The 127,481-nt window shown below is 42.2% G+C and overlaps 3 protein-coding genes across 3 annotated transcripts; 1 reads left to right on the top strand and 2 right to left on the bottom strand.

Annotated features, from left to right (window-relative positions):
• The first annotated feature begins 16,405 nt into the window (after window positions 1–16,405).
• ccn6 (cellular communication network factor 6) lies at window positions 16,406–23,238 on the top strand. The gene is made up of 4 exons (XM_038963039.1): window positions 16,406–16,712; window positions 17,129–17,383; window positions 18,024–18,217; window positions 22,957–23,238. The coding sequence occupies exons 1-4, from the start codon at window positions 16,490–16,492 to the stop codon at window positions 23,236–23,238; spliced, it is 954 nt and encodes a 317-aa protein (XP_038818967.1). The 5' UTR covers window positions 16,406–16,489.
• Window positions 23,239–23,911: 673 nt separating this feature from the next.
• On the bottom strand, window positions 23,912–34,702 carry tube1 (tubulin, epsilon 1). The gene is made up of 12 exons (XM_038963038.1): window positions 34,534–34,702; window positions 34,188–34,261; window positions 33,912–33,964; window positions 33,706–33,766; window positions 33,499–33,614; window positions 33,072–33,193; window positions 32,737–32,924; window positions 32,443–32,615; window positions 31,946–32,086; window positions 30,292–30,432; window positions 24,547–24,721; window positions 23,912–24,281 (listed from the first exon to the last, which is right to left on the bottom strand). The coding sequence occupies exons 1-12, from the start codon at window positions 34,556–34,558 to the stop codon at window positions 24,123–24,125; spliced, it is 1,428 nt and encodes a 475-aa protein (XP_038818966.1). The 5' UTR covers window positions 34,559–34,702; the 3' UTR covers window positions 23,912–24,122.
• A 5,978-nt stretch (window positions 34,703–40,680) lies between these two features.
• Window positions 40,681–74,984, bottom strand: LOC120019664 (laminin subunit alpha-4-like). Its single transcript, XM_038963037.1, has 40 exons — window positions 74,683–74,984; window positions 71,107–71,208; window positions 69,991–70,118; window positions 69,518–69,598; window positions 69,024–69,238; window positions 68,231–68,331; window positions 67,841–68,021; window positions 66,624–66,707; window positions 66,337–66,488; window positions 65,896–66,006; window positions 65,169–65,280; window positions 64,716–64,880; window positions 64,431–64,624; window positions 62,944–63,060; window positions 56,043–56,191; window positions 55,641–55,782; window positions 55,447–55,540; window positions 55,234–55,350; window positions 54,909–55,094; window positions 54,651–54,787; window positions 54,118–54,282; window positions 53,209–53,354; window positions 52,711–52,873; window positions 52,359–52,492; window positions 52,041–52,212; window positions 51,729–51,860; window positions 51,463–51,605; window positions 51,147–51,276; window positions 50,896–51,033; window positions 49,749–49,882; window positions 49,416–49,571; window positions 48,633–48,786; window positions 47,990–48,183; window positions 45,378–45,567; window positions 43,512–43,667; window positions 42,843–43,002; window positions 42,052–42,182; window positions 41,871–41,964; window positions 41,614–41,733; window positions 40,681–41,409 (listed from the first exon to the last, which is right to left on the bottom strand). The coding sequence occupies exons 1-40, from the start codon at window positions 74,797–74,799 to the stop codon at window positions 41,264–41,266; spliced, it is 5,643 nt and encodes a 1,880-aa protein (XP_038818965.1). The 5' UTR covers window positions 74,800–74,984; the 3' UTR covers window positions 40,681–41,263.
• Window positions 74,985–127,481: the final 52,497 nt, after the last annotated feature.

Below are 127,481 nucleotides of genomic sequence, written 5' to 3'. Positions count from 1 at the left end.
GCTCTGGAAGCATGTGGATAGAAGTAAGCGGCCTCCCTCCCGCGTCTGTCATGGAGAGGAGGAGCAGAACATTCAGGCAGTTGTTCAAGGGTAAAGTGGGGATTTAATAATGGTAACTACATCTTAGCTGGATAATGCAGGCAACGGCATGACATCACCGGACAGGAATAAAAACCTTAGTAAAGTGGAAAACAGGGAATGGCAAATGGCTGTCACAGACTTGGCTGTAATCTGCTGTAGTCTGATATAGGTTAAATGCAGATTCTTTGAATGGTGTGTTTCAAGGATAACTAATAATAATGTAAATCAGGAATGGCCCGCGGATCAATTTCCAAAGGAAAAAATATATATATGTTTTTGTGGGTTAGAATAGTAGAATACACAAGGTGCAATTTCAAACTTTGCTTGTGCATGAGCAGTTTTTCTCTTGTGATGTCAGTCACTGACAGTCACTCAATTAGCCCATGTCAGCTAACATTGTTTTAGATAGGTAAATTAGTCTAGCGGCCGGCTATCTAAACTTATAGTAATCATGGTTGAATTAACGACCGGGGTCCCCCCCTCTCCCACAGATATCATATTATAAACTGCAACCATTTCTCTCTACTCCATGTGTGGGTGTGGATGTGGGTACGCAGACCCGTGAGCCACTGTGGCCCTCCATGATGAGTTCAGATTTTTTGTGGTCCCCACCCCCATCAACGTTGCCCATCCCTGATGTAAGTGTATGTCATATCCATAAAATAATACATTTGTTTACAAACCATCAAAAACCGGCAGACCTGCCTTGAGAGCAGTCTTTGTTTCCACTACAGCAAGATTGACACGTGAACATTCCTGGACATTTACAATTTATTTGCATAATTCCTCAAATCTAAGTGAATCAGATGAACAACCAATCTTACAACTTTTCATAAGCCTCATTATGTGAGGATGCGTTACACTTCTGTTGAAGCATCATGCTGTTAGTTCTTCAGTCCAACATATTGTTGACCATATAGTAACTGGCAATGGCATTTACTCTACTCCAGTTTAGTGTGAGATCATGTGAAAGGTGTGTGTGTAATTTATGAGTGGCTGAGCTGAGAACAGCACAGCTTTGGACAGGAATGTCCCCCAGGGCCCCCCTGTCTAGGGGACCTGTCAGAGATGGCTCCTGGGAGGAAGAGGAGGTGGCCCTCTGTTTCAATGTTTATTAAAGCACTCAGAGAGGTCTCACCTACATTTTTGTTAAATAGTTTTTAGCGATCACCAACGGCGGAAACAGAAGTGTGAATAATTGCGCTGTAACTGTCAAGTTCAAGACATCAGGTAGTATATTTAAGACGAGAGTGAAAGTAAAAATAACTACTCAGTTTGAACCAGAGACATTTACTGCACAATGGGGTTCATGAAAGAAGCTCTGGCACAAATTCCTGTTTGTGATATAGGATTCCCTCTTGTTGTTCTGTGTGCCCCCTTGTGGTAGGAGAAGTATATTTTATGCAACAGGCAGCTACAAAACTGTCGGCAGGGTTACTGTTTCAAAAACCTTCAGAACATTTTGCTGTCATGCGCTGGCCACATGAGAAACACTTTCATAACCCCATGCCATATGATATGAATATGTTGGATGAAAAGTAAAAATAACCATTATGTATGGATATTATGAAAAATAACTTTGGTTATTACTTTATCTTATAATCAATACATGATACTCTTTGGAGATCATTCATAGAAGGGAGTCTTGCCTATACGAGTGGCTGCATTCAATATCAGTGTGTGTGTGCGTGGGGGAAAGAGAGAGAGAGAGACTGTTAGTGTGTCAGGATGCCACAGGCCCTTCCACCACTTCATTAAGAAACTAATACACGTATGTGTTTGTGCATGTGACGCCAGCCTCAGCACCTCCATCCCAAGCCCAGTATCCTGTCCACAGACCCCATCCTTGCGTACGGCACAAGAGGAAGGGGGACACATCAGCAGCTTGTGCCCCCACATCCACTGGGGCCTGTCTCTGTCTGTCTGTCTGTCTGTCTGTCTGTCTGTCTGTCTGTCTGTCTGTCTGTCTGTCTGTCTGTCTGTCTGTCTGTCTGTCTGTCTGTCTGTCTGTCTGTCTGTCTGTCTGTCTGTCTGTCTGTCTGTCTGTCTGTCTGTCTGTCTGTCTGTCTGTCTGTCGATATCAGGACACCTGACTGTCAGTTAATCTCCACATTTATACTGAACAGAAGCATTTTTTAATTTTAATTTTAATTTATTTAACCTTTATTTAACTAGGCAAGTGTAAACGCAACATGCAACAATTTCTAAGATTTTACTGAGTTACAGGAAATCAGTCAATTTAAATAAATTCATTAGGCCCTAATCTATGGATTTCACATGGCTGGGAATACAGATTTGGATCATGCAGTGCGACACATCTCCTTCGCAGTTGATCAGGCTGTTGATTGTGGCCTGTGGAATGTTGTCCCACTCCTCTTCAATGGTTGTGCGAAGTTGCTGGATATTGGCGGGAGCTGGAACCGCAGTCATTCTACACATCGATCCAGAGCATCCAAAACATGCTCAATGGGTGACATGTCTGGTGAGTATACAAGCCATGGAAGAACTGGGACATTTTCAGCTTCCAGGAATTGTGTACAGATCCTTGTGACATGGGGCTGTGCATTATCATGCTGAAATATGAAGTGATGGCGGTGGATGAATGGTACGAAAATGGGCCTCAGGATCTCGTCACGGTATATCTATAGATTCAATTTGCCATCTATAAAATGCAATTGTGTTCGTTGTCTGTAGCTTATGCCTGCCCATACCATAACCCCACCACCACCATGGGGAACTATGTTACAACGTTGACATCAGCAAACCGCTCGCCCACACAACGCCATACATGTGGTCTGTGGTTGTGAGGCCGGTTGGAGGTACTGCCAAATGCTCTAAAACAAAGTTGGAGGTGGCTTATAGTAGAGAAATTAACATTAAAGTATCTGGCGAGAGCTCTGGTGGACATTTATGCAGTCAGTATGCCAATTGCACGCTCCCTCAACTTGAGACATCTGTGGCATTGTGTTGCATGACACAACTGCATATTTCAGAGTGGCCTTTTAATGTCCCCAGCACAAGGTGCACCTGTGTAATGACCATGCTGTTTAATCAGCTTTGTGATATGCTACACCTGTCAGATGGATGGATTATCTTGGCAAAGGAGAAATGCTCACTAACATGGATGGAAATACATTTGTATACAACATTTGAGATAAATAAGCTTTTTGTGCGTGTGGAACATTTCTGGGATCTCTTATTTCAGCTCATGAAACATGGGACCAACACTTTACATGTTTCGTTTATATTATTGTTCAGTGTAGATTCCCTTTCTTTGATCTGCTCAGTTAGTGAAGTTAGACTTTCGTGGCACCTTTCCTATTAAAGGGTTACTAAACACTGACATATAGCAAATGAGACTAGTACAATTTAAACATCCAAATCCTTGGGTGTTTTGTTTGGTCGCGGCTTATGTGCAATACAGTGACACAACATCACCTCTCAATGTACAGCAACAATGAAGTATAACTCAGTTTGATAATATTCTCAGCTTAGACAGTGCATTATCAGCTTTTAAGGGGCATGAAGTCTAATGAGGTCTAATGCTTCGAAAGCCTTGACCTGTTATTCAGTGTACTCGTGCCTCTAGACTACTACTGTAGGCGATACAAATCAAACATTGGTGTCATATGAAGCTTTACCGCTTGCTCTGTAATATGAGTAGTATGTGAAGCCCAGAGTTGATCCTCGGGCATTGTTAAAGCAATTGTACATGAGAGAACGAACAAACAACTAGTTGGTACTCGGCTCCGCCTCGTATCTACGACCGCAGCACAGCCGTGCAAATAAAGTTGTTTACCACAACGTCGGGTGTAAAATTGCTTTTCTACAATGAAATAAAAAACATTCTTTTAAAATGTATTCATAGGCTACTATTTCATCCCTCAAGAAGTATATATTGTTGTCCCGACATAAATCTTGAGTTGCCAGCCAAGCCTACTGGTCATTTGTTCCATTGTGGTTTGTTCTATTGGCACGTTGATATGACAAACGAAGATCGTGACTTTGCAGGCTCTTCTCCCTTGCTAGCTAGCAAACGACACAGCTAACACAATCCCTTCAAACTGATGCTGGCGAGACAGCAAACCAGCTGCATTTTGTTTCGTTTGAACTGTTATTCTCTTGAGATGAAGAATACATGATTTTGCATGACTTAGAAAAGCTGTCTGTCTTGTCAAGACATGTTTATTCTCTTTGGGCTGGTGGAAATCGCATTTCAAAATGTTGCAAAGGTCGCAGAAGCAGACAGCAACATGTGTTTAAATCCTGCTCTTGCAAACCAAATGCTAGTATACAAGCAAGGGGAAATACTGTTTAGATGCTTTTTTTACAGTGGAGATCGAGTTTATGGATTGCCTGGCTGGGAAGATGAGTCAGTGGATCCACAGTGATTTCTCAGATAGAACAGTAAACAAGTAGCCTATTTATGCGTCATAGGCCTACCCGTTGTCAACAAAAAATGTGCCCGCTCAACAAAATCCAACACTTCCAGACCGCCTTCAGCTCTTTTATTAGAAAGGACTTACTTTTTTAGTTTGTGACTTATTTTTCCAGATGAAGTCAAGAAAGGTCTTATTGATCGCTACAAGTAGCAGGATTTACAAATAAAGATAATGAGGGGTACACAAAACGAGACAGTCAGAACAGTCAGGACAGAAGTACTCTCCCAAGTATAGAAAGATCTCTTTGTAGCCAATTATTAAATATATTTTTGGTTTTCTTAATTTTAGGAGAGAAATTCATATGTTGTCTGACTAAGTGGTTTTTTGACAGATGTATTCCTAAATATTTAACACAGTCCTTTACAGGAATATTTTCTATTTCTTTATCATCAGAGTCAAATAAATATAAGATTTCACATTTAGAAACATTCAGTTTTAATCCTGATGCAATAGAAAATGCAGATATAGCATTAAGGGCATGTGCGACCTGGTCTTTGTCTCTTAAGAAAAGAGTAGTATCATCAGCCAGTTGGGAAATTTTCTTTGTTAAAAATGGTTAAGCCATACACCTTTTCATTATTCAGAATATCTAGAGATAGAAGTTCCACAACCAAAATGAATAAAATGAACTGATTGAAAAGATGTTTGATCAATACTGATTCAATATGGTATTTCATTCCAAATAATGTGTTTAATAAGTTGGGAGGTCTTCAATTTTTACTGAAATGTAATTATATTCCTGAAAGCTAAATTGGCTAGGTTTCACTAACAAGCTTTAATGGCCTGGAAAATATGTTTCCTGCACAATTTTTCCCAACATAAAGCTCTTTTGTGGAATAATTCAGACATAACTATAAGGAATAAGTCATTGTTCTACCCCAGCTGGCATGAGAGGAATATTGACTTTGTTCTTGATGTTTTCGACAACAAGGGTAATATTCTCACACATTCTCACAACAATTTATAACATTGAAAGAGTTTCCAATACCTTTCAGAGAGTTTATTTCTGTGATCAAAGCTGTTCCCAGTGGTCTAACTACACAAATGAAAACTCATCTTAGCTTTGGTAATGATCACAAAGTTTATCCAGAACTCAGATTGGAAGGTGTGGGCTTACTTGAGAAATCTTGTTGTAATAAATATATAAGACAAATTCTTCATTCACAAAACCAACTTACACCGAGAGGAAAATTTTTCTGGAACATTCTTATTCCTGACATTGTCTGGAAAAATGCATGGTTAAGGCCTTACAAATACTGTATACCAAACAAAGTTAAGGAAGTGCACTTTAAAATTTTACATAAGATATATCCATCTAATTCTATGATATCCAAATTTGTGGCTATTGATGATATCTGCGTTTTCTGTGAAAAAGAAGGTGAGAATCTGTCTCACTTGTTCTTTGAATGTAAATTTGTAAAACCTTGCAAAATACTTATTTACTATTATGAACACTACGCATGTTTTTGAAATGAAGGATATAATATGTTACTATTGCAATGATAATAAGACCATTGAAATTATTGTGCATTTTTTAAATTCTTGTGGCCAAATACTTTATACACAAACAAAAATTCAAAAATTCTATACCAAAATTACACTTTTTTAAATTGAATTTAACTATTTTATTAAAACATTAACCCTAGTGAATAACAACAAGAATAACATTTTCCTGAATCATTATAATAAGATGTTTTCAGAGTGATTACAATTGCACTAGAATTGTTTATTTTTTGATTACTTACTATTTTTTATATATTTTAGTATTTTCTCGTTAATACCTGTGTTCTGTTTTGTATGATGTAACAATGTAAATTGTTGATTTGTATTTTTAACAATAAATGAAAAAAATAAAATAAATGTGTACCGCTTACAACACTTTAACCAATCACAATGCTTGTTTTGACCAACCCTTTGTAGAAACTACTTTTACTACTGCTACTACTACTACTACTACACAACACCAGTCAGAAGGGAACATTAGGGCATACTATACTGAACAAAAATATAAACGCAACATGCAACAACTTCAAAGATTTGTCTTAGTTACAGTTAATATAAGGAAATCAGTCAATTTTAATAAATTGATTAGGCCCTAATCTATGGATTTCACATGACTGGGAATACAAATATGCATCTGTTGGTCACAGATACGGTGCTGTGAAAAAGTTTTTGCCCCCTTCCTGATTTCTTATTTTTTTGCAAATTTTTCACACTTAAATGTTTCAGATCCTCAAACAAATTTAAATATTACACAAAGATAACCCAAGTAAACACAAAATGCAGTTTTTAAGTGATAATTTTATTTATTAAGGGAAAAAAGCTATCCGAACCTTCATGGCCCTATGTGAATAAGTAATTGCCCCCTAAACCTAGTAACTGGTTGTGCCACCCTCCGCAGCAACAACTGCAATCAAGCATTGCGATAACTGGCAATGAGTCTTTCACATCACTGTGGAGGGATTTTGGCCCACTCTTCTTTGCAGAATTATTTTAATTCAGCCACATTGGAGGGTTTTCGAGCATGAACAGCCTTTTTAAGGTCACGCCACAGCATCTCAATCGGATTCAAGTCCGGACTTTGACTAGGCCACTCCAAAACCTTCATTTTTCTTTTAAAAAAGCATTCAGAGGTGGACTTGCTGGTGTGTTTTGGATCATTGTCCTGCTGCAGAACCCAAGTGCGCTTCAGCTTGAGGTCACGAACTGATGGCCGTACATTCTCCTTCAGGATGTTTTGGTAGAGAGCAGAATTCATGGTTCCATCAATCACAGCAAGTCGTCCAGGTCCTGAAGCAGCAAAGCAGCCCCAGACCATCACACTACCACCACCATATTTGACTGTTGGTATGATGTTCTTTTTCTGAAATGCTGTGTTACTTTTACGCCAGATGTAACGGGACACACACCTTCCAAAATGTTAAACTTTTGTCTCGTCAGTCCACAGAATATTTCCCCAAAAGTCTTGGGGATCATCAAGATGTTTTTTGCCAAAAGTGAGACGAGCCTTTATGTTGTTTTTGGTCAGCAGTGGTTTTCACCTTGGAACTCTGCCATGGATGCCATTTTTGCCCAGTCTCTTTCTTATGGTTGAGTCATGAACACTGACCTTAACTGAGGCAAGTCAGGCCTGCAGTTCTTTAGATGTTGTTGTGAGTTCTTTTGTGACCTCTTGGATGAGTCGTCGCTGCGCTCTTGGGGTGATTTTGGTAGGCCAGCCACTCCTGGGAAGGTTCACCACTGTTCCAAATGTTCTCAATTTGTGGATAATGGCTCTCACCGTGGTTCGCTGGAGTCCCAAAGCTTTAGAAATGGCGTTGTAACCCTTTCCAGACTGATAGATGTCAATTACTTTGTTTCTCATCTGTTCCTGAATTTCTTTGGATCACGGCATGATGTCTTGCTTTTTGAGATCTTTTGGCCTACTTCACTTTGTCAGACAGGTTCTTTTTAAGTGATTTCTTGATTCAACAGGTCTGGCAGTAATCGGGTCTGGGTGTGGCTAGTGAAATTTAACTCAGCTTTCCAAAAAATGTGATTAACCACAGTAAATTCAAGATTTAACAAGGGGGGCAATTACTTTGTCACATAGGGCCATGAAGGTTCGGATAGCTTTTTTCCCTTAATAAATACAATTATTACTTAAAAACTGCATTTTGTGTTTACTTGGGTTATCTTTGTGTAATATAAACATTTGTTTGATGATCTGAAACATTTAAGTGTGACAAATATGCAAAAAAAATAAGAAATCAGGAAGGGGGCAAATACTTTTTCACAGCACTGTACCTTTAAAAAAAGTAGGGGCGTGGATCAGAAAACCAATGTCTGTGTGAAGTTGCTGGATATTGCCGGGAACTGGAAAACACTGTCACACATGTCGACCCAGAGCATCCCAAACATGGTCAATGGGTGACATGTCTGGTGAGTATGCAGGCCACGGAAGAATTGGGACATTTTCAGAATCCCAAACAGATATAATATTTGACTAAAACATAATAATGTATATAGTCATATTTGTATATGATCAAGTGTCTCTCTATTATGCGTGGGAATACCTGGGAAAAGATGTCCAAAATTAAAATGACTTCCTGGTGTTTTTACAGAGAGAATGATCATAACCTGCTCTACAGTATCTCAGATGAGTACTACATTTAACCGAATGATTACGGTTTTATAACCATTTTTGATTGGATTCTTTTCATTCAAAAAGTGATTTAAAAAATTCAAAATAATATGCTCATACCACAGTAAATTGTAGCAAAAAACGATCAATAACCTGTTATTATCTGTAACTGTAGTAGTAGATTGTTGTGTTAGGGGTTTGAGGTAGGTTACTGGCTGTGAGAGGGACCTCTTTACACAGTGTAAATAATTAAGGAATGTTACCTTAAATATATCCAGGTCCACCAAAACAAGGACATGCCCAGCACCACACGAAGACGAAAAACCCTGTACACTCCTGCTTGAGAATATCACTTCTATATAAATAAATTCACGTATACTGTCTATCTTTAGAGTATGTGTGTAGTGTAAACATGTTCATCTAAAATGTGTCCGTATAGTGTGGTTTCAAATACGTTTTAACTGAAAGCTACAAGGTTTGAGAATGAAGCACAGATGAATCCAATATGAATGTGCTTGTGTTAGCCAATAGATCTACAGACTGGGGGATAAACAAGTGGGCCGGACTTGGAGGTCTAAGAGCATACCAGAAGTTATGAAGTTAAATATTTCTCCTTCGGATCAGTAAGCCACAGAAAGGTGTGCTTGAAGGAGACAGAGGGGTGCTTTGTGCCTCTCAACCAGGTCAGCTCCCTCGATCTCTCTTTCCCATTCCCCCTCCTCTCTCGGTCGCTATCCCTCCTTCCCACTCTTTCGTTCTCAAGCTCCCAGAGTTCACCCAAACCTGGGTACTTAAAAGATGCTATCTCTGCTCTTCTCTTTGCTCCTGGTCATTCTAGCTCAACAGGTAAGAGCTGCGACTTTCCTTTTCTCTTAACAATAATGATGAGTTGTGTCTCTACGGTCTCTGATAGGACCAGGCTTGATGTGATACTCAGGGAGAACCAGGAAAAGGTGTTGACAACAAACCATAGAGAAAGGGGGTAGGGTTGATCTCAAAGTAAGGCATCAGTTGAACAGATGTTATTCACACCTTACAATATGGGGAACTTTTGTTACTTTCTAGGTTAATGTTATCTGAATGAAAGTGTTTTCTTGGCCTTATTTTATATTTACAACTTGATTCAAGGTTTTGTTTTGAATGAGTGGCTAATTCTACAGTGGCAGGGAATTACTATTGAGGCTAGCTGAGTGAGGTAACGTCACAGTAAAGTCGCAGTCAAAGGGGTTCCCTTTACGTCACTTTTTAAAAGACGTTCCGGGCAAAAGAGGGCAAGAGGTATGAGGTTCTCTGTGCTTTTGAAATGAGCGCATTCTGTAAACCTGGTAGAAAGGATTCAAATTTTTGGCATAACCAATCAATCAAATCTATTTTATAAAGCCAGTTTTACAACAACAGTTGTCACAAATTGCTATACAGATACCCAGCCTAAAACACCAAAGAGCAAGCAATGCAGATGTAGCACAGTGGCTACAAAAAAACTCCCTAGAAAGGCTGGAACCTAGGAAGAAACCTAGAGAGGAACCAGCCTCCGAGGGGTGTCCAGTCCTCTTCTGGCTGTGCCGGGTAAAATTATAAGAGTACGGCCATTTAGTAGAGAAAAGAGTTGAGATTGTAATCAGGGGTTGGGGAAATATTTTGGGTTTACAACGTTTTCCAGGATTGCAAAAATGGGGTACTTTGCCCTTGTCAATATCTCTGTTTTTATTGTCATAAAGAGCATGTCTAAAATCACATGGGACACCAGAAAGGACAAGAAAGTTTTGAGATCACACAGTGCACCAGATAGGACAGACAGACCCTTGCCCCCCACACTCACTTCGCCAAAGCACAGCCCCCACACCACCAAAGGGAAATCAACAGACCACTAACGTACTACCCTGAGACAAGGCAGAGTAAAGCCCACAAAGATCTCCTTAACCGTACGAGCCCGAGGGGGGTACAAAAACGGACAGAAAGATCACGTCAGTGGCTCAAGTCGAGTATAGCAAAAAAAGCCTAGCATGTCGTGATGCGCCCTAGGGATGGCATGGGAGCCCCCCGTAATAGGGTCAGAGGCAGAGAATCCATGTGGCGAGGGGAGCCGGCTAGGCAAAAACAGCAAGGGTGGTTCGTCACTCCAATGCCTTGCCGTTCACTTTCACACCCCTGGGACTGACTACACTCAATCGTAGGACCTACTGAAGAGTTGAGTCTTCAGTAAGGACTTAAAGGTTGAGAGACCGAGTCTGCGTCTCTCACATGGATCGGCAGACCATTCCATAAAAATGGAGCTCTATAGGAGAAATCCCCACCTCCACCTGTTTGCTTAGAAATTCTGGGACAATAAGGAGGCCTGCGTCTTGTGACCATGGCATATGTGTAGATATGTATGGCAGGACCAAATCAGAGAGATAGTAGGAGCAAGTCCATGCAATGCTTTGTAGGTTATCAGTAAAACCTTGAAATCAGCCCTAGATTTAACAGCAAGTCAGTTGATAATGATAATCTGAAGTACCCAAAAAGGCCAATAGATGTCATCTGATAAAATTCCATACATTCCTTGAAAGTTACCAAAATTCCAGTAGTTTACTGGTAAATTTAGAAAGTTTCCAATAATATACCATCCATTTGCAGCCCTAATCATAATCAATGGGCATTAAATTGACTCGCTCCCTTCTTCCATAGAGTTGTACCTTTTTTATATAATACATTTTAAATCTGTGCTATAGAATATCCATATGTTGGAACAGAAATGAATTGCTCCCAATTAAACTGACCTAAATACTGTGACTTACTGCTAATGTACAAAGGAGCTACTTGTTTACATCTGAGGGCTGAAGAGATTTTTCGAGGGCTCCATGTTGATTTAAACATGGCAATTTCTAGATTAATAAGAAGTCATTGCTGATTATGGAATGAAAAAGACAAAGATTGTAAAGCAATTTACACATCAGGAATGTATGATATGTTGTGTGAATCAAAATGCCAATCTGAATTCTATCACTAATACTGATATCATTTATATAATTTTTTGCCTAAGATCGATTTTTATAATTCATTAATGGAATTTGTTGATACTTTTGTAAGAACACCATGTTACTAGTCCTGCATTGTTTTGGTGTTCTGATCTTTTTATCCTTGTTCGTAGCCTCTTGACTGTTGTGAATGTCCTGAATGTTCTACCTTAGGTGACTTCTTGGTGAACTTGAAACTTTACCCGGAATTTACCAAAGGCAAAACTATATGAAGTCACATAAGGCAACACAATCGCAGGCTTTGTTACCTATTGGGTAACGATTAACTTTGACTACATATCCATAACACATTTACAGTATTACACGTCTATAAGCATATCATTAACACTTTATAACAGGTCCCAACCGCATTATTAAAGGTTAATAAAGTACATCCATAGTATATCTATGGCAGATTCATGTCATGCTATGCAATAAGTCATATTTAGGTATCTTAATACAGTAGATGCAACATTACAATGAAAGTGTAGTGTCATCATTATGGCAGTTTTTATTTTCTATAAAGAGTGCTTCTGTATACCAATGTTAGTCAATACGCCAAAAGGTATACACGGGTTGGCTGACAACATCACGAAAATGATGCGTGCGAATCGATGTTGCCGGAAGCCGTGCGTTGTTGTGATTCTGAACGGTCAGATAGCTAGCAACAATGACAAGAAGCTGCCATGTGGGGAATCGTAGGTGGCTCGTTTCAGCTAGTTTTATCTTGTCCTTGATACGTCTTGTTTTGAGGTGTTTTGGCTGTTTTCATGTCAATGCTAATATGGCTAAAGTTCGCTAGCTAGCGAACAAACAACTGTGACGACGTATTTGAGAGACAACAAGTGCTCATCGTGCAACTATTTTTATGTTTTCAATAAACATTTGGAGACTAAATATAGTTTACATGTTGTCAACAACAAGCCAACCCTGTCTGCTTTGGCCAATAGTGGCGCACAAGTCGGTTTTGTTGCTAACAACCAACAACCGTTACTTACCTTCTCACCAATTTGCGTAGTTGAGGGTCGTAGTTGAGGATCAAAATATAACTCATTAGAATTATTTTCAATCACTTTGGTAAATTTTTCAGACGTAAGTGGTATATTTTAAAAACGTTTAAGTACAAAACTGATAAGACTTGTAATGCCCCCAATCTTATGTTCAGAACCTTCGATTGTGCATTCACCCATGAGTCATTCATGAAAAATCTACGTTTTATACCAAGAGATCATTTAGTTTAGTCACCAATACATCAAATAACGAAAGGCTCACCATTTTTAAGTCATTTTAACTACCAATTGAATCCAATAGCACAAAATACATGATACACGTTTCAAAACTGTTATTTTTGAAGTGCTGAATATAAACAATAGTAGATGGTATCATTTTCCATACAGTATTTTACGATTACTTGACATTTAAAAAAAAAAAATTGTATGCAATGGCAGGTTGTGAGCATGTTGAGAAATATGTATGTTTTACAGTTTCATTATCCTTTTACAGTAGGACAAATCATCAGAAATATTGGTTTTGTATGACATTTCTGCCCCATGCAACATTGTACAAGATCACCTTTCTATGCAACTGATACAGTACAGTATTGCCTGTCAGCCTACAGTGTATCAAACAAATGTATATAATGAATGGAATATATTGTTATATACAACCCAAGTATTTCAGCAGTGCATTGTACACTACACTATAATTCCAAAGGGCAGCACATAGTGACTCTGTCCATTTTGCCCTATTGAAGCAATGGAGAATGATGAAGTAGTATTTACAATCACATCCATATATGATTTTGTTTTACATTCCAACATAACTTAATGTCCAATTTATACATTTATAGAATTGTACAGTGTTCAGCAGTTAAATAAACTATACACATTAACTTGGCACTACATTTGGTTCAGTAGTTATTCGTTTTGAGTAGTTTGATTTAAGTGATAGTCGATTATATTGTTAACAAATTACAAGAAAATCATATCAAAAGTAAAGTTAATTTTGAAAAGTAGATACTTTGATTGAATATGTATCCAAATTGAAAGAGTGATTTGGTGCAGTGAACATTTGCTGTACCCAGCAAATAAAAATGTGCTTAGTTTTGAAACCATTTTGATGTTTAGATTTTTTCTTAGAGTTGTGAAAATGTACCACGTACTTGTGAAAATTGCACCAAAGTGAGAAAAAAAACTGTAACAGCCCTACTTCACATCATAATTAGACCTAAATTGGTTTCTTCATACTGGTTTATAACGCACGCATGAAGGGTCTATGTATGAATTCTATTCAGTCAAAGTAAAGTCAAATCTATTTTCCCATTCATAATGCATTGATAGCTAAGCACTTCATGGTAATTAATGCCGTGTTCACGTGCTATCAGAGTTAGCGGAAGCTCCTAGTTCCCAGTGGGAACTTTCACTTGAATGACCCTCCAAGTCGGAATTAAAAGTGGGAAACGGAGAAAAGGTTGTCACCCGATTTGCTGAGTTGTGACATTTTACCACTGACTTTTTTCACCTTTTCAACCAAAAAATGACAACAAATAAGTTTGACAATACAACCGTATCAATATGGATAATGTTGCTAGTCTGACCATATTGTTAAGCAAGCTAGCTAACTTTTATTAGCAATGTTAGCAACTTTATCAAGCTAGCTAAAATGTCTGACTTCAAAAGCACTTGAACGCAATCATGTCTGATTTACCACTTCCCAGTTTCCTATTTCTCACGAGCATGTGAAGCCAGCATACCTGTGTAGTTTGCCACTGTGATCTCTAACACCCACATTATAAGGTCTATGAATTCTATGCAGACATTGTACTGTCATTGCTATTTTCCGATTTATAAAGATTTTATAAACATGCCTCACGTATAAATAAAAGTATACGGACACCACAGATTGTTAAAGGAAATATGAACATTTTATTAACATTTTCCAGATGTAGTACAGAAAACAATTGCGGAGGACATTCCCAGAGAATCTTCCTATTGACATTTTTCAGTTTGACTTTTCTTGAATAGATTCATATTCAAACATTCAAATTCAATTCCCCATTTCAGACTCATAGCAATAACTATTTTAGTGAGTAAAATGTAATAACACAAGGTGTTCCCCCTTACTTAGCTACCAATGTAGCTAGCTAAGCCACTGGCACAATGTAAACACGTTAATCATCATTAAACTCATGAAACATGTAGTTAAACATTTTATGTTACTATTTACAGTGTACTTTGGGACATAAAACATTTTAAAATAAGACAAATAAAGAGACAGAAAGCTTTTGTTTTGACTGCAGAGAAGAGGAGAGATGAGCGGTCCGTGACATCACTTCCAGGTGACAGCCTACAGTGGATTCAGAAAGTGACTTTTCCACATTTTGTTACGTTACAGCCTTATTCTAAAATAGATTAAATTGTTTCCCCTCATCAATCTACACACAATACCTCATAATCACAGAGCAAAAACCGTTTTTTAGAAATGTTTGCAAATGTATACATTTTTAAAAACTGAAATATCACATTTACATAAGTATTCAGACCCTTTACTCAGTACTTTGTTGAAGCAACTTTGGCAGCTATTACAGCCTCAAGTCTTCTTGGGTATGATACTACAAGCTTGGCACACCTATATTTGGGGAGTTTCTCCCATTCTTCTCTGCAGATCCTCTCAAGCTCTGTCAGGTTGGATGGGGAGTGTCGCTGCATAGCTATTTTCAGGTCTCTCCAGAGATGTTAGATCGGGTTCAAGTCCGGGCTCTGGCTGGGCCACCCAAAGACATTCAGAGACTTGTTCCGAGCCACTCCTGTGTTATCTTGGCTGTGTGCTTAGGGTCGTACTGTTGGAAGGTGAACCTTCGCCCCAGTCTGAGGGCCTGAGCACTCTGGAGCAGGTTTTCATCAAGGATCTCTCTGTACTTTCCTCCGTTCATTTATGCCTCGATCCTGACTAGTCTCCCAGGCCCTGCTGCTGAAAAACATCCCCACAGCATGATACTGCCACCGCCATGCTTCACCGTAGGGATGGTGCCAGGTTTCCTCCAGACGTGACACTTGGCATTTAGGCCAAAGAGTTCAATCTTGGTTTCATCAGACCAGAGAATCTTGTTTCTCATGCAATTATGCATCTATTAAGATACCTAAATATGAGCATAGCATGACATGAATGCACTATAGATTCAATCAAATCAAATTTTATTTGTCACATACACATGGTTAGCAGATGTTAATGCGAGTGTAGCGAAATGCTTGTGCTTCTAGTTTCGACTATGCAATAAAATCTAACAAGTAATCTAACAAATTCACAACAACTACCTTATACACACAATGTATACTAATATGCAATGGATATAGTTAATAATGAATTAACATTTAACAATGTGGTTAGGACCTGTTAAAGCAAGTTAATGAAATGCTTATAGACGTGTAATGAATGCATTATGGCTATGTAATCAAAGTAAATCGTTAGCCTGTTAATTCCACCTCCCAAGCAGTGGTCTTTTACCACTGCACCACATGGGGATCCTGAGTGGCGCAGCGGTCTAAGGCACTGCATCTCAGTGCTTGAGGTGTCACTACAGACACCCTGGTTCAATTCCAGGCTGTATCACAACCGACCGTGATTGGGAGTCCCATAGGGCGGGGCACAATTGGCTCAGCGTCGTCCGGGTTTGGCCGGTGTAGGCCGTCATTGTAAATAAGACTTTGTTCTTAACTGACTTGCCTAGTTAAATAAAGGTTACATTTAAAAACCCTACAAGAACCCTGTCCTTCATTTCTCCCCTCCAGTCTCTATGCAGGGCTCAGAACCATGGTGGGCAGCTGTCTGGTCTGCGAGGAGGCAAGGCCATGTTGGAGAGGAAACAGTTGTGCCAGTGGCCGTGTAAGTGCAAGGCCAAGCCCCAGTGTGCCCCGGGAGTCAGCTCAGTGCTGGACGGCTGTGGCTGCTGTAAGAGCTGCGCCCGGCAGATAGGAGAGGCTTGCAACGAGAGGGACATCTGCGACCCCCACAAGGGCATGTACTGCGACTTCTCTAATGACCAGCCGCGATATGAGGTCGGAGTCTGCGCTTGTGAGTGAACTTTTCGTTTCGGGCTATTCATAAGAGTTAAAAGTCAATGTAAAAAGGTCAATAACTTTCAATAACTTTTTTTCAGAGGGGGCAGGAGCTGGATTGTGTAATAGGACTCAGCTACTTCAAAGACCTGGCTAGAAACTGTACTACAGCTAAATACTTTAATCCCATGCTACTCACTCAGGATTGTAGATTTGCATAAACCTGTAGTTCCATGGGATTGGTTGACTCATTTACCCATGGTCTCTTTGATCATGAAAAGAACCCAGTAGGTCACACACATATATCAATCAGGCAAACACCCCAAGGCCAACCACACTAATAGAAACACACTAAGACCAGAAGAATGCTGCAAGCAGTGCACAGGCCAGTCAACCGAGTCGTGTTCAGTTTCCCCATCTCCTTCTCTGTAGACTTGATGGCAGTTGGTTGTGACCTGAATGGGGCCCACTATGAGAACGGCGAGGCCTTCCAGCCCAGCCCGCTGTATAAATGCACGTGCATCGCGGGAGCCATCGGCTGCACCCCGGCCTTCATCCAGAAGCCCGCTGCTCTCCTGGGTCCTGCCCCTCTGAGGAGCAACGCACCCCTGCCAGCTGGTCTCCAGAGCGCCCCTGGTCCCTCCAGAAAACACCAGCAGGACACAACAAACATGGCCGCCATGCCAGGTGTGTGTTTGCAGGGAAAACCAGGGCCAGAACCGCCAGCTTGTCTGCCCTGGAATGCTAATTGCTGTAAAAGCTGGATGGAAAGAGGGAGGCGTTTTTGATTACTTTGGCTGGGAAGTGCAGAGGGTGGATGGAGTGTGACTGACTGACTGTGGTTAGCCACACAGAGGGAGTAGGGTGGATGGTTCCAGTCATGCACAAACGTCCATAGAGAGAGCTCTAGTTCACTTTCCATCAAAAGCACCAATGCCTCTTTTAAGTATGCTTCTTTGATATATTTGAGTAAATGTTCGCTTTGCTTGGCTTGATAAACACAAACGTCCTGCTTTCTAGTGAATCTGAAAGGTTAGCCGTCACTAGGTCTTGATGTTTTTGATATTGCCAACACACAAATCAAATATGTTTGCAATCACTGACTTCAAACCTTACAAAGAGGCAATTGAAACCATCTTGACATCATGGCCCGCCTAAAGATAATTTCTCTCCAACTGGGATATCCAATCATCTTTAGCAGGCAGAATGCCTGAGGACCGAGGGCTCTTGATTCACTCTGAACAGAATGTGCTCTGTAGCAGCATGGCGGCGTACAGGCCGGGTTCCTTCCTCTAGCGATGCCCTTTTAATACTGTAAAACCGAAAGCTTACAGGGATCCTCCTTTAGCCTGGAAGAAGAATTGCCTGATCCAGACCACTCCGTGGAGCCCCTGCTCCAAGACCTGCGGCCTGGGTATCTCAGTCCGGGTCAACAATGACAACAGCAAGTGTGAGATGAGGAAGGACCGCCGCCTCTGCCTGCTGCGGCCGTGTGAGAAGAGCATCATGAAGTCCGTCCAGGTGACTGACCACTGACCAGCCAGGCTCTCTCTGAGAGATGATGTGTTCTGATGGTGATCGGTGAAATGTTAAATAACTGACTTGTACGCCCACAACACCCAGTGATATTTCTAATTCTGAAAATATGACAATGGTCTTGGAACTACTGTATACAGTGCCTTCAGAAAGAATTCACACCTCTTTACTTTTTCCACATTTTGTTGTGTTACAGCCTGCATTCAAAATGGATTAGATTGAGATGTTGTCGTCACTGGCCTACACACAATACCCCACAATATCAAAGTGGTATTATGCTTTAAGAAATGTTTACAAATGAAAAGCTGCAATGTCTTGAGTCAATAAGTATTCAACCATTTTTTTATGGCAAGCCTAAATAAGTTCAGGAGTAAAATGTGCTTAATTAACAAGTCACATAATTGCATGGACTCACTCTTTTATGTGCAATAATTGTATTTAACATGATTTTTAACTTCTTGGCGCACAGATCCCGATTAAGGGATCATTTTCGTAAACAACCCCTGAATTGGCAGCGCGCCAAACTCAAAAATAATACTAAAAATATTTATAATCATGGAATCACAAGTGAAATATACCAAAACACAGCTTAGCTTGTTGTTAATCCACCTATCGTGTCAGATTTTGAAAATATGCTTTACAGCGAAAGCAATCCAAGCGTTTGTGAGTTTATCAATCACTAGACAAAACAGTAAGAACAGCTAGCCCCAAATTAGCATGGTCACGGAAGTCAGAAATGCAATAAAATTAATCGCTTACCTTTGATAATCTTCGGATGTTTGCACTCACGAGACTCCCAGTTACACAATAAATTATTTTTGTTCGATAAATATTAGTTTTATAACCAAAATCCGCCATTTCGTTTGCGCGTTATGTTCAGAAAACCACATGCTCGTTCCGGCCCTGAAAGGCAGACACAAATTCCAAAAAGTATCAAGTTAAAAAATAATACAAAATATTTATAATCATGAAATCACAAGTGAAATATACCAAAACACAGCTTAGCTTGTTGTTAATCCACCTATGGTGTCAGATTTTGAAAATATGCTTTACAGCGAAAGCAATCCAAGCGTTTGTGAGTTTATCATTCACTAGACAAAGAACAAAAAATAGCTAGAACAGCTAGCCTTAAATTAGCTTGGTCACGAAAGTCAGAAAAGCAATAAAATGAATCGCTTACCTTTGATAATCTTCGGCTGTTTGTACTCACGAGACTCCCAGTTACACAATAAATGTTATTTTTGTTCGATAAAGATTAGCTTTATAACCAAAAATCGCTATTTGGTTTGCGCGTTATATTCAGAAAACCACAAGCTCATTCTGGTACTGAAGGGCAGACTTCAAAAAAGTGTCCGTAATGTTCGTAGAAACATGTCAAAGGTTTTTTTATAATCAATCCTCAGGTTGTTTTTAACATACATAATCGATCATATTTCAACCAGACGGTAAACTGTTCAATTCTACAGAGATAGAAAATGTCGAGCAAAATCCCTCTTGCGCAGGAACCAATCAAAGGACACCTGGTCATCCACTGACGCGTTTTGATAAATCTCGCTCATTTTTAAAAATAAAAGCCTGAAACTATGTCTAAAGCCTGGTCACAGCCTGAGGAAGCCATTGGAAAAGAAATCTGGTTGATACGCCTGGAGGACGGGCAAGCAGTGGAAGTAAAAAAAAAAAAAAAAAGCACTTCCGGGTTGGAGTTCCTCAGGTTATCGCCTGCAAAATCAGTTCTGTTATACTCACAGACAATATTTTGACAGTTTTGGAAACTTTAGAGTGTTTTCTATCCTAATATGTCAATTATATGCATATTCTAATATCTGAGCCTGAGAAATAGTCTGTTTACCTTTGGAACGTTTTTTTCCCAAATATAAAAATTCTGCTCCTAGCTTCAAGAGGTTTTAAATGACTACCTCATCTCTGTACCCCACACATACAATCATCTGTAGGGTCCCTCAGTCGAGCAGTGGCTTTTAGACATAGATTCAACCAGGTTTTCCAATGCCTCGCAAAGAAGGGCACATATTGGTAGATAGGTAAAATAGCAGACATTGAATATCCCTTTGAGCATGGTGAAGTTATAAATTACACTTTGGATGGTGTATCAATATGCCCAATCACTAAGAATATACAGGCGTCCTTCCTAACTCAGTTGCCGGAGAGAAAGAAAACCGCTCAGGGATTTCACCATGAGGCCAACGGTGACTTTAAAACAGTTAGAGTTTAATGGCTGTGATAGGAGAAAACTGAGGATGGATCAACAACATTGTAGCTACTCTCTAAATGACAGAGGGAAAAGAAAAAAGCCTGTACAGAATAAAAAACATTCCAAAACGTTCATCCTGTTTGTAATACGGCATGAAAGTAATACAGAAAACAATGTGGCAAAGAAACTAACTTTATGTCCTTAATACAAAGCATTATGTTTGGGGCAAATCCAACACATCACCGAGTACCACTCTTCATATTTTCTAGAATGGTGGTGGCTGTTGTTATGGGTACGTTTGTCATCGGCAAAGACTAGGGATTTTCGGGGGGGGGGGGGGGGGGGGGGGGAATGTACACTGGAGTTGCTTATCAAGATGACATGGAGTGGCCTAGATACAGTTTGACTTAAATTGTCTTAAATCTATGGCAAGACTTGAAAATGGCTGTCTAGCAATGATCAACAACCACCTTGACAGAGCTTGAAGAAATTAAAAAAGATAATGTGCAAATATTGTACAATCCAGGTGTGTACATCTTTTAGAGACTCACAGCTGTAATCACTGCCAAAGGTGATTCTAACATGTATTGACTCAGGGGGTTGAATACTTATCTAATCAAGATATATATATTTATTACCAGTCAAAAGTTTAAACACACCTACTCATTCAAGGGTTTTTCTTTATTTGTACTATTCTACATTGTAGAATAATAGTGAAGACATCAAAACTATGAAATAACATATGGAATCATGTTCAACAAATCAAAATATATTTTACATTTGAAATTCCTCAAAGTAGCCACCCTTTGCCTTGATGACAGCTTTGCACACTCTTGGCATTCTCTCAACCAGCTTCATGAGGTAATCACTTGGAATGCATTTCAATTAACAGGTGTGCCTTGTTAAAAGTTAATTTGTGTCCAAACATTTGACTGGTACTGTATATAAACTCAGCAAAAAAAGAAACGTCCTCTCACTGTCAACTGCATTTATTTTCAGCAAACTTAACATGTGTAAATATTTGTATGAACATAACAAGATTCAACAACTGAGACAAACTGAACAAGTTCCACAGACATGTGATTAACAGAAATGGAATGTGTCCCTGAACAAAGGGGGGTCAAAATCAAAAGTAACAGTCAGTATCTGGTGTGGCCACCAGCTGCATTAAGTACTGCAGTGCATCTCCTCCTCATGGACTGCACCAGATTTGCCAGTTCTAGCTGTGAGATGTCACCCCACTCTTCCACCAAGGCACCTGCAAGTTCCCGGACATTTCTGGGGGGAATGGCCCTAGCCGACACCCTTCGATCCAACAGGTCCCAGACGTGCTCAATGGGATTGAGATCCGGGCTCTTCACTGGCCATGGCAGAACACTGACATTCCTGTCTTGCAGGAAATCATGCTGGAGGGTCATGTCAGGATGAGCCTGCAGGAAGGGTACAACATGAGGATGATGTCTTCCCTGTAACGCACAGCGTTGAGATTGCCTGCAATGACAACAAGCTCAGTCCGATGATGTTGTGACACACCGCCCCAGACCATGACGGACCCTCCACCTCCAAATCGATCTCGCTCCAGAGCACAGGCCTGTGTAACGCTCATTCCTTCGACGATAACGCAAATCCGACCATCACCTCTGGTGAGACAAAACCCCGACTCGTCAGTGAAGAGCACTTTTTGCCAGTCCTGTCTGGTCCAGCAACGGTGGGTTTGTGCCCATAGGCGACGTTGTTGCCGATGATGTTTGGTGAGGACCTGCCTTCCAACAGGCCTACAAGCCCTCAGTCCAGCCTCTCTCAGCCTATTGCGGACAGTCTGAGCACTGATGGAGGGATTGTGCGTTCTTGGTGTAACTCGGGCAATTGTTGCCATCCTGTACCTGTCCGCAGGTGTGATGTTCGGATGTACCGATCCTGTGCAGGTGTTGTTACACGTGGTCTGCCACTGCGAGGGCAATCAGCTGTCCGTCCTGTAGCGCTGTCTTAGGCGTCTCACAGTACGGACATTGCAACTTATTGCCCTGGCCACATCTGCAGTCCCCATGCCTCCTTGCAGCATGCCTAAGGCACGTTCACACAGATGAGCAGGGACCCTGGGAATCTTTCTTTAGGTGTTTTTCCAGAGTCAGTAAAAAGGCCTCTTTAGTGTCCTAAGTTTTCATAACTGTGACCGTAATTGCCTACCGTCTGTAAGCTGTTAGTGTCTTAACGACCGTTCCACAGGTGCATGTTCATTAATTGTTTATGGTTCATTGAACAAGCATGGAAAACAGTGTTTAAACCCTTTACAATGAGTTTATATCCATTTTGATATAGTATTTTGTGTAGATCTTTAACAAATCAATTTTAATTTCACTTTGTAGCACAACAAAATGTGGAAAAAGTCGAGGAGTGTCAATTCTTTCTGAAGGCACTGTATGTTCACAAAAGGAGAGCAGAAGAAGTATGATAGGGTTTCTATCAATCTATCATATGACAAGAGAAGATTTAACTATGTCCCTTTTCCCTCTAGATGCTGAGAGGAAAGACATGTAAGCCCAAGTTCCAGGCTAAGAAAGCAGAGAAGCTGACCCTGTCTGGGTGCACTAGCACCAAGAGTTTCAAACCCACTTACTGTGGCATCTGCACTGACAAGCGCTGTTGCGTCCCCAACAAATCCAAAATGGTGACCGTCAACTTCAAGTGCAAGGGCGGCTCCAACGTGCGCTGGAAAATGCAGTGGATAACGTCCTGCGTGTGCCAGAGGAAGTGTAATGACCCTGGGGACATGTTCGCAGAGCTACGCTTCCTCTAGCACCTTCTCCAGCATCTATAATCAACCTCAGAGCCATGTCCATGCCCACAGACTAACACAGGCCTGGCCTAATCTGCCTCTGGCTCCGTACTGCCCGAGTCATGGTATTTGTGTGTACAGGGCTGAGCTGGTCAGGGTTCGGCCTGGCCATGAAGTGCTACTAAACAGTGCCTGTGTTCTCTGGCGATGTGCCAATGGGCTGGTATGGAAAGTTTAAAACGTGGAACCTCAACTCATGAAGACTGGAGAGAACCAACTTGTTCTGGGTATATTGCTTGACAATTAACATGAAAGGAAATGTAATGTAAGTGATCACAATGTGGGGTTAGACCTCAATTCTATGGTTTTTACAGTACCTCATTATACAATAAGGCTGTGAGTGAGGCCATTAGTGGCAACAGGGATAGATAGAGCAAACATGTTCTGGGTCAATCTTAATGAATCTTTGTAGCGATCCACTGATTATACCCCTTATCAACATAAAACTGTTGTACCAGCTGAATCACAATACATCTTCCTACAAGTTAATTCTCAACCAAGTTTGCACCACAATACCTCATACAACCTCATTCACTAGAAATTTAGATTCAGAATCAATAAAATTAATTGTTATTATTTTTTTTGTATTTTCCCCTGTGTTGTTGACCCTTTTCAAGGCATACATATTCATAACTCAGTTATTAATTGTAATTTATTTTTAACGGATAAGGAATATCATTTAGACACAGGTAAGAAATCCTTTGTAACTTATAAAAATAAATAAACCAAGTTATCAAATTACAGTACTATTTTCTGCTAATAAAACACAAAAGTGCTTTGCACGCACACACAAACACGCTCCACTATGTGTAGTCTGCTAGTGCGAACACACAGACAGAGGACCTTCATGTGGCGATGTTGAGCCTGGCAGCGTCAGGCATAAGTCTGTCCTTGGTGGCATCCAGCTGACTGTACTCTTCTATCAGAGAGGAGAGGGAGGAGATAGCCTCCGTGAAGCAGCCCTGCTCCATCCCTTCCACATGCAGGTAGTGATGCATGTGAGCCTGTCAAAACAATCCATCGTGTCAGACAAGAATATACTCCACACTGATTGCAAGAGGGAGAAAAAAACTGATTGGGAAAATACAGGTGCCTACAACCCTGCTTAGAGAACATTAACTGTTGGTCTTTCCTTAGTAATACTCTGGTATTGTCCACTGTGAAATAGAAATGGGTCTTTTTGCTGTCTTTAACCCTCAATCTTCTGGACCGTAAACACTTATTTTGCAACAGAGTTTTGGACTGTTGCGATTGAAGATTAGGATGTACCTTCTTCCTGTAGAGCTTGGTGAAGCGGTCTCGGAGCTCCATGAAGGTGAGTTTGACACAGGTGTTGTTGGCCAGGGCTAGTAGTGAGTGGGAGTGACCCACAGGGGGCACAGAACACAGGCCTGTCTTCCATCCCTCCTGATTCCATGAAACAAAAGGCAGCATGGGCTTCAGTCTGAAAGGAAGAAGGAAAGGAGAATAAATGCTGCTTTTCTGTGAAGACGGATAGGATCTGCTTTTCCTTCTCAATGGAGAATATTCATTAAAAGTGCATTTTAGGCTCTGGGAAAATCAGCCCACAGGGTGTTTTTATTTTATTTTTTTACTTAGTCACAAGAAACCCATTAAGACCAGGGTCTCATTTTCAAAAGGTGCCCTGAACACAGGAATACAACAAAAGGATCACTCTAACAAAGACAAAAAAAAACAAAAAAAACTTAAGGTTACAACATTACAAACACAACAATTTCTTCTTCAAAAAATATATATACAACTCTCATTCAACACATCTAATACTAGAGTAGAAAACTGCCATGGCGGCACCGGGGAATCAAGATGCAAAGAGTTCTGCAGGCTATTCCAAGAATGGGGACCATTAAAACGGAACGCGTATCTACCTAGATCGGTACGGTGTCGGTCTAGTGGAATCTCGAGTTCACCACCCCTATGAATGGGTTTGGTGTCTCACTTTTTTTCCCTCCCCTGTGAAGTTAAGTAGGTTGCAAGCTTTTTCAGCAGAGCTTTGTAAACAAAAAGGAACTAATGAAGTGCTCTATGGGACTTTAGTGAGCACCAGCCGACCTTCTGATACAGGATGCAGTGATGAGTACTAAACCAGTCACCTGTGATAAAGCAAAGTGCTCTATGGTTGACTGCATCCGAAGGTTTTAAAGTGGTGTCTGCTGCAATTTGATAAATGGTGTCACCATAGTCCAAAACTGTCAGGAAAGTTGATTTTAAAACCAGTTTCCTGCTGTTTAGAGAGAGGCAAGATATATTTCTAAAAAAAGAAGCCCACTTTAAATCTTAGCTTTTTAACTAGCTCATCATGCTTTTTTTAACATGAGATCTTTAATAATCCAAAACGGCCAGACATTTATTGGCGGGAACACACACGATGAGATAATCATCCAATGAGTAAATACTGTATGTAGTCCATCTGAGACATTTTTTGCATGAATTAGAGAACATATATTTAGATTTGCCCGAATTAAGTCAACAACTGTAATGTACTGTAACAAAATCAGATTGCAGCTCTAACATAGCTTGGTCAACAGTTGGTGCAAATGGCGTACATAACCGTATCGTCTGCATACAGATTCATATTACAGGAGATTACAGATCCCAGACACTGAAGCAACTCATATATCCAGGGTTGACTTTAAAATGGTATCTTTATGTGCAGGCTAATTCAACAACCAAGGTGAATAATACTGTCGCTATCTAAAGCCACTAAACGTGCCACGAGGTCTCTGTGCTCCAGATTTCCTCTCCTGATTTAGATCGTGGTCACACACGGAAGTATGTGCTCTCATAGAAGCTCCTGTTTCTGTTGCTCTTGACAACATGCCACGTGAAAAAGGTCTCTGCAGGGAGGGAAAAAGGTGGGAGCTGAATGGGCCAGTCATGAATCAGGGGCGTCTGTACTGGAGCACAAACACACGGCGGTGAATGGGAACACTATTTGAGAGTGAGCAGTCGGGAAGGTCATCTCTGGGTCTTATGAGTAGTTATGATGCTGGGTGAACTGGCAGCCCTTTTCATTCGAGACGGGGGAGGGGAGGATAGTGCTCAAAGTCATTTCCCCCGTGGGGATCAATGAAGAATGGATCGTTCCATGTCATTTCAGCAAGCCACGATACCCACTATCTCAGATTGTTCTAAAGTTTGGTCCAACTCAGATGTTGGGTACTACACTGAACAAAAATATAAATGCAACATGTAAATGTTCTGGTCCCATGTTCCATGAGCTGAAATAAAAGATCCCAGAAATGTTCCATATGTACAAAAAGCTTATTTCTCTCAAATTTTGTGGACAAATTAGTTAACATCCCTGTTAGTGAGCATTTTATCCTTTGTCAAGATACGCCACACCTGCCAGGTGGATGAACTATCAAGAAGCTGATTAAACAGCATGAACATTACACAGGTAATGATCATGGGGACAATAAAAGGACACTTTAAAATGTACAGTTTTATCACGCAACACTATGCCACAGATGTTACAAGTTGAGGGTGCGCGCAATTGGCATGCAGACTGCAGGAATGTCCATCAGAGCTGTATCCAGAGAATTGAATGAGCCGCCTCCAATGTCATTTTAGAGAATTTGGCAGTAGGTCCAACAGGCCTCACAACCACATGTAACCACGCTAGCCCAGGAATATCTGGCTTCTTCACCTGCGGGATCGTCAGAGGGGGAGGGCGGGGTGCTGAGGAGTATTTCTGTTTGTAATAAAGCCCTTTTTTGGAGAAAAAACTATTCTGATTGGCTGGGCCTGGCTCCACAGTGGGTGGGCCTATGCCCTCCCAGGCCCACCCATGTCTGCGCCCCTGCCCAATCATGTGAAATCCATAGATTAGGGCCTAATACATTTATTTAAATTGACTGATTTCCTTATATGAACTGTAACTCAGCAAAATTGTTGCATTTCTATTTTTGTTCAGTATATACACAGTACCAGTATGAGGGCATTTTCTGTTAAACCTTACCAATGCTTGTGTACTAAAATATCCTTCTTTAAGCATAGGCATTGGGCTTGAGTTAGTTTCTTTAACAAACTCAGAAGATAGAAAAGTAAGTTTTGCATTAATAGAGGCCTGTGTGTGAAGTACGACCCCATGATGTCTGGGTGCTCAGCCAAGACCCGACAAAAACTAACTGGTTCCTCTTAGCTTAACTGGAGACAGAGTAAAGGTTATATCCTGCACACCAGTGACAGAGCTGTTGTTCTGTTTGGAGCCTGTTTCTGGCCCAAAGATTTATGCTTTGTGTGTGTGTGTGTGTGTGTGACCAGTAGGACCATACATCATCTGGGACGACAGTCAAAGGCGCTTGCTTGCCCAACTTGGGGGAACCGTTGAGCTACTGTTAGAGGAAGTATGTCTGGAGTGACTTCCTGTCACTTTGGTACCCATTGTCCTCACTCAGTTGCGACAGACTGATACAACCTCTCCATTATCGTCTGTACCCTGTAACCCAGTTGTCTCCACACACACACACACACCCTTGTTTTTGAAAGAAAAGCTATTTTTTTGTCCATTAAAATAACATCAAATTGATCAGAAATACAGTGTAGACATTGTTAATGTTGTAAATGACTATTGTAGCTGGAAACGGCAGATTTTTTTATGGAATATCTACAACGGCGGACAGAGGCCCATTATCAGCAACCATCACTCCTGTGTTCCAATGGCACGCTGTGTTAGCTAATCCAAGTTTATAATTTTAAAAGGCTAATTGATCATTAGAAAACCCTTTTGCAATTATGTTAGCACAGCTGAAAACTGAGCTAACTGAGCAAGTGAACAAGTACATTAGAGTGTCTAGCTTGAGAAACAGACACCTCACAAGTCCTCAACTGGCAGCTTCATTAAATAGCACACGCAAAACACCAGTCTCAACGTCAACAGTGAAGAGGCGACTCTGGGATGCTGGCCTTCTAGGCAGAGTTCCTCTGTCCCAGTGTCTGTGTTCTTTTGCCCATCTTAATCTTTTTATTGGCCAGTCTGATATGGCTTTTTCTTTGCAACTCTGCCGAGAAGGCCAGTATCCCGGTGTTGCCTCTTCACTGTTGACGTTGAGACTGGTATTTTGCGTGTGCTATTTAATGAAGCTGCCAGTGGGGCCTCCCACGCTTTCTATTCTGTTTAGAGCCAGTTTGTGCTGTTTTGTGAAGAGAGTAGTACACAGCATTGTACGAGATCTTCAGTTTCTCGCATGGAATAGCCTTCATTTCTCAGAACAAGAATAGATTGACGAGTTTCAGAAGAAAGTTATTTGTTTCTGGCCATTTTGAGCCTGTAAATCAAACCCAAAAATGCTGATGCTCTAGATACTCAACTAGTCTAAAGGCCAGTTTCATTGCTTCTTTAAATCAGGACAAGAGTTTTCAGCTGTGCTAACATAATTGCAAAAGCGTTTTCTAATGATCAATTAGCCTTTTAAAATAATAAACTTGGATTAGCTAACACAACGTGCTATTGGAACACAGGAGTGATCGTTGCTGATAATGGGCCTCTGTACACCTATGTAGATATTCCATTAAAAATCTGCTGTTTCCAGCTACAATAGTCATTTACAACATTAACAATGTCTACACTGTATTTCTAATCAATTTGATGTCATTTTAAAATGAACAAAAAAAAAGTGCTTTTCTTTCAAAAACAAGGACATTTCTAAGTGACCCCAAACTTTGAACGGTAGCGTACATTCACAAGGTCACGTGCTTTGCAGATGCTTGTATAAGATTGCTTGACTACATAAGGCTGCCGTACTCGTGCGGGGGCTCTCACTCCATTCACTTTGTGAATGGTGCGACCAGCCTCCTTATTGCAATATTGACTTTGCCTCTCCTCATTATTAGTTAAAGGTAGAATTTCCACCACACCAGTCAAAAGTTTTAGAACACCTACTCATTCAAGGGATTTTCTTTAATTTTACTATTTTCTACATTGTAGAATAATAGTGAAGACATCAAAACTATGAAATAACACATATGGAATCACATAGTACCCAAAAAACGACACCAATAAGAAGAGACTTGCTTGGGCCAAGAAACATAAGCAATGGACATTTGACCGGTGGAAATCTGTCCTTTGGTCTGAGTCCAAATTTGAAACTTTTCGTTCCAACCGCGGTGTCTTTGTGAGACGCAGAGTAGGTGAACGGATGATATCTGCATGTGTGGTTCCCACCGAGAAGCATGGAGGTGGTGCTTTGCTGTTGACACAGTCAGTGATTTATTTAGAATTCAAGGCACACTTAACCAGGATGGCTACCACAGCATTCTGCAGCGATGAGCAATCTCATCTGGTTTGCGCTTAGTGGGACTATCATTTGTTTTTCAACAGGACAATGACCCAAAACACACCTACAGGATGTGTAAGGGCTATTTGACTAAGGAGAGTGATGGAGTGCTGTATCAGATGACCTGGCCTCCACAATCACCCAACCTCAACCCAATTGAGATGGTTTGGGATGAGTTGGACGGCAGAGTGAAGGAAAAGCAGCCAACAAGTGCTCAGCATATGTGGGAACTCCTTCAAGACTATTCGAAAAGCATTCCTCATGAAGCTGGTTGAGAGAATGCCAAGAGTGTACAAAGCTGTCATCAAGGCAAAGGGTGGCAACTTTGAAGAATCTCAAATATATATTTGGATTTGTTTTAACACTTTATGTTTCTACATGATTACGTGTGTTATTTCATAGTTTTTATGTTTTCACCATTATTCTAGAAATAGTAAAAATAAAGAAAAACCCTGGAATGAGTAGGTGTGTCCAAACTTTTGACTGGTACTGTATTTATTGAATATCATGTGAACCATAAAAATAAAAAAAAAGGCCAATTTGCGTGCAATCAATTAGCTTAATTTCCCAGAGATCAAATAAAATTTCAACAGATAAAAATGTTTTAGGAATGCAACTCTTACTTGTTTCTAACTACAGAAGCAATTTCAGAAAAATCTGAGACGGTGCGTGTGCTTTTTGAGGTGGAACAATCCTAGTAGCGCTCTCTGGGTCTCACCTCTCTATGTTCCTGCGGAGGTCCGACACTTGCACGTTGCCACGGACCATGAGGGCACAGGCCAGGTACAGGCTGTGTTTGGGGTCAGCCCGGATAAGCTGGTGGTCTTTACTGAAGGCATCAGTGAACATCTGATCAAGCCTGAGGTAGACAGGGTACACAGCTAAGGAACAACAATTATACAGAAGGGATACATGCCATTTACATTTGACTCATTCAGTAGACGCTATTATCCATGGTGCCTAACTAACAAAAAAAGTGCATTCAACTAAGAAAAGTGAAATACCACACTAGCTCTTTTGCAGAACTCTTAACGTTATACAGGCCTGGACATGATCATTGGCACAATGTGCTGCTAATATATTTCCCACGTTCATCCTGAAAAGAGAGACACTGGAGTGAAAATTAGTTCCTGTTCCGTCTTGTCCTGTACATTTTTTGCCCGTACTGTCCCAATCGCACAACAGTTCTATTACCCCACAACTTTGTGATAAAGTTGTTCACAACAGTTCTATTACCCCACTGTCCTGATAAAAATCACCCCCGCTCAATTTAACGCACAGAAATCAGAAATAACTTATTCCGTTAGCGGCACTCTGCTGCATGAGTTTCCATAGCAACGGCCTCGTTTTGGGCTCACGAGACAAGAGCGGGGGCTGTTAGCTAGCTACTATTTTGTTGCCTGCCCAGCTGGGTACCAAAACATTTCTGCAGTAAATATATTTTGATTTGTTTCACACTTTTTTGGTTACTACATGATTCCATATGTGTTATTTCATATTTTTGATGTCTTCACTATTATTCTACAATGTAGAAATAAAGAAAAACCCTTAAATGACTAGGTGTGTCTAAACTTTTGACTGGTAACGTTATTGTATAAATAAATGGCATATATTATGCATTATATTGATATTTATGTGAACTGTTGGAATCATAGAAAAAAAAAATGAGTAGGATATTCTAATTCTGTGGTTGGTGTTGTTGTCATGAAAGTGAATGATAAAGACAGTATAGAAGGAGTTGTGAAAAGTCATTGCTTCCAGGGGACACGACCCTTTGAATAGAAATGTTTTTAGAATTTAGAATATGCTTCACCTATTCTCTCTGATTCAGAACATGACGTTGTTCAAGCAACATGCTGGCACCACCACTGGCAAGCGCCTGTATTAGAGCTAGTGTTTTCTAGCCAGATATGCCCTAGCCTCATATTACGTGCTAGCTCAATGCATTTAGCTAGCGATTAGCATTAGCAGCTAATGCAAAAAAATGATGTGGAGCTTGCTAAGACTAACTTATTAGCAATTGGCAGAGATAAAGAAACTAATAGTATAATACAAAACATGTGGATTGATATGAAGAAGCAAAGTTGAAAGCAGCATCGTTCTTGTTTCTTGACTGCATGGGAATCTTGTTCCCTTGTCAACCTCTAATCCAGAGATTCAACTGATACACCTGGATTTATAACAAGTACTGTTTTATAGAGCACAGATCAGAGAACACAGCATGGATAACACAGAGCTTTGCCATTCACTAACTGTCAACAAAGGGCACTTGTACAGAGGGCGGTGGAGGAGCTCCAAATATAATATTCTGAGTTACAGAAAAGTCTAAACAAAACAGGAGTAAAATTAGCAATAGGGACAGCAGAGCAGACCTTCTGGTGGGGATGTTGACATCAGCCAGGGTGTAAAGAGGGGTGAGGCTGGGCACCAGGTAGTGCAGTCGAGGGAAGGGCACTAGGTTCATGGCTATCTCATTCAGGTCCATGTTGAGTGATCCCTCAAAACGAGCTGAACTGCAACAAAAGAGAAACAAACAGTTAATTGATATCACACATCAGACATTTCAGAATCAAGCAGACAGATGCTATCGCCTAAAACAAACAAGTCGTTTTCTTTATTGACATAAATAACCCCTTTAACATTTCAATGACTGCACTATGCAATTACGTTGTTGGTGGTGAGATGGATTTTTTAAAATTCTAATGCAGCACTTAAATAATTCAGACTTTTCTCTGATTTTTACAGTGGCAGTAAAATGCACTGGAGGAGACCAGACTCCAAACACCTGGGAGGCTTAATGAAGGGAGTCTGAAGGTCAATAAAATGCCTAGTGTCACAGACAGCAGACAGCTTGTCTCCAGTAGTCTACCTGGTGATATTGAGCAGCAGGTTGGCTACAATGTTGTTCATGGCATCAAAAGGCTTCTCGGCTCCACTGACCCCTCCCTGGCCTGAGATGATGGCACTGTCCTTCTTGATCACAGAACCTGGCTTCCCACTGTGGGACATGTGCTTGATCTTGTTCACTATGTCTACCAGTGACTGGAAGAGGAATCATAAGAACGGACAAATGGAAGGGAATTGTTATTTACAACAGTCAGTAACAGATTGTAAAACATGGTCGCGCATAATACGGAAATACCTTGCACGCACGCAAACACACCTGATTCTCCACAGGGAGGACACAGTCGGCATGCTCGGTAAGCTCCCGCATGGCCAAGACACTGTTGTAGGGGGAAGTGACGACATCGTCCTCTGCTGAGGGGTAGACTGAGGTGACGATACGACATACCTCGGGGAACTCCTCCTCCAGAAGTTTCAACACACAGGTGCCCAGGCCTGATCCAGTCCCTGACCATCACAGCATTGGACACAACACATCATGGTTATCCAAAACGTTACACTGAAAAAGCAGAAAGCACCAACGTCGTTCATGTAGTAATAATGTGTTTCAGTAGTTATGAGACTATGTATACATTTGTACACTCGAGTCCTCACCTCCACCCATGGAGTGAATGAGAAAGAAGCACTGCAGGCAGTCACAATGCTCTGCTGCCCTCCTCAGCTGGTCCACAATCTGTTCCCTGTAGGCTGAGCCATACGTCCAGTGGCCCACTGCCCTGGAGAGGAATAAACAGGTGGCACAGTTGTTTTACAAATTCATGTTATCAAACATAAAATGTACCTGCAATCGTACTGATGGAAATTACTACTGAGTCCCAGTCTGGTGCTATCATGCCAAGTCCTTGTCACTCATCGTTATGCCATAAGAAATGGAGTTGGCAAGAGCACAAACAGATCTGGGACCAGCCTGGGAAATGACCATGTATAGCCTATACAGGAAAAAAATTAAGAGTTTCATAAAGCAACATTTTGAAGGCATGCGAGATGGCACGCCGCGAGGCAGGCAGGCACAGTCGCTAACCAGTTGTTGCCTGAGCCGGACACGTCAGTGATGAGCTGAGTGCTATCAAACAATTCTCTCAGCGGGCCCTGAAGAATCTCATTCACCACACCCTCCTCCATGTCCACCAGCACCGCCTGTAGCGAAGACATTAGTCTTGTCAGAGGGTGTGAAGCCGACACACAAACAAACATCAAAGTGAAGCAATAACTCGTCACTGGAATTTACCCTGGCCTTCAGGGATTGGATCCTCCCACCAGTGATGTCACAAGATCCCCCGACGCTTCTCCTGGAAATACACACATAGCAGGGAACCACAGGGGTCATTTGAGAAGGCACTCCATTTGTTTGTCTGAATGAACATGCACGTTTCACAGCCATGTGGTAGCTAGGGTTGAATGGATCACAGCAAGAGATTGGCAGGATGGAATTACCTTGAGTCAACATTCCGAAAGAAGCTGCTCAGAGCCTCATCGTAGATTCCTTTCTAAAATAAATAAATAGGAAGGCCATGTTAGAGATAATGCAGCTTAGGTAATGAATAGCCTATGCCATTGTCCAATGGAAACATACCAGTAGACTAACTTCCTGTCCCATTTCACACAACAAGTGATAAGACAACATGATGCAAGTATATTTAGGCAACCAGCCTGGACTTTTTCTACATAAAATCTAATATTTAATTATTTTCTTTAAAAAGTATTACTTACTTTATTGACATGGGAATGTTCCCGCAAAGCAAGATCCCAAAACCTGCAGCCCACCTGGTTACCACACTGCCCAACTGCAGAACACAGACCATGAAAGCTAAGGGGATAGTCTGTCATAGAAAATTGTGAAACCAGCTGACCCATGTAAACATTAGCTAGCTCTTCCAGTTTCAAGTAATGATATTCCCATTGATAATCCTCACTCATCAGCCATCTGGGTAACAACTTTCGCCAACATGGCGCTGCTTTGTTTACGAGACCACGGTAAACAATGAGCTCAAAATAGATACTCTTTGTCACTGCTCAAAAATCGTAGAAGACAGATAGACAGTATCAAAAAACTCACCTTGTACAACAACTGATTGTGTCATCACTGGAAATAATAGCAGTCTTCTACGACTTATTGCAACATTATCGTTTACAGAACTTCATATCAACTTTCAGGGCAAATGTACACGAATGTAACAAGACAGTTTTATATCCGCCGCACACGTTTGTCGCATGTTGATGCCGTATATTTGTCATGGAAACATAAACCGTGGACCAATGCAACTTGTTTCTTTCATCATATTCCCCCCTTCAGTTTGACATCGGCTTGCATCTGTATGGCCGAGATGCAATCGCGATGAATGTTGAAGCAATCGAATAAGAACGCGATGAATCAGCAAGGAGAAATGTTCCATCAACTTCCATCTTCCACTGTCATCATACGCTAGATGGCAGTACACTGTGGTTGAAATTCATACCTCTCCCTCCTAGAATAATAAACAGGTAAGACCTTATTTATTGCATTCAATATACTTTCCATACAGCAATAGTGGGGTTTTAGGGCCACCTTCTGGATTCAAGGTTTAAAATAAAACCATACTTGATGGTCAAAACCAACTTACTCCGCACAACTAAAATAGTACATCGACAAAACTAAAACAAACTCACACTTCTTCCGTCCTCAAAGTTCCATATTTCCCCACTCAGTCTCTTGGGCCTGAAAGGGTAGCACGGCTCGTGACAGTCTTTCATGTAACTCATTCGTAGAGAAGTCCTCCAATCCCAGAAACTGCTCCACAATGATGTCCGTTTTTCTGGACTTTTTCTCCACTTCGGCAGTGCCGTTGATCACTATAGCCACAAAGACTACAAAGCCCACCTTCTTAACATATATAATATCTGGGTCCTGCTGATTAGAGGCAACCCCTTCCGCCTGCAGTGAAGGCCTACCCACCACCATGGGTCCTTCAGGACCATTCACTCCTCAGCTCTCTTTACAGCCGCTGCATATGATACAGTATGTTCTGGTCAGTGGTGGAAAAAGTACCCAGTTGAGTCTTACTTGAGTAAAAGTAAAGATACGTTAATAGAAAATGACTCAAGTGAAAGTCAGCCAGTAAAATACTGCTAAAATACTACTTGAGTAAAAGTATTTGCTTTTAAATATAGAGTTGAAGTCGGAAGTTTACATACACTTAGGTTGGAGTCATTAAAACTCGTTTTTCAACCACTCCACAAATTTCTTGTTAATAAACTATAGTTTTGGCAAGTCGGTTAGGACATCTACTTCGTGCATGACACAAGTAATTTTTCCAACAATTGTTTACAGACAGATTATTTCACTTATAATTCACTGTATCACAATTACAGTGGGTCAGAAGTTTACATACAATAAGTTGACTGTGCCTTTAAACAGTTTGGAAAATTCCAGAAAATGATGTCATGGCTTTAGAAGCTTCTGATAGGCTAATTGACATTATTTGAGTCAATTGGAGGTGTACCTGTGGACGTATTTCAAGGCCTACCTTCAAACTCGAAGCCTCTTTGCTTGACATCATTGGAAAATAAAAGGAAATTAGCCAAGACCTCAGAAAAAAATTGTAGACCTCAACAAGTCTGGATCATCCTTGGGAGCAAATTCCAAACACCTGAAGGTAACACGGCCATCTGTACAAACAATAGTACGCAAGTATAAACACCATGGGACCACGCAGCCGCCATAGGAAGGTGACGTGTTCTGTCTCCTAGAGATGAATGTACTTTGGTGCGAAAAGTGCAAATCAATCCCAGAACAACAGCAAAGGACCTTGTGAAGATGCTGGAGGAAACAGCTACAAAAGTATTTATATCCGCAGTAAAACGAGTCCTATAGCGACATAACCTGAAAGGCCACTAAGCAAGGAAGAAGCCACTGCTCCAAAACCGCCATAAAAAAGCCAGACTACGGTTTGCAACTGCACATGAGGACAAAGATCGTACTTTTTGGAGAAATGTCCTCTAGTCTGATGTAACAAAAATAGAACTGTCTGGCCATAATGACCATCGTTATGTTTGGAGGAAAAAGGGGGAGGCTTGCAAGCCGAAGAACACCATCCCAACCGTGAAGCACGGGGGTGGCAGCATCATGTTGTGGGGTTGCTTTGCTGCAGGAGGGACTGGTGCACAATTCACAAAATAGATGGCATCATGAGGGAGGAAAATTATGTGGATATATTGAAGCAACATCTCAAGACTTCAGTCGGGAAGTTAAAGCTGGGTTGCAAATGGGTCTTCCAAATGGACAATGATTACAGCATACTTCCAAAGTTGTGACAAAATGGCTTAAGGACAACAAAGTCAAGGTATTGGAGTGGCCATCACAAAGCCCTAACCTTAATCCCATAGAAAATTTGTGGGCAGAACTGAAAAAAGCGTGTGCAAGCAAGGAGGCCTACAAACCTGACTCAGTTACACCAGTTCTGTCAGGAGGAATGGGCCACAATTCACCCAACTTATTGTGGGAAGCTTGTGGAAGGCTACCCGAAACGTTTGACCCAAGTTAAAAAATGTAAAGGCAATGCTACCAAATGTATGTAAACTTCTGACCCACTAGAAATGTGATGAAAGAAATTAAAGTGGATAAAAGTGGATTCTCTCTACTATTATTCTGACATTTCACATTCTTAAAATAAAGTGGTGATCCTAACTGACCAAAACATGATTTTTTTTACTAGGATTAAATGTCAGGAATTGTGAAAAACTGAGTTTAAATGTATTTGGCTAAGGTGTATGTAAACTTTCGACTTCAACTGTACTTAAGTATCAAAAGTAAATGTAATTGCTACAATATACTTAAGTATCAAAAGTATAAACCATTTCAAATTCCTTATATTAACCAAACCAGACGGCACTATTTTCTTGTTTTTAAAATGTTGGATAGCCAGGGGTACACTCCAACACTCAGACATAATTTACAAATTAATTATTTGTGTTTGTGAGTCCGCAAGATCAGAGGCAATAGGGATAACCAGGGATGTTCTCTTGATAAGCGTGTGAATTTGACCATTTTCCTGTCCTGCTATTCATGCAAAATGACGTTAGCTAGCTAAATTGAAACTGCTGGGGGAAAGGTACCTAGCTCTCACCTTAATCACTGCAGTGTAGCTAATGTTAGCTAGGTTTCTAGAAAATAAAAACTATAGCTATATTTTAAAGACTTGTTGCTGACTTTTGAACCCTTTTTTTCAAAGTACTTAATTCCACTGCATGTTTATTTATTAATTGGTGACTGAAAAAGTTGCAAAGAAAAATGTCCCTCCAAATGTAGGCTGTATTGGTTGGGTATCATTTGGCTGATGTGGACATTTACATGACAGGCTGACCACAGCGCTGGCATCGCGTGCGCGAGCGTTGCAAAACAAATGTAGAAATCTATGTTATTCAATTATTGCAACCACACTGCTTGCGCGCACCAATGAGAGTCTGCGTTGCCAAGGGCTAAAATAGAGATCAGTTCTATTTCTGACGCAGATTTCTGACTGCAAGTCCTGCCTCTCCTATCTCCTCATTGGTTTATAGAAGCAGGTACCCACGTGCCATCTCCTCATTGGTTATACCGACGTGGGTGACTGAAAGACGAACGAGGTCAGTGGCAGACATGCACCTAATTTATGAAATTTGCCAATCACAATATAAAGTCAAGAGAATAAAAAGCCTGGAAGGAAGAGAGATGTCTAGAAACGATTCGGTTGATCGGTTATGTGTTGATTAATTGGTAGAGTAGAGGACCTTGTGCATTTCAGGTAAAATAACAACTCAATATTTATATCCCAGGACAAATTAGCCAGCAACAGCAAGCTAGCTAAATAGGACAAATTAGCTAGCAAGTGCAAGCTAACTAGCTAAATTGCCATAAATGTTTAATGCTTTTCGACCTGTCCCCAAATTAATATAATTGGTTCAGAGTTTGTTTTGATATTTTAACCTGCGTGTCGTGATCGCGTTTGGTGTGGGGGGACAAAATACATTTATGCACGATGGCGCACGCGCGCAGCCGGGTTTAGGTTCAATCAATCAATCAATCAAGTTTATTTTATATAGCCCTTCGTACATCAGCTAATATCTCGAAGTGCTGTACAGAAACCCAGCCTAAAACCCCAAACAGCAAGCAATGCAGGTGTAGAAGCACGGGGGCTAGGAAAAACTCCCTAGAAAGGCCAAAACCTAGGAAGAAACCTAGAGAGGAACCAGGCTATGAGGGGTGGCCAGTCCTCTTCTGGCTGTGCCGGGTGGAGATTATAACAGAACATGGCCAAGATGTTCAAAATGTTCATAAATGACAAGCATGGTCAAATAATAATCAGGAATAAATGTCAGTTGGCTTTTCATAGCCGATAATTAAGAGTTGAAAACAGCAGGTCTGGGACAGGTAGGGGTTCCATAACCGCAGGCAGAACAGTTGAAACTGGGACAGCAGCAAGGCCAGGTGGACTGGGGACAGCAAGGAGTCATCATGCCCGGTAGTCCTGACGTATGGTCCTAGGGCTCAGTTCCTCCGAGAGAGAGAAAGAAAGAGAGAAGGAGAGAATTAGAGAGAGCCAAGATGTTCAAAATGTTCATAAATGACAAGCATGGCCAAATAATAATCAGGAATAAATGTCAGTTGGCTTTTCATAGCCGATCATTAAGAGTTGAAAACAGCAGGTCTGGGACAGGTAGGGGTTCCATAACTGCAGAACTGGGGTTCCGTGTGACTGTTTAGTTAGCGAAGTTACTGACTTATAGGCATATTGTTATTCATGTTTTTGTTATTGTATTTTAGGTGGAGAGGGAGTAAGATCACTAGAAAGCAGCATGCTGCCACAACCACTGAATACTGGGGCCTGCCTTGGAGTATTGTTGTATTCATCTCCACCACGTGCCTAGAAATCATATGACGAACCTGCATAGACTAACAAAGGAAAATTGTGTATAGGTTTTTGTTCCAGTACTTCACTAACACCTCATTCAACTAATTGTGGTCTAAATTGAACAAAAACAGAAATCACCCAAGTCTGTATTATTGAATGAGCTTCCAAAGTTACAAGCTTCAATTCTGCATGATAGATAATAACATATGTGGAACTATTTCTATTATGATTGTACTTGCAAATCTCATCCTACAAATTAACAAAACGTCCTACAACGTGACAACAGTGACAGAACTCTGAGCGCGCGCAGATTCAAAAATCTTCAAGTGTATTTTTTATTCACGGCAGAATATTCATAGTCGTAAATGGACTTGCAATAATTTTGAAAATAAATGATGCTTTCAAATTTTATTGAATGTATTCAAATGTAGAGTTAAAAGTTTTCCGACTGTTGTTAAACCTTTCGCACGTCCTGATACAAGCTTGCGAAATTAAATTACACATTTTGCGACCACAAAATGAAAAATACAAAATCACATAGTTCTGTCATGATTATAATCCCATACAGCATGAACTCTTTCTTATCCTCAGAAGTACACTAAATAAAAACATGCCTCTTCTCATAATCCTCCCAGCATTTACTTTACCCATCGCTCTTTCCACCAGGTTGGATATCTCAAATGGATTCCTCAGGTTTGACAACTCGATATGCCCCTTCTCAATTCTCCCCGTTTCCCATTCTTTTGGACCATAGTCCAATCTTCCTTGCTTTCACCGCCATTAGTTCCAAGATCTACACCTAATCCTGCCAGCTTTTTCTCCTTTCCGGCCTCTCTCTTTCTGTGTGTGTGAGGGCAATAAACCAATAACAGCAAGGAGTTTAGAATATACATTTTATTCATCAGAAAATAAGTAGAAAAACTGCACTGTGACAAAGCAATGAAGACGATTTTGTTACGTACAGATGTGGCAGCATTGAGATGACAACATAGGGTGGTGGAAGCATTGTCTGGAACTGGACTTGGCTGCACTCCTACAGTACATCACAGCTCTCTGACAAAAATATGAACTATGCTTTAGGGTCCTATCAACCAAACCCAAACCAATCCCTTTGGAGTGGGAGTGTGAATTTGTGAGTTCTGTCAATGTAGATTAAAGGCCCAATGCAGCCTTCATATATATATATATATATATATATATATATATATATATATATATATATATATATATATATATCTGTAATAGATTTCCATTAAAATGGGCAAAAATAGCTTTTTTTTTGCAAAAACAATAATTTTGCTAGTACTGTCTGGGAGTGGTCTGAGTGGGGAGTGGAAAACTAGAAACTAGCTGTTATTGGCAGAGAGGTTTGGAATTCTCTTTGTTATTGGTCTATTAATCACTGTACTGCATGGTGATGTCACCATGAAAAAACAAAAATCCCGCCCATGCAAACCAGCTACTATCAGGAAATAACACTGATAAAAAATGTTCTCACACTTTTACAGTGTTAGTTTCATCAGCTGTTGTACAATATTATATAAAACAATGCATTTTGACTGTATTGGGCCTTTAAGAAAATTAAGATACCTTCTCATAGGGTGATACATTTACAAGCCTTCTTAAGTTGGCTATAATATGAGCAGTGGTCCTTAGTCATATCATGTTGCAGTCCAACTCTTTTGGGGGATATTTTCTCATGTGAAACTAATTCATATTGGTTGGTTATGTTGCCGGGTCATTCTCTTTTCCAAATGAAAACAAACATTGTTCTAGTTAACATCAAACAAGAATATACAATTTAAAACACAATGAAAATGGCTTTTCATGCTTTATTGACAGTGTGGAAACTTGTTAGGAAGCAGAATTTGGTCAGTCGTGTTGCTGGAGAGCTGGGCTGTATTGGTTATGACAGGGCCTTTAGGCAGCTGGACAGGAGCCCACACTGACGGCCCCGCTGACCAGGGCAGCTTTGCTGAAGGCCACTTGGCTCTCGTTCACCGTCAGGTTCCTCATACAGCCTGTGTAGGCCCTCCTAGTGGCAATGCCCTCTGGGAAAAGAGATTCTAGGAAGATATATAATAAACAACATTATAAACACATTTCCTTTTATTTTGCTAAATCTAGGTTGATAGTGCTGCCTCACCCTGTAACCGAAGTACTCACAGTTTGGATGTGTTTTGTTAGTTGGAATGTCAGATATTGTGTCTAGCAAAAACTATTTTGTGTGAACGTTCAGTCGTCTTGAAATGCATGGCTTTGCCACTGACCTGGAGCTCCACCAATGAACACAGGGGCCCTGGCACTCTGGGTACTATGGTGGAGAGGTCCCACCACATGGTTGACATCTGAGTCCACATCCAGCTGGATTACATTGGCATCTCGGATCACTGAACCAGAGGCAGAAAGGACAACAGAACACATTGTTGTCAGCCACTGCACATAACATGGGCCAATCATTGCAAATTAACCGTGGTCCCATACTGTTTAAATCAGGGGCAGTCAATGCAATAATGAGATCTCTTACCTGTGATCCTGTGCCAGCTCCCATCACACAGACCCAGTCTAGGAGTGACCTGAGTGAAGAACTCACGGACCCCATTGTTCACCAGCACCACCACCTGTGAGCATAGAACAATACTCGCATTGAAGATCTACTAATAGCAAATTAGCAAATTACGACGGATTGCTTTGTATTAGTCGCTTACCGCTCCTTGATGAATATACATGGTTAAGTACTCCTCTGCTGCTGTGTAGACATGCAGTAGTACCCCTGACGCCACACGAGGGCGCACCTCTACCACCAGCTCAAACTTCCGCCCCAGGTTGAACGTGTCATCTGAGGGAGACGAACAGAAAGAGTAATTCAAGTAAAGTCTGCTCTACCAGCCCCTCCGTCCGTTCGGAACCTCATCTTTAACGCCTGTAACCTGGAATGTTTCACTGCACTTCGGCCCAATGGGGCGTGTGCACTTGTGAAACTTAGCCAGCCACAGTAGGGTGTGAAATTGCTCTGCGCTCGTTCAAACAGCTGCAGCTTGGCTTCCAAGACCTTGGAGATTGCAGCTCTCCTCCGCGCCCTCAACTTTTCCACCACGCCAAATGTTCACCACAGCTGCACTGGGGATATCAAATTCCAATATCCTGACGAGAGCCTCTCTGCTTCCCCGTCTCTGTGGTGATTGGTGAGCGGCCCAGGGGTTTTGTCTGCTTTCCAGAGAAAATCTAACATGGCGTGTGATATAACTGACACATTGTTTCCAAACAGCTCCAGGCCCTGCCAAAGTGAACCGTGTACAATGATAGGATGGAGTATGTCCTGAAGATTGCAGGAAAATCAATGTTTCACAAGCTTTTCCTTTGGTATCATACTTCAAATTAATCTGGTAGGGTTCAGCCACAGTATAAAGCCAGAAGGGCCTTGAGGATAATCATCTGCCATTACTTTCTTAATTCCTAGCTAAATGGAGAGGCTTGGCAAAGTGTGTTTGTGTCTTACCCAAGACGACATATCCTCCCTCTTCAGAGAAGTATGTCCCCGGCTCAGAGAGTCCCTCGAAGCACGGCGTCACCCCGAAGGCCTGGGACACGGAGGACAGCCATTGGCCATTCAGCTGGAAGTTCTTCACACAGCCAGTGAAGCTGTATGCAGAGTTTCTCTATTGGAGACAAATACAGCACAGGAAAGTGTAAATGAGTGGTAGTACAGATATTTGTAGGTAATATGTTCCACTAACAGACCCCAGAGAGGGGTCACGTTGATGGTTTAATGTTTTCTGTGGGAAACGTATTGTCTGAGCACAGCAGTCTGAAGTGAAAATACTTGGATGGCTCCCAGTGTCAACATATAATGCCAAAAAAGACTAGAGGACCATAAACCATTCCAGACATCTCTTATAATGTTCTTTATCGAAAAGTCAGGATCTTGACTTTTTTGTTCTTCTTATACATTCTTGGCCAGGGTTTTCATATGTTTCCAGGTTTCCACTGTAAAAACATTCTGCTCCATTTTCCTTCAGTAGGCTATAAGGTCCTGCTCTGTGTCCCAAATTACACCTCATTCCCTATATAGTGCACAACTTTTTGACCCTGGTGAAAAGTAGTACACTACATAGGGAATAGGGTACCATTTGGGATGCAGTCCTGGGCACTAAGGGGTGTATCTTACCAGTATGTTCTGCTGGGCCCTCCCTGGTGGCACCCCTCCCACATAGAGGGTACTGCTGACGTGCCAGGAGACGTTGGAGCCCTGAGCTCTATCCTCCAGCAGTGTCAGCCCATCAATGATTAATCGGCCCAGATTCCCATCACGAATAAAAATAACCTGCAGGAGGAGAGACAAGACAGGGCTGTTACACTGTAGGGTAGAACTATGTCACTGCTGAAAACGAGTGGCTTATCCCATAGAACAATCTATTTATGTGTGACAGATGTCAGAGGTAACAGTTTTGTGTTTTAGTATATGGTTAATGGGGAATAAGTACACTACCGGTGTACTACCTACTCATTCAAGGGTTTTTCTTTATTTTTACTATTTTATACATTGTAGAATAATAGTGAAGACATCAACACTATTAAATAACACATGGAATCATGTAGTAACCAAAAAAGTGTTAAACAAATGAAAAAATATTTTATATTTGAGAATCTTCAAATAGCCACCCTTTGTCTTGATGACAGCTTTGCACACTCTTGGCATTCTCTCAACCAGCTTCACTTGGAATGTTTTTCCAACAGTCTTGAAGGAGTTCCCACATATGCTGAGCACTTGTTGGGTGCTTTTCCTTCACTCTGCGGTCCGACTCATCCCAAACCATCTCAATTTGGTTGAGGTCGGGGGACTGTGGGGGCCAGGTCATCTGATGCAGCACTCCATCACCCTCCTTCTTGGTAAAATATCCCTTACACAGCCTGGAGGTGTGTTGGGTCATTGTCCTGTTGAAAAATAAATGATAGTCCCACTAAGCCCAAACCAGATGGGGTGGCGTATCGCTGCAGAATGCTGTGGTAGCCATGCTGGTTAAGTGTGCCTTGAATTCTAAATATATCACAGACAGTGTCACCAGCAAAGCACCCCCACACCATGACACCTCCTCCTCCATGCTTTACGGTGGGAAATACACATGTGGAGATCCTCCGTTCACCCACACCGCGTCTCACAAAGACACGGCGGTTGGAACCAGTTTGGACTCCAAACCAAAAGACTGGTGGAAATTTGTCCAATGTCCATTGCCCATGTTTCTTGGCACAAGAAAGTCTCTTCTTATTATTGGTGTCCTTTAGTTGTGGTTTCTTTGCAGCAATTCGACCATGAAGGCCTGATTCACACAGTCGCCTCTGAACAGTTGATGTTGAGATGTGTCTGTTACTTGAACTCTGTGAATCATTTATTTGGGCTGCAATTTCTGAGGCTGGTAACTCTAATGAACCTATCCTCTGCAGTCTTCCAGTCCTGTGGCGGTCTTCATGAGAGCTAGTTTCATCATAGCGCTTGATGGTTTTTGAGGCTGCACAAAGTTCTTGAAATGTTCCATATTGATTGACCTTCATGTCTTAAAGTAATGATGGACTGTCGTCTCTCTTTTGCTTATTTGAGCTGTTCTTGCCATAATATGTACTTGGTATTTTATCAAATAGGGCTATATTCTGTATACCCCCCTACCTTTTCACAACACAACTGATTGGCTCAAACGCATTTAGAAGGAAAGAAATTCCACAAGTGAACTTTTAAGAAGGCACACCTGTTAATTGAAATGGATTCCAGGTGACTACCTCATGAAGCAGGTTGAGAGAATGCCAAGAGTGTGCAAAGCTGTCATCAAGGCAAAGTGTGGCTATTTGAAGAATCTTAAATATAAAATATATTTTGATTTGCTTAACAATTTTTTGGTTACTACATGATTCCATATGTGTTATTTCATAGTTTTGATGTCTTCACTATTATTCTACAATGTAGAAAATAGTTTAAAAAAAGAAAAACCCTTGAATGAGTAGGTGTTCTAAAACTTTTGACCGGTAGTGTATATTTACTTACATTGTGCCATGATCCATCGTTGTACTTCTCCGGGCTCTTGACCTTGACCTGTTGTTGACCCAGGTTGAAGGTGTATACCAGCTTCCCATGGGAAAGAAACAGAGCCATGTAGTTGTCCTCTGCCTCGTCTGATGCATAAAAGATGAGGCCGAACGAGGACTGGGTCTTCAGGGACAGGGAGAAGTGAGACCTGGGGGGTAAAAGGTGCATTATAAACCGGGTGGTTCGAGCCCTGAATGCTGATTGGCAGAAAGCTGTGGTATATTTAAGTAATAAGGCCTAAAAAGGGTTTGAGGGCCTTATTGCTTTTATAAAACGGTTACCGTAATACGGTTTAGAAAAATATTAATTACTTTTTCTCAGTAAAACATGATTTTAACGGGTAAATTCGTTTTTGCATTCTGAAGTTGCTACCCAAGCGTGCTGGTCGTTAGTTATTTTCTAATGTTTTGACCCAGTCGTTAATTCGAATCATTCTACGTTGCTATGCTAAACAAGCCATTGGCTTGTAGCTAGCAGATAATCAATGATGAGAGACAATAACTTCAATAAATATTGATTTAATAAATATCCAATAGGCCTACATAGGCCGCACTGCTCTGGTAAATGAATTAATGGGATTCTGAGTGTTTACGGTTTCCATGGTGAATTATTCGTTTTGCATTCATTTATGGGCTAGCTAGCTAGCCTACAGGCAAGGGAGAGACCGCATTTGTAAAATGAAACCTTGTTGCACAGAGGCATACAGGTGTCACGATCGTCGTACGAACTGGAAATATACTCAGACCTACGTGCAGCGTGATTTGGGTTCCACATGTTTAATAAAGGAAACTCACAAAAACAATAAACAGCAAACGAAACGTGAAGTCATGGAGGGCTCACAGGCAACTACACACAAACAAGATCCCACAAAAACCAGTGGGGAAATGGCTGCCTAAATATGATCCCCAATCAGAGACAACGATAAACAGCTGCCTCTGATTGGGAACCATACCAGGCCAACAATAAATGCACTAGATCACCCACCCTAGTCACACCCCGACCTAACCAAAATAGAGAATAAAAAGGTTCTCTATGGTCAGGGTGTGACAACAGGTAAGTTTATACAACCTCCAACTGTTGCAAACCAAATAGCAGCATGGGAAAATAAAGCTGTAGATGCTTTTTTCCCAGAGGGAATTATGACATTAACACGTCATGGTTGTCCCACAACTCCCGCATATCAACCTATCAGCATCCAGGATCCAAACAACCTGTTTTATAACAGACCTATACCCACGAGTGTGACACAAAAAAAAAACGTTTTACTGTTATTACGTTGGTAGCAAAAAGGCACCTTGGGAGTTTATGGTATATGGCCACTATACCACGGCTAAGGGCTGTTCTTAAACACGATGCAACGCGGAGTGCCTGGACACAGAAGTCAGCCGTGGTATATTGGCCATATACCATAAACTCCCAAGGTGCCTTATTGCTACCAACGTAATAACAGTAAAACGTTTTTTTGTGTCACACTCGTGGGTATAGGTTCATTACTACCTCGTGCCTTATTGCTTAATTATACTATACTCAAACCATTACTCAGAGACCCAGAGTAAAGTGCATGTGACTTGTACTTAGACCAAGAAAACAGAGTGGAGTTCATGTGTAGAGTGGGTTCATGATTGACCTCTGGTTGACCTCTGGTTGACTTCTGCTTGACCTATCACCTATGTTGTACCCCCAGGTTGTGTCCCAAATGTCACCCCATTCCCTTCACAGTGTACTACCTGTATCCAGAGCCCTATAGATGCGGTGAAGAGGTCATTGGAATGCAGACCATGGGGGGATAGAGGAAGGATGCAGGATTGATCTAACAAAGTGGATATTTGTCAAATCCGTCATGGTTGATTTATTGGAACAGGCCCACAATGTGGTTAATAAAGTCTGATATGCCTCATAGCCTGGTTCCTCTCTAGGTTTCTTCCTAGGTTTTGGCCTTTCTAGGGAGTTTTTCCTAGCCACCGTGCTTCTACACCTGCATTGCTTGCTGTTTGGGGTTTTAGGCTGGGTTTCTGTACAGCACTTTGAGATATCAGCTGATGTAAGAAGGGCTATATAAATACATTTGATTTGATTTGATATGGATATATTTGGTTGTTTTTGCATAACATTTAGAAGTGGTCCCTTTTCAGGTTGAGAAGTGTCTGCTAAATGCTAACTCCCGTTCATATAAGCTGGTAGCATAGAGTAGCTAGCATACATCGGTGGTGGTAGTCAAAGTCATTTTTAACTGTAATGCAGTTGATTGGTGACGATGACATGAACATGTGTTGGGGTTGACATCCATAAAAGCATTATACTCTGATTTTTACCTCAACATAGTGTGAAATACACATATAAACACTAGCCTACATGTAGGATCATTTTGCTGGGGGGCAATGAGGAGATTGGGGATCTTTCACAGACATCATCTTTAACCCAGGCGTTTCCATAGCATTTCCATTGTTTTGGTTGAGTTCCATTGACCTCTTTACCACATCTATGGGCCCTGGTCAAAAGTAGTACACTATATAGGGAATAGGGTGCTATTTGGGATGCAACCCAGGTGTTCTTCCCTTTCCTGGCCTTACCTCTCAGCGAGGGACTCTGGGATGTCAGTGTACTCCTGCCTGCTGTTGGCGATACCCCCGTAGTGGTGGGCGTGGCGGGTGGCATGGGGCCTCGCGGACAGGTAGCATGGTGTCTCTTCTGTCTCTCCTGGCTCCTGGTCATCACTGTTCAGTCCCAACAGGCCTTGTGGCTGGTTGGACTTGTCTCTGCCCACCTTAGTGAGAGAAGGGAAGTTACTTGACTGTTAGTAGTGGGTCAATGCATGCCTATTGTTCAGTATACAGTATCATCTTTAAAGATCGAAATTAGGGGAAGCAGTGCTACTGTTTGCCCCAGCAACTTTGTTATTGTGGTGAATGGCGCCTCCGGCAGCATGGGGAAAAAAATTGCGGTACATATTCTGCTGTTCAATGCGCGTGCAATGGTGTCCGAGGTGTTTGTTGTTTGGAGTAACTTCTTTGTTATTGTAGAATCCCAAACGGATGTGGCAGTATCACCAATTAAGGATTCCATCTTTAAGTGTTTATAGACTCTTTTAAGACTTGAAAAGACAGGCATTTTTTATGAATGAATACTGATGACTTTTGTATCCGGCAGGCATAAGCTTTTAGAAGCCAAACTCGGGTTCAATGACATGTATTTAAATGATCTTTATTTCTTTACCTTCCTAGTATGGCCCTGCTTGGTTTTGGCAGAGTTTTTGCTGTGCTTTGAGAGCAGGGCAGCGGGCGGTCGCTCCACAGGGCAGTCCTGCAGGGAGGTCTGGACATTCTCAGTGTACTTCTGAAAGTCCTCAGGCTCAATGTCCCTGTCTTGTCTAGAGAGAGAGAGAGAGAGAGAGAGAGAGAGAGAGAGAGAGAGAGAGAGAGAGAGAGAGAGAGAGAGAGAGAGAGAGAGAGAGAGAGAGAGAGAGAGAGAGAGAGAGAGAGAGAGAGAGAGAGAGAGAGAGAGAGAGAGAGAGAGAGAGAGAGAGAGAGAGAGAGAGAGAGAGAGAGAGAGAGAGAGAGAGAGAGAGAGAGAGAGAGAGAGAGAGAGAGAGAGAGAGAGAGAGAGAGAGAGAGAGAGAGAGAGAGAGAGAAACTAGCAACTAGCAACTCAGTGCCAAAGACATAAGAGCCATAGAGATACTCAAACACACACACACACAACTCTGTCTCCATGGAAACAAACTCCATGTCCTCCCACTCGGCTCTCAACAGCAGCTCTGCTTGGCTTTCTTCCTCTCATGGATGCAGCTAGGCAGCAAGGTTTTCACCAACCGACCTGAGCCAGAGGTCCAATGAGCTTGCTATCATAACAATGTTCTCTGGAGATAGGAGGTGTGTAAAACCTTGGACTTGTTCATTTGCTAATATTAGATGCAATCCATTACAGTCCATGACGTCAAACGCATTAGGCTTTTAATGTGGTCTGAGTGCTGTGGCAGTGAGAGAGGGGCCAGGTCACCTGCTGATGTAGGCGTAGCTGATGCAGCCAGTGAAGTTCTTGATGCTGCTACTGGGAGAGCCTCCTAAGTAGAAGCTCCTCACTGTGGAGGCTGAGGCGGGGGAGGACGGACGTTTCTTCTCATGCTTGTCTTTGTCATCCACCACCAGCTCATATCTGATGGAGATAGATAGTTATCAGTCAATTGTTACAGTGAACAATTATAATACATTTTGCTTTTAAATCACACTTTTAAATATGAAGAAATATGTATGTGGCTTGACAGCGAGGCAATCCGTAAAAAATACTTGCCAGATAAAGGGAGATGTTTTTTACGGTACATTGGATTCTTACTTGTCATTATTCGCTGAAGCTACCAGGAAATGGGTCATTCCATCGTTGTACTGCTTCTTGTGTGATTTGACTCTGGTGCCCCTGGAGTTCAATACCACTGCTCCGTTCTCCAGAGCGATGGTAAACTCATCAGACTGAAGGAGGAATAGAGTTTGGAGTTGAACAACAGTTGTATTTCCTTTGCAGTTCCTTTGGAACTCATAAACTCAGCAAAAAAGAAACATCCCTTTTTCAGGACCCTGTCTTTCAAAGATAATTCGTAAAAATCCGAATAACTTCACAGATCTTCATTGTAAAGGGTTTAAATCCTGTTTCCCATGCTTGTTCAATGAACAATAAACAATTAATGAACATGCACCTGTGGAACGGTCATTAAGACACTAACAGTTTACAGACGGTAGGCAATTAAGATCACAGTTATGAAAACTTAGGACACTAAAGAGGCCTTTCTACTGACTCTGAAAAACACCAAAAGAAAGATGCCCAGGGTCCCTGCTCATCTGCGTGAATGTGCCTTAGGCATGCTGCAAGGAGGCATGAGGACTGCAGATGTGGCCAGGGCAATAAATTGCAATGTCTGTACTGTGAGATGCCTAAGACAGCGCTACAAGGAGACAGGATGGACAGCTGATCGTCCTCGCAGTGGCAGACCACGTGTAACAACACCTGCACAGGATCGGTACATCCGAACATCACACCTGCGGGACAGGTACAGAATGGCAACAACACCTGCATGAGTTACACCAGGAACGCACAATCCCTCCATCAGTGCTCAGACTGTCCGCATTAGGCTGAGAGAGGCTGGACTGAGGGCTTGTAGGCCTGTTGTAAGGCAGGTCCTCACCAAACATCACCGGCAACAACGTCGCCTATGGGCACAAACCCACCGTCGCTGGACCAGACAGGACTGGCAAAATGTGCTCTTCACTGACGAGTCGCGGTTTTGTCTCACCAGGGGTGATGGTCGGATTTGCGTTTATCGTCGAAGTTCAGTTTATGTCTCAGTTGTTGAATATTGTTATGTTCATACACATATTTACACATGTTAAGTTTGCTGAAAATAAACGCAGTTGACAGTGAGAGGACGTTTCTTTTTTTGTTGAGTTTAAGAAACAAATAAATACAATTCAGGCGAGAATCAATATACCCCTTCGATGTGGTAGAACAGGAGACCAGTAGGCTGCAGTGTCCTGAAGTTAAGGCCACCCTCGAAGGCGTCGAAGGGAGATATCTTTGCTGCAGACCCCAGGTAGCTCTCTCCAGTGAAGTAGGCTTTACGTGACATCTGTTAGAATCCAAGACACAACAGGGACATTGTCAACTATTGTAGTTCAGTTGATTCTGTATACATCACCAATGCTTTGTCACATAGCGTTTGCTATGGACTACAGTACATACAAAGGACTCCTCAGGACAACCGCTGCTGATGCCAATAGTGCCTGGTTCCTCCAGGAGGTTAAAGTCTTTCTTCTGGAACTGGAAGCCCTTCACACAGCCCTTCAGCCCCATCAGGGAGGATAGCTCAGGCCTGGGGGAGAGGGAATATGCTCATAGTCACATAGGGCCTGCTGTCCAACTGTACTCAGTGTAATACTAATGTAATAGTCTGTTGATATTGTGTTACAATTGTCAACTATGCTTACAAAGTTAGACCTCTTAAGGTCCTTGGATTGGTGTGAGGAAGTGCACGTGTGTGATTAGATAACTGACTCACCTGGAGAGGAGAATGTGCGAGGGGGCCCCTCCTATGTAGATATCGGAAAAGGGCAACGTTTTTTTCTCATTCTCCATGGACTTCACGTGACTCTTGTCCACCAATAGAATGATCTTCTTGGAGTAATGATAGATGACTGACACCTATAAAAAGAACAGCACAGCTTAGATTGGATTAGGCCTACTGTTGACAGGAAATTGATTTCATTCACATCTCAATAGGCACACCCCTGCCGACAGAAAGACAATGGGCTGATTTAGATTTACCTCATGGTATCTTGCGTCATTGATCTGTAGTTTAGGTAAGTTACTCTCCATGACGATCGGGCCTCCGCTGAAGCCAAAGTCGTACATGAGACGTAGGAAGCCATTCTTCAACTCTAACAGGAAGAAGTTGTCCTGGAAAGAATTATTGAACAGTTTTTTCTAGAGTCATTTTACCCAGTAACATGATGCAGAAAAAGTATTGGTAAATCTCTCTATGCTCTCTGAAGAATTACAAGGCATAGCATTGCATCACTGACTGACACTATGTTGCTTGTTCAAAAATAAAGGGGCCATTTTCGCTACTATATTTACCCCGGTGACCATGAGTAACAGGATGCCGTTGTTTGCTACTGTCCGAACAGCAATGTCAAACCGGGTGACGATGCCAAATTTACCCCTCCTCTCCATGTTGTTGATGAGGGCATATCCAGTTCCGTCAAACAGGTAGCTGGCGATACGACTCTGTGAGAATGCCAGCTTATACCTGATACGGCAAAGAAAACAATGTTAGAGTTAAGTCGAAATTAAGCGACTTGTCTGAAGGAGCCTCAGATGGAGACGTGGACTCTTTAAGGGCAATATCTAAAGTTCCCAACAGAAAATGTATAGACATGATACAGTATATCATACCTGGGACAAGGTGTTGAAGCAACTACATCCATCTTGTGCGTCTGTTTGAAATTGTACAGACTGATGACATCATTATTTAAAGAGGCCAACTCGATGCAGCCCACAAAAGGAGCTAGGCTGAGTGCAGGTGGAAGCTACAAGGAAAAACAAAACATTCATAATCTTATCTTGGAAGGAAAAAGTAAATAGAGTCATCGCAATACTGGTTCAATTCTGCTGTGTCAATGGTTCATGAGTGAAGTACTGTTTACATCAATACTGTACGATGGAAATGGTCTGCTATGCATTAGCCAATGCCACAGAACTCTGATCAGAGGTTGATGTCATATCCTGTTAGAAAGTAATACCGTACCCTGACATCAGCGGGGACGCCACCCACGAAGAATACAGTGTCTTCAGGGTCCAGGTTGAACAGGGAGTAGGTGCCAGAGGCTTCGCCCTTTTGGATGAACTTCTGCTCGTCAGTGGACGTCTGACTGGGTACAGTCAGGAACACTTTTCCATGTCTGCCCAGCCTGTCAAAACAAAGACACAAAGCAGCGTGAATAATCAGTCCCATCAACACCATTACATACTGCATGGGCAGAACAGCCTCATAAATCCCTGTGAGTGGTTAGACTAGACAGATGTCCTGTCTGTGTGAATGGACGGACGGTCTTTAGCAAGGTTGCAAATCTGTACTGTATGTGCTCTAGCCAAGTTTGTCATCGCTTGTCATTCATGAAACATGTATGGCATGACAACAGACACGACAGATGTCTTGTCTAATAAGCATTAGTTGATCTTCTACCAGGCTATGCCAGTCTATCTGTGCGACTGGATCTGTTGCTTAGGTAACACACTACTGTACCTCTCCACTTTGATGAGGTTGAAGACTGGAGGCCATTGGCTGACAGGCTTTGAACCCAGTGGGATTTCAACATCTTCCCCTCCCAGGTTGTAGATGTACACCAGGTTGTCATTCTTGATGGCCAGACCCATGTAGTCCTTCTTACCCTATATGATATGTAGAAGAGAAACCAAGGTGACAGGTTTTATACAGCACAGTGCATGTATTGTAATATTGAATCCCTGCATGCGATCTTATTCAGGAAAATCTCCTAATATTTGCTTTATAAAACCAACGAAGAGTCACAGAGTACCATTTCTAAGCATCAAGCAGACTTACACAAACACCACTGCATAATTTACAGCAGTGGGAGAATCACCAGGGTAAGCAGCATCATTAAAGAGAACAGAGAGGCCCAGAGAGGAGAGCTCTGCCCTGCCGTCATTAACCTCCTGCGGGTGGGGGGTAACGGCATTTATGTAAATGAGCCCCGACTTTGGCGGCAGTGGCGCACACAACAGGCATCTCCTGGAAACCTTTTGAAAAAGGCAACTGTCTGTTCTCAAAGGCCTCTTCTGCTCACATGATCACAACAAACCATTCATCTGCACACAAGCTGCTCTCGCCCTTTTATCTCAAGCCATCCTCAGGGTCCAAGTCTGGGAACTTTCAATAGCAGATCTGGGCCAGTCTGCAACCCCCTTCTCCAACCCACCCACTTCTTGCACACAATAGAAAAACACCCCTGTATTATCGCTATATACTGGTCTATGCTAGCCTGATCCCAGATGTGTTTATGCTGTATGGCCAACTTCCAGGGTTGTGGCATGACAACAAAAGGAGTCGGTTATACAGGACAAGTAGATCTGAACCCAGCACCAGCCCAGCTCCCTATTTCCTGACCTCCCCCTCTCCCCCCAGCCTCCTCACGTTTCTGTCTCCCAGATAGAAGATGAAGCGGTCCTCAATAGGGTCCTTATCTGGGTCCACCCTGATGAACAGACTGATGGTGGTCACTGTCTTAAGGTCCGCCACATTGATGTGGGGCTGCACTTCAACCGACGACTGACCGTTGAACTTCATGGACACTTGGACCTACAGTAGGGTGTAACAAAACATGATATACGGAAAGTATTCAGACCCCTTGACTTTTTCCACATTTTGTTACGTTACAGCCTTATTTTAAAATGGAATAAATAAATGTCATTATGGGATATTGTGTGTAAATTGATGAGGGAAAAAACTATTTTATCAATATTAGAATAAGTCTGTAACTTAACAAAATGTGGAAAAAGTCAAGGGGTCTGAATACTTTCTGAAGGCACTGTATCTGTGTCATACAGGACTCGATTATGAACAAGACTTGGGATTATAGTAACACAAGACTGTACAGGGTTTTTCATTGGTGGTTGGAAGTACATTTTGGTTGTGATGTTAGTGATTGTTCAGATGTTAATATTGACCTTCTTGGCCACACTCCTGGCCTGGGCGATGAGCTCTCTGATCCTCATGATGTTGGTGGTCACGTTGTTCACTGGCTTCTTCTCAATGACACGAAGCTTGTCCAGCAGCTCAGGAACCAGCTCAGACAGGTTCTCAACTGAAAACCCCACCATGGATGGAGAGGATTACCACTTACTAGTTTGAGTGTAATGCTTAGTCATTTAGTCTTCTCTGTTGAGGATTGAAATACTGTAGAAGTGTTTATGAGTGTACTGTACCTGCTTCCCCAGCAGATACTACAGCACGGTCAAAGGCTGCAGCAGAGTAATCTTGGTTCTTCATGTTGGTGGCCCACTCCTCTACCTTCTCGTGGATGGGGGTGATGGTCTGCAGGACCTCCACGGAGCGGTTCAGGGTGCCTTCAGCCACCTCCTTGGTGAGCTCCAGACGCTTGGTGGTTCTGCCTGGAAGGTCAGAGTGGAATTCAGAACAACAAATTCAGTACCGAGATGAGGAGAGCAATCTTCGAATGGCAGTGAATACAAAGATGTGCATGTCAGAGACCCTAGATAGGCTATGGTCCAGAACAAGAATGTGTTTTACCTGGCTCAATTCCCTTGATGTCTTTCAGTACTTCCGCTAGTTTTTTGGTGTTGTCATCCATGGTCTCCTTGGTCTCCTCAATATATTTCATCTTGTCCAGAACCTCAGTTTCAACCTCTGTTGAGACAATTCACACATGTATCATTGAGGAGAACCTGTACAGCCTAGTCTAACAACAATCAGGCAATGCCCAATCTAAAAAACATGTCATACCTAATTGCTCAGAATGCAATGAAATAGATTCCTTGAAGATGTTGTCACTCTGGGTCTTCAGGAACCCCAGCTGTGTGTTGATCCCGTTGGTGGCCTGCCATAGACAGCACAGTTTTAGCTTATCAATTGAAAACCACTCTATATTAGCCTAAATACTGTATGTAGCTAACTGCTGCGCATTTCAGACAACCTACATCCTCAGCTCTTGTTGCTAAATCCAGTGCTGTCAGTCCAGTGATGTTGGCCTCTTCGATGTACTGGACTATGTTGTTGTACACATTGGCTGCATCCAGAGCCTTCTGCACGAATCCGTTGGCATCGCTGCGTTTCAGATCACTAGGTGGAAAGAAACGTACAACAACGTCAAGGTCTAGTTGGAATCTTTGTAAAGCATTAAGGGTGAAGAACATAGCTGTAGTGTTGGCCTGCTTTTAACTGTGATACTACTACTGTACTACTCATTTGTGCTTCAAGTAAAGTGGGATTGAGTGTTGATCAGTGTTGAATAATGTTCAGTGGTGGTTTTGTTCTTGAATGTGGTGTGCATTATAATGGAATAAAGTGGATAATCGAGTGTGATCGTGTGGTCTCCTCACTACTCCAGCTCGCCCGCTTGACTCTGTAGATCATTTGCATGGTCCTGGGCTCTCTGGACCAGGTCTCTGTCTGCCAGGGACAGCGCCTCAGTCTTCTCCTGCAGTAGCTTGCTGGCACCATCGATCGCAGCGTGGTACTCAGTCACGTTCTACACAGATACAGACCCCATTCCAGGACTTAACTAACAAAATTACGTCTGAATGATTCTATTTCCCCACTGACTAAACCAATAGAGAGCCAATTGACTTAAAGGGATACCTTGGGATTTTGGCAATGAAGCCCTATGCTTACCATTAATGTCCAGTCATTATGCTAATGCTAGTTAGCAATTGTGCTAATGGTAGTTAGCAACATTCTTCACGCAGAGACATACAAATGGTATTCACAAGTTCATCAGACTCTGGGGAAGAATATAAAGTGCTTCATTTACAAAATCCTGAAGTATCCCCTCAAAAGGGGAATTGTATAACCTGTTAAACTCTGAGCAGTTGTTTTGGGTCCTGTACAGGGTCTGGCAAATGTTGGTGGGTCATAAGAATGAAGTTCTTACCTTTCTAACAGTACTATGCATGTGTTTGTAGTACTTATAGTTTTGAAACCGAAATGTACTTTATGAGGGTAGTATACAATATTATGAATCGTTTAGAAAATGCCATCAGAGGGCGTCAGAGTTTGCAGCAGCGTTTTTGATCTCATGCAACTCCAAAAAATGCCCTAATATCATTTTGGGTGTCTGTTAGATTTGTCATGGATTCATACTAGAGGTCAACCGATTAATCGGAATGGCCGATTAATTAGGGCCGATTTCAAGTTGTCATAACAATCGGAAATCGGTATTTTTGGACACCGATTTTGCCTTTTTTTTTTTTACACCTATATTTAACTAGGCAAGTCAGTTAAGAACACATTCTTATTTTCAATGACGGCCTAGGAACGGTGGGTTAACTGCCTTGTTCAGGGACAGAACAACAGATTTTTACCTTGTCAGCTCGGGGATTCAATCTTGCAACCTTATGGTTAAAACCTCTTGAGCCTATGGGGGGTGCTATTTCGATCTTGGAAAAATTGGTCTCCAAATTAAACTGCCTCGTACTCAATTCTTGCTCGTACAATATGCATATTATTATTACTATTGGATAGAAAACAATCTCTAGTTTCTAAAACCGTTTGAATTATGTCTGTGGGTGAACCAGAACTCTTTCTGCAGCGAAATCCATGACAGGAACTGCGAAGGTCTGAAAATGAGGCTCTGTTCTCAGATCAGTTTAAAGCTCTGTATGTATCCTATGGGTCGACATGAACTGCACCCGCCTTCCCCTGGATGTCAGTAACCAATGAGAAGTGGAATGGAGTTTCTACGTAGTTCTCAGAGTTTATAAAAGGCCAAGGAACGAGGGGAGCTCTCTTTTCGACGTTCGTCATTGCGCAAAGCAGGACCTCAGGATGGCATTTTGAAACGCTCAGTTATCGACCTTAGATATATCCGTCTGTAATTTAATTCGATATAGGTGTTAGAAACATCATAACGAAGTTATTTTAAACCGAGTTATATCAGTTTATGCGAGTATATTGCTATTTTCGGAATTTCCTTAGTATTGCGTTTTGAGGATTTGGGCATGTTGTGGCCACATAGCTATTCTTAGCTGCTAATTCCGAAGTTGAAGACGACGTTTTACAACCAAGCAACGATTCTTTTGGACAAAGGACCACTTGCACAAGATTCTGATGGAAGCTCGTCCAAAAGTAAGAGCTATTTATGATGTTATTCCGTATTTATGTGGAAAAATGTAAACGGATTTGTCCGCCATTATTGCGGCACTAGTCTGGCTGTAACGCACACTGTATGTCTAGTAACGTTAATTTTAAAAATCTAACTCAGCGGTTGCATTAATAACTAATGCATCTTTCATTTGATGTCCAACCTGTATTTTTTAGTCAAGTTTACGATTATTTATTGATTAGATTAGGTGCCTTTCCAAGATGGCGCCGGCCAGAATGCATGACCTGTTGCCACTGATCACATTGTATAACCACGATTTGTGCTGCTAAATATGCACATTTTCGAACAAAACCTATATGGATTGTGTAATATGATGTTACAGGACTGTCATCTGAAGAATTCTGAGAAGGTTTGTGAAAAATTAATTTATTTTGGTGGTGAATACGTTATCGCTATGTTTGGCTGGAATCAATGCTGTTGTCTGGTTTGCTATTGTGGTAAGCTAATATAACGATATATTGTGTTTTCGCTGTAAAACACTTAGAAAATCTGAAATATTGTCTTGATTCACAAGATCTGTGTCTTTCAATTGCTGTACGCTGTGTATTTTTAAGAAATGTTTTATGATGAGTAATTAGCTAATACACGATGGTCTCTGTAGTTATTCTAGTCATTTTAGTGAGAGTTGTGATGGGGGCTGCAATTGTAAACTATGATTTATACCTGAAATATGCACATTTTTCTAACAAAACCTATGCTATACAATAAATATGTTATCAGACTGTCATCTGATGAAGTTTTTTCTTGGTTAGTGGCTATTTATATCTTTATTTGGTCGAATTGGTGATAGCTACTGATGAAGTGAAAATATGGTGGAGTAAGAAAAATTGTGTCTTTTGCTAACGTGGTTAGCTAATAGATTTACATATTGTGTCTTCCCTGTAAAACATTTTAAAAATCAGAAATGGTGGCTGGATTCACAAGAAGTGTATCTTTCATCTGGTGTCTTGGACTTGTGATTTAATGATATTTAGATGCTAGTATTTACTTGTGACGCTATGCTAGGCTATGCTAGTCAGCTTTTTTACTGGTGGGGGTGCTCCCGGATCCGGGTTTGGGAGGAACTAGAATTAACTAGTCCAACGCTCTAACCACCTGCTTTACATTGCACTCCACAAGGAGCCTGCCTGTTACGCAAATGCAATAAGAAGCCACGGTAAGTTGCTAGCTAGCATTAAACTTATCTTATAAAAAACAATCAATCAATCATAATCACTAGTTAACTACACATGGTTGATGATATTACTAGTTTATCTAGCGTGTCCTGCGTTGCATATAATCGATGCAGTGCACATTCGCGAAACAGGACTGTCGTTGCTCCAATGTGTACCTAAACATAAACATCAATGCCTTTCTTAAAATCAATACACAAGTATATATTTTTAAACCTGCATATTTAGTTAATATTGCCTGCTAACATGAATTTCTTTTAACTAGGAAAATTGTGTCACTTCTCTTGCAACAGAGTCAGGGTATATGCAGCAGTTTGGGCCGCCTGGCTCGTTGCGAACTGTGTGAAGACTATTTCTTCCTAACAAAGACAGCCAACTTCGCCAAACGGGGGATGATTTAACAAAAGCGCATTTGCGAAAAAAGCACAATCGTTGCACGACTGTACCTAACCATAAACATCAATGCCTTTCTTAAAATCAATACACAGAAGTATATATTTTTAAACCTGCATAATTAGCTAAAAGAAATCCAGGTTAGCAGGCAATATTAACCAGGTGAAATTGTGTCACTTCTCTTGCGTTCATTGCACGCAGAGTCAGGGTATATGCAACAGTTTGGGCCGCCTGGCTCGTTGCGAACTAATTTGCCAGAATTTTACGTAATTATGACATAACATTGAAGGTTGTGCAATGTAACAGGAATATTTAGACTTATGGATGCCACCCGTTAGATAAAATACGGAACGGTTCCGTATTTCACTGAAAGAATAAACGTTTTGTTTTCGAGATGATAGTTTCCGGATTCGACCATATTAATGACCTAAGGCTCGTATTTCTGTGTGTTATTATGTTATAATTAAGTCTATGATTTGATAGAGCAGTCTGACTGAGCGGTGGTAGGCAGCAGCAGGCTCGTAAGCATTCATTCAAACAGCACTTTCCTGCATTTTGCCAGCAGCTCTTCAAATTTGCCAGCATTCAATTTGCCAGCATTGCGCTGTTTATGACTTCAAGCCTATCAACTCCCGAGATTAGGCTGGTGTAACCGATGTGAAATTGCTAGCTAGTTAGCGGGGTGCGCTCTAATAGCGTTTCAAACGTCACTCGCTCTGAGACTTGGAGTAGTTGTTCCCCTTACTCTGCATGAGTAACGCTGCTTCGAGGGTGGCTGTTGTCGATGTGTTCCTGGTTCGAGCCCAGGTAGGAGCGAGGAGAGGGACTGAAGCTATACTGTTACACTGGCAATACTAAAGTGCCTATAAGAACATCCAATAGTCAAAGGTATATGAAATACAAATCGTATAGAGAGAAATAGTCCTATAATTCATATAATAACTATAACCTAAAAATTCTTACCTGGGAATATTGAAGACTCATGTTAAAAGGAACCACCAGCTTTCATATGTTCTCATGTTCTGAGCAAGGAACTTAAACGTTAGCTTTCTTACATGGCACATATTGCACTTTTACTTTCTTCTCCAACACTTTGTTTTTGCATTATTTAAACCAAATTGAACATGTTTCATTATTTATTTGAGGCTAAATTGATTTTATTGATGTATTATATTAAGTTAAAATAAGTGTTCATTCAGTATTGTTGTAATTGTCATTATTACAAATAAAAATAAAAAAAACGGCAGATTAATCGGTATCGGCTTTTTTGGTCCTCCAATAATCGGTATCAGTATCGGCGTTGAAAAATCATAATCGGTCGACCTCTACTTCATACTAAGTGCATTGACAATACATGGTACTCTCCCTGTCATGCCATACAGAGTGCCTTTAGAAAGTATTCACACCCCTTGACTTTTTCCACATTTTGTTGTGTTACAGCCTGAATTTAAAAGGGATTCCATTTAGATTTTGTGTCACTGGCTACACACAATACCCCATTATGTCAAAGTGGAATTATGTTTTGAGACATTTTTACAAATTAATAGAAAATGAAAAGTTGAAATGTCTTTAGTCAATAAATATTCAACCCCGTTGTTATGGCAAGCCTAAATGTGTTCAGGAGTAAAAATGTGCTTAACAAGTCACATAATAAGTTGCATGGACTCACTTTGTGTGCAATAATAGTGTTTAACCTGGTTTTTGAATACCTCATCTCTGTAACCCACAAATACAATTATCTGTAAGATCCCCCAGCCGAGCAGTGAATTTCAAACACAGATTCAACCACAAAGACCAGGGAGGTTTTCCAATGCCTCGCAAAGAAGGGCACCTAATGGTAGATGGGTAAAAAAAAGCAGACATTGAATATCCTTTTCAGCAGTGATTAATTACTCTTTGGATGGTGTATCGATACACCCAGTCACTACAAAGATACAGGCGTCCTTCCAAACTCAGTTGCCGGAGAGGAAGGAAACCGCTCAGGGGTTTCACCATGAGAGCAATGCTGACTTTAAAACCGTTACAGAGTTTACATTGTAGTTACTCCACAATACTAACCTAAATGACAATGTGAAAAGAAGGAAGCCTGTACAGAATACACATTTTGTAAAATATGCATCCTGAATAAGGCACTAAAGTTAAACTGTAAAAGATTTGGCAACGAAATTAGCTTTATGTCCTGAATACAAAGTGTTATGTTTGGGGCAAATCCAACACGACACATCACTGAGTACCACTCTTCATATTTTCAAGCATGGTGGTGGCTGCATCATATTATGGGTATGCTTGTCATCGGCAAGGACTAGGGAGTTTTCTTTTGGATAAAAATAAATGGAATAGAGCTAAGCACAGCACAGGCAATCCTAGAGGAAAACCTTATTCAGTCTGCTTTCCAACAGACACTGGGAGTCCTTTCAGCAGGACAATAACCTAAAACACAAGGCCAAATATACACTGGAGTTGTTTACCAAGATGACATTGAATGTTCCTGAGTAGCCTAGTTACAGTTTTGACTTGAAAATCTTTGGCAAGACTTGAGAATGGCTGTCTAGCAATGATCAACAACTAACTTGAAAGAGCTTAAATAATGTTTTAAATAATAATTTGCTAATACTGTACAATCCAGGTGTGCAAAGCTCTTAGAGACTTACCCAGAAAGACTCACAGCTGTAATTACTGCCAAAGGTGATTCTAACATGTATTGCATGTATTCAAACATGTTTGAATACTTATGTAAATGAGAAATATTTTTGTTATTACATTTTTTTACCCCTTTTTCTCCCCAATTTCGTGATATCCAATTGGTAGTTACAGTCTTGTCCCATCACTGCAACTCCCGTACGGACTCGGGAGAGGCGAAGGTCGAGAGCCGTGCGTCCTCCGAAACACGACCCCGCACTGCTTTTTGACACACTGCTCGCTTAACCCGGAAGCCAGCCGCACCAACGTGTTGGAGGAAACACTGTACAGCTGGCGACCGAAGTCAGCTTGCATGCGCCCGACCCTCCATAAGGAGTCGCTAGAGCACAATGGGACAAGGACATACCGGCTGGCCAAACCCTCCCCTAACCCGGATTACGCTGTGCCAATTGTTCGCTGCCTCATGGGTCTCCCGGTCACAGCCGGCTGCGACACAGCCTGGGATCGAATCCGGGTCTGTAGTGACACCTCAAGAATTGCAATGCAGTGCCTTAGACCGCTGCGCCACTCGGGAGGCCCCCAAAATGAGATATTTCTGCATTTCATTTTCAATACATTTGCAAACATTTTCTAAAAACATGTCTTCACTTTGTCATTATGGGATAGATGGGTGAGGGAAAAAACAGCTATTTAATCCATTTTGAATTCAGGCTGTAACACAACAAAATGTGGAACAAGTAAAGGGGTATGAATACTTTCTGAAGGTACTGTATTCAAAACATGCACTGAAGCAATCCATTCCATCGTAATTACATGTATAATACAGGTGACCTCATTCAGTGGGTCCAAAATACAAAGCTTTCAGGCATAGGTTAATGGTGACTGTGGTGTGTACAGAAAGAGAACAGGCCTTACCTGCACCAGGAGAACCATCTCAGCAACAGTATTCTCAGTGTCCATGATGAGGTCTTCAGCTGTCTGCAAGGTGTCATTCACAGCTTCGTAGTTCTCCATCAGTATCTGCTGCTTGGCCTGGGAGAGAGAGTGGACAGGACTGGTGACTACTTGAATACTTTCGTTTTTGTAGTACAGAGCAAAGGAGGCTGGTGGGAGGAGCTATACGAGGACAGGTTATACATTATGTGTAGTGAGTACAGGTAATGCATGTCTCCCATATGAACCCTCTTATCACAAAGTACATAAATCATAGGAACAATAATATTAAACGTGAAATGAAAATGATGAAAAATTTGTTTTTCCCCAAAGAGGCAAGATAGGGATATTTGTTGACAAAGATATAAGTATAGCACAGTAACATCGTCCTACCCCCATAGTAACCCTGGCTTTGTTTCTGTTGCTAGTGTTGACTAGTGTTGACCAATCTGCTTAGGGAAGGAAGAGCCCCAGATTATGGGAGGCCTCCTGTTTGGACAGTGCACCGTTCATGTCATTGGTTTACAGCAGAGTCCCTGATCATGGGGATAACACACACATGCGGCACTGCAGCAGCTGGCTGCTCCAAGCTCCACTGGAGCACAACCACAGTGGGCCCATAATGTCAACCTGGGCATGACAACAGGCCAGTCTGTGTTCTACAAAGAATCACAATCCCTCAGGTTGTCACACCATAATGAATAGGACCAACAGGCCTGTTGTATTGTATTTCGGATCTATAAACAGAACAGACATGCCCCAGACTTAAAGAAATGTTAAGGAGCGACTGTACACATGACTGTACACATGATCCCCAATTCAATGTCAAGCAGCTGTAGGTATTTAACTCTAAGGGGCATAGCCTCTTTATATGGGGATACGATTGTGTGGTGCAGTAATGCATCTCCCCCAGTTTGTGCCTCCGAACAATCCAATCCAACAGCTGTTTCTGTGTTACTGTTCTCTACTACTAAATACCACGGGTAATTGAGTTCTCTGGCAGACTTTGGGAACAACAACAATCCCCATACAGATGGAGAGAAATATCTGGTCTATTCCTTGGCAGGAGCAGGACAGTGTTGCTTCCCAGTGATAAAGCCAAGCTGAACTCCTGCAACATTCAGAGGGGAGATAGAGGTAGACTGCACTGAGGCAGAACTCAACAACGTCACACTCCCCCAGAGCAGGCTTGAGCTGCACTTATCTTTTTAGCAGGGCGTTCTCACAGTGAGCTGTAGTAATAAACCCAAGCGGACGAACACAGAGAGCTGGAAACCAGAGAGCCAGGGAGTCAGGCCAGCAGGCAGTCAGTCAGTCAGGCAGCCAGTAAGGAAGTCAGTCAGAGAGTCAGAGGATCAGGGAGTGCTGGGAGTCAGGGAGTCAGCTAGAGACATTTGGGGAGCCAGGACGAGAGCGGCTCCCGGCGGCACGGTTTGGGCCAAGAGGACCCCGGGGTTGTGGGAAGTTACCTCACTCCTCTGGAATTTGACGGTGTTGGCCTTGTTCATGTCCTCCGTCTCCTGGACAGTGTTGGCAGCCTTCTGGAGGATCTCCTGGGCCTCAGAGAGCTTTTTGGTGAAGCGGGAGAGCACCTCCCGTACCGGGGCCACGCGGCCTTCCGTACTGATCAGCTTCTTCTCTAGCTGACGCACGTGTCTAAGGACTGAACGACACACAAATGGGACCACAAACGCAGCCTTTTGTAACACATCATCAAAAATGTGTGTGTGTGCGCATGCACGTGTTTTCCTCACGGTCGTGGGCCTCCGTGGACTCATCGGTGGCGGTGGGCTCTCGTGGGGACAGGTCCAGTTTCTTCATCAATGTCACCATGCCCTCGGCCATGGCCGTCTTCTTTCTGATGACCTCTGGGTCCAGGTCCTGATGGACACTGTAGAGCTCCCAGTCACTGATCATTTCTGTGAGACACAAACATAACAGGGAGCACATGGTGAAGGAAGGCTGGGATATGACTGAGGCCGCGTTACCAGAAGCACCCCACGTAAACTCAAACGCTGATAAATGGATGACAGTAGGAAATACAGCAAAGGTGATTTGGATTCCAATCTTAAGCCAAGGCGCCATTCAAAAGTTATTGAATATCACATATCAACATTTAGAACATACCTAAAAGCCTTAATAATCACGGGGAGGTGGACAGTACTCAAAGAGGCATAGCAGTGTAGCTTTAGCAGGCCTAAAATTACCTTCAATGAGTAGGTTGAGGGCGGTGAGGTTAGTGGTCAGCTCGTCAGCCAGAGTGACGCTTTGTAGTGTGTCTTCATCCACTCGGTCCCCCATGGACTTCACTACACTCTCCTGGCCCACCACAAACACCAGACACATCAATGACATAGTCAAGACAAACACCACAAGAACACACAAATCAATCACACAGTCCGGACACTACCACTACAGCTCAATAAAATAGATTTGATGGCTCTGAGAGATAAGCTAACTGATCTACACTCCCCTACGTATTTATTTGGACAGTGAAGCTAAAACATTCTTACTGGCTCTATACTCCAGGATTTTGTATTTGAGGTCAAATATTATTTTCTCAGGCGACAGACAGTACAGTGTCACCTTTTTTTTTGCTAGGGTATTTTCATACATATCTGTTTTACCGTTTAGAAATGAAAGCACTTCATGTATCTAGTCCCCCCATTTGAGGATGTCATAGATATTTGGGGAAATTCCCTTATTAGTGTATTAAAATTGGTCAAAAGTTTAGTAATCGGCCCCATATTCCCAGCATGCAATGACTACGTCAAGCTTGTGACTCTACAAACTTGTTGGATGCATTTGCAGTTTGTTTTGGTTGTGTTTCGGGATTAATAGAAATGGTTTTCTGCAGGTGGACTTTATTTCACCTCCAGAGTAATGTAAACAGTGAAAGAGGGAGGAAGAGGAGTGATGAAGGTGTCCTCTTACTGTCTCTGCCAGATGGTTCATGTCTGAGAGTAGAGCAGCACTGGCCTCCTCCAGCTGCCCTGTCTGTGTCCTCATCATAGATGACTTATTTCTCCAGTTCATAAACTGAGTCTGAAAACAAAACGGGAGAAATTAGATACACTTACACAATACTATTACAACACAGTCAATGCATGTGAGAATTGTGTGATGTGCACTGTACGATGGTTGGTGTATTGGTTGGTGTATTGGTTGGTTAGTTAGTTAGTTGGTTGGGTGGTTGGTTGGGTGTTTAGTCTGTGAGATTTGCTAATATCCAGTGGCTTTGTAATAGTTAAACTGCTGAAGTTGAGTTTCTTATTTCTCTTGTTTAAATCAGAATGAACTGATAATATAGGTGTGTATCAACATGATTGAGTCCCGACTATATCAGCGTGAGCAGAAAGAGAGGCTGTACTCTACCTGCAGACGGTGGGCGGTGTAGTTGTAGTACTTGAGCCGGTCGTTGGCTGCAGCCCCAGTGGAGATGTTCAACACACTGACCTTCACCTGGTCCAGCGTCTTATTGGATAGCCTCAGGTCACCAATCAGGTGCCAGATACACTCATCACAACCTGATAGGAGGGAGGAGCCAAATGAGGACAAATTATTTTCTATGTAATTTCCCCAACATCACATCAGTCCAACACAAATAAATAGTTGTTTACGATGAACTGAAATGTCTTTTATTTCTAACCAGGCCCTCTTACTGATGTTGCAGGGGTTGACCATGGCTGCTTCTGGCAAACACTCCCCAGTGTGCATGTCACAGTGCCCGCTAGCACAGTCACATTCTGGATGGAAGAAACAGACACACACATGCACCTCATATAGCTACAGTTGATTACATGTGGAGTTCCTTTGATCAAGTCGAATGCTTTATCAGCTGGACATGTGAGAGTCAGTCTGGGTACCAAAAATATGATGGAACCCATGGTGAGTATTATGTCTGGGAAGGAGTGGTGCTGCACGTGCTGAGTGGTTTGGTACTGGCTCTGAGCTTGTATTGTATATAGCTTCCTCTTTTAGTTCTTATTTCTCATGTTTTGTACTTTCTTATCATTTATACTTTTGAATACTGCGCTGTTGGGTAGGGCTTGCAAGTGAAAGATGCAACATGCTGAAATCGCTCCGCCATTGCCTGGATGCTAAAATTCAAAAAGTTCGGCCTAATTTCAGTTTATGTGACAAAACAATCTATGCAAAGTGTAGAGAATCATTGTACCATCTAAACCACTGTGGAATAACTTTTCAATAGCCAAAAATATTGTATTTTCAGCTGTTTGAAGCTGGTGTACAAAAACGAAGGTGAACGACGCAAAAACGAAAGTTAAGAATGGGAAGCATAGAAATAGCGTAATATATCTACCGCTTCTTAGACTTGCTTTCAATGAGAATGACAGATCTACAACTCACATTTCTATGTGAATTTGGTTGGGTCGCCCGAAAGTTACATTGCAGCTTTAAGCATTTCACTGTACTTGTGCATGTGACAAATAAAACTTGAACTTAGTTCCCTGGTTCTCTATAATGTGGCTGTGGGATGATTTTGGCAGCTGGCCAGATCAATTGGGGCTGGGTGGTGATGTCAGAGGAAAGTCGGATGCTAGCTGCAGTCTGTCCTTGTGGTCATGTACAGATGTGTACAGCTGGCCCCGGGACTGCAGATTGCAGCAGATGCCTGCCTGACATCATGTATGAGTGGGTGTGGGAACAGTGGACTGGCTAGTTAGCTGCAGTAAAAACTCTGGGGAAAACAACATCGGTTCCGAATGTTTGACCAAACTGGTCTGGGTGGTTTATGTTCTTGAGTATGTGAAACTCAGAGAGAGTGATTTTTTGACATGTATGACAGACACTAGCTTTTGGTTCCATCATTTCCTGCATGTTGGTGATTGAGACGGGAGTAGGGTCACACATGACTTACTCTGGCACCCCGAGGGGCCGTAGTTCCAGTGGTCTGGGAGGCAGCGCTCGCAGTATCGGCCTCCGGCCCCTGGTTGGCACTGGCAGCTGTGGGTCAGAGGATGACAAGTAGGCCGGAGACCGGCAGCCCCACAGTCACACCTCCGGCAGCCCTGGCAACTGTTGAAATCTGTGTGACCCTCCTAAAGCACATTATAGACACAAGCCTTATAGTTAGTTATGCTTGTTGTTGTTGTTGTTCATGCTGTTGTTAACTACATGTTCACAGTAGCCTAAATGATTTTGTCTGCTCTCTTCTACACCTGCTTTGCTTAGTTATCAGGAAAGACGGTGTGAATGTGTGTCTACATGGTTGTACGGCTCGCCTTGATAAGGCCCTTGAGTGACTCACCTCACATCGGTCACAGAGTCGACCGGTGACACCAGGCTTACAGTGACACGTCCCGGTCCTGTCGTCACACGAACCTGTCCCGCACTTGCTGCACTCACACGCTGTAACACACGACACACTCATAGTTAATACAGCGCGGGTCACAGAAGCATGACATGGTCACAATGGAAAAGGTTATTTTTGTCCTTGCGGAGGACAATACAAATGCTAATCCTGCAACAAGGAGTTTCCCATGTCCATTAGTATTCTATGACGTTTTCTACAAGTGACCAGAAGATCGACTCTATTGTCTCGTAGAGTTACTAGAGCTTGACTTTCCGTGATGCTATTCTTCCACCGATGTGCACATGCCACAAGGTTATCTTTGTTGTACTGCACTGTCTCTGAGGCATGTAGGCATTAGAGCATGGCAGCCTGCCAAACTATGTAAACACACAAAATAGACTTTGTTTCACATTGAGCTTTGTAATTGGCGTATGTCTATAACACCCATTATGAGCAACACAAGGGGGGATTGTTAGAGCTCTATTGAAGACAAAGCCATAGTAACCCTTTAAGACAAAGAGCAAGGTAAAAGCAGGGTTCAAATACAAAGTTAAGCATATTACTGCTCATGAACATATCTTCACCCTCCAGACAAGTGGGCATTATCTTTAGACGTATAAAAATCTATTTTGTTCTCTATGTTTTTCCATGGGTAGTCTTCATTGACAGTAGGGCTGACTTATATTAGTGGAGCAAAGGCCTTAGAGTAAGTCGTGTTTAATAGTACTCTTGACAAGTTGGCACGCACCTCTGCAGTTCTTGGCACTGATGGCATCACCGTAGAAACCCGGGGCACACCGTTCACAGTTGGCTCCAGCCGTGTCCCCCCAGCAGTTCTGACAGAAGCCGGTCACGTTGTGGCATTCATTGAAGATGTGGTTGGGGTCCGAGTTACCGTTACAGTCACACCTCTTACAGGAGTCACCAATCACCATGGGGTTGCCATAGAAACCCGGAGCACATCTGGGTGAGGAAGACGCAAGGCGATTGCCAATAATTGTTTGACTTAGGATGTCTTAATCACTTATACTGAAACATCATTGTTATTTGAAAGCATTTCCAAATATTTTCCTTTCAGGTTCAGAAAAATTGGCCCATATTCAAAATGTAGAAATAGGTGGAAATGCAAGAGTTTCATTTGTGGCTACTTGAGCTGATTTAATGTTATGAGTGTAATTGCTCCCATGGTGGAGTTGCAGTAACTCATGGTTGTGGCCAAGCCAAGTCCCTGTCAGCACTGACCTCTCACAGTAATGTCCAGCATAGCCCTCTTGGCACTTGCACCGTAGGATGTTACTGCTTCTGTCACAGTGCTGTGCAAAGCTGGCCAGACACAAAGGGGAAAGAATGTTAGTCAGTGAGCTCTGCCCGCCAACACACAGCCCACTGGGCACAGACGTCACTTTAACGTCTAGTTCCGATTTACATTTGGTTGAGACGCCAACTAACGTGAATTAAACATGAAATCAACACAAAATGGCACCATGTCATTGGATTTAGATTACAACTTGGGTGAGAGGAAGACGAAATTCCTTTACGTTGATGACTTTTGGCAAATTCAATCCGTTTTTTTCACGCTGATTCAACGTCATCAGATTTGTATACATTTTTTTTATGACGTGGAAACAACGTTGATTCAACCAGTTGCCCAGCGGGAGGCTTCTCCCTGCAGGGCCGACACAACAGGGTCTGGAGGTACGGGCGGTGTGGCTTACTTGTTGGAGGGGATCGAGAGGGGACAGGCGCACGGCCGGCAGGAGTGTTGTCCGTATGTGTTGACGTCAGGCATGTATCCATCTTCACAGATCTCACAGAAATCCCCAGTGGTGTGGTCCTGACATGACTGTATGGTAGGGGAGAGTGGGGTATGTTGAGCCAAAGGTGTAAGTTGAGCTACCCTTGTTTCTAGGAAACCATACACAAAGTTCATAATTTGACCAAATATTTAGGAAGAGACTATCCTTTCATGGAGCCTGTGAAGTAAGTTAGGTCCCAAAAAATGTATTTTCACCAAGTCAAAGAAATGTATTTGTGTTAGAGGTTTCATGATGCTTGTATCTAAACCAAAGTAGATCATTTTAAGATTGTTCTATACATTAGTTCTCTATAAGCTTCATATAAGGTCCTAAACCTAGCATGAAAGGGCATCCTTGTGGCTGTGTGGGCTAATATAGTCAAAATGTTTGCCTTGGGGTAAGTTGAGCAAATGGAAGTGTTTTCTTCCCAGGTGTAATGCAAGGCATTATCGCTGGGATTTGAGGTAACAACAGAGCCTAGCCTATGTTAAACGTGTTTAAAAAAGTACAAAGTGTTTGTTTGCTGCTAAGCCGGTGTAAAAAGATGCTTAAAATGATTAAAATACCAAAATTATTGTGATTGTGTTGAATTGTGTTTGGGAAATAAAGATAAACATGGTTTTTAAAAGGTAGGGGTAATATTTATTTCAGTACATGAAGTTGTAGGCGGTTTAAGTTACCCTATCCCTCGGCTCAACTAACCCCATACCCGGAGTAAATTGTGCCAAGAGGCCACTTTTTTTTGGACAAGCTACATTTTCAAAACTGTAATGTTTACATGAATTCTGATTATTTCCAGGGATACGCATCACCCTAAAATATATGTAGATATCTTTGTGAGAAAGAATACTATATTTCCCTTGACGGAGTGATATTGAATATATATATATTAAAAAAACTCTACCCAAAAGAGTGTAATCTAGTTGAAATCTATTACTGATATAATAGTAGATTGTAATCTAAAGATTATAATCTATTACACCATAGTGTAATAATGATTAATCAAGAGGATGTAATACATGGGACAATACTTACTATACAAATGCCGGTGATCTCCTCACAGGTTTCTGAATGGCCTTTGCAGTTACATGGTAGGCATTTGTTCTGGTTACTGAGGAAATATCCTTTTGCACACACCTAAGAGAGGGAACATGAGGGAGATTTTTGTTAACAGAGTACAACCTCAGTTTCCCACAAATACAAATTTGCCCCTGAACCTGATCTGTCTAAAATGAACCAGTTCAATGGCTGCAGAATAAGAAACACATTGACCAGAGAGCAGCTGGGTTCCTGACGTTAATGCCAAGTTGCTAACGAGGCACTCTATCATTCAACAGCAATTTCAGAAAGTAGAGCACCTGGAATCGTTTTGGCCAGACTGGCTTAGGTTGTCTGTCATCAATGTGATACAACGTTCCACTGTTTTCCCACAACATCTCTTATCAAACACACTCGCATTCCTTCATGGGAGAAGATGCTCTCTTATTCAGCTACTGTAAGATGTCAAAGTTAAGCACAGTACTTGATCAGGGAAAAAAGTATTACATACTCGATACTGCTCTGTAATATATTTACAGAACGTCAGTTACACAAAACATTTGTGCCAAATTCACTCTGCCACTTTCTATGCCACTGGTAGTGCTGTGGATTAAAGTGCAGGGATGTGGGAACGACAGTCCCAGCTCCGACACCTCTAGAGTTTCTCCCTCACACGGCCTACACGGAATTTATGAGACAGTACTTTTAGTCATCCCACGTCTAGTACATGTAAATCCACTTAGAGGGGGTTTCCTGCTGCAGTGTGATGTCAGAGTTCAGTAACCCCTCTCCCCACCCCTTCCTCCCCACACACACATCACTTTGATCTTCAGTCACCCCATTCAAAGAGCGCACTGATCATACAATACCACTCTGTTCATATTGGCCTACTGTAAGAATGCCAAGTTTGCCCCCTTGTTCCATCCAGAGTGGCTGGGACAAATACATCATACAATCCAGTGATACTGTATGCTCCCAGTTGTGATGCATATTTTCCCTTGATTTATTCGTGAGCAGGCCGTGAGACAAAGAAATGCCTCTCCAGTGAACTAATGTGGAACATCCTGTGAACAGCAGTGCCTTCATGACCAGGGCAGATTTTTCCCTGTAGCCCCTTCCTTCCTGTGGCTTTCCTGACCTATAGTACACAAAGTAAATAAGAACAGACTTATACATCATATTGTTACGATGTTATATGATGTCCTGGTTATAGTTCAATCAATTCTACTGACCTTGTGCACGCACACATACAGCATGTTTGCATGACAATTGATGACATACTTTTTATTGAACCTTTTATTTAACAATTAACACATACTAAAGAGTAGATGTTAGAGGCCAGACATAATGTAAAATGATCTGACTGGGTACTGGGACGATAAGCAGTCTAGAGATCCATATCACAGATGAGGCCATTGGACATGGGTTCTAAGTCCACCACAGAATGTTAGTCCACCGGTTTTAGCGGTGGCTGACAGTGCTGAAGAATGAGCCTTCGTTGCTAATGACTGGATTTAGATTGATTAGCTGTGTGACACCCTGTGACGGGTCAAACAGCTGGACGATGCATACACAACCAGACCCATGGGACAAGAGGTTCCTGGGAAAGATGGAGCAGAATCAGCAGATGGTTTAGTGTGGGATAGGCTGTGTCCCAAATGGCAACCGATTCCCTACACAGTGCACTACTTTTGACCACCAAGGCCAATACAGTAGGGTTCTGGTCAAAAGTAGTGCACTATATAGGGAATAGTGTGCCATTTAGGACTCAAGTGTGTATACAACCCAGTAGCCTTTACACCACGTCATATCTAATTACATTATTTCCTGTTCGTATTAATGCTTTCATTCAAATGTAATTTAGTTTCGGATCCCCTTTCATTCAAAAACCAAGCCCAAACTTTGGGTGATATTTCCCCTGGGCATAGGGAGTAATCCTGAGAGACTGAAAATGAACCCCTCAATAAGAATTCACAGCATGGTGAATGCTCTATTCCGCTCCTAAATGGCACGAACATTGAAATAATGGACATCTGTAGCCTTCTGGTCCACTATGAATGTCCTCTGTAATGTGAGCAATTTCGGAACTTCTTCTCTCTGTGCCCACTACCGTAGAGAACAAAGATTGTCATTCACCATGCGGTACAGCCTTTCTGTGTTTCATATGTAGCAGCATGTTCCAAAGACTATGTCACTGGGTCCCACTTCTAACAGGACTGAACATTGTTAAATGGTATGCGTTTATCACTAGCTGTTCATATCATGTGTTCAGAAGTGGTGTAGGAGGCCTATGTTATTAGATTCACAAGATTGACCATGAGTCTGCCTCTGGGACAGCACTGAATAAATACAGTGGGTTTTAGCTCAGGCAACAAAAACACAAGAATTGGCTTCAAACAGGAATTCAGTCCAAAATCTACATCTCTTCAGGTCTGAGGCTGTGGGACTGTGTGGCTGTGAAATCCCGCTCTCTTTGCAATGGGAACAACAAACCATATGCCACCCTGATTCCACTCCTCACAATAAGGGGCAGATAGCTTATTGACTTTGGCCCTGGTGAAGGCTTCGGTCCCTGGCTTAGTGGTTAACTCCTCGGAAGACACTGGGGGGAAAAGGGCCTGGTTAGGTCATGTGAATTTCCTCATAATCCAAAAACAGAGCAGAGACGATATGTCTGCAGTGGAGAGGCCTCATTCTCCTCATGGGACAATGGTATTCGAATGCTCACAGAACAAGTAAACAATCTTCACATTTCACAAGAGGCGGAAGATCGTTCAATTCTCAATTGAAACACTATGGGGGGTCTGCTCCCTGCCCCTCCCCCACACAAATCTAGCTATTCAATTCATTGTTCTTACATTAGTCTAGTTTTGGACACCATTGTTTTGCCTGTGTCCCCCTGAGATAGAAGAAGGCACCTTTAAGCTCGATGCCCATTATAGGGGTCCCTATTGTCCCCACAAACAGGAAATACCAGCCTGTACCCAGTCTACCCACTATAAATACATCAACAGCATGTCACGTATTGTTTTTCATGCTCTTTCTGCCCGCTGTGTTCACTCTATGTGTGTTGCTCAACACTTGGCAGCTGGTTTCCATTAGGGCCCTATCGGGGGGCCAGCGGGTGCCAGTGGAGAATGGCACGGCCCTCATCGAGATCTCGGCTGGAGCTCCTCCGCTAACAGCCCGACCCCAGGCGGAACACAGAGAGGGTTGAGACGCAGAACTGAGTGGCCAGAGTGCGGCCATAGAGATATAGATCCACACAGCAAGATCCTCTCACACCCAAACCACCCCAGCACTTCACAAATGTCTACGAAGCACACTGACTAACTCACAAACCTGTCTGTCTTACAGTGGCTCTCAAATCTAAACCCGTCAGGGTTTAGCTACAGAGGCATTCAGCACAAGTCTTTGACATGACACAGTCCAAAGGATAGGACTCTTTCCACAGTCGTGGAAAAGTTTGTAACAACAACAGGCCCTCTATATTTAGCTGTGATAAGGCACTGGAAGCCTGCTATGCATCCTGTACCAGCCAAGCAGAGGAAAAAACTAAAAGTCTGGTCTTACTTTTACCACCGAAAGCTGTTCCAAATCTAAACCGTTGGGAGCCGCTGGGCAGACGATCCCTGAGAGGATGATGGAGAAAAGAAGGGAGAGGCATGGCAGAGCTCTAGTAGCAGACATGTCTGTGTGTTAGTCCAGTGGAGCACTGCTCCCTCTCTGTCTCTCCCTGTCCCGTCTGTAGTGAAGTCTCTCTGGGACATAGGCAGCTCTCTCCCTCGCTCCACTGCACCCGTTGGTTTCACTTTTCCACTGGTCCGACCTCCAGATGCGGTGCCTGCGCCAGCCCAGCCCCAAGTCCTGTAAACTGTGTGGACTTCCTCCTCTCCCTCCTCCCTCTCTCCTCTCGAACTCCCCCCTACGCCTCCCCCAGCGGACCTGCCTCTCCCCAGAGCCTGAGCTTAAATCACATACATATGGGAAGTCTGGAGAGAGTGGGAGAGATGGGGGGAGAGAGAGGGGTGGTTTGAATTGAGAGAGGAGGGGGAGAGAGAGAGGGGAGAGAGAGGAAGGGAGGGAAAGAGAGAGGAGGGGGAGAGAGAGTGGGATAGGAGATAGTCGAATTGAGAGGGGAGAGAGAGAGAGGGGGGAGAGCGAGAGGGAGGGAGAGAGAGAGGGGGAGAGGGAGGGGGAGAGAGAGGGAGAAAGAGAGAGAGATGAGAGAGGGGGGAGGGAGAGCAATAGAGAGTTCACTAGACTAGTGTGTATGTCCAGCAGGCAGGCAGACAGACAGTGTAGTGTAGACATCCAGACGGCATATCTACCGCTGACTGTCAGAGTCACATTGAGTGTTGTCTGGCAGCAGTCGCCTCCGTTTGCAGGGTCCGTGTGTGGCACCCTTTCACCTTGGGGGCCTGAGCAGCAGACACAACCCCCAAACCCCCTCAGACCCCTATCCCTTCCCCCTTTGCTCCACTCGTCCAGGAAGAGAGGGCAGCCGGAATAAGCCTCAGCACTCTTGTCTGTAGGACAGGCTGAAGGAAAACCAGCTGCCCTCCCACCCCTTCTCCTCCACCCCTCTCCCTTGCCGGCACCGCCTCTATGTTTGTTTACCCAGGTCAGACCGTCAAAGAAGGTGATTCATTTATGAAAAATGTGTAAGGGTCAGGATGCTTCCACACACCAGGAAGAGGCCGCTAACGGACTGACTGACTGCTACTTTCAGTCACAAAGGAAGTATTGTTCTGTGTATCTGTTTTTATGTGTATGGGCATTTTCAATGCAGGAACTCAAGACTATAAAGAGACATGTCATGCTGGACATTAGATTGTGACAGGTGTGATTTTGTTCTCGCTTCATGTTTCTGCCTACAAAGAGCGTGTTGTAAGCCGTTCCAAATGCGGCTGAGTTGTGCCATTGGTCCTGACTGAACCATGTGGAAGTTATATGTCTCAGATGACCAATAAACAGGTTGTCAAATTCCATTGATGCATGTTAGGGATGTTCCTTTCGCGCAAGAGCAAAACAACCCCACAACAACATGGCAGTTAACCACTTCCACTTGAATGAGACACATCAAAGGAGAGCAAACCCCAACCTTTATAATATGCATAGGGTTTCTCTCTCACACACACAGACACAGCACACACACTGCCTTATGTAAGGTTTGTGAGAGGCAGAGAGCTCATAATATGTTATTATAACCAAAAGCAGCAATTCAGCGTTCTGAAACCCACAAGCTCTCAGCAAGGTTTGTCTAAACTCAGTGAGCCTCATGTAAACAAACTTCTCTGGCTGCATGTTGAAGAGGCTGTTGAGGAGACTGTGAGTCTCCTCTTGGTCCCCGAGAGTCCCTCCCCCGTTTGCCCTATTGCACATTGGTATTCTCAGCAGAGGGTCTAAACACAGGGGGAGATCACTCACAGGGCATCATCGCCTTCTGGAATAATCTGTGGGCTTCACAGAGGTTCACTCCTTCATGGGTAAATCAGTCTGTGGTGGTCTACACTGCCTCATTCAGCCCACTGAGCCCAGGAGTCACAGCAAGGCCATCAATCTGATGAAAAGCTTGGAATGAGGCTCCCTGCCCCTCCTCGCCCACTGAATACTACAGCAGTCATGACGCTGCTGCCCTCTGATCAAAAGACTGAAAGAGATCTGATGCATGGTGCTGCCGCCACCTGAGACACTCAGTTCTGCATTGTTCATTGGTGTTTAGTGATGTTGTTCTGCGTGCCCTACTGCTTTGAAAGGATCATTTCACTGCTCTGAATAATAAGGAGATGAATTAGAGGCTACTGCCAGCACATTATCTAGGTGTTTTGACAGAGACAGATGCTATCTAACCCCAATCTCCCATTTATCTAACATTTTGGCCTATCTAACCTTCAGTATGGGCTGAGAATGTCATGGTACTATATGGAGAGGGAGTCTTTACTGCTGCACATGAGTGCGTGGTTGATTAAAGTGAAGAAGCGTTTGTTATGATAGATCTTTTCCCTGGCTGCCTGGGCTTACCATGTGGCAGAGAGTGAAAGAGGATCTCCTAGGCTCAGCCACACAGCTTTAAGGGGCAAGGAGGGAGACAAACAGGGGTGAGGGGGTGAGGGTTGACCTCTCAGGGCGCTCTTGGACTCTCTGATCTCCCTCTCACTCCAGGAGAGACCGTAAAGCCAGTCTGCGTCCCTCTTCCTCCCTACTTTATGTGACCCTGCTAAGCCTAACCCTATCATGGTGGAATGAGGTATACATTTCACAGGCGAAATGACTTGGGGTTAGGTCTAGCACCCGAACTGTTTTCAAAATGAACTCGAGGACGCTGCCTGCTCAGTTGACCATAGACAAGGAAGTTGCAGGAAATGAATTATCCATGTATTTGGACATCCTCATGAAATCAGTTTTAGTTTTAGTCTTGCTTGAGAAATTGCTCTTTGCTAAGAAGCTCTTTTTTTGTTTTGTTACCATTTTAATTTAAAACAATCACAGTAAGGTACTTAATTGTTACCCAGAAATTATTGATATTGAGATTTAAAAAAATAATATGAATCCACCAATCTGGAGACTACAGACAGCTCAAGAGGTACAGAGGCAAGAAAAAGTATGTGAACCCTTTGGAAATACCTGGATTTCTGAATAAATTGGTCATACAATTTGATCTGATCTTCATCTAGGTCACAGCAATAGACACAGTCTGGTTAAACTAATAACACACAAAAAAGTATACATTTTCATGCAGGGTGGAAAAAGTATGTGAACCCTTGGATTTAATAACTGGTTGACCCTCCTTTGGCAGCAATAAACTCAACCAAACGTTTTCTGTAGTTGCGGATCAGACCTGCACAACGGCCAGGAGGAATTTTGGACCATTCCTCTTTACAAACTGTTTCAGTTCAGCAATATTCTTGAGATGTCTGGTGTGAACTGCTCTCTTGAGGTCTTGCTACAGCATCTCAATCGGGTTGAGGTCAGGACTTTGACTGGGCCACTCCAGAAGGTGTATTTTCTTCTGTTGAAGCCATTCTGTTGTTGATTAACTTCTGTGTTTTGGGTCGTTGTCCTGTTGCATCACCCAACTTCTGTTGAGCTTCAATTGGCAGACAGATAGCCTTACATTCTCCTGCAAAATGTCTTGATAAACGTCGATAATGGCAAGCTGTCCAGGCCCTGAGGAAGCAAATCAGCCCCAAACCATGATGCTCCCTCCACCATACTTTACAGTTGGGATGAGGTTTTGATGTTGGTGAGCTGTGCCTTTTTTTTCTCTACACATAGTGTTGTGTTTTCCTTCCAAACAACTCAACTGTAGTTTCATCTGTCCACAGAATATCCAGGTGCACTTTTGCAAACTTCAGACGTGCAGCAATGTTTTTTTGGGACAGCAGTGGCTTCTTCTGTGGTGTCCTTCCACGAACACCATTCTTGTTTAGTGTTTTACGTATCGTAGACTCGTCAACAGAGATGTTAGCATGTTCCAGAGATTTCTGTATGTCTTTAGCTGACAGTCTAGGATTCTTCTTAACCTCATTGAGCATTCTGCGCTGTGTTCTTGCAGTCATCTTTGCAGAACGGCCACTCCTAGGGAGAGTAGCAACAGTGCTGAACTTTCTCCATTTATAGACAATTTGTCTTACCGTGGACTGATAAACATTAAGGTTTTTAGAGATACTTTTGTAACCCTTTCCAGCTTTATGCAAGTCAACAATTCTTAATCTTAGGTCTTCTGAGATCTCTTTTGTTTGAGGCATGGTTCACATCAGGCAATGCTTCTTGTGAATAGCAAACTCAAATTTTGTGAGTGTTTTTTTTAGGGCAGGGCAGCTCTAACCAACATCTCCAATCTCGTCTCATTCATTGGACTCCAAGTTAGCTGACTCCTGACTCCAATTAGCTTTTGGAGCCGAGGGATTCACATACTTTTTCCAACCTACACAGTGAATGTTTAAATGATGTATTCAATATAGACACGGAAAATACAATCATGTGTGTTATTAGTTTAAGCACACTATGTGTGTCTATTGTTGTGACTTAGATGAAGATCAAATTTGATGACCAATTCTGTATCCTTAGATAAGCAGAAAATTAAACATATTTTTTACATAGAATTCTGAATAATGATTATGGCTCTAGATTGAGGGAAAAGGCTGATTCAGGTGTTTGGAAAATGCAACATTCTCCAACTTCCGGACTGGGTGCTTAGCCCCGCTCCAGATTCCCCCCCCCCCCCCCCCCCCCCCCCCCCCCCTGCCTGAAAGGTAGTGCACTATACAGGGAATATAAGGTGACATTTGGGATGCAGCCACTGAGACAACATGGGAAGGATGTACAGTATGCATCACTTCCTGGTCAGGGTATCACCACCAGATGATAACGAGGACCCAATCAAAGAACAGGAAACAGATTTGTTTATATCACCGGTTTCAAGAGTTGAGATAGAATGCAATTCATTCCCACCTGGTCTAAACATATGTTCAGCATGAAAATAAATATTTTTTCCTGTGTAATTACATGCTTTTGAACTTGTCTGGTATATATGTAAACATTCCTTTCGACAAAATCAGTACGTGTATTATGAGTGTATGGTTTTCATGAGTCATCTCAATACTATAACAATATGCTTCTTTCTCTGTCCTTCGGTATTTTGAAAGGCTCAAATAAAATCAATTATTATTATTATACCATTTGTATTATATCTCTTAGCTGATTTGTTGACAGTAAAGTCTGTATAATGTGAGCCAGGGAAAGGAATGCTATTTATTGTCTGGTTTCTAGTCTGTTATGCAGTTTCTCAGTTTGCGAAAAGGCTACCATGGGGAATAGGAGCGAACTGGATCCCTGGGCCACTGGCAGTTAGCGTTGATTAGAAGCAGATGCAGAGAGGAGAGGGGGTGCGTGAGAGAGGGATTGGGGGGGGGGGGGGGGGGATTGGTGGAGAGGAGAAGTGGTGTGTGGGAGAGGGATTTCATTGTGTAGAGAGGTCTGACTTGGTGGGAAAATGTGTAACACATTCAAGACTGCTTTTACATAAATTGTTCCTGTCTGCAGCAAAAATTGACGCAATCGGACAAAGTGACATTTCTCGAGCCTATAGGCAAATCACAAAAAAAATCCAGCCTGTGACTTTGAAATGTAGAATGTATTTTTATGCCTTTCATAATTAAATATACTGAACAAAAATATAAATGTTAGTCCCATGTTTCATGAGCTGAAATAAAAGATCCCAGAAATGTTCCATACGCTTATTTCTCTCAAATTAAGCTTATTTCTCTAAGATTTGGTGCACATCTGTGTTTACATCCCTCTGAGTGAGAATTTCTCCTTAGCCAAAATAATCCATCCGCCTGAAAGGTGTGGCATATCAAGAAGCTAATTAAACAGCATTATCTTTACACAGGCGTACCTTGTGCTGGGGACAATAAAAGGCCACTCTAAAATGTGCATTTTTGTCACAATGCCACAGATGTCTCAATTATTGAGGGAGCGTGCAATTGGCATGCTGACTGCAGGAACGTCTACCAGAGCTGTTGGCAGAGAATGTAATGTTAATTTCTCTACCATAAGTCGTCTCCAACATCATTTTAGAGAATTTGGCAATACATCCAACCGGCCTCACAATTGCTGACCCCGTCAGCCCAGGAACCACGCCAGCCCAGGACCTCCACATCCGGCTTCTTCAACTGTGGGATCGTCTGAGACCAGCCATCCGGACAGCTGTGGATTTGCAAAACTGAAGAATTTCTGCACAAATTGTCAGAAATCGTCTCAGGGAAGCTCATCTGCGTGCTCGCTGGCCTCACCAGTTTCTTGACCTGACTGCAGTTCGACGTCGTAACCAACTTCAGTGGGCAAATGCTCATCTTCGATGACCACTGGCACGCTGGAGAAGTGTGGTCTTCACAGATGAATCCTGGTTTCAACTGTACTGGGCAGATGGCAGACAGCGTGTATAGGCGTCGTGTGGGCGAGCGGTTTGCTGATGTGAGTGCCCCATGGTGGCAGTAAGATTATGGTATGCACAGGCATAAGCTACGGACAACGAACACAATTGCATTTTATCGATGGCAATTTTAATGCACAGAAATACTGTGACGAGATCCTGAGGCCCATTGTCGTGCCATTCATCCGCCGCCATCACCTCATGTTTCAGCATGATAATGCACGGCCCAATGTCTAAAGGATCTGTACACAATTCCAGGAAGCTGAAAATGTTCCAGTTTTCCCATGGCCTGCATACTCACCAGACATGTCACCCGTTGAGCATGTTTGGGATGCTCTGGATCGCCGTGTACGATAGCATCGATCTTCTGATTTCCTTACATGAACTGTAAATCTTGGAAATTGTTGCATGTTGCATTTATATTTTTGTTCAGTGTATAAGAACTGCAAAGGAAAACAGCAGGCATCTTGTATCAGGTCAGATGAAACCACGTATCCTAGGCCCTGTCTTTAATTTGAAATCTCTTTTTAAAACTAAACCAAATATATGTATAGTGTATAGCTATGTATGACCGCCTCAGCTGGTGGGGCAGTGGTGAATATATCCTTTCATAGCGCTGGCCTGCCTGCCTCCCATGGGCTTGGTTACAGCAGCACAGTCCCAGCCATGCACAGCTGCTGTGGCCAACAGACCTCAGAAACACTACTCCACCATTAGTCAGTTGCTGGGTCATTTTCTAGCGTACACATTTACACAGCAATACCATGAGACAGTAAATGTGTTTATCAAATTGGACTACAGGAAGAGTGGTTGCACGATCATGCTATACATGAAATGGCAGTGGCGTAAAAGTCTAAAAGTATTTGGTTTGAAATATACTTATGTATCAAAAGTAAATGTAATTGCTCAAATATACTTAAGTCTCAAAAGTAAACGTAAAGCAAACTAGGCGGCACAATTTTTTATTTGTTTATTTTTGGATAGCCAGGGGGACACTCCAACACTCAGACATCATTTACAAACGAAGCATTTGTGCTTAGTGAGTCAGCCAGATCAGAGGCAGTGTGGATGACCAGGGTTGTTCCCTTGATTTTTAAAATGTTACAATTTTTAACATTTCACCTTTATTTAACCAGGTAGGCCAGTTGAGAACAAGTTCTCATTTACAACTGCAACCTGGCCAAGATAAATCAAAGCAGTGCGACACAAACAACAACACAGAGTTACACATGGAATAAACAAATGTACAGTCAATAACACAATAGAAAAAATCTATATACAGTGTGTGCAAATGAAGTAAGATTAGGGAGGTAAGGCAATAAATAGGCCGTAGTGGCAAAGTAATTACAATTTAGCAATTAAACACTGAAGTGATAGATGTGCAGAAGATGAATGTGCAAGTAGAGATACTGGGGTGCAAAGGAGCAAATAAATAAATAACAATATGGGGATGAGGTAGTTGGATGGGCAATTTACAGATGGGCTATGTACAGGTGCAATGATCTGTGAGCTGCTCTGACAGCGGATGTTTAAACTTAACAAAGGAGATTTAAGTCTCCAGTTTCAGTGATTTTTGCAATTCGTTCCTGTCATTGGCAGCAGAGAACTGGAAGGAATGGTGGCCAAAGGAGGAATAGGCTTTGAGGGTAACCTGCTGGAGCGCGTGCTACGGGTGGGTGCTGCTATGGTAACCAGTGAGCTGAGATAAGGCGGGGCTTTACCTAGCAAAGACTTATAGATGACCTGGAGCCAGTGGGTTTGGCGACGGATATGTGGTGAGGGCCAGCCAACGAGAGCATACAGGTCACAGTGGTGGGTAGTATATGGGGCTTTGGTGACAAAACGAATGGCACTGTGATAGACTGTATCCAATTTCCTGAGTAGAGTGTTGGAGGCTAATTTGTAAATGACATCGCCAATGTCAAGGATCAGTAGGATGGTCAGTTTTACAAGGGTATGTTTGGCAGCATGAGTGAAGAATGCTTTGTTGTGAAGTAGGAAGCCGATTCTAGATTTCATTTTGGATTGGAGATGTTTAATGTGAGTCTGGAAGGAGAGTTTACAGTCTAACCAGACACCTAGGTATTTGTAATTGTCCACATATTCTAAGTCAGAACCGTCCAGAGTAGTGATGCTGGACGGGCAGGCAGGTGCGGGCACCGATCGGTTGAAGAGCATGCATTTAGTTTTACTTGCATTTAAGAGCAGTTGGAGGCCACGGAAGGAGAGTTGTATTGCATTGAAGCTCGTCTGTAAGTGCGTGAATTGGACCATTTTCCTGTCCTGCTAAGCATTCAAAATGTAACGAGTACTTCTGGGTGTCAGGGAAAATGTATGGGGTAAAAAGTACATTCTTTTCTTTATGAACGTAGTCAAGTAAAAGTAAAAGTTGTCAAAAATATAAATAGTAAAGGATAGTACAGATACCACAAAAAACGACTTAAGTAGTACTTTCAAGTATTTTTTACTTAAGTACTTTACACCACTGTGAAATGGTGGCATTTAACAGATAAGGGAGATCATCATCTCTTATGAACATAACTGCATGTTTACTGAGTTGTTGTCTGTGATTATGCAGTGTGACTTTATACCATCCAAAATGACAGCAGAATGTTGCCATAAACTATTCAAAATGTCACTTAGTGACCTTGTCTGTATGCTAGGTATCATATTCCTAATGGTTGTTAATGTCATGGCCCTAAACAGGGTACAATGCTTCCCCAACACTCAGCAAGAGTAGCACACACACAGGAAGTGTTAGTCTTCTGGATATGCGTTCCTCCACTATCTCAGTGTGAAAGGCCGGATAGCAACCAGTCTGGATACTAGCAGTGACACTCGGGACTCCCTTCTGTCCTGCTCTGTGTTCACACACCATGTCCTCCTGTTATCAGAGACACTGGCCGGTTGGAGCAGCAACTGACAAGGACACGTGTCATATCCTGTCCAGTTCCTGTCACCCTATCATGGTCTCAGACTCCTGGTTCCAAACCAAGTTCCTTTGAATACTGTTAGTCCATCCTAAAATCCTTAGTGGGAGTAAGCAGTCACCCCAAAATTGTTGCATGATGTAAATTAGATAAAAGTCTGAATAAAACGCTGCCTAATTTCTACTGTATCTTGTTTTAGGCTTGATAATCTTTTAATGACCCTTGTTTGATCGTATTCAAAAGTATTTATCACCCAATGTTAAGAATCATGAAGTTAAGCTACTCAACTGTGCTGGGCCCAGTTTCCCAAAAACATCTTAAGTCTAAGTTCATCTTTAGAACCTTAGGATCCTATGGTTCTAAGATGAATTTAGCCTTAAGATGCTTTTGGGAGACCTGGAATTGTATTTTAGTTATATGAGTGCCCCCTGGTGTTGATACACTAAACTACAGTTAATTTCCCCCAGTAGAATGTCCTGAGCAGTCCCCACTTTGGACTCACCATCCTCATCCTCATCCTCATTCAGAGAGGAGCATGTTTTTGACAAAAAGCACCGAGGATCTTCACACTGGATAAAAAAAGATTTGAATACAGAACGAATACGTCCATGGTTGAGGGCTTCTAACATCTAGTAATATAAACTCCCCACAACATTTTCAAAAGCAGAAACATTTAACACTGCCACACGTAGTGGTCATTTCAATATATACTGAAAATCCTTCTTCCTCTGTCGGCCCCAATTACCATGAGAAATAAAAAAGCAGCCCTCTTCAGAGGGACTGTCAAAGTCTCCAGGGGATATTAATCTGCTCCCTTCCCTTCTTCTCGTGAGGTGCAGGTGCTGCGGAGAGCAGGTCTGTGGAGGAGGTGTAATCCTATGGTACCTGACAGAGCACTTTCCCACAGAGACAATAAACCCTATCCATCACCTCCACCCACCTCCACCAGCGAACACCACGGCACAGAAAGATGACAAATGACATTGATTTACTTTTGGAAAACAGCTACCGCTGAGCTGAGGTTCATTGCTCTTCACTTCAAAGTGATTATTTTGTTTGCGGGAGGACCAGTGGAGCGGTGTGTGTGCGTGTGTGACAAATGCTCTTCATCTTATTGGTGAGCTGGCTTGATCAAAGCAGCCCACTCCCTGGAACTGTCAGTGCCCAGCCTTCCGTAGGCATCCCAGCTCAGCCTGCATTCAGGGAGACAGTAAATTACTTTTTCTTTCTTCAGAGGCCAGGCAGACAATAATTGTGCTGTGATGGTCTGTCAGACTAATGAAAATACCTGGAGGGGAGTCACTGGCATTTTAATAACTTCATTATGTTTCATTCATTCATTAGATTAAAACCTTCTCTGCTCTGAGTAGTTTTTGGAGAAAAAAATTCCACCGAGTACAGCTATTGTTAGGCCTATTGAGCTGTTGCCTGTCTTTTTGGGCTTTACATGAGCAGAGAGTATGTTTCAGTAATGTTTGAGAACGATACTTGAAAGACGATAAAGAAATGTACAGGTCAGTTAGGATCACCACTTTATTTTAAGAATGTAAAATGCCAGAATAATAGTAGAGAGAATGATTTATTTCAGCTTTTATTTCTTTCATCACATTCCCAATGGGTCAGAAGTTTACATACACTCAATTAGTATATGGTAGCATTGCCTTTACATTGTTTAACTTGGGTCAAACGTGTCGGGAAGCTTCCCACAATAAGTTGGGTGAATTTTGTTCCATTCCTCCTGACAGAGCTGGTGTAACGGAGTCAGGTTTGTAGACCACCTTGCTCGCACACGCTTTTTCAGTTCTGCCCACACATTTTCTATAGGATTGAGGTCAGGGCTTTGTGATGGCCACTCCAATATTTTGACTTTGTTGTCCTTAAGCCATTTTGCCACAACTTTGGAAGTATGCTTGGGGTCATTGTCCATTTGGAAGACCCATTTGCGACCAAGCTTTAACTTCCTGACTGATGTCTTGAGATGTTGCTTCAATATATCCACATAATTTTCCATCCTCGTGATGCTATCTATTTTGTGAAGTGAACCAGTCCCTCCTGCAGCAAAGCACCCCCATAACATGATGCTGCCACCCCCGTGCTTCACGGTTGGGATGGTGTTCTTCAGCTTGCAAGCCTCCCCCTTTTTCCTCCAAACATAATGATGGTCATTATGGCCAAACAGTTCTATTTTTGTTTCATCAGACCAGAGGACATTTCTCCAAAAAGTATGAACTTTGGCCCCATGTGCAAACCGTAGTCTGGCTTTTTTATGGCGGCTTTGGAGCAGTGTCGATATAGGACTCGTTTTACTGTTGATATAGATACTTTGTAGCTGTTTCCTCCAGCATCTTCAGGTCCTTTGCTGTTGGTCCGGCGATTGATTTGCACTTTTCGCACCAAAGTTCGTTCATCTCTAGGAGACAGAACGCGTCTCCTTCCTGAGCGGTATGACGGCTGCGTGGTCCCATGGTGTTTATACTTGCGTACTATTGCTTGTACAGATGAACGTGGTACCTTCAGGCGTTTGGAAATTGCTCCCAAGGATGATCCAGACTTGTGGAGGTCTACAATTTTTTTTCTGATGTCTTGGTTGATGTCTTTTGATTTTCCCAAGATGTCTAACAAAGAGGCAGTGAGTTTGAAGGTAGGCCTTGAAATACATCCACAGGTACATCTCCAATTGACTGAAAATATGTCAATTAGCTTATCAGAAGCTTCTAAAGCCATGACATAATTTTCTGGAATTTTCCAAGCTGTTTAAAGGCACAGTCAACTTAGTGTATGTAAACTTCTGACCCACTGGAATTGTGATACAGTGAATTATAAGTGAAATAGTCTGTCTGTAAACAATTGTTGGAAAAATTACTTGTGTCATGCGCAAAGTAGATGTCCTAACCGACTTGCCAAAACTATAGTTTGTTAACAAGAAATTTGTGGAGTGTTGAAAAACGAGTTTTAATGACTCCAACCTAAGTGTATGTAAACTTCCGACTTCAGCTGTATATGCACATTGTTTGTACAATAGTTACTCCCAAAATGTGATATAAATTCTAGGTTAGTTTATCTTTGCAAACTGTTTGTACAAGTGAGACATGAGTCTATCTATAATGGTTGCCTGGCTCTTTTCCGCCCAGTAGGTCTATATATGCTTATGGTACTGAGCTGTCACCTGTCATCTTGTGCTTTGGATGAACAGAACATGTCATGTTCCAGTAACACAACCGTGTTGGAGAATAAACCTGAGTACCATAGCAACATGCCCGCATATTGATTCCAAATGGACTTTGCAGAATGATACCTATTCATATGATAATCACCTGTGAAGCTGTTTCAATCTGAATGGAGAAATTATTTTAAAAAGTATGAAAATGTGAAACATTTGCTTATAATTGTATGAAAAGAGATGACTGGTGTCCATGCTAAAGCAAGCTATTCACACTCACTATCAGTTTTTCTATTTTTGCAATCTGTGTGTAAGTGAGACAGCCTGCAATGGTTGTGAAAGCAGTGAGTGATGTAATGGTCTTTGAAGTAGAGGGTCTAAGAGTGTAAATGTCAAACCCTTGAAGCCAGAGTCCCAATTATTTCAAATTTGTCATCATCGTTAGCTAGCAATAACATAAAAAAAAATATATGGGACATTTTACAAACATATCAGCCATCTTTGAACCCACCCACTCATGTTCACATGGTGTCTATCAACCAGACCCATTTCCCCATGAGCAAGATTTCACCACACACACACACACACACACACACACACACACACACACACACACACACACACACACACACACACACACACACACACACACACACACACACACACACACACACACACACACACACACACACACCAGCATATATTAACATCTGCATGGTCAAACAACACACTAAATCTGACTCAGTCCCTAGGATAAACAATCTGATTCGTCATTATCAGCAAACAAAGCCTGCAGTGTAGCACTGTTATCCCCATCTCTCAGTCAGAGTCAGGCCGGCTGGGATGACTGGATGTCTGGCCCACATTTCTCCGCAGGCTGCAGTACCCTGCCAGACACTCTAGAGGGCAACGCCGCTCACAGGTTAAGGCCCGGACCAACCGCAACATCTCCCTTAGGCCTCCTATTACAGGGAGAGAAAACAGGCTGTCTTCCTCTTCCTGGTTACTGCAGGATGGGACCCCTGCCAGCCTCCTCTCAAATATTACACACACAGAGAAGAATGAGTGGAAACCCTATGGAGCAAAATACAGGCTACAAACATTCAGACCTGGCCTGTGCCATTTCATTCCTGGTCTTGGAGAGTGGAAGTGGAAGTGTTTTTTCCTTCAGTAGGCCTAAATAATATAACCAGCAAGATTTCACAATGGCAGTCAATATGTCTGGTTGCATCAAACAATGATAGATGTAACTCAAAAAGAGAGATAAGATATAGAAGGCCATAAAGCACTGCTTTTGATAAATCTGCCAAGCGCATTTATATTGTGATGTGAAAATGTATATTTTAAAAGAAAAATAAGCCAAGGTGAAGGAAAGACCGTAAAATACGCACGAGATTGTCTCTTTAAATGCTATTGTCAAAGACGACAGGCAGGTGTCAAAGGTTAATAAAGAGATGTAAATACAGACGGCCTTCTTCTCTCCGGTCCCCAAGGCATTATGGGGGAGTTATCAATGTCAGACAGATGCAAGCGGGCGGTGTGGGTGTGGGAGAGCCGTGCTATCCTTGTTTGATTGGGTTGAAATGTCCACTCTACCCCAACAGCACACACCCACACAGCACATCAAAGCTGTCAGTCTCCTCATGCCCTTAGCTGTAAATCAAACACGTCCTCCAGCTCCCAGATCTATACCGTGGGTTTCACACCCCACCCCCGGCCTCCCATTTCTGACACATAATGAAAAATACATATTTCAAAGTCACTCCTGTCTAATCCTTTTTCTAACGTCTCAGGAGAGACTCGGAGACAGGTCAAGGTTGAGGTGAAAGCAACCAGGCACAGAGATGTCGATGAAATAATTATTTGAATTTCTAATTCTGAATCATCAATCATGTTTGGTCAGATATGTCTTGTTTGTTTTTATATTCAGTCTTTAGAGGGTGCAAAAAGAACAAAACATCAGCAGAATGTGGGAAATTGTAAATGAAACGGCCGGGCACTCACACCCATAACAATCTAGTGTTGTATACACTTCTATGTCCTGCATCAAATATTCAAGAGCAGATTAAATCAGAGGAGTCCCTTCCCTGGAGTGACCCCTCCCTCCCCTGTGATTTCTGGGACTATGGCTACAGTGACCATACTGATTATACACTCCGATATGATGATTGTAGATGCCCTATGACAATATGCTCACATATATGTCTGAGTATGCACACAAGCATAATAGCATGTGCATGTAATGAGAGTACATAGAAGCACCTCGAAAAATAAGGCACTGAGCTGGATGTGCGCCAGCTCACCTGCTCGCTTGAGGACAGTAAGAGTAACCATGTCCTTATCTGTAAAAACAAGCACACCATTGAGGAGTATGCTTACGCTGGGAGAACCCCTCAGCCCTGTGTAGCGGTCAGCCTCAGAGCTAGGAGTCCGAGGCAGGGCAGTAGAACGGCGAGTGAATGGACAGGCAGACATCCGCTGCCTGCCAACTTGTCAATATTTGCTCTAATAATTGCCAGGTGCTGTATGATCCTCCAAACCCCCCCTGTAATAACAGTCAATCAGAGTTCCTCAAATAAGAAGCCGTAGTCTGCGAGCACATTCAGTTTTTATTTCAAATAGGCTGTACGTTTCCACGCTTCTTTTTACGAGGTGTGAGACACAATTCCTTTTTCGTAGAAGTTTAGTTTTCTACGAGATGTGTTCAGGGTCTCCAAAAGAACACACAGGCAGGGGGAAGTGTACTGTAGTAGCCACCGCATAGCTTCAGGGTCGTCACTGCTACTGTCCAGGATACAGCTCACGTACTGCAAAGCAAAGAAAACATGTCCCCTTGATGAAGAGATGTTCCCCTCCTGCCCTACCATGCAGGTTTTAGAGCACGACCTGAAGGAAATGTACAGCTGCTCCCCAAACGACCACGAGATGACTTGTCTGCTGATACAGTCTATGGCTGAGATGTCATTTGGTGCAAGGTGTGCATTGCCTTACTTCAAAGGGGGAGTAAACATAGCGCCAAAAACAGATCTCACTTGAGAGTCATCACCTATGTATTTCACACTTTCAAATACACACTTTGATTCAGGAAAAATGTTTGTCTACTTTTTTTGATTTCTGTCAAGTGACCACCGTTCCAAATGAAGCTTCTCTGACTGAGAGCACGTTGCCTGAGGAGGAATGTACCCGTTGCTCTCTGGGTGCAGCGGAGGCAGCTGCGGTGGACCTTTAACCATTGATTTATTATTCCCCAGCACATTCTACTGCTTTGTGTCAGTACACCATTTTGTTTTTGCCCCGGAGCGCTGAGCCTGATCTCAAAAGGAGACATGTCATAAAATACAGTAAACACAATGTTGAAATTATTACAAAATACCCACAAAACATGTGGCTTAGAGATTTATGAAACCATCATTCAATTACGTGTGTTTTGAAAAGAGGCCAGACTCCCCTAAACCCTACTGCTTTGGGTTGGCCAGCCAGTCTTTGTTTGCTTTTCACTTTACAGATTTATGTAACTCTAGTGCACAGCAATATTGATGAATTATGCCTCCGTTACTCTCCTCGCATTGTGTAGAGAGAGAGGACACATTTTCACCATCTGTTTCTTCTCCCAAACGGAGAATCCATACACCTTTTCCTCATCTGTTCTAGTAGAATCCAGACATAATCACATGTAATACGTTATAATGGGAACTGACATTTAAATGCCCAGATGTTAGTCATAAGATATCTCCATGCAATACATCACATTCCACATTCAAATGTCTCTGTACTTCCTAGTTTCACCATGCAAGGCATTCTTTAAAAAAAAAGTGCTCCTGTCCAATGTTAGTGACAGTAAATATAGTGTGTTTGGAGTGAGTGGCCTGGGTATAGGCTTGAATCCCAAATGGCTTCTCATTCTTTATGTACTGTAGTGTGCTTTTTTTTTTACCTATAGGGAATAGGGTGCCATTTGGGACACAGCCATGTTGTGCAGAATGGACCATACCAGAGGCTCATGGTGCTAGCTGTGTCAGGAAGGTCCAGCCAGCAGGACTTAAACAAACACAGCTGTTGGTTATTATAACACCGCTGTCTCTAGACAAACATTATCGTTAAAATGCATTTGATGGGCATTCTATTAATTAAGCAAATATTCACCCCGAGTTATTTCTGCAATGTATAAATAAATAAAAAAGATTTATGTTTATTCACATTCTAGACATTCCACCCCTGTCTCTTCTCTCTTCACTCACGTCAACCTGACATTGTGCACCCAGTCTCTTTTGCTGTCACTGACGATTAACCCCACAGAAATGACGGCGGTGCTACCTGAATCTAAATGTAATAAAGCCATGCCCAACTAGAAAATGACACTAGAGAAGCAGTCAGATACGGAGTTTCCAACAAGTTGCACGTGTGAAGGACTCCTGTTCCACTAATTCCTTGGCTCACTGGCCTTTTAATGGGATTAAACTACTACCACAGCCAGATAAACTGGATTCCCATATCACTCCTGGCAGGAGGGCCTAGGTTATTATCACTGGAGGAGCTACTGAGTGGAGGAGAAGAGAGGGAGCGAGGGATGGAGGAAGGGAGAGGAAGAGAGAATTAAAGATGGGAGGTGATTAGGCTAGATTAGGGGCCCTGGTGTCCACATCTCAGCTCTAATCAGTCCACAAGGAGAGAAAGTGCGAAGAGAGAGAGAAGAGGAGGGAGGGAGGGAGGGAGGGAGGGAGGAAGGAAGGAAGGAAGGAAGGAAGGAAGGAAGGAAGGAAGGAAGGAAGGAAGGAAGGAAGGAAGGAAGGAAGGAAGGAAGGAAGGAAGGAAGGAAGGAAGGAAGGAAGGAGTGGATGATGAGTCCAAAAAGCCGTGGTGCCCCACCGAGAGGAAAGAGAAGTAACTACAGTAATCAGTCCCCTATGAAATGGACTGAAGAATGACAGTGGAGCTGTACTGTGGAAGTAGTGCCTTTGTAGGACATCATTACTATAATAAGCTTCAGACAGATTCCACTAACGTACTACTTGAACAGAAGCATTTACAACTAACTGATAAAGGTGCTATCTAGAACCTAAAAAGGTTATTCGGCTGTCCCCATAGGAGAACCCTTTCAATAACCTGTTTAGGTTCGAGGTAGAACCCTATTGAGTTCCATGTAGAACCCTTTTTCCAAAGGTGTCTTCATGGTACCCAAAACAATTCTACCTGAAACCAAAAAGGGTTCTACCTCGAACCTAAATGGGTTATCGAAAGGGTTCTTCTATGGGGACAGCCGAATAACCTTTTTAGGTTCTAGATAGCACCTTTATCAGTTAGTTGTAAATGCTTCTGTTCAAGTAGTACGTTAGTGGAATCTGTCTGAAGCTTATTATAGTAATGATGTCCTACAAAGGCACTACTTCCACAGTACAGCTCCACTGCCATTCAAAGGGTTATCCTATGGTGGACAGCTGAAGGAACCCTTTTGGAATCATTTTTTTCTGAGACTGTAAGATAATGCTAATGCTACGAATCCAGTGTCTAGACCACAGTATGACACAAGGGGATGGATAGCAGGCTATACAATGATACCCTTCTGCTCCTATAATGCTACAGCACAATCACTTTTGCATGATACAGTATCAGCCTGATGATCCCCTTTAATGATCCTCTTTCAGGGCTCTTGGCAGTAGAGCGCTTCTCCCATAGAATGAAAGAGATCATATTCTCTGGCTTCGCCCCCTCTCTCCTTCCCACGTCCTTCAGCAGTGTGTGTTTTGTAGCAGTGTGTATTGTAGTACACAATATACAGTAAGTGGCAGTTGGTGCCGACCCCCCCCCCCCCCCCCCCCTGGAGCAGTGTAGTAGGAGTGGTGATGGGTGATGCCAGACCCCATGTGAATAATAGGAGCCCTGTACGATGGCCCAGCTGCTCCTGGTTGGCCTCTGCACAGCCAAAAGGCGGACAGCGGGGACTCTTACAGTCGACGTTCCACACAGATAGCACACTCTGCTCTGCCACTGGCCAGTCATAGGCCAGTACAGGCACACAGCCAATCATAGCAGAGTATGGCATGTGGCGATATCTCAGGCCTCTGCCCATCTGCTTCCTGGCCTATGTGACCTTGGAGGTGACCTCTCTTGGCGGATGTGACAGACTAGACCTGGGATGAAGTCAGGATGATGTCTGAGTGCAGGACTGACCCCTGGTTAACACGCAGCCTGCATTCAGAGGGAATATCTGAAACGTGGACTTGTATGACGGTTATTGCATGACATCGTTTTTTTCTCCCACAACAGCATGCGTGTCAGAACTATTTGTACAACACAACAAGTTATTGTTGTAACACACCACTAACTCACACCTGTTTGGATCTCATTCTCCTTCCTCTGATGAAAACCAGAGGCCTGTACCTCAGACAGGTTTCCGAACAGAAACAGAAAGAGACACTTCTGGTAATGAGACGCATGACACCGGCTGACAGTCAAAAGACAGCTATCGACCTGGTGTAATAAAACTGCCAGGAGCTTCACTATTCCCCTGTCAAGATGTGAACGGCGCAGAGCAGACTGACTGACAGAGAGACGGTCCCCACTTCATTTCCCCTGCGTATCAAGCAGCCGCGGTGTGCATAGAGCAAATCAACAGGACGTCAACTGATAAGTCAAGTAAACACTGAGCGAAGGTGACAAACTGTCAAAAGCAGAGAGTGGCGCTCTGGGAGATAGGATGAGAGGAGAGGCCTTAGCTGAGGTGGAATGCTTACCAAACACATAGATAAACCACAGAGCAGAAACATAGCTCACACAGGTGGGGTGGCTGGGATGAGAAGTGCATCCGGTCATTCCCTTGTATGATATGTTTAACCCATGGTGCACAGGGGAATTGCCTGGTGGGATCTGGAATGTGGGTGGATGAGAGGAAGCAGGGGCACCGCTAGAGACACATATTTCCCCATGGCTCAGGTCTGGATGGTGGAGGGCGGTGGGATCACATCCCTGAGAGGAAGGTAGACAGTGTTTGGGTAGGGGTGGATGAAGGAGGTGGATGGAGTGATAGGTTAATGATGTAAGGAGAGTGGATGGTGGTTGGGGTGGATGGTATAGAACGGGGGTAGTGACTGTAGCTTGGGTGGTTCAGTCGACACACTGACCAGCAGATTAAGGTGGAGGTGGACCCGGAGGTGGAGCCGGAGCTGGAGGTGGAGGTGGAGGTGGACCATTACCACACCACACCACACTGCTGTGGCTCAACTCTCAGGAAGTCAGCCCGCTCTGTCCCCACATTCCTCCAACAGATGTTTGACAGAGAAAATATTTCCAGAGCTGGGAGGGAAGAAAGGGAAAATAAATGTTTTATGATATGTCATACTGGAGGTAGCGAAAAAATTAATAAAACACACACAAGATGATATTACGGTCAATTTACTGTTCTCACGGAGTCTTCACAAGTTTGGGCCAGAACACTGAACAGTATGTCCATTCAGAGTTTCCTCAATCTTTCCCAGGTTTCACTGTGTCACTGCTCTGAGGTGTATTCCAGCTGATCTTTATCCATCATCCATCATCCATCCACCAGCCTGGTGAGAGGACTGTGCATGGGTGCATTCTGTTCAGGGCCCTGACACTAACAACGATTAGTGTGTTTGTCTACCATTAGGAATACGACACATAGCTTATATGTCACAGGTGTGACTCATTTGCATTTTTTTTTACCTAACAATCATTTCTATTGGTTAATTACCTGGTCATGTGACTTGAGTTGTATGTATTTAAACCCCCCCTGTTTTGTGTTTCTTGGCGGCCGCCCACAGGAAGTGATGCAGTCTGGAGGTGTGGTTGAGAAGAGCATGTAATGGCGGCAATGGGTCAGAGCATATGGCTAAAATGGAGTTAATATGATCAAATAGAACGTATGATGAAATGGTTGCCTGCCTGCTGGACTGTGCCGCATTTTGTTTGTTTTGTGTTAGTTTGTTCTGTTGTATTTTAAATAACGTGGTTTGTAAAGCTAAAAGTATAAGAAAATGATAGTGTGGAAATATATTTTTATTTTTCACTGCCTTTTTTCCCCAATGTTGTGGTATCCAATTGGTAGTTACAGTCTTGTCTCATCGCTGCAACTCCGTACGGAATCGGGAGAGGCGAAGGCCGAGAGCCGTGTGTCCTCCGAAACACAACCCAGCCAAGCTGCTCTGCTTCTTAACACAATGCCCACTTAACCCGGAAGCCAGCCGCACCAATGTATCCGCGGAAACACCATACACCTGGCTACCGTGTCAGCGTGCACTGCGCCTGGCCCGCCACAGGAGTCGCGCGATTCCCCTAACCCGGACGACGCTGGGCCAATTGTGCGCCGCCCCATCGGTCTCCCGGTCGCGGCTGGCTGTGACATAGCCTGGACTCGAACATCGCCTGAACGCTGTGCCACCTCGGAGGCCCGGAAATGATTTATGGAACTTAACCAAGAACGAGCATGAACTTTGATTTCAACTTGTGGAGAACCATGCCTTAAGGAAATACATGTTGACTTTTGTTGTCTCCCTCTGGTTCACTAAGCCTGCTCAACCCATACCTAGAACTTGTCACTTCCCACCCCGTGACATTTGAATAGTTTATAGTTTAGGATGGTATAAAGTCACACTGCATAATCACAGACAACTCAGTAAACATGTAGTTATGATTATATAAGATGATGTCTCTTATTTGTTTAATGCCACCATTTTGTTTATAGTTTGACCGTGCAACCAATATGATAAACAATTTACTGTCTCATGGTATTGCTGTGTAAATGTGTACGCTAGAAAATTACCCAGCAACTGACTAATGGTGGAGTAATGTTTCTGAGGTCTGTTGGCCACAGCAGCTGTGCATTGCTGGGACTGTGCTGCTGTAACCAAAGCCATGGCAGGCAGGCAGACCAAGACTATGAAAGGATATATTCACCACTGCCCCACCACTTGAGGGATACAGTCAGGTAACTGCCAAAATATCGGAAACACCAACATAGTGCCATAATAGGGCATTGGGCCACCACGAGCCAGAACAGCTTTAATGCACCTTGGCATAGATTCTACATTTGTCTGGAACTCTATTGGAGGGCTGTGACATCAATATGCTTCCACGAGAAATTCCATAATTTGCTGTTTTGTTGATGGGGGAAAATGCTGTCTCAGGTGCCACTCTAGAATCTCCTATAAGTGTTTGAGATCTGGTGACTGAAACAGCCATGGCATATGGTTTACCTATGTTTTCATGGTCCTTAAACCATTCAGTGACCACTCATGCCCTGTGGATGGGGGCATTGTCATCCTATGGGGGCATAGCCATGGTAGCCAAAAGAATTGCCGGCCCAGCATTTTTATACATGACCCTAAGCATGATGGGATGTTAATTGCTTAATTAACTCAGGACCACACCTGTGTGTAAGCACCTGCTTTTAATATACTTTATATCCCTCATTTACTCAAGTGTTTCCATTATTTTGGCAGTTACAAAATTCTCAAACGTGATGTCCAAATAAAGACAGGGCCTAGGATATGTGGTTTCATCTGACCATATACAACATGCCTTCTGTTTTACTCTGGTATTTGTGGAATTGGGACAGCTGCAGTCCTTATATTTAATTACAAAATGCATAAAAATAAATGCCACATTCCAAAGACACAGGTTGATTTTGCCTAGGTTAGCTGCAATGCTTCTTTAACACTCAGCAGGAGTAGCACACACACATTGTGTTACTCTGGAGCCAGAATAATGCAATGCACAGCACATTCACTTCACTTTGTCCAATTGTATCTCTTTTCGCTGTAGACAGGAACAATTGATGTAAAACCTTGAAAGTGTGACAAGTTTTCCCAGCATGCCCATGGACCCTACTATGCACACTCCCGGTTCTACATCAAGGTCCACAGAGTTCTGTTAGTCCATCTCTAATATGTAACAAAGCAGTTGGATGGAATTGAATGCAGTAGTTGGATGACTTGATGTTTTGTTTTGGACCATGTCAGATGGGAGAAGCTAAGTGGTCTTTATCAGGCAGAATAACAGTGTCAGCCCAGTCCAGGGTTTATATGGGAGACTGTGTGTGATTCCTAAATGATACCCTACATAGGAAATAGGGTGCCATTTGGGATGCAGCTGTGGTCTTATCACCCAGAATACAAGCGCCAGCCAGCGCGCCAAGTACGGGGTGCTTTATATGGGAGCCCCTCTCTAGGGCAGCATTTCCCAAACTCGGTCCCGGGGATACCAAGGGTTGCACATTTTGGTTTTTGCGCTAGCGGTAGACAGCTGATTCAAACAATGGACTCTTCATTACTCTTTTTATTATTTGAATCAGCTGTATAGTGCTTGGTCAAAAAGCAAAACGTGCACCCCTTGGTGTCTCCGGGACCGAGTTTGGGGAATGCTGCTCTATGGGGAGGACCCAGTGCTCCGAGCTCTCTGAACAGAAACCTCATAAACACCAGGGACCAATTAAGCTCTATTTTCTGGGCTGTGCCTGGGCTGTTTTGATCCAAAGTGAATCGAACACCCTGCTGAGACAACAATTTTCTCCTCTCAGAAAAATGTGCCTGGTCAATTATCTAACTATTCCTTAACCATTCAGTGTTTTATCTAGCAATTGAAGTCAAAACGACCGGTAAACAAGTTTCAGTTTCCCCCAGAATGTTGTCAACATGCATTTGTCTAAGGGACGAGTTGTATTTGGAAAGGCTGTAATACAAGACATAGTCCGTTGGAGTGTTATGACATTTAGATCGTACTGTACATTTACGCCCCGCACTGAACCCTCTCCTCTCTCTTCTGTGTTGTTGAGTTTGAACATCCTCATAATGGAAGGAAAACATGGGCTGGGAGAGATCAATATCCATTCTGTTATTATTGCTTCTGTGGCTTAGAGACGCTGGTGGAGCATGGCCAGAGGCAGCAGGCAGCATGTCACTCAAAAGACCAGAGAGGAGAATCCTGTCTGAGAAAGACAGTAACAAAACCGAATTGACAAATAATGCACTATTACTCAACGTCGATGTATAGTAGCGGAGTATTGAGGGATGATATGAGGATGATGGTGATGATGCTGCTGCTGATAATCATCATTATTGAATAGTGTTGTCTGCCCAATACATAGTGCATATTACTAAATGCTGTGATCTATGGAATGTCTTGAGGATGTGTGCTAGTTAGTACACCTACATGAATGCCGACAACATACATCTTTGTCATCTTAGTCTTTTATCCTTGATAAATGTACTCCTAAGTGGAAGAGGAAATGTTGCCCCCATTTTGCCACTGATTCTTAACAGAGAAAATATGAGCTTCCTCTAACTGTTACCATGTTAGTCATGGCTGCTGACCAGTAGTGTCATACCCCCCACTGTCTGTACTTGTGTCATACCCCCCACTGTCTATACTGGTGTCAAACCTCCCATTGTGTGCTGCTGTCCACACTGACCAGACAGTCTCCTACAGCAGCCCCGGTGTCTGAGCAGACTGCCCTTAGTCGGGATACAGTCACTATGCTAGAGCAGTGAGGACTGGCTAGCAGTTGCAGTATCAACTCTACTCTGTGTTTTATTCAATGCATTTTTGGATTGGCTATTGCTTGATCATACAGTATTGCACTTATTGAATGTAATGCATTACATTCACAACTCCAACACAACTCCAACAGTGCTTGATTCCAAGCAGAGAGTCAATATCTCCTGCTCATCCCACTGTTTTCTCCCAAATCACCAGGGCACATTCATCTCTGTGGTCAGAAACAACCTCTGTAATCTATTGCCACTAAGATATGCAGGGGCAGGATTGTAAAACAGGGATGTGAGGCCATTACTTCTCTGTGTCTCTGTGTTTACCCCATGGTCATGGTGTTGCCTAAAGGTCTTTCACACCCCTGCTGAATCTCAACTCTCTGCTCCATCTCTCTAGATGGTTCAACAACTTCAATGTTTATTAGGGAAGTTGCTTTTTTCTAGACAGCTGGTACCGTGTTAGAAAGAAAAGTTTATAATTTGCTTCCTGTGTATGTCCCTTTCCCACTGAGGATGTTGCACACTCACATATGCTATTGCAATTCGAGATGAAGCCCAATTGAATATTTTTTCTCTCTAAAAAACGAATAATAAGTGCACATGCGCGAATGTGCATGCACACCATGCAGACAAGCACACACACACGTAAGCACATGATGCACCTTCACATGCACACCGCACACAGTATTGTAACATTTACTTCAGAAAGAATTCACAACCCTTGATTTTTCCATATTTTGTTGTGTTACAGCTTGAATTTTAAATGGAGTAAATTGAAAATGTGTGTCACTGGCCTACACACAATACCCCAAAATGCCAAAGTGGAATTATGTTTTTAGAAATGTTTACAAACTGATAAAAAATGAAAATCTGAAATGTATTGAGTCAATAGGTATTCAGCCCTTTTGTTATGGTAACCCTAAATAAGTTCAAGAGTAAAAATGTGATTTTTAAATGACTACCCCATCTCTGCACCCCACACATACAATTATCTGTAAGCCCCTCAGTCGAGCAGTGAAATTCAACCACAAAAACCAGGCAGGTTTTCTAATGGTTCGCAAAGAAGGGCAACTATTGGTAGATGGGTAAAAATAAAAAGCAGACATTGAATATCCTTTGAGCATGGTGAAGTTATTATTCATACTTTTGATAGTGTATCAATGCCCTCAGTCACCACAAAGATTCAGGCACCCTTCCGAACTCAGGTGCCGGAAAGGAATGAAACCGCTCAGGGATTTCATCATGAGGCCCATGGTGATTTTAAAACAGTTACAGAGTTTAATGGATGTGATAGGAGATAACTGAGGATGGATCAACAACATTGTAGTTACTCCATGGTATAAATGACAGAGTGAAAAGAAGGAAGCCTGTACAGAATAAAAATATTACAAAACATACATCCTGTTTGCAATACGGCACTAAAGTAACACAGAAAATGTGGCAAAGAAATACACTTTATGTCCTGAATACAAAGCGTTATGTTTGGGGAAAATCCAAAGCATGGTGGTGGCTGCATCATGTTATGGGTATGCTTGTCATCTTCTAGGACTAGGGAGTTTGTTAGGATAAAAAGAAACGGAATAAAGCAAAGCACAGTCAAAATCCCAGAGGAAAACTTGGTTCAGGGTGCTTGACATCAGACACTGAGAGACAAATTCACCTTTCAGCAGGACAGTTACCTAAAACATATAGCCAAATTATCAAGGCACAAGGCAAGACCCAGATGCAGACACAGGAGGCAGATGGTTGGAGTCTTACAATGTTTAATAATCCAAAGAGGTAGGCAAGAGAATGGTCGTGGACAGGCAAAAGGTCAAAACCAGATCAGAGTCCAAAAGGTACAGAGTGGCCGACAGGCTCGTGGTCAAGGCAGGCAGAATGGTCAGGCAGGCGGGTACAGAGTCCAGAAACAGGCAAGGGTCAAAACCGAGAGGACTAGAAAAAGGAGAATAGCAAAAGGAATACGGGAAAAACATGCTGGTTGACTTGACTAAACATACAAGACGAACTGGCACATAGAGACAGAAAACACAGGGATAAATACTCTGGGGAAAATAAGCGACATCTGGAGGGCGCGGAGACAATCACAGGAACAGGTGAAACAGATCAAGGCATGACACAAATATACACTGGAGTTGCTTACTAAGTTAACATTGAATGTTCCTAAGTGGCCTAGTTACAGTTTTGACTTAATTCGGCTTGAAAATCTATGGCAAGACTTGAAAATGACTGTCTATCAATGATCAACAACCAACTTGAGTGGGCTTGAAGAATTTGTTAAGGAATAATGGCCAAATACTGTACAATCCAGGTGTGCAAAGCTCCAAGAGTCTTACCCAGAAAGACTCACAGCTGTAATCTCTACCAAAGGTGATTCTAACATGTATTGACTCAGGGGGTTGTATACTTATCTAATCAAGATATATTAGTGTTTTAGTTTCCATAATAAAAAAATTAAATACAAACATTAATTGTTCTTCCACCTTCATATTCAGAGTATTTTGTGTAGATCGTTGACCAAAAAAGGACAATTAAATCCATGTTAATCCCACTTTGTAAGACACATTTTTTTTGAAAAAGTTCAGGGGTGTGAATACTTTCTGAAGGCACTGCATGTCAGTTCAGTTATTTTAATTCCATTTTGTTCATTTTTTTCCTGTGACTTTATGTGCACATTTTCTCTAGAAATAAATCAGTTCAAGCCAGAACTGTATGATGTAGTAGGGAGTTGCAGTTTCCAACAAGCCAATATTCTAAATAGTTTAGCACAGAAAACATGGTAATTAACTACAATGACCATAATTCATTGCACACCTTCTTGTCCGGTCAGTGTTTTACACTTGCAATGTAAAAGAGACAGAAGAATGCGTGATGAGGGATCGAGAGCAGTTGCTTCACAAAATACATGACCTAAGTGATTGATAGTCGGTATTCAGCAGTCATAAAAGTATGCCTTGTTTACTTTGAAGAACTACGAGTGAATAGTGATTTTGTCAGACAGCATAGGCAGCAGCTCTATAGAGACGAGATGATGACTTGTAATGAAATAAGAAAGTAATAAAATAAAATATATGTAATATACACAACAACTGAAATATTTTACTAAGGTAAAGTAATGTGAATAAATGATGGTTAATAAGTGATCAGCAGTAATGGGCTGTCACTACCATCATGGGACTTTACTAACTATTTTATTCTGTGTTGTTACATGCTGAATTTAATGTAGAAAAACATTTTTGAAACCGAAATCGAAAACCCAGATGATTTTTTAATGATCAAACTGAAACCAACCTCAAAGAGCACTAATCGCTCAGCACTATACGATAAGTAATTTTAACTTCCACTCTCTTGTACTCAGACAAAGTGATTTGACATTTGATATACAGGCTGACTAGCTCAGCAGGATTGTGAAATTGTGTATGGCAGGTTTCCATGAATCTAACGACTGTTGTCATCTGACATCATTTCAGGGGCCCCTGCTCTGTTGTACTTTCAACACCATCCCTCCAACAGTAGTCAACTAACAGAAAATGGCATCTGTGAAAAGACCGGCTTCTTGGCTGTAATTTTCGAATCAATAGTCAAACTATTTAGTAATTGCTGTTTAGTGATATTTGGAGAATAAAAGGCAATTTCCTTTTTGACTGGCAGGTCAGAGCTTGTTATAAACAGGATCTCCAGTCAACCTGGGGCCAAAATGTCTCCCAGCACGCCAGGAAAATAGCAATCACATAATATGCTGCTTCTCTCCGGATATGGGACCAAATCATTACACTATACAATATTTCAGGAGAGCGAGAGAAAGGGAACATGAAATAGTAGATCAAGTTGGCTTATAGTCAAAGCCCAATAACCGACGTTGGAGCATTGCTGCCAGGTTCGGTTTTCTTTCAAACAGCCATGGTCGTGAAAGTAGGAGGCACAGTAGTACAGATGGTGAATGGGGTCGGGGGCCCGGCTGTGTCTCGCCCGCTCCGCTCACTGTCAGGTCCTTTTCAGCACTCCATGCACGGGCTTGGGCTAAACCACAGCCTCCCTGTGAAAAGAGCAAGGATTAAGACAGTTAGAGACAAAGACAAAGGGGACACATTGCCTCCCTTTCCCTTTAGAGCACCCCCGGCCACACAATGACAGTGAACAATGGGATGATGTGTTCTTTCGGCCTAGGCCGGATGTGTCATCCCGCACTACTGTGCAGAACTTCCTAGCATTGTGTGCGGCCCTCTGCCATTGTGCCCGGGCCATACTAATACCTTACAGATATTTCACAGTGGGTGAACGCTTTCTTTCCGCCCAGGCTGCCTGGTGTTCTCTGGCAACCAGGGCCAGGAAGCAGGGAGGACCCTGGACTCATGATCCAGCAGAGCCGACCACAGCCTGTTGGCCATCACCACTGTAGGTGATGTAGAGATCCTCTTTGGGGATCCTCTTTCTGTCAATCTGTCTGTCCATCCATCTTTCCCTCCTCTATTGCTCTCTCTCTCTACCTCCTCCTGTCACCTATCACCTGTCACCTGGTCCCGTGTGGCTCAGTTGGTAGAGCATGGTTTGCAACGCCAGGGTTGTGGGTTTGATTCCTATAGGGGACCAGTATGAAAATGTATACACCCACTCACTACTGTAAGTCACTCTGGATAAGAGTGTCTACTGTAAATGTTAAACACTATATCTTTTTTAAAGAAACGTAAACGTTAAACCTGTCAAATGGCTTCAGGCCTCTCAGTGTTTCAGAACTAAAGTGTAAGATGACATGCAGATGTCTGTCATATTTTTTCACGGCCACAAAGCCTTGTCTGGGGAGATGTGACTGGAGGTCAGCTGAATGGGCGGCCAGAGGACAGAGGACCTGACTGACTGACTGATTGTGTGAGAGCTGAGCAGAACAGAGTGGGAAAGAAAATGGCCCCAGGGGGCCAAGAAAGCACTTTTTTTTCTCCGATGTCATGGAGATTTCTGTCTCTAATGAGTTGAGGCCATGGGCTATCAACTGGTTCCAAACTACAGAGGGGTGTTGTTCATTTGGTTAATTCAATTCTGGGTAATTCTGCAGCGGTAATGCTCAGAATGTGAGCCGCTGTGAAACTGTTAGTGGGATTTTTTTTCTCCACACATTCTTGTTTGATTTGATTCCATGAAACAGCTCAATGAACGTCTGAAGGATTAGATGATTTGTTGAGGTTGGTAAGCAGCATTTTTATATTTTCACACTGAACGTTAAGTGTGGACAGTCGTCAATATTTAACCTTTCCCTCCCCACACCTCCAACAAAGTCAGTTGCACACCCAAAGCATGACTTTTAAGTGCCCCTCTCTCCAAACAAAGGAAAACTCAAAATTCCCAAACTAGACTCGTTGCCAAAATGGAACTATCCACTGGTTGAATCAATGTTGTTTCAAAATAATTGAAAACAAATTGTAACATGGAATCAACCAGGAAAATACTTTGATAAAAGTCATAAACACTACTGTTCTCATCTTATTTTAACCAGCGTTGTAAATTAGGGTAAACCTTCAACTGAAATATATTTACTTGACTTAACCTGACTAACAGGTTGTTACATAAATCTAATTTCAACATAATCATCAGAACTATGTACAGAATATGTTGAAATTGAGTTGAAAATTCCTATGGCTGAAATACAATTGAATTTTATATTTGATTATACATATTTTATTTGACCTTGTTGTAATGTTGATAGTAAAATGGTATGTTTGAATCAAAGTCATTGTTTCAACGTCATGCCATCAACCTAAATAAAGAGGTATATTAAAATAAAATGTGAAGCCATAGTCCAACGATTTCTGCCTGAACAGTGACTCCTACTGGTATATGAGGGGTAATGCACTTCAGTGAGAACAAGTCTACCAGCCAGAGGCCTACCTCTATGTACCCAACTTAGCTTTAATTCAGCTGAGCTATCATGTCAACACAGTTAGACATTAATCAGCTTCTATACTTATTTCTGTAGACTACCTAAATAACATTTATTAGTTGAAAGTAACTCCTCTAACTTGTCTTACACAAGCTGTATGTGACAGTAAATTCAGAGTGAGGTTGGGTTTATGTAGGCTACATTGACATCTGATTTGACTAAAGGACATCATTTCAACGTGAAGCCTAGTGTACTATCATTTGCCCATGCTCGATTGGATCTTTGGAAGTTTAGAAGTCAACATTAGACCTATAAATAGGATGCAAAATTCATGATATTATATACACTTTTGCCTTTGGATATTGTCTTTTATATGAAGGATGGTTGGTTGATTTCAAATTTAATCTGCAAGTTATTAATATGTTGGATTCACGTCTCCATCTCAACCAAAAATGTAAGTTGAAGAAAATGATTGAATCAAACTTTATTTGAAGTGCATTTAAAGTTTGATTTGATTTCGTACCATTCTTTAACTTAGATTTTTGGTTGAGCTGGAGACGTGAATCCAACATATCAACATACATTTGTAGACAAACTGGATATTGAATTTTGAACGCAACAAAATATCAACATTTGAAGAAGATGTATCTTCTGCTTGGATAGTATATTATGAATAACATAAAATACAATATTAAAAGGCTAAAGTTTCTTATTAAAATCATGAATTTGGCATCCTATTTATAGGGCTATACTAGTAGGAGTTACTGTTCAGGCAGGAATCGTTGGACTGTGGCGACACATTTTATTTAAATATAAGTCTTTATTTAGGTCAGGGGTTTTCTAACTGGTGTCCGCAAATGATTTTATTTTTTATTACAAATATTTGTTGGGATTTTTTGAATGTGAGAAAGAGTTATTTTATGAATATCGCTAGCTGAAACAGAATACCATCGTGGATACCATTTGTATGTCTCTGTGTCCGATATGAAGAAAGTTAGAGGTAGTTTCACAAGCCAACCCTAACTAACTAGCGTTAGCGCTATTACTGGAAGTCTACAGGAACAGTTAGTGTGCTATGCTAGTTAATATCAGACTCTGGGGAAGTAGATACATTGCTTCATTGCCAAAAATCTCGAACTATCCTTTTAATATGGAGGAAATTATAGTCATTGGAGCTAATTACAGGGTTTTTTCTGTATAGAAAATTCTTAAGTGGATCGTTTAAGTCAAGTGTCAAACTCCACGGAGGGCCGAGTGTCTTCGGGTTTTTGCTCCTCCCTTGTACTTGATTGATGAATTAAGGTCATTAATTACTAAAGAACTCCCCTCATCTGGTTGTCTAGGTCTTAAATGAATGGACAAATCTAAGACCTGCAGACACTAGGCCATCCATGGAATGAGCTTGACCCCCTTGGTCTAAGTGGTAATTCTCGGAAATAGAAAAACAGTTTCTGTGTCAACTTAATCAACCAAAAACAAATAGAAAGTGTGCAGAAAAAATATAGAATATTAGTAATAATAATTATAAAAACTGGGATTGAGGGCACATGCCTATTGATTTTTATATAATTTTTGAGCAGATGAAGATAGATGAAATGCATAGAATTTGGAGGAAATGTGCTTTATAACTGCAAAATTGTCTCTCAGCTCAAATGAAACATTTGTAGAATTGCAGAAAATGTGTTTTACAACAGCAACATGTTACCCTTTCTAGTTAATAGACTATGTTACAGTTTACACTTCCTTGTGAAAACGGTGAAAAATCTATTATATAGTGTATATATTCTTTTGCTTTCATATGATGGGGGTCCCTGGGTCACCGATTTAACGGAGTGGGGGTCCCGGGGCAAGAGCAGTTTGAAAACCCCTGATTTAGGTTGATGGCATGATGTTGAAACAATTAAGTTGATTCAAACATACCATTTTATTAACACTGGAAAAAATGTCAAATAACATACTGTATGTCTAATCAAATATGAAATTTATAATTTCAACCACTCAATATACACTACATGACCAGAAGTATGTGGACACCTGCTCATCAAACATCTCATTCCAAAATTATGGACATTAATATGGAGCTGCTATAACAGCCTTCACTCTTCTGGGAAGGCTTTCCACTAGATGTTGGAACATTGCTGCAGGGACTTGCTTCCATTCAGCCACAAGTGCATTAGTGAGGGTGAGCACTGATGTTGGGCGATTAGGCCTGGCTCACAGTCGTCATTCCAATTCATCCCAAAGGTGTTTGATGGGGTTGAGGTCAGGGTTCTATGCAGGCCAGTCAATTTCTTCCACACTGATCTCGACAAACCATTTCTGTATGGACCTCGTTTTGTGCACGACGGCATTGTCATGCTGAAACAGGCTTGGGATTTGATGCTTGGTGCTTGATTTGATGTCAGCAACAGGTGTGGCAGAAATTGCCGAATCCAATCATTTGAAGAGGTGTCCACATACTTTTGTATATACAGTATAGTGTACAGTATATTGAATATAGGGTGACATTTATTTAAAACTTTTCTATGTGAAATTTTCTACGCAATTTCAATGTATACATGTTGAAATTAGATTGATGTAACAACCTGTTATCCATGTTAAGTCAATGTATTTAAATTGTAGTTTTAATCTAATTTCAATGTTTAAAACGCTGGTTGAAATAAGATGAAAACAGTAGTGGTTAATGACTTCAAATCCATTATATTTTCTACGTTGATTCCATTGCAAAATATGTTGACAAATTACGTTACACAGCGTTGACTCGACCAGTGTGTTCCCAGTTGGTAGATCTTCTCTTAGGATGGCTATCTTCCAGTACAAACAATGTTGACTGTGGCATGACATGTAACACAATACCCTCCACAGAAAAGCCAAACAGACTTTAGCCCATAACATGACACATGATCCTTGAACAATGCTTTGGAAAACCTATACACCTCAAAGAGCTTAGGCAATGTTAGCTCTGCCCTCGGGGTAATACCGATGGTAAACGTAATGGATCCCAGCGACGAAGAGAAGACCGGTACAGTGAAAACAGCAAGGGGCTCAGTATCATATTGGTAAAACCACAACAGCCAGAGTAATCCCTCTCATAGTGCTGTCCCTCCGCTTGACAGACATGGGATTGACAGGTAATAGATCTGAGAACTTGGCAGTATTATCTCCCGTTCATCACCTCATTCTAAAAGTCTTTAACGAGTTGATCATGTATTTAGATACAGTATGTCAGTGTGGTCAGTTCAGACATTTCCCTTTAAGCTTTTCTTAAATCTTCATTTTTCAAAGCTGACAGTTTACACTTCTCAAAGGATCTGGGGGACAGAAATACTTCAAACGGAGGGGTTTACGCGAGTGCATTCACCTTGGCAACCTCGATTCTACCACATTTCCTCTTCTAATAGACCAACGAGGTTTTTTGTCTGAGAAGCCTTTGAGATGATGAAAAGAAGTTCCGCGTGAAGCTTAAGCCAACAGCTGTTTTAACAATGCAACAGAAGTGAGAATGCAACTTTTTCATGTTCAAGGCTTGCCCCTCCTGATGAAAGGGTTCTTTCATGGTGTTATATGTGTTAAAAATGGCCACTTGTATGCAGCAGACTGGAACTCGGGAGGGGGAAACGGTTCCAGATGGTCACGGCTGGCGCACAATGGAAAAACAAACTTGGTGTGGACCGGTGTTGTATTTACATTTGTGTTGGTCCCCGGCTCTTTCCCTTTCAACATTATAGAGAGTGGTCACTCTGCTATTGCTCACACAGGTGCTTTACATTTTTAATTTAATTTAGTGGGAATATAAATTGGAAATGAAACTGCTCACATGCCAAATGTTTAGCAGACTGTAAAACCGCAGACTGAAAATTAAACACAAGCACTATTCTCTGTGGAGAAGTTGCAGCTTACTATTTCAAAATATATAAACAACATATTTGCTTATTCTGTATGGTTTCACATAAAAACCTAAAATACAGTATATAACTATGTCACAGTAGTTACAGTGGTAGAATGCATTCCACAGAAGTGTCATAGCCCTGCTCAGCTAGATACCAGTGCTGTCTCATGTTCAAAGTGCTGTGCTTTCAGACGTATCTCTTGCCACAAGGGACTTCATTTATGACATTCTGATGCTTAGCGGGCCTCATTTCCACAAAGAGCACTCACTCTAGATTTTCAAAGGGATTTTTTCTTTTTGTCTTTCTTTTCGTTTCCAGCGTATATTCCTGTGTTCGACTGTACCGCTCATACAATATCCAAACCACAAGCACATCTGTTCCTGGTCCCCTCAAAGCAGACACATCTGATCTGGTGGTAATATTCCGAGAGTACATGTGAAGTTGTAGGAACACATTACGATGAATGAATAGGTCAATTAATTCATAACAGTAGTGGTACTCTACCCCGGGCGGAGTTAATGGTAGCAGGTTGTTTGATGAGTGTCTCTCTCTCTCTCTCTCTGACCTGTGCCAAGGCAGAGCAGTGGTTGTGTTTAAGATGCAGGATTTGCTACCCTGCTCTGGGTTTCCGTGACAGCAGAGCTCCTGTCAGCGGCTAGCTTCTGAAAGACTGTGCTCCTCCTCGCCCAGGGGGAGTGGCCATACCTTAGAGTAGTAGTCTGTGCTAACAGAGAGTGAGATTTCACTTTCAGTACTGTTGATATCTCTAAATACTGTTCAAATATTTTGATTGGCCATTATATTAAACAAGTCTGGACTGGGTCTGCTTCCAAAGAAAAACATGCTTATATGAATATAAGCAAATTGTATGTGAACATCGTCTTATGTTTGCCAAATCTGAGATAGGTAATGGCCAAAATAGGACTTATTGTTTTGGTAAGAGATGAAAATGAAATTAAAGGTCAATAGTTTTGGCTCATCCTTACAGTGCCTGTTTTTATATTCAAAATCTCCACGTTTGAAATGTTTGCTTTTAATTTCCTGTCTGTAAGAAAAAGATGACATCTGGAAAAGATATCATCCACTCCCTTTGCTTTTGTCACTTAGTTACAGTGGTCATGGAACCAAGGCACTAGACAAGGCAGACAGCTACAGTTGAAGTCGGAAGTTTACACACACTTAGGTTTGAGTCATTAAAACTTGTTTCTCAACCACTCCACAAATTTCTTGTTAAACTATAGTTTTGGTAAGTCGGTTAGGACATCTACTTTGTGCACAAGTAATTTTCCCAACAATTGTTTACAGACAGATTATTTCACTTATAATTCACTGTATCACAATTCCAGTGGGTCAGAAGTTTACATACACTAAGTTGACTGTGCCTTTAAACAGCTTGGAAAATTCCAGAAAATGATGTCATGGCTTTAGAAGCTACTGATAGGCTAATTGACATCATTTGAGTCAATTGGAGGTGTACCTGTGGATGTATTTCAAAGCCTACCTTCAAACTCAGTGCCTCTTTGCTTAACATCATGGGAAAATCAAAAGAAATCAGCCAAGACCTTAGAAAATAAAAAGTCTGGTTCATCCTTGGGAGCAATTTCCAAATGCCTGAAGGTACCACATTCATCTGTACAAACAATAGTACGCAAGTATAAACTTTGGTGCTTTGGTGCAAAAAGTGCAAATCAATCCCAGAACAACAGCAAAGGACCTTGTGAAGATGCTGGAGGAAACAGGTACAAAAGTATCTATAGTCATAGAAAAACGAGTCCTATATCGACATAACCTGAAAGGCCGCTCAGCAAGGAAGAAGCCACTGCTCCAAAACCACCATAAAAAAAACAGACTACGGTTTGCGCATTGGGACAAAGTTCGTACTTTTTGGAGAAATGTCCTCTGGTCTGATGAAACAAAAATAGAACTGTTTGGCCATAATGACCATCGTTATGGATGCTTGCAAGCTGAAGAACACCATCCCAACCGTGAAGCACGGGGGTGGCAGCATCATGTTGTGGGGGTGCTTTGCTGCATAATCTGGATATATTGAAGCAACATCTCAACATATCAGTCAGGAAGTTAAAGCTTGGTTGCAAATGGGTCTTCCAAATGGACAATTACCCCAAGCATACTTCCAAAGTTGTGGCAAAATGGCTTAAGGACAACAAAGTCAAGGTATTGGAGTGGCCCACAAAGCCCTGACTTCAAACCTATAGAAAATGTGTGGGCAGAACTGAAAAAGCGTGTGCGAGCAAGGAGGCCTACTAACCTGACTCAGTTATACCAGCTCTGTCAGGAAGAATGGGCCAAAATTCACCCAACTTATTGTGGGAAGCTTGTGGAAGGCTACCCAAAACATTTGACCCAAGTTAAACAATTTAAAGCCAATGCTACCAAATACTACATTTTGTGTATGTAAACTTCTGATCCACTGGGAATGTGATGAAAGAAATAAAAGCTGAAATAAATCATTCTCACTACTGTTATTCTGACATTTCACATTCTTAAAATAAAGTGGTGATCCTAACTGACTTAAGACAGGGAATTGTTACTAGGATTAAATGTCAGGAATTGTGAAAAACTGAGTTTAAATGTATTTGGCTAAGGTGTATGTGAACTTCCGACTTCAACTGTAGTTTTGAGGAGTGCTGAATACCTAAAAATGAAACAAATGCCCAAAATATAAGTAAATTATGTTATGCTTCCTTGGATAAAGTTCAGCTTAATCTTCAGTGCTTGAATGAAAATGTGCCGTGCAATCCAAGCTTCAGTAGACAAAATGAAAGCACAAAACAAAATGTCCTCAGCCGGCAATGCTTCTCTGGGTTAGACTCTTCATACTGTCTTTTTGAACAGTCATGGCAAATGAAAGCTCAGTCAGTTTTTTTTCTCTCTCTCTCTCTCTCTCTCTCTCTCTCTCTCTCTCTCTCTCTCTCTCTCTCTCTCTCTTTCTTCCCCACTCTCTCTCTCTCTCTCTCTTTCTTCCCCACTCTCTCTGACAGCCATCTTAAATCCATTCAGAGATCTCAGGGGACCAGTTTTCTGCATACTCAATATGCTCGCAGCTCCTTTAGCCCACACAGTCGCCATGGCAACCATGGACCACCTCTGGCTCCCAGTGCATCTGTCAGCCTTCCCCCACTACTCCCTCTGCCCACCCCACCCGTGCTCACCATCACCATGCCGCTCCACCTTACTACAGAGAACAGAAGGCAAGGAGCTCCATACACCTTACGCTTTGTGGTATACTGTAGTAGTTAAACCTTCATTTGATTATGAAGACCTTAGATTTACCACAAACCAAGAACTGCACTCGACATGGTTTTCAATGAAAGCCAGTACTGTGGAAAATTGGTCCGTTTAATAGATCACAAACCTCCATTTTATTTCTGCACCTTCACTAGATACGGTTGGAGATGTTACTGTAGCCGAGAGCTCTACTCTGTCTTTAAACAATTTGCAGTTGGTTTTCAGGTGCCATGCGCACCACCTGAAGAGGGCAGACTTGATCCTTTCTGTTGCAGCCGTGTGGATACTTCCTCACGTCCTCACCAAAACCATGCAAACCTGCTGTGTCACAACCACTTCTCTGAACCCAAGACCACTCATCCAGGACCAACATTTTCTGGCCGTGATTTAAACCCTTCGAATCTCCCTCAGAAACACAGGAAACTGTACTCTGTGTGTGCACGTATGCATGCTTTGACGTGTTTGCATGAGCAGAGGGGAGGAGAGAGAGTGAGAGAGTGAGAGACTCTCAGCACTCTGTCATGTTTCCCGTAGGCTTTCAGAAAAAGGCGAAACAGCATTGTGCAGTCAGCTGCGCCGAATGTATCTATTCTCTAGTAGCCATCTTCTCTTTCATGGGAGATTTATTTCCATTGTTGTCACCAAACCCTCCCCACCCTCTACAATCTAAAGTCCCCCCCCCCTCCAAAAAAACAGAACGAGGAGAGGTGGGGGTGGACGTGATCGGGCGCAGGCAGGTGGGGGGAGGGGTGTAAACTAGCGCAGTTGTAATCTGCAATTGTTACAGTCTGTGGCCTAGCTACGCTGTCACCATTCCAAATTGATTTAACCATCAATGGCAGCAGCCATTTAGATTTGTTAGAGGTCTGGCCGGGCTGCTCAAACTCAACTGAATGTGCAATGAGCCCCTCACTCCCTTTCCCACCATCTGGTATCAAAGGCCATTGTGTCCCAAAAAAGTGGAGGGGTCATCCATTCACCCCGTGGGTCAACTACAGGCTGAGATAGAGGGAGAGTGAAAGAAAGAGAGAGAGGAAAAGAGAGGGAGGGGGCTAGAGTCTTTAAGTTTTGAAGACAGCAGCTCCATAGAACAGCTCTCTCTCCACTGAAGGAGATGACTGGCTCCCCCGACGTCAATGGAGCCATTTAATCCGTCAGACTGAAAATATTTGGAATTCGAGGCATTTGTCTTCTATTATCACTGGGATGTATATGAGTTCCTGTTTAACGTCTCCTCATGGTGGGTTCCTCTCTGCCTCCGCCGGCCGGCTCGTCTCCCTCAGGCCGTGTTTACAGGGACTCATCAGAGGCCATGTGAGGATCGTTTGACCCTCTCACAGACAAAGCACGGCTTTAAAGGGCCACACTCATAGCTTGTTTGTTTTGGCTTGGTACATTGGTTTCACAATTTTTTTGTTTGCACACACACAAGCATTCATCGCCGATGAGGTTTCTTTCATGTGTTGGCTGTCGTAGCGAGACGCTGATTGACAGGAGCAGAGCGTGAATAAGAATGTTTTCATAATATCTACCGAGGGGCTGGTGGTGTTTATGATCAACACAAACATTTCTTAATCTAAGCCTGTTGATGTTTAGTGGGCGAGTATAGCAAGCTCAATAATAAGATGTAGAGCCAAGATAGCTAATACATACACAGTTACTCCCAGTCCCAGCCCCCCCAGCTCAACAGACTCTAGAGCAGGATCCCAGATTACACCAGACGTGTTTCTCTATTTGCTAATAGTTGTGAAGTCCAACCTGACAGATTATTGGCCACGCACAGTTCATTGCAGACATGTTAATGTAATGATGCTGTTTATACCGTTTTAACTTTCCCCCATTTCTCAAGCCCAACATGAATACATAAGGAAGCAAAAACAGCTCCTAGAAAATAGTCTGAATGAATGCTTTTACAATACTTATCAACAATAACAAAAGTTATTTGACCCATGGGGGAGAAACGAAATATTTGTTGTTTTAAAGTATCTTTGGTAAATATGCTTTCTTGGAGTGAACCCAATTTTATAATAGACTGTACTATATATCATATCAATTTAAGATAATATCCATAATGTGTCATTTGTCACAATCAGCAAGCCTGTGATATTGTCAGAGTCAATAAAACAGTCAACTGATCTTAATTAGCGTCCGCATGATTTGTTTTGACACTTCCCTTTTTTTGTTTGTGTGCCAACAGAGGCGTCTAAACTATGCAGCTCATCGTCCAATCAGATTCCTCCCATACTGTAGTATGTTGGGGTTTTAGTATCTGGCTGGTGAGTGTGTAATGTGACTCAAATCTGGATAACAAAGGCTTCATTTACACAAGCAGCCCAATTCTTATCTTTTATTTTCACTAATTGGCCTTTTGTTCAATCATCAGATCAGCTTTGAAAAAGATCTGATGTGAAAAGATCTGATGTGATTGGTCAAAACACCAATTAGTGGGACAATTATCAGAATTGGGCTGCCTGTGTAAAATCAGCAGCCAGTCTGTGTCCATATGACAAACTCATTGCTCAGGATAATACCACAATTAGCTGCACAGTCACTTTTCAGCAAATCCATGTAACCACATTTAGCCATCAAAATGAATGACTCTGGGAAGAGAGTTAGACAGTTCATTATGAGACTAAATGGTGTGTGAGGATCTTGAGGTGTTTTTTTTCTCCACCTGAGACCAGTTCTCAGGTTTATCTCCTAATTGTCCAGGAAGAGTTTCATTTTGAGTGTTGAAGTTTAAATGGGGCGGAGGGGTTTGTGGAAAGAGATAATTTGTCTCCCTGTAAGGTAGCCTTGGGAGACAACAATTATGCATAGGATATCTTTGGGTTGATACATCCACCAGAATGCAGATGAGGCTTCCTTTAACATTCCTTCTACAAAGAGTATCACTCTCTCTCTGTCACCCAGAGAAGTACTGAGCTGCTGAGCACAGTCCCTTTATTTCCCAGTTTTGCTGCTCCCTGTGTTACCATAGTAACCTGGATACTATTCAGTTCTCTTCAGTGAGAGGCAGGCAGGCAGCCTTTGCAGGTGGCTGTGCTTTCATGCAAAGAATGCTACAAATGCAGTTCCTTCCTAACAACTGACTGTGTGAGTGAGGGGCCCTCCATTATTTGGATTAGCTAGATTCGTAATGTTTGTTTGAAATAGCGAAATATGATGAATATCGAACATTACGTTGTCTATCCCAGATTCCTGAAATGTAACTTGCTCAGCAACAAATATGACATATTATTCTATAAGGATGCATCTTTCAGGAGTAGATGTGTTTGATTACCATGTGGATGTAATAAATAAACTTAACCTAAAATGGATTAAGTAACAAAAAAATCCTCAGCAATCTACACACAATAAATACCCCATAATGACAAAGTGAGAACAGGTTTTTAGAAATTTTATTAAAATTAAAAACAGAAATACCATATATACAGTTGAAGTCGGAAGTTTACATACACTTAGGTTGGTGTCATTAACTTCACTAGGGTAGGGGGCAACATTGGGAATTTTGGATGAAAAGCGTGCCCAAATTAAACTGCCTGCTACTCAGCCATAAAAGCTAGAATATGCATATAATTAGTAGATTTGGATAGAAAACACTCTGAAGTTTCTAAAACTGTTTGGATGATGTCTGTGAGTATAACAGAACTCATATCGCAGGCAAAAACCTGAGAAAAAATCCAACCAGGAAGTGGGAAATCTGAGGTTTGTAGTTTTTCAACTCTTGCCTATCGAATACACAGTGTCTATGGGGTCATTTTGTACTTCCTACGGCTTCCACCAAATGTCAACAGTCTTTAGAACCTTGTTTGAGGCTTCTACTGTGAAGTGGGGGCAAATGAGAGGGGATTGAGTCAGAGGTCTGCCAGAGAGCCACGAGCTGGCCACGCGCGTTCACGTGATAGTTAGCTTGCGTTCCATTGCAATTCTACAGACAAAGGAATTCTCCGCTTGGAACATTATTGAAGATTTATGTTAAAAACATCCTAAAGATTGATTCTATACATTGTTTGACATGTTTCTACAGACTGTAATGGAACTTTTTGACTTTTCGTCTGCACCTAGTGATCATGAATTTTGATTACTGGGCTAAACGCGCTAACAAAAAGGAGGTATTTGGACATAGATTATGGACATTATCGAACAAAACAAACATTTATTGTGGAACTGGGATTCCTGGGAGTGCATTCTGATGAAGATCATCAAAGGTAAGTGAATATTTATAATGCTATTTCTGACTTCTGTTGACTACACAACATATCTGTTTGGGTTGTGTTGGTCTCTGAGCACTGTACTCAGATTATTGCATAGAACTGTTTGGCCGTAATTACCATTGTTATGTTTGGAGGAAAAAGGGGCAAGCTTGCAAGCTGAAGAACACCAGCCCAACTGTGAAGCACGGGGGTGGCAGCATCATGTTGTAGGGGTGCTTTGCTGCAGGAGGGACTGATGCACTTCACAAAATAGATGGCATCATGAGGCAGGAAAACTATGTGGCTATATTGAAGCAACATCTCAAGACATCAGTCAGGAAGTTAAAGCTTGGTCGTAAAATGGACAATGACCCCTCTGTCAGGAGGAATGAGCCAAAATTCACCCAACTTATTGTGGGAAGCTTGTGGAAGGCTACCCAAAACATTTGACCCAAGTTAAACAATTTAAAGGCAATGCTACCAAACACTAATTGAGTGTATGTAAACTTCTGACCCACTGGGAATGTGATGAAATAAATAAAAGCTGAAATAAATCATTCTCTCTACTATTATTCTGACATTTCACATTCTTTAAAATAAAGTGGTGATCCTAACTGACCTAAGACAGGGAATTTTTACTAGGATTAATTGTCAAGAATTGTGGAAAACTGATTTTAAATGTATTTAGCTAAGGTGTATGTAAACTTCCGACTTCAACTACTGTATATATTGCAGAATTCAGACCCTTTGCTATGAGACTCGAAATTGAGCTCAGGTGCATCCTGTTTCCATTGATCAGCCTTGAGATGTATCTACAACTTGATTGGTGTCCACCTGTGGTAGATTAAATTGATTGGAGAGGCACACACCTGTCTATATAAGGTCCCACAGTTGGCAGTACATGTCAGAGCAAAAACCAAGCCATGAGGTCGAAGGAATTGGCCGTAGAGCTCCGGGATAGGATTGTGTCAAGGCACAGATCTGGTGAAGGGTACCAAAACATTTCTGCAGCATTGAAGGTCCCCAAGAATACAGTGGCCTCCATCATTCTTAAATGGAAGTAGTTTGGAACCACCAAGAATCTTCCTAGAGCTGGCTGCTCGGCCAAACTGAGTTATTGGGGGCGAAGGGCCTTGGTCAGGGAGGTGACACTCTGATAGAGCTCTAGAGTTCCTCTGTGGAGATGGGAGAAACTTCCAGAAGGGCAACCGTCTCTGCAGAACTCCACCAATCAGGCGTTTATGGTAGATTAGCCAGACAGAATCCACTCCTCAGTAAAAGGCACATGGTTGCCCGCTTGGAGTTTCTCTGGTCTGATAAAACCAAGATTGAACTCTTGGTTTCTGGAGCAAACCTGGAACCATCCCTACAGGGTAGCATGGTTGTGGCAGCATCATGCTGTGGGGATATTTTTCAGCGGCAGGGACTGGGAGACTAGTCAGGATCGAGGCAAAGATGAACAGAGCAAAGTACAGAGAGATCTTTGAAGAACCTGCTCCAGAGCGTTCATGGCCTCAGACTGGGGCGAAGGTTCACCTTCCAACAGGACAATGACTCTAAGCACGCAGCCAAAATGCAGGAGTGGCTTCGGGACAAGTCTCTGAATGTCCTTGAGTGGCCCAGGAAGATCCCGGACTTGAACCCGATTGAACATCTCTGGAGAGACCTGAAAATAGCTGTGCGGCATCGCTCCCAATACAACCTGACAGAGCTTGAGAGGATCTGCAGAGAAGAATGGGAGAAACTCCCCAAATACAGGTGTGCCAAGCTTCTAGCGTCATACCCAAGAAGACTCGATTCTGTAATCGCTGCCAAAGGTGCTTCAACAAAGTACTGAGTAAAGGGTCTGAATACTTAAGTAAATGTGATATTTCCAGTTTTTATTTGTAATACTTTGCTAAAATTTATAAAAACGTGTTTTTGCTATGTCGTTATGGGGTATTGTGTGTAGATTGATAAGGGAAAAAAGGTTTTAATCAATTTTAGAATAAGGCTGTGACGTAACAAAATGTGAAAAAAGTCAATGGGTCTGAATACTTTCCGAAGGCAAGTGTTCAGAACCGCCTTCTTTTATCACTAATTATTTTTGTCCTCTAACAAATTTGCACTCTGAAATTTGAGGGGTGTGGGGAGTGAGATGGTTGGGGAGGAGAGATGGGGGGTGGGGGTAGAGATAGTGTAATGAGATTGATGTAATCTAATATTTCTATACTGCGCTTGTCGCTGAGTAACGGGTTGCCGTGGCAACCATTCTCCTTCTTTCTTCTGCTTCTTCCCTGCCAGCTCGCCTGCCCGCCTCTCCTTCAGTGGGTATGTGATCTTCATTACTGGTGATATTAAAGTGGCTTTTATTGAGGCTTAGGATAACTACCAGGCCAGGGTCATCCGTGTTCGTACACAGGTCCAGATAAACGATCCAGTGGACTGGTGTGTCATCCGCCATATGCTGGTTGTGTCATGTCACTGGTTGGGCTAATGGTTCTGCACACCCAAACCTGACTGAGGGCAGCTTGGCTGACTGATTGAATGGCTGGCTGGCTGGCTGGCTTGGAGTGAAGGGGCAGCCTGACGGTGCTATGGGGAGCTGAGATGACAGAAAACGCACTTGGTTTTTCATTAAAGATACTTGAAATTCATTCAGTCACTAATGAGGCATAAACAGGATGTGGAGTCAACCTGTTTAAAGGGGGAACGTGACACAAAAAATGATGTGACAATCAGTATTGAGAAATGTGCCTGCTGATGTCACCTTAAACATGTCTAAAGTACAGCTGTTTTGAGGTATGCATAAACCCTGCCAAGTAAAGCTGTTGATGTTACTACAGTTATTACTGTGTAGTTACGTAGTAATAGTGGGAACTTAATGTCAATTGTTACCAAAGCTATTACGGGTGATTTAATGACAACTTTCCATCATGGATATATGCCTAAAATGCATTCAAGTATGATCTAATAAACCTGATACTGCATTTGAATAGCATCACACCACACATTACATGAATGTACTGTACGTGATACCTTAGGCCCATTATGCCTCAGATGTATAGACGTGCTGTGAGTGTCAATACCGTAGTATCTGTGAGCATTCCTGCCTGTCTTGCTCAGACGACAATCAACCGTGTCATACATAGCACCACGGTGTGTGTGATTGCAATCTACAGGCGATTGAAGTTCGTGCCAGAGAATGCACGGCTTGTTGACAAGAAGCTATAACTCTCCTTCATATCCCCTCCGCAATTAACAACTAGTTAATGACACACTTCATCTTTCCAGATAAAAAAATAAGTCAGAACTTTGTGTCTGCTTCTTAAGGAACATGAATATTTAGGCCCTAAAGTAGAGAGTTCAGGGGGTTGTCTTGCTGAATGTTGCTATACTTCACTAACTAGTCGTACTAGTACTGATCGCCACACATATTGATGGAGTTAAATGCCTGTTTCATGCCCCTTTCACTCAGTTTATTATGATTAACCTATTGTCAATCAAACATATTCGCTTCTGAGGATACATGGCCAGTATAGATCTAGCCCAGATTTCTGATTGGACCCTCGTCAGAGGCAAAACAAATCAGTTGAAATAATCAATTACTGCCAGTTTCCTTCCCTCATTGCAGAGTTATAATAATCTCACAACAGACAACATCATAGGTCATTAAGGTTTGTCATAGCGATGGCGGCCAGATAAAAGCAGTTATTGTAACTCAGCATTTCTCATCAGTGAGTGCCGCCTCCTCATTGCAAACAGGGTTATTTGCTCTTATAGATGAACACATCCTGATGAAACAGGCAATAATGTGAACATCAAATAGACTCCCACTTGGTGGAGGTATTTGGATCTCTTCAGTAGTTATGGATCTGTTCATATGGGGATGGCTTTTGTCACTGTAATGGATATTGATATTAAGGCAGGTCTGATCTGAAGCAGGGAAGCTTGATTTAAACTTCCATTAGTCTTCAAGAGAGAAAAGGATGAACTCATCTTAAACATTCCAAAAACCATTGATAAGCCTAATTATTCTAATTCGGAATTGAACTTCCAAAAGTGTTCCGGATTCACAGTTTCCAGGTATCTAATAGGCATATAAAATGATCTCTTCTATTTAAAAGTGCATTTAAGTTTCTAAGTCAAACACTTGCTTGGTGGGTCTGACTTAAAAGAGGAGAGCAACTTTGATTTCCTGGTGATTTTCCTGCAACAACACAGAGCACCACTGCATCCTGTTTTAATTATGGAAACGAAGCTACATTTCAGGAGCCAGCCAGAGCTGCTGGGGAGCACTGACTAATTTATTCTGGGTTTGGAAACACCTCCCCTCAGAACTCTCACTGAACAGGCATAGAGCCCTTCGATTCCCGGCACAAAATACCCCCAGCCTTCTGAAATCAACTTCACAGAGACTCATGAAACAAACAGTTCATGCTTTGAACACTGATCAAGAAGTCAAAATTCTGGTTCAATTACCCCAACTTTGTTCGTTTAGAATTAAAGCTTTGTTTTACAGTGTACGGCTGAGTCAGAAATAACCATGGGGGTTTTGCTTTGTCTTTCAAAAAAGGCAGACGGTTTGAATAACACCTATTAGGTTCACAAAACACAGGAGGGGAGAGAGAGAGAGAAAGAGAGATGGAGAAACCGGATGATAAGCAATAGGGAGTCCAGACGACACCTTTATCTAAATCATCAGCCACTCAAGAGTTTTAACCCTCCATATCAGTGCGTTAGTGAAAGGAATACAACAATGCGAATGAGTTGAATCAGCCTGAGGCTAAGTCTTTCCCAGTAGGCCCTGGGAGGTTGGCTCTGTATGAGGTGGTATGTACTACTGGGCCTGGCTGACATTTCCCTGGACAAACTCTCTGCAGCTGGAGCCGAGCATGGATAAATAAAAGGAGGAGGAGGAAAGAAGTGCACTGTGCAGAGCTCACTGGAAAATCAGTTAGGGGCATTACAAAAGTCTGATTGTCCTCTATTTGATCCAAGAGTGCAGCTGGGAGCCGTGATTTACTACCCTGTACCCAGAAGTCCTTGCTGCGCTCATCACATGGCACTGGAAACCACCAAGGGTCACAGCTCAAAACAATTCTGGGGGATGCTGGGGGATTACTGAGCAATGAGGCGCGCAACCACAAGGCCCTGGCTTCCAACCATGAGACCCCAGAACCAGTTAATAACTGCATGGGAGCTGCATGGGCTTACCTGGGACAGTCAAGTCAACTGGGCCGCGGGGTCTGGGGCCAGACAGTGGGAGGAGGTCAGTGGGACTGTATGGAAACAGAACATGACAGAGCTTTTTAAATCAGAGAGGAGATGTACTGTATACAGTCTAAATTGTCTGCATTAAAATTCAGTACAGTTTATTCAATGAACAAATGCGTTGGTCTATTTGTACTAAATACACCCATAACCTTGCTTCCCTCTCCACTTGGACGTTGAGATTTAATGAGGGGAAGCAATGGACTAAAGAAAAACACTCAACATGCCAACTCTAGTAATATAGACTTTGAGCTATTTCAGAGGAGCAGCATTTGAACGTAAAACATGTCTTCTGGGACATGTGAACTTTCATGTGTCTTAATAACAAACTTGTATTCCATCCATAAATATGAATAAAATAGTTAAATTATGAGCCTAGTTGGTTTAGCCGTGGAAAAAGACAGGAACCCATGAGCCATGATTGGCTGACATAATGTATGGGCTGGACATGCCGGGAGATGAGTTTTGGATTGGTCTGCCATGTACTGTAGCACGCTTCTGTCTATAATGTGAGCTGTTCAGTATGTGTTGACAGTCCTTTCTACCTCACCGTTTTTGAAAGAAATAACTTTAGCCATCGAGAACTACGAAAGTTTTGCTATTTTTCTCAACTACGTTGATGCCCTGAATTTAGCAAGCGCTATGGACAGATCAGTAGGAAAAAGTGATGGGCTACTTTCTGCACATGCCATGGTCAGTGTGACCCGGAGTGACTTGACACAAAGCTGGCCAAACAAGATGTAGCTACAAACAAAATGGTTAAATGGTTCCAGTCTGCCGTAAAGCGTTCATTCATGTATACGGGTAAGAGTCTAGCTACATTTTCCAGATATAAGTTTCTAATTTTGTCAGAAAGTATTTTTTATTGCGAGTTAAAGCATACTGTTAGTTGGCTAGTAAACATTAGCTTGCTGGCTCGCTAGCTATCGTTACGTGTATGATCTGTGTAGTAATATTATTCAAATCAGAAACCCATTTGCATTGCTAGTGATAGCCTAATGTTAGCTAGTTAACATTGAACCTAGTTTGTTAGCTTTAGCTACGCGTACATCCATACTACAGCTATGACAATGTTTGTATTGGTAGTAGTATGAGTTGGGGTTATGTCGGTTCATTGTTTAGTTAGCTAGCTACCTAGCTAGCAACATGTCTAAACAAAAGACTCCACTTCGGACGTATTATTACATGACCCATCAAATTAGCAGGTGTGTCTGGGGGTGATTATAGCCATCGATTGTATTTCATGAACATGTGTACATGTCGAGACAATAGTGACCCATACCATTGGATAAAAGAGTCTCTACTTTTATCCAATGTAAAAAACATAAGATCGAATCGAGCCGGTCGGTCACAAATGGTCAAAAAGAAACAAAAATAGCTTCTTAGCAAAGAGCAATTCCTCAAGCAAGAATTTTGCTAGGACTGTCTGGGAGTGGTCTGTGGGGAGGGGAAAATTGAAAACGAGCTGTTTTTAGCAGAGAGGTTTGGAACTCTCTTTCTTATTGGTCTATTAACTAATTTACCGCCCGGTGATGTCACCAGGCAGGCCAAAAGTCCATCCCACCAAAGCAGGCAGTCTTTTCAAACAGCTCTTGCACTTAATGGGCATGATCAGCCTTTTCACAATTTTCATATTGTGGATTTATATATTTTTTAAATCACATTTTTGACTGCACTGGGCCTGCACTTTAGTGTTGCTTTTAGTGATAAGTGCTATTCCAATAAATACTAATTGAAACTTGTCCTTGGTCATATTCCAAGTTACCCACTTAGCCCACTTAGCCACCAACAAAGCTACACTAAACTGTATGCATTAACCCTGGTTCCTACAGAAAACAAAGTCACAGAAGGTTGCATAATGTGCGGGGGAATCAACACACAATAAGAATGCTTCAGTATCAAAGTTCGCAATAATTATCAGTAACAAAGACATTTTCAGTATAGCTGTTTTGGAAATTAAATTAAAATGGGATCGGTGTTGAATGGTTTCAGCCCTGACCCTACCTGCCTTATTATGGCCCTCCTGAAATGCCTGAACCCTCAATAACCCTGTTACCCTAAATAACCCTACATGCTCTTTTGTTCTCTTAAACCTAGTCTCCAGTCTTGTTGTTACTATGGCCTTGTTATTGGGATGGTGCTTAATTCGCTTTTAGTGGGAGCCATTGTGCAGGAACAGAGGTTTATGTAAGCTGGGATGATATTGGCCTCGACCCTGTCCTGTTCAAACCACTGTGATATTTGTCTGAAATGTTGTTTTTAATTAGCACTCTGACATGATTATGATGCTTAGTTATGCGGGCAGTGAGATCCTTACACATGTTGCTGTTCACATAAGTGACGCAGGTCATGGAAATGTAAAGTCAGACGTTGCATTGTTATGGAAATGAAATGATGGAAGGATCATATTTATTCATTTATTCACTCTACTTATGTAGAGTAAGAGGGAGGAGGAGCATTGAGTGAGAAAGGGTCAAACCCACTGGCTCCAGGTCATCTACAAACCCTGCTAGGTAAAGTCCCCCCTTATCTCAGCTCGCTGGTCACCATAGCAGCACCCACCTGTAGCACACGCTCCAGCAGGTATATCTCTCTGGTCACCCGCAAAACCAATTCCTTCTTTGGCCGCCTCTCCTTCCAGTTCTCTGCTGCCAATGACTGGAACGAACTACAAAAATCTCTGAAACTGGAAACACATCTCCCTCACTAGCTTTAAGCACCAGCTGTAAGAGCAGCTCACAGATTACTGCACCTGTACATAGCCCATCTATAATTTAGCCCAAACAACTACCTCTTCCCCTACTGTATTTATTTATTTATTTATTTTGTCCTTTGCACCCCATTATTTCTATTTCTACTTTGCACATTCTTCCACTGCAAATCTACCATTCCAGTGTTTTACTTGCTATATTGTATTGACTTCGCCACCATGGCCTTTTTTTGCCTTTACCTCCCTTATCTCACCTCTTTTGCTCACATTGTATATAGACTTATTTTTCTACTGTATTATTGACCCTATGTTTGTTTTACTCCATGTGTAACTCTGTGTTGTTGTATGTGTCGAACTGCTTTGATTTATCTTGGCCAGGTCGCAATTGTAAATGAGAACTTGTTCTCAACTTGCCTACCTGGTTAAATAGAGGTGAAATAAATAAAAAAAATTTAAAGGGGAGGGTTAATTGAATCAAAGTAGCTTGACTGTAACTGTAAAACCTCTGATAAATATAATTAAAATGTAAGGATGTCTTCACATGGTATCCACCAGTACAGTGTTTCTGTTTCTGAGTTGAATTGGGTGGTCTCAACCAACAGCCCTTAATCAAACCAATTGATGGTGGGCAGGCCTATTGATGGTGTTCATGATTCCACCAGAGGGAGGGAGCCTATACATGAACGGAGAATATCTAAAAAAGAAACCCCTTTCCCCATCTCCGTCTCCTTACAGATGGCTGTCAGTAAAGACTTTCTCATCAGAGCTCACGCCCAGGCAAACTGAGGAAACCTGGAGGGTGGCGTTCCATACCGAATACATTTTTCATATTCTTTCTCTCGCCATCAATATTTTATAAGCTAAGTCTTTCGTACTGTTTTAATACGGGAGGAGTGATCGAAACGTCCGAAAAGGTCCTGACACGCATTGGGTAAATCATTTCCACTCTATTTCAGATTGACCATTGCTGCAGAATACAGTAAAGGAGTGGATGGCTTTTACAAGCACAAGATCAAGTCATTCGGGTGGTCAACTCTGTGTGTGTTTACACTACGCCATTGGTCACTTAGCCTGGTACTGGACAGCTACTGTACGTGTACACTACATACTTTTGTTCCGAACCAAAACTAAAACACCTCATTCCACAAATCACTTCATCATCAAGAATCAACATCATCATTCATTGAATTAGATGTTTTAGTGCTGGGCTGGAACAAAGCCTCCTCAACATGTGTAGCTTTACCAGGACCAAGGCTGGAGACCAATGCACTCATTAAAGCTGTATGGTTAATTGTTCCCTCCAATGTAAAGCAACAGAGATGCAGGGAGAAAGAGTGCAAAGGAAAGTTAAAAGAAAGCTTTAATTATGAAAAATGTATTATGTAATATACAAGACATAGAAATGTAATTTTAAAGAGCTTCTGGGATAGAGTTTATTATTAGAAAGTGACGAATATTTCACTTAATTTCCCCCTCCAGTAAGCAGGTGACCCACCCTTCTCCTACTCTCTCTCTCTCGCCCTCTCTCTCGCCCTCTCTCTCTCTCTCTCTCTCAAGCTCTCATGTATCTCCAGTCCCTCTGGTGTTGTGTTTGTTCAAAGTATCTACCCGTCATTCGTAGAAGTGCATGAATGGGGTCAGCTCATGTTTTCGTCAATATGAGCCAGCTTCAGACAAACATGATGTAATACTGGGATTTATCTTTTAGTTGTTCCTGACAATAACAGTGTGGGTAGGCGTGTGCTTGTGTGAACAAAACAGATATTCAACTTTTTCATAAATGCAAATACAGAGGCGTTAATATGTTCCTTCTTGTCTTTCATTGTGTTGTTGTGTTAATCTTGCTCATTTCCATTACAAAAACTTGTTGAATCAACATTGTTTCCATGTAATTTTAACATTTTCTTTTTAATGTAACGATGTTGAATCAACATAGACGGTATAGAATTTCGTGTTTTTTCACCCAACTTTGAACCAAAATCCAATGTCATGGTGACTTTTTTTGTTGATTTCACGTTGAATTCACATTCGTTGACAACTCAACCAAATGTAATTCAAAATTAGATGTTGAACTGACGTCTGTGCCCAGTGAGATCTGAATCAGGGTAAAGAAACAAAGATAGACGTCCAACTTCCCAAAGAGAGGAGCAGATGGCAGATGGCTCAGGACAGGAGCCTGGACACACAGCCAGGGCCAGTTTGGCCTGCCTGCCCTGTAAACACATTAACTTCACAGGCCCAGGCAATATACTACACTCACTGAACGAGAGTGATTGGATTTCAGTCAGAAACCTGGCGCTATCTTTGCTATTTCTTTGAGACAACCACTCCAATGTCTAATTGAATTATAATGATGAGGAGATTGGGGTTTGTGTCTTTTTCCTGTCTGTTGGTCAACCCAAATATGACATCATTGTCTGGATAGGAAAGAGGAATCTAACCTGATTAACTGAGCAGAGAGAATCTGAACACCCCTCTAATAATAAAAGTGGCTGATAGCCATGACCTCAGACTAATATGACACACCAACCCTTTCACAATGTGAAAAGGCACTACAATTATATATTTTTTTCAACCATTTTCAACGCCTCAAAATGGGCAACATTTTTACAGGCGGTTTGGTCCTAGTTCATGTAAATTTACAGGTCTTCTGGACGTTAGTTACAAGGTGTTCAGTCACAAATATGTATGTTTAACCCCCCATATTTCACCCTTTTTGACGGATTGCCTTTTATTTTCCCCCAAAGATGTATTGACCTTTGTGAGACCCGCCACAACTTTTTGCCGGGAGAAAATATTTATCCTGTCCCCTATTCACTTGACTTATCAGGGGAAGAGACAATGAATGTGTGATAAAAACCAGTGTCTCCTGTCACAGAACTACATTCAGCCGTATTTCACCACGACATGGAAACACAAACATTATACACTCGTTCATTTACCAAGGATAGGGTCAAACGAGGTCATCAGATTTCACAGTGAACACGGGTACTTCAGAGCCAATCACTCCACTATAGAATGGGGTGCTGCTATTGCCTTATGATACTCCCAATTGGTCTTATTGTGTGATTTGGATTAGAAAAACAAGCATCAATACACACTGAGGACTGCTACTGACTGACTTCCTGGCTGTAAATATAGAAAAACACTCCTAGGGCCTGACTGTCGCGTGGCGGTGGTAATTTCTCGATTACTGATTGAATACAGAGGTTGTGAATGTGATAAATACAATTAAGCAGACCATGTTTTGTCAATACGAACGAAGAACCAAGTGGAATTCACACACTCACATTCCTCCTACAAAGTAATAAACTCTCACTGGGGTTTGTGGTCTTCATGCCAGATCCAATAATGTCATTCTCACATAAAAGATGGAAAACACTGCTCACCCCGTGTTTAGTAAAAATGTATGTCTGACACGTACCATTCAAATCTTTGCATGTGTCGTTTATTCTCACCCCCCCCCCCCCCCCCCCCCTGTCTCTGTCTCTTTTTTTCTGTGTGTGGAATTAGACGTCTGTAACTTGTCTCACCAGGCAGGTTTATTGGTCGTTGTGCCTGACTTAATGGTGCACTTGACAGGCTTCCTGGCAGTCAGCAGCTCCTGGAGAAGAGAAGCCCCTGGCTCCAACGGCTCCGTGGGAGTGAGTTATTACTCCACCAGGCTGGAT

This window comes from Salvelinus namaycush, chromosome 24, assembly GCF_016432855.1.
Source record: "Salvelinus namaycush isolate Seneca chromosome 24, SaNama_1.0, whole genome shotgun sequence".
NCBI classification, from domain to species: Eukaryota; Metazoa; Chordata; class Actinopteri; order Salmoniformes; family Salmonidae; genus Salvelinus; species Salvelinus namaycush.
This window is presented reverse-complemented; position numbering and strand designations above follow the sequence as displayed.

Coding starts and splice junctions, on each gene's coding strand:
- LOC120019664 (XM_038963037.1), bottom strand. CDS start 74,799: ATGTCTGCTACTAGAGCTCTGCCATGCCTCTCCCTTCTTTTCTCCATC. Junction 55,095..55,233: donor CATCAAGGGAATTGAGCCAG/GTAAAACACATT, acceptor CTGACCTTCCAG/GCAGAACCACCAAGCGTCTG. Junction 51,277..51,462: donor TCGCACATTCTCCTCTCCAG/GTGAGTCAGTTA, acceptor CCTCTCCCCCAG/GCCTGAGCTATCCTCCCTGA.
- ccn6 (XM_038963039.1), top strand. CDS start 16,490: ATGTTGGAGAGGAAACAGTTGTGCCAGTGGCCGTGTAAGTGCAAGGCC. Junction 16,713..17,128: donor TGAGGTCGGAGTCTGCGCTT/GTGAGTGAACTT, acceptor CCTTCTCTGTAG/ACTTGATGGCAGTTGGTTGT. Junction 17,384..18,023: donor AAACATGGCCGCCATGCCAG/GTGTGTGTTTGC, acceptor TAAAACCGAAAG/CTTACAGGGATCCTCCTTTA.
- tube1 (XM_038963038.1), bottom strand. CDS start 34,558: ATGACACAATCAGTTGTTGTACAAG. Junction 34,262..34,533: donor ACAATCAGTTGTTGTACAAG/GTGAGTTTTTTG, acceptor TGTGTTCTGCAG/TTGGGCAGTGTGGTAACCAG. Junction 33,965..34,187: donor AACATTCCCATGTCAATAAA/GTAAGTAATACT, acceptor TATTTATTTTAG/AAAGGAATCTACGATGAGGC.